The sequence below is a fragment of the Acanthopagrus latus genome, chromosome 17 (genome assembly GCF_904848185.1).
Source record: "Acanthopagrus latus isolate v.2019 chromosome 17, fAcaLat1.1, whole genome shotgun sequence".
Taxonomy (NCBI): domain Eukaryota; kingdom Metazoa; phylum Chordata; class Actinopteri; order Spariformes; family Sparidae; genus Acanthopagrus; species Acanthopagrus latus.
The window spans coordinates 11,865,023-12,009,201 of record NC_051055.1 but is presented as its reverse complement, the minus strand read 5'-3'; the positions used below and the strand labels follow the sequence as shown (position 1 = coordinate 12,009,201).

The following is a 144,179-nucleotide window of genomic DNA, read 5'->3' as shown; positions in this document are numbered from 1 at the left end:
CGTAAACTTGATGCATTTATGTGGGCCATCTGGGTCGCAAAGTTGGCCAGATAATTAGCTGTCCATAGGAAAGAGGCTGGACAGGGTAGAGTGGAAGGAGTGGAAATAAAGTTCTAGTTTAGCATTACCCTATTTGAATTTTCAGTAAGACCATTTGTAAAATTGAAGGTTTCAGTGAGAAATTCCATTTAATCTTTACATTTTTTGGATTCAGGATATATGGTGTTACAAATGCAAAATTGTTGCAGATTAATTAGACAAGTTCATTTCACTGATTTGGCGTACAAAATGTGTTTGACAATATAATGGAAAAGTAAAAAAATAAAAAAATAAAAAAACTGCACAAAAAAGGGAGCCTACTTTGATTCAGGTGAGTGCTGAGTGTATGCACTGGAAATAATTTTTTGGCTGTTTTAACTCAAATTCAACTACTACCTATTTCATTCACTTAGCTTTCATTAAACCAATTGTGAAATTTGATTGAAACGTAATTACCCTTAAAATAACATATAATTAGCAGATACTTTCTGCCAGCTTTGGTACAAAGGCAGTAAGTATATACTTATTGTTTTGTGTAAGTGTAAAAGGCAAGATATTGAATTTAATTGTGATCAATGAATTCACTGTCCTTCATTGTGGTTTGCATTGTTTTCATTATAATATATTATGATATGCTGATAATGTTCCTTTAGCAACTAAGGTACAGTTTACGACAAAATTCTGGCATTATGTTCTCACTCCAATAATGATGCACATTTTTTAATCTGTTATCTTTAAAGTAGCAAAGCTAAATGCTGTAGCGTGGATCTAGTGGCTCAACCATGTGTCGAGGGTGAAAATAACTTTTTAAAATCAATTTTGCCTCTGGAGTCTTGGATTAAGCACGGCAAACCGTATGAAGCCATGTTCTATACACATACATTTATAATTTGAATGGATTGAGTTTGGATAAACAACACTTTAATGTTTTCATTAAGTGAATGACAAAAGATTAGTTGTTCTCACTAAATTCTGGTATTGTTTTTTGTATTTTAAAGCACATGAGAAAGATCTGAGACATTAAATAAGTCTATCTTAACGACTTCATTCCCATTTCAACTTTCCAAGGTCGCTAATTAATTACCATCAACAACCACCTCTGCATGCACATACATATCAAGACAAATACTTTTCAACACACACACACGCACACACACACACACACGAGTCCACACGCAGAAACACACAGACACCACCTCCGATGCTCATCCAGGCACCATGTGTGGTACGTGGTCATGTCTAATTAATTATGAGATGTTTTGAAGAGGGAAGTTGAAAAGAATTATTTTATTCCCCGAAGACACCCATTTCTGAACTCAGCCACCGGAGCAAAAGGGTCACACACACTGTACTCTTTAAAGCAATAAATCATTACCCATGTAGACTTGGGCTAATCACTGCTGTCTGCTGTTGTCAGTTCAGCAGGCGAAACATTTTTCTTTAGCCAAATGATCCATTAATATTAAGGTCTCTTTTCTGTTATGATATAGGGCAGAAACTGTCCTCATTATATGATTTAGTCCAGTCAAATGTATTCAAATGCCACCTTTATTACCCTGGAGGTGCTTTGCATAAATTGAATAAATCCAACGGATACTCTTCGAGAATCAAACATATCAAAGGTTCCCTGTCTTTGAAGTGGGGGTAGTGTCTAATTCCAAAACAGATTTTCATGATAAATAAATACATTATTTATGAATTGTGGGGTAGTGGTGGTAGATGAAGACCAAGAGGAAGAAGAAGAACAGGGGAGAAAATGAAAACAACGATAAAAATGCATAAAACATTTTGTGCCGCGGAAATGTCAAGAGAGGCAAAATGACACACAGAGTGGCGCGTGCCGACCAACTGCCTGACAGATAAACAAACTGATTAGCATATGCACATTGGAGCATATGTTGTGCTCATTTGCTTACACAAAGTCTCAATCAAAATAATATGCCGCGCTCGGCGCGTGTCATAAAAGTCGAGAAATATGTTGATGGGAATGATGAAGATGGAAACATTTCAATTATTTCATTTCTGACAATTACACTGACAATGTGACAACCCCAACAACCGGCAGGCAGCGTGGTGACTAATTGCCCTCAGGAAATTTATGGAAATGGGAAATGAATAAAAACAAACCAACATGTTGACCAACTGCAGCGCCGGCTCTCACATTTCGGTATGTTGACATGTTGTAATAATATTCACACATAATTTAAAACCCATCAACATGAGACGGGATTTGTAAACGTGAAAAAAAAAAAAAATAAGATGCCGACGGAAAGAAGGCAGTTCTGTTGGTCACCATATGCTACTAAATATGAGTGCCATACGTACTCAAATTTATTGCGTGCGTTTTTGTTCAGATGTGGACCTTCAGGAAGTGATGGAGGGTTGAGGTGGGGCTGGGGGGGGGCGTGGCAGGCTGCATCACTAACCCGCCTGAGAGAAGAATAAGCGTTTAACATGACATACAGATGGCACGGCCATACATACAAGTCCTGCGTTAGCCCTTGAAGTGCTGCAGGATTCGCAGAGGCAGGGAGAGCTGGATTATATGAATAATTACACATTGGTTTATCTAAATCAGACAGTCGGGGACGCCTTCCACAAAAGATGGGTTGCTTCTTTCGATTTCCAAATACACCTGAGCAGATGTGCTGTCTTGATTGATGTCCAACCTAAACATTTCATTAGCGCTACACTGCAAAGAAGATATTTTTTGCATAAAGCAGATGTTATATCAGGGTCTTTCAGCTGTGAATGGAAGTGCAGCGAGATTTTTTTGTTTTGTTTTGTTTTTTTTAAAAAAAGAAACAGAAAAAAGAAATGTTGCAGCACCTTCCCTTTCTGTTTCCTGCATGATTTATTTGTATGCCCCTTCAAATTAAATTAAAAATCAGAATAAATGTGATTGCTCCTACAGCATGTAGACCTCGGGTGGTGCAGAAGCAGCCCTCATTCCTGCTGTACAAGACTTATTACCATCTTAGCGCCATACAAACCCGTGCTGCTTGGAGCAATGTGATCATCATTTTAAAACGCCTGACTTTTTTTTTTAATTCTATCCCAACGGAACGCAGAAAAATGACATTAGAAATATTACAAAAAATATATTGAATGGAGTTGGAGGGGACTAATCAATTAAACCTTTGAGTAAATAACCACAAAGGGGGAGCCCATCGGGGTAAATAATGGAGGTTCTGCACCTACCCAAACGTTCATTTAACCTGTGAACCACAAGGTTATTTCTGTTAGAAAATGACGTTAACACACACTTACACACACACACACACATACACTTAGACAAACACGGCAGCCTGGAGGAAGGATGATTTATGTGGGAAGATCAATCTTCATCATCTTGCCTCTCACCTTGGTCTCCATCAGTGTTAATTAAAGGAAGGTCAGTGTCACCCTCCCTGCTCCCCCCGACCAACCCTCTTTTACATAATAAATCACTCCAGACACACAAAGGGGGCTGTTGACACAAACAGAATGCTCCGAGCTAACTAGCTAACTGCAGTTCGTTGGGCTGAGGAGTCAATTCAAAGCCTGCCATAAATAATACTGAATGTCACAGTGTTGTGTCTTTGTCCGGGAACAAAGGATGGGAGACAAAGACAGGTTGTTCTGGGACCAAAAATAATCTATAATATACACAATATATACAAGCATATGAAACATACAGAAACCCCAAATTATATAGGAAAACAGAATGAGAAAGTGCGGCTCTCTGATGCGACTCGACGCTCGGCAAAAGGTATCGTAAACATTTCCAATTTCCGTTCAATAAATGGGGAAAGCTGCATTTCTTACGTGAATTACTCTGTTTTCTTTAAGATTAGCCGGGCCGCCGCCATATTGGAAAACAGCGCCGAGAAGCCCTGCGGAAGACTTTGTGGTGGGGCTGTGACATTGTGTCAACAAGTTTATCTAAAATCATCCCTGACTGAAAACAATAAAACCCCAAAGTAGTCATTATGCGGGTGACTTGCTGCATACGGCTTCCATTTTTTATCCAGCCAGGACAGCGTGTGTCTGTGCAGCCGACTTAAAAGGGAAAAAAATATCCACTGGCATGAATACACCACCCACCCCAAAACAGTACAGTAGTTTTGTGTCAGAGAGCTTTGGTCAGCCCCGCATTGTCTACATCATTACTTTCTTGGAATCAATTTTCTTCCCTAAAAGAAACAAGAAACATATGCTTTGTATTGTGTACAATTTCCTAGGTTTTCTAGGTTACTGTCAGACGTGCATAATGAGGGGCCGTGGCGCAGCAGAGTTTCCCTCTTATCACAAACTAGCATGCATGGCCCCGCTGCTCTCTCCTCAGTCATCAAGCAATTGATGTAATTGAACCAGCCCTTTGCTGTCAAGCAAGCGGCGCAGCTCAATAGCATATGCTCCGAACACTCTGGACAATGAGAGCCACGCAGCCGGGCAGGAAGGCAGGCTGGCTCGTCGCTGTTCTGTCAATAAATTTCAATCCCACTAATTGTCTGGAATTCATTAACTGAGCCTTTGAGACAACACGGTCCCATGGAAAACAACACAACAATATGAGAGGAAAAAAAAGAAGAAGAAAAAAAAAAAAAAGCAAAGGAGGGTTTTTGATGATGTTGCGGGGTGTTGCTGTGTGCATTGTGAACCGTTGTTTTGCATCCTGTCGGCGGTGTCTGAGTGGATCCGGCAACTGATGAGGGTACGCTGGGACCGCACTGTCCTTGTGAATAAAATCTGTGAGTTAATCTGTGAGTGACAGTGGAAACATCTCTGCAGAGGACTTTCTGCTGTGGTGGAGTAATTGATGGCAAAAACGATGATGACTTTTTTTTTTTAAATGAAATTGTTGGTATAAGTAGCTCAAATGGAGTCATCAAAATTTCTGTGCCTCTTTGTATTTTTCTTCACAAATTCTAACATGAAAAGGTGTTCTGATCTCTAAACCCTGCTCCAGGAAATGCATTTGTAATATGCAGTTGTTACTTGACATATTCTTTTAACTATATTTATAAACTATATTGGTTTACTGATATTCTAAAATACCAAAAAGAAAAAAAAGATCTTTTTTTAAAACACCTGTTTTTATCGGGAGAAAAAGGTCAAAGTGAAGATTTCATCCATTAAACATCCTCTAAGCATTCAACTTCAGCCCTTTTCTACAGTTGGCTTTTATTTTGACGGTATAAAAGAGGTCAAAACGATCCAAGCTGTTTTTTTTTTCCTCTAGCGTCTGAACTCACCACAACAAACAATAAGTTCTCCCTCCTCCGTTCTCCTCCCTTCATCTGATTAGGACCGGCTTTCTCCAAGTCCTCGCCGCCCTCCAACAAAGTCCTCAACGCCCCGCGTATCTGCCTAAGTGACCAGCCGGGGGTCAGGGGTCGCCAGGAGCTGCCACTTCCCCTGTCACAGGAAACAAGCGGCAGGAAGGCGAAAGGAGAAAGAGAGGCGAGGAGAGCAGAGGAGAGGAGGGAGGGAGAGGTGATATTCAAAACACAACAATGACAAGGAGGTGCCTGGAATTAGCGCGCTCTTTCTGCCCAAACACACAGATGCAAGTAGCGTGCACACACTCTGCGGGGGCAGAGGTTTGAGGTGGATAATAACAGTGACGGGAAAATGGCTGAAAAGGCGTTCACCGCGCAGGTTTAAAAAATTAAGGGTCTTGGAAGAAATTACAGTTTTTAGCGATATTCTACCTGTGTAAGGTGTAGTCACATTTCCACAAAATGCAGTAGCATAAACAGCGATCTCCCTTGGACACACACACACACACACACACACACACACACACACACACACATATCTATAGGAGGGCCCCTGTGAGAGCAGGGTGTGTTATGGTTGAGTAAGCATGGAGCCATTGCTGCTGTTGAGCCCCGCGCCGCTACTCAGGAGGGATCACTAGATCACATTATCAATCATACAGCGCTGTACATGCAGTATAGACTTTGTGTGTGTGTGTGTGTGTGTGTGTGTGTGTGTGTGTGTGTGTGTGTGTGTGTGTGTGTGTTGCAGTCAGTTCTCCTCTCTCTGGCCCTCAGTGTGTGTTTGTGCTGTACGTGTGTGGTGCACGAGGCTTCCTGGTAAAGCAATTACACGTACTTTGTGTGCTGATGCCGTTATGTTTACTTCAGTGACAATTATGAAAATACACGACTGCTGTGAAAACGCTGTAAAATCCCCTCGCCCCTCTCCGTCAGATTCAATAAGAGGCGGCACAGATGCCTCCAAAGAGTTTTTCGAACACTTGCGGCGCAGCAGTGCAGCAGCAGGGCAGCTACCACGTTGAAAAACCTTCAACTTGGTGCAACGGCTACAACCACAGAACCACTGATTCGCTTAGTGGGTACCAAAACACTACTTAGTGTGGCGACACTGTCATCTCTTTATTCGTAAAAGGGCCTAAGCGCGGTTCCGTGAAAATGAAAATAACTGTTATCAAGAAGCTTCCGCATGTGCAGGCTGCCACAGCAAAAAATGGTCCTTTGTGAGACTATAAGCTGACACATACATATAAGAGTGCAGTTATAAAAGTTCTTTAAAATGCCGTGCACCTAGTTATTTCCAAGGCCGGCCTGTCATTATGCTTGATGTCGGTGCATGGCCGTGCTCCTCTCCTCTCCTCCTCTCCTCTCCCCCCCGGCCGACAAGCTTATTTGCCTTTGTTTTAAGCAGAGCAAACTGGGAGAGATCCCGCGCGAAGGCCACAGCAGGATGGATACGGTTAACGTGTGCGGGTAAGGGAACGCGGCTCAAACGTGCGGTTGTACGGTTTGTAAAATCAAAAAAGGTTCGCCCGTGATTCTGTTAAACGGACTGCAACAAATTTTAAAAGAAAGGACGCCTTGTCAAGAGGAAATGTATCCAGCCGTGCACATGTGCGCACGACATGGCAATAAATTACATCCTTTGAAATCTCTATGAGAAAACCAGAAACACTGTGTTAAGTATAGCAGGCGGTTGGGCCAAGAATAATATTTGTTGTGCAGGATCGCCTGCAGTCGGAGTTTCAAGGCGTGCTGATAAAACACAGCTTTGATGGGTCAAAAATATGAATTTCTAAAAACGACTGCCTTTTAAATTACTGTGTTTGGAATTAATTACTTATGTTTCTGCAACATTATTAGGTTTGAAAGCGCATTTTTCTCATGTCGCTCCCTGCATCAGAAAATTGTGTAGCACATGTCGACTCCATCGGTTAATATTTAATTTCTGCTAACAAGCTTCACACTAAGCAGTAGGCGCACTGAGGCAGCACTGACACAATAAGATTTTTTTTTTTTTTTTGATATTTCAAAATTAGATACTGCAGTCTTTTATTTTGATGGTTTCATCACATTTTCTGTTAAATGCAACATCTGACATTGTAAATTACAGACAGCCGTCTCTTCCTCTCCCACTAGCCTTCCCTAAAGGCGGGAGAGGCGGGCTAATTAATTGATTAGCACGTTTAATGAACACCGTGACACAGACTCACACACACACACAGGGTACAGAGAAAGTCTAAGTTAATAAAAATTTGACTGTCCTCCTTAACTGAGACATGCAACACGATCCCGATTCTGAAACACGGGGAAAATGTGAGGCGAAACTTTTTCACATCGACCTCTTTGTTAATACGGAGCAGAGCGTTGCACGGGGGCCACTGTGTTTACCCAAAACCCTGAGACTGCACTGCCCTCAAATGGCACAACGAGGTCAATGCATACGACTCTTTCATCCCGTCCCTGCCTCTCTCCTTATAGCTCCTCCAGGACAAAGAAGCATTAATTAAGAAGCAACCATGAGCAGCCAAGGAGCATAGTGCATGCACACACACACACACACACACACACACACACACTGCAGTGACTCACAGCCGTTCCTCCCTATTCTCCACAGCTTCTGATAACTGTGAAATTCACTCCCTCTGCACAAAGACATGGCCGGGGAGGAAAATAATTTCAGTAATAGAGCTAATGGGTTTAAGTGAGACTGGAGAGCAGCCAAGAGCGGCTAAAGAGGAGAAGAGGGAGGAGAAGAAGAAGAAGAGGAAGAAGAAGAAGGGGAAGGGGAAGAAGAAGACGTAGCTGTGCGTACAGGCTGTGAGAGGGAGAGGGGAGCGAGCGGAAGGAGGAGAGAATTGCAGAGTGTCTTTTTTTTGCATTGTTTCATGATTAGATTGTTGGAGAACAGAAGGGAATGCTCATTTTCTCCCGACTGCCATGATACAGTCGCTGATAAGGGCGGCTCTGCGCGCACAATGGGAGGATTTGGAATGGTGGTTAATTTAATTGATAAAGCCAAACAATGGCACAATGCTCACAGACCGATTACATTTCTTTTTTGTGTAATCACCATAGAGGGAGTTAAACAAAGCAAAGTGAGGCTTCAAGGCAATCTGCAGCGATTCCGAAGGCAGTGTGTCCCTCTCCCATGTGAATAAATACACACACACATACAAAGATCTGCACCTAGAACATCATGGCCACTTAGTACATCAGTGGAAGTGTCTCCCATCAGCTTCTCTCTCGTACTAGGATTCTGTCAAACTACGTGACCCCATTATTTACGTGTTTTATGACTATTGAGCGACAATTATGTTGCAGTTCAAAAGTGAAAATGCAGTTCTTAATAGTAAATAATATCAAGTAAGTGTTGTCGTCATACAAATAAGTAAAAACAACCTTAAATTTGCTAAACAAAAGATACTTTCAGTGTGACTAACCCTCTTGATGTGTGTATATCTGCAGGTACTTTAGATACTGATTAGCCTGCAGTAGCTGTTATAGAGGGAGCGAGATGGTAGATAGGCTGCAAAAAGTTACATATCAACACTTTAAGGGTAACACAGTACAATAGTTTCGACATTGGAAAGTCCTCTCCCTAATATAGAAAGAGAATTTCTGTCAGCAAAATCACATTTTCATGGCAAAGCAAAGCAACCTTGCCGACAACAGAAAAGATCCAGCAGTTATAGAGTAGGGGCATCAGGATAATCACAGTGATAATCACAAAAACTTTGATTTTAAGAAATGAAATATCGATACACACATATCAAAATATCGTCTGGATATTGATGTTGTCCTTGTGCATTTGCAACAAAAAAGACAAAACACACAGTAAACAAGGTTAAAGATAGACTTAATGTCTTTAGATATCGTAATAATATCATTGTGAATTTGTTTGGCCAGCCCTACCATCATCATCATTCGACTGTGTTCTTGTGAGCATGATGTGTTGAAAAGCTGGCCACTTGCAGGTGCTGTTAGTGATGAGCAGGAGGAATCTGTTCTAGGAGTCTCAGCACCTGATGAAATAATTGCTGAGTCACAGTAATTGACCAACAAACTCCCAGAAAAAAAAACATTGCAGGCCTTGCTGGTCTCTACTGCATGACAGAAATATAGTATCGATGGCACTTGGAAAATAATCCACTTGGAGAAGTAAGCCGATGCAAAAAGTGCTTTTATTTTGTGTCTGCTGTGTGCACAGCTGTAGCTGTATTCCCTCAGTGACACACTCTAGCTTTTGGTCTTCAAACCAAACAATCTCAGTTGAATTGCAAAAAAGGGACCAGAGCAAGAAAAAAAACCTAAATTCCCCCACTTGTATGAATGATGAATGTGATAATTAAGCAAACTGCTGTGAGAAATAGCTCCGCCGTCTCAGTTACTGGCTTAAGCTGGTCCTAATGTAATTGCATTTGGTGGGATGCTTTCATTATATAAAGAGCCGGAGTGTAGAAAGGAGTAACCCAGCAGCTGCTGACTGCGACATCAAGAATTAACTGTCACCTCCTCAGCAGAGGGCCAAATGAAAAAAAACCCTCTGCTACCCCGTTCCTCTCCTCCTCTCTTCCATCCACCCAGCCAACCATCCCGGCATTAAGTGAGGCGAGCGACAGAGATATGAATGTGATATTCCCTCTGGTATTTTTAACCGCCGTATTGAATTCGTATAAAACACTTAAGGCTCCTCGGCTTCTGCCTGATGGGAGCCTCTCGCAGGGCTATCTTGGCGAGTCTCTAGAGAGAGCTTCTCCTCCTGCCACGAAGAATTCCTGTTTTCTCTCTTACACCGCCGCTCCCTCCCGAGCTCCATCTCCAGCCCTCCGTCTCCTTGCTCTTTGATGCATATGGGGATTTTCGTGAGGAGAGCCCCCACCGCCCGCCTGAACCTCATTCATAAAATCCTAATGAAGTTAGACGGAAAAGTCCATAAAAATCTCATTAGGAGTTCACCTCCTGATATTGGATACAAATCAAACTTAGAAGCCCTCCTGAGGATTGGCGCAATGAGTAGCGATAAGTAGCATGTCTTCTGGCGGGGAAAAAAAAAAACTGCCATTTCAAGACATGTGCTAGCAGGATGTTTGGTCCATGCCATGTTTACCGCACAGTGAGACAGTGAGTCCCCACAATACCTAAAAACAGCACAACGAGTGAGAAAGACAGACTCACAGATGGCGCGATGATTAGATGATGGCGGGAAGATTAGCAGAGGGGAGGGATGGGACAAATCAGGCTTCTTTTCCCATATAAAGCAAATGAATAAGTTTATATCTGGGCTCCGAACTATCACAATTTGGCATTCAGGGGCACTATCTAATTTAGGAGAAGAAATTCAAACTCAGAGGCATTTTATGATTGTAATGAGGTAATGACACAAACTCAGAAATTTAGATTTGAACAAACAAGCTGTTCTCGGAAGAAAATAATGTCCCCCGAATACAGTTTGAAGATTAAAAGGTGGCAGGGTCCGCCAAATGGAAACAAAGTAAAACAGAGAGTTTGTTTATTTAGTTGAAAAGGGTCATCAAATGAAGCTCCTTCACCCCTGATTCAAATTACCTCCCAAACACCACACAGTGCGCCTTTACACCTCACGTCCACTCATTGTCTCTGAATCCAGCCAAAAGAGAGGAGACCATTAATGACTCAAGTCCCGAAAAGAGGAACTATGATATTAGGCGATACCATGAATAATGGAGAACCCCGAGAGACGCCTACACTGATCGAACACAACCTTATGAATTATACCGCGATGGGGTTTTCATATTTATTTCTGGGCGCCGGCTATTTCTCATGCTTGAGCGAGGCTTATCACTTAACAATCAATTATTAACATGTGTCAGAATAAGGAGTGCTATTACAGGGATTGAGATGCATGTTGTACACTGGCCAGAACTGACAACACTTCTTGTACTCCCGCTCCGCTGTCTGTTCGAAGACGCTCGATTTTCGAGGTGGAAACTGAAATTTCTGGCTCTTAATTTGTGAATAATGCATCGGCCAGAATATGCATTATACCAAAAAAGAGTAAAGTGGGGCGGTACATTAGAAAGGTTTCTCGCTCTACACGCTTTCCTTTTTGCTATCACTTGCCGGAATATAATTAGATCGGATAGATGTGGACGGGGTTTGTTCTGTTCTCCAAGTGTTGGAAGTTCAGAGTTCTCTGTCTGTCACGGCGCTTGAACGACAAATATGATGTAAACACTTTCCCGGGGAGTAAACAGCGTAAACTGCTCGAGGTCAGAGGTGGGGTAATCCACACGTGATGGCTTTAAATTCTTCAGTTACATCAATTTCAGCACTCGAACACAACGCAGCCCCTGATTGGGGTTCAGGCCAGGATGGCCCTACCAGGAATATTAATAAGGCGTGCGAGTCAGTCAAGAATATCATCATCACATCCTCATGTCCATCAACAACGGTACAGATGTAAACAGTGGTAAACCTGATGACCGTTAAACAAAGAGCGCATTCATTATGCAGACAGATCATCGCCCCATATTCCGTTCATTTGCATATATCACAATCTCGTCTATTTGTATGATAATCTGATGGCTGATGAGGAGCGCGCGCGTGTTTTGATTGGGGCTGCGAAACAGGGAACGGAGGGAATGTGGAGGAGAAAGGGTGGGTGTCTTAATGCAGGTTTTGAATATGCAATGTGTGTCTGACCTCACCAGGGTACGGAAGAGGAGGCATGTAAGATTTATAAGTCGTCTGCAGGGCCCCCTGATTGACTAAAACACAGGGGATCATTTAGATAATGCATCCCCACTCCGAACAGCTGCTCAGGGGTCAAAAAGTAAAAGATGCCTGCGTCGACGGCGGCAGAGGCGGATCCCGAAAAAAAGTGTTGTTGTTTTTCCCCGTTTCCGCGTTTGATATAACTGTTTACTTTTGGCAGGTGTGTGCATGATCTTATGTCATATTTTGTGTGTGTGTGTGTGTGTGTGTGTGAGATCAAGAAGGGGGAGGGAGGGAGGAGAGAAGGAGGACCCTTACCTTTTTTTTTTTTCTTTTTTTTTTTTCCAATGGCAATCTGGGTATGGGAGATAACAGAGTGAAAAATGTTGGAAGCAATCCACTCTGCCTTGGAGTAAGACCTTTACGATTTCACCACTTCATTAGGAAGTGGCTAATCTCTCCACTCGAGAGGCCTGATAAGGACTCCGCGCTAATGCAGGGGGAGTCAAAGTTCAAACAGCCTTCGATGTTTTGATGCTTAACTTACTAAAGTTCCTGTATGTTCATTAGACAGCTTTATCAGGGAACTCTTCTCTTACATTCCCCAATACCCATCAAGATTGGGAGAGGTGGCGGCGGCGGTGGCGGTGGGTGAGCAGGGGACGAGGTGGAGAGAGCGGCGCGGGCTGTGTGGAGATAACAGATAGCGGGGGATAGCGGGCTCTTGTAGAAGGAGGGATGGAGGGATGGAGTGGAGATAGAATGGGAGACGACTGGTCAGACCATCTTCTCTTCTCCTCTCGAGCGCTCCCTCTATATCTCGATTAAGCCTTCAGCCCCAACTGGAGTGTAAGCGTAAATCCAATAGAGAGTGTGCATCTGCTTCATGCGTACGTGTGTGTGTGTGTGTATGTGTGTGTGGCTGTGGGTCTCTGTGTGCGTTTTTTTGTGTACTGCCCACATTTGCATGCATCTGCACAGTCCTCTGTGTGTGTGTGTGTGTGTGTGTGTGTGTGTGTGTGTGTGTGTGTGTGTGTGTGTGCAGGCGTGTGTGTCAGGCCTTGATGTCCTTATGCAGTCACATCTCCATCCACGCGACAACAGCCCAGGCCCCCTCCACTCATCAATTTTGCATTGCCATTTAAAAAAGCCTATCACAAGTTCCCCATCAGATTCACATCGGCCCCTGGTGCACATAAAAAGGCCTATTTATACTGATCCCCTCTCCCTGAAATTGTTTTTCAAAGGGAAGATATTAGTTTGTGCCCTTCTAGTATCAAAGGCTCGTCAGCACTCCAGAGAGTCAACCACATATATCAAAGTAACACAGGAGCAAGAAGACACATTGAACAGAGTGTGAGCGGGGGTGGTAAAAAAAAAAAAAAAAAAAAGAGCGATAACACATTTAGCATGAACTACTTTGGGATGTTTGGATGCTTTTATTTTTGTTTACCAAATCCGAATTCTGTCACTTTGTGTCAGGCGACGCGAGGGCTGCCTTTTAATTGGGTCTGACATGTTTCTCATCTTGGACTAACTTTACCGATGTACAAACATGCTGTTCGCCCTTCACTGAGGAAGTTGTGAAAAATATAGAGTACAAACTCCAGAGAGCAGCTGAATCAAAGGTTACAAAATGTTCAGACATAGCGGAGCGGTACGGTGCGTTCGGGTGCGCCTGATAAAGCGGAGCTGTGCTAGGAGCCACCTCCAGAGAACAGGTGAATTTGGCACTGTGTATATGCCTTGGAAACTTACAAGAGTGTAGATTCAGCCCCGTGCAAAGAAGCCTGGAGTGGGTTTTCAGAAGCTCAGTACTGATTAAAGGGTCCTGGGAATGCTAATTAACGAAGAGCTAGTGTTTATCTGAATCTGGAAAAGGTTTAAGAGGTTCCTACAGTGTTCTGTGGAGGACGCTGAGGTAGTCTGGGTTGTAGGGCTTTCATTTTCAGGAATGCACCTTGTCTCTTGTCCTCTTTGTGATATTCTGGATGACAATTTGCTATGAAAACATAAGATTTAAAGTGCCACAGGACTCGACTGAACAGACTGCAGAGCTCTTTTCTTGCCCAGCCTGTCAAACTCTTTAGATCTGAGTTACCCTCTGTGGATCAAGCAATGAATAATAAAGTGATACTTATTTGTGACGTCTGATGTATGTTACAGTGTTTTGCATTTTGCTGTCTGGTTGAATTTCATGTTTTTTTTATCTTTGTGAAAGAATGTACTTTTATGTTCAGGATAATATCTAAAATCAAAATGGCAAGGTTCCCATTTCAGTGATATTTATGTTGAGACAATGAATTGATTATGTTTTTTGCAGACCAAAACAAGACATATGAAGACATCACTTTAAACTTTAGGGGATATTTTTCTTCAGTTGACAAGTAATTCATTGAAGGAAGTAATGAATTATTATTAATTATTATGATAACCATGTTGTCACTAAACTGTAGTATTTGATGCGCAATGCAATGGTTCAAAGCACAAGACTTGTAAGTCTGACACTAGAGAACAGGTTGGCTCAATACAGGTGAGAGGAGAGCTCCGTCCTGTGGGCTGATACAGGTCATTCTGGACTGATGGCATGTGATTTGTAGTGAGCAGACAAGTTACAGGTCAGTGTTTATTCCATAGTTCATATGATCAAACTAACTCACTGAGAGTGACTCACAGATGGTGTTACTCTATAGGGACGTTGAGTTCAGCCATTTAGAAGTACCTTGGTTTCAGACCCAGTGTTTCCTCACTTTTAAAGGTGGCAGTTGAGGTGAATCGGGCATGTGCCCCTCCCCTTTGTGCCCCCATTGGAAAGTGTTCAAAAAGTGTTAAGTTGGAGGAGGCTACAGGGCAGGTTCAGGACTCACTGAAGAGATTACAATACCCAGCAGTTCTTCACAACCTCCCCAGGAATACCCGAGGATGGAAGCTGGTAGGGAAAAATGGACCTGGAGTGGTTACCCTGTTGCAATGTTGAAGCTGATATGTCTTAACGGATGGATGGATGGATGGATGGGAAGAGATTAGATGAATTGCTCCATTATAAACTGTTATTGTGTATAACAGTATACCATAAATATTAGCTAGTTGGCTAGATTAGTTGGATACTTCGTAGTAACCTAGGGAATATATGGTAAATCACTGCCAGAAGTCTCTTTATTACGTATTCCTGTGCAGGATCCACTGACGTACAGATGGTGGGTTTGTCGGACTCTTATTACTTCGCAGACATCTACACAATGCACGGAATAACAAAGAGCAGATGTGAATACGTCTAAGATGTTTTATTCTGACATTTCTCTCTACCTACACAGACTGCACCTCAGTGTAACTGTGAGCAGATAACAAATGAGGGTGCCAACTGGGCCACAAAATGCCGCAGAGATAATCTGCTATCAGTGAGCCGCACTGATCCCAGGGAAAAGAAATAGGGCTTTGAGGGCGAAGTGTCAACACCTTAGATATCTGTACATACTTAGCCCTGGAATCAAAGCTAAGGTGGCAGGGCCTGCTCACTGCTTAGCCTCATATCTCCACAAGAGTGACGTCCCTGCGCTACAAACCAAAGTGTCTCTTGACTTTCAACCCTGGGAAGGCAGTGAGCGCCGTCTATACAACAGAGCTTTTTCTTGATGCACAATAATAATATTAATATTCATGTTCATGTAGAAAATGTACTTAGTGTTTTGTTTCCCTCAAAATGTCATCATTATGTTGATATCTCTATAATTTATAATCAAACGCTGTGGCCAGACCATTGGCCTTTTATCCTGATATTCTTTCTCTATGACCTTGTTATTCTGGCTTTTTGTTTTTGACCAGAATTTTGTGTCAAAATACAAAACAAAAAAAAAACAAAAAAAAAACGGGATGTCTTCTACAATTAATTTGAAAGAAACGCAAACACTCTGCATAATTAGTTCCTAATTATGCATAGTTTGTTTACTGAAGAGCCTCACATGGAAGGAGATCAGGAAAAACCTTGAACTTTCTATGCACTAACAGAATAAAGAGCTTTAAACATTTTCACAAAGACAGAGAGGACTGTGCACTCAGAGAAATCTAATCCAACATGCTTCTCCCATAATCCCTTTCTTTAAAAGATCGTACCAGTGTCCAAGTTCTTCAAATCATTTTTCGTCATATCTTTGCAAACCATTTCCCAAAAAGAAAACATTATGTTGTGTTTTACTTCATTCCATAACTTATGCAGTAGTGCTCAGATACACTTGATTTGTGGCAGACTTATCTAAAATCGGCGTCTTAGTCTCCACCCAACAGCTGAGTGACTACATAGAACCCATAAACACTGGCTAAGGTTTTAGCTTATCAGCGTAACAGCAATTTATATGTAATCTTCCCAAACATACTGCCCCTTCAAATCCCATTCCCAAAAAAAGTTGGTATGCTGTCTGAAATGTAAATCAAAACAGAATGCAGTGATTTGCAAATCCTTTTTGACCTACATTCAGTCGAATACATTAGCAAGACAAGACACTCAGTGTGCAAACTCGCTTTTCGCACTTAGACTCTGATGTCTGCAACATGTTCCCAAAAAGTTTGGATTGAATAGCCTGCACTGCTTTATATATGCAGGTGTGTATATATCATTTTGTTTCATGATGAACTCTAGTACTCCAAAAGTACCAGGTATGTGTCAATGTTCAGTATTTAAACCTTAAAAGATATGGTTTTGAATATATCTGCACTCTTAGACACAACTAGGTTGTTAGTCTCTACACGGAGGATAATGTGGTAGAAAAAAACAGTTGTAGTTGCAGTTGTAGTTACCAGGTGTCAGTGTGCTGGGCAGGGGGTCATTGTTAGTATGGACGACCCGTTATTAACCTCATTCCAGCACTTTCATCATTTTGTTAGTTAGTCAGTTAGCCCAGTCATTAGTGATTCATGTTGCTAAGCACAAATATACTCATATTTAATTAAGAAGTTTTAGCCCGGCTGCTGAGGAGAGGTTGGCCCAACTGACAACCTACTTCTTATATTAAAGGGGTGCAGTTACTTTTGTATATACACATTGTATTTAAGGTGTGAAAACTACTTGACAAAGCAGAGAAAATATAATACAATTTACTAATTAATTCCCAAATTTACAAGTCAGTCAAAGTCCAGCATGAATCACTTGTAATCTTGGCAGTGTCCATACGTTGCTTTATCCGTATACCTGCATCATTACACTACACAGGACAATTTGTATCCAGTGCATCTTTAAATTCAGCCTGTCTAAATGTTTAATTTCATTCTGCTATGCAAAAACAAAAAAAAAAAGAAAAAGAAAAAACATCTGTGTCTAAAAAGCTAAAAAGAGACCGTATACAAAGGGTATGCCTCTTCTCCCCTGAGCTTTGACGGTATTTAACTCCAACAGAGCCTTCATTATGAGTCATTAAGCTTCATAAGGCTTTCATGAGATTTTCGCTCTCATATAGAGATCCATGCACATTTCCCAGGCAGCTTAATTCCGCTTGCTGTACCGAAACAGACATTCCAAGTTATTGAAGGTCCCAGTGGTCTTTCTTTCCAAATGACTCGGTCTCCTATTACCCATCCACGCAATCTTTTCTCTGGTTCACAAAGCAGTAGAGCAGACACTCTGCCCATTTTAAGAAATAGAAATACCAATGGAGTAGTATACCATCTCCATAACTCTCCACTGTGCTACTGACTGGTATGTAGATACGTGAGCATGCGTCTATGTGTAAATGTGTGGGCACAGGTGCTGAAACCTGTGTGCACATGTGTATTTCTGTCTCTTCTCAGTCAAAGCTTCAGACAAAAATGTGTCAGTGTATCAGACATGATTTTTTGCTTTATCCAGCTTTCCATTTTTCCATTGATCTTAGCACAGTCACTTTAAAAGGGCCCAGAGAACCATAGAAGTACAAAGCAGGGCTCAATCCCTCCTTTACATCTGAAGGACAGCCTTGGCCCTGGATGGTGCCACTCTCAGCCCAGCACTGACAGGCCAGTCTGGCTTTATTACCTGGTGGTTTGAACCTCAGCAGAACAGAGAAGAGACAAAATATCAAATTGCCTTGGGCACTGAACTTTTTTGGCCTTGTCTATTACCTCTCATCTGTCTCATCCTCTTTGTCATTCTGTCTTTTTTGCCTCTGCCAATGTGTGTCACGGCTTTTAGCTTCAGCAAGGTCATTGTTAAAGCAGTGAAGTGGATCGTTTCTCTTTAATGTTTTCAACACATCTCCCATATTTCCACTTGATCTCAACCTTAAACAGATCCTACTATGGTGGACATGTACACTCTATATTGACATAATTTACTTTGTTGGAAGTCAGACTTACTCTACACAGGTGGGTAACTGAAGTGTCAAAAGAAGTTGAATTAAAATTTTACAGATATTTTCATTTTACTAATTATGGTCCGAGCCATTTATTGGATCAGACATTCTGGAATTTTTCTGAGTATCGAAATCAGTGTTCCTTATATGATTGCTGATACAATAAATCTGCTTAAAAATGTGGTTCTGAAAGCAACATTATGGAGGTCAATGGGGACATCGCTGGGAAAACAATTATGGGCTCACCTACGTAATAATATATCATAAAAACTGATGTACAGGTGACACTTTCAAGGCTTTAGGATGTTAGCTAAGCGGTCTAGGCAATGCTACTTTTGTAAGTAGCATTCCATCGATAATGTTGCTGACCTACTCCTTCATGAATTAGTGATACTGCTACAATCGCTCTAAGAAAGAGAATTAGCATCTTGTCACCATGGAAAACACTGGTTCAGGTTAAGTGACAGGATAAGCCCAAAGTCACACCCATAATTTGTGCATGGTATCATGGGTGCTCTGAATAATGTGACCATCAGTTTGTTAGATGTGATGTAAGATTAAGTGCTACTAACTACAAACAAAACTCTGGGTGTTATACAAATGTTATGTCTTGAAGGTGTATGTCTAAACATGCTAATGTTAATGTTAACATGCACGCTCAGGCATTTTTCCGCAAAGTTTACACACAGCAGTCAAGCTCACATCACCTCAACCACAGACAGTAACAGCTAGCTAATAACATGCTACCAGCTAAACCTCTGTCGAATCGGCCTGACTTGCCTTAAGAGTTGACACCTTTGCACACAACGAGCAAGTGCAACAACACAAGACATGTTACCAAGTCAGCTGATATTACTAACCGTTCAACAGCAGCAAGTCCAGCTCGGTGTCTGTCTTTTAGCCTTTGTCATTTAGCAAGGCTGTCACAGTTGCAGGTTGCCTTTGGGAAACTCTGTAAATCACAGAGAGCTGAAGCAGAGCAGGGAAAACCAGAAAACATTTATTCCCATAAAATATGATCCAGTTTTCGATAAAAATCAGTGATGCTTATTTTGCACATTCAACGGTTACATATGTAGAAATGAACGAGTGTGGGGGCGAAGTGGCTGAGACACCATTCATCATATTACAATCAATGGAACATTCAAATTTGCATTAAGTAATGTACTTAAGTAAATGCACTTAGTTATATTCTATCACTGCTGAATACAGATACAGTATCACATAGACATGCAATCGCTTATACAGAAAGGTTGCTCCGTACATAAACTCACATATAATACTGTATGTACCTTTACAAAAATGCTCACACTCAGCCATTTTCACACACACACACACACACACACACACACACACACACACACACACGTATACAACATAAATAATCACAGCTCTACCTCCACACATGTCCTCCACCACCTTCAAATTGCAGCCCAGCAGCTCGATCTTTAGAAGTTCTCTTAATCAAAGTGCAGCTGCGAGGCTAATCAAAGGCCCCTAAATAACTCCATCTCCCAACACAGGCCATAGGAGGATTAAAAATCCACTAGCCAGAACTGGGCTTCTTCGATCTGGGGGCCGCTAACGCCTAATGAGAACTCCCCAAAGCCCGAGATCACAGCTGAGCTGCCGGGCGCAGCATGCCGAGGCCCCTCTTTAAATCCTAAAGAGATCCTATCAGGACCAGATGAAAATAGATATTGCCCTCTCTGGGTGTCAGATGATTAAAAGAATGGCAGAGGATTATAGAGTCCAGTTTGGACGTTAGTTCTGGGAGGGGGGGAAAAAAAACCTCACAGTGCTCCTGTGTGTGTCTTTTACATGGCATTAAGGCCCTTACAGATAAGAGTACTCTGAGACCAAGGGTGACTGTAAAGGCAACGCTCCATTATGCACACTTAGAAGACCTACATTTGTTTACTTAGATCTTACAGGGATTACCGGACTGTTTGCTGTGACTCCATTAAATATACACGGCTTTTGTTCTGGTTTGAGTCTTGAAGCGTGTTTGCCTTCACTGATGTTTACATTACAACTCCTTACCCTGCACCTCTAGTAAGTGTTCTATGACACGAGATACTGCAGACATCGGATAGAGCTGTATTACATCCATCGATCAGCTAGTTCATGCTAGCTAAGCTTCCTGTGGTACAGAGTGCATCTCCTGCAAAAGTCAACTTTTTTTTTTTTTTTTGCTCAAGGCATAGTCCGGGCTGAGAAAAACATGGGAGGAAGATCACAGCAGTTCATGAATGGATGTGAACGGACAAAAAAACTGAGCTTATTCAAAACTGTGCAGGGACACTGAGAAATAAGCACATTTCAAAAGACAAAAAAGTAATATTAAGGATATTATCAATATTAACTTCTGTATGATTCCATTTGTTATAAAGTAAAGTGCATTGATCTAATTGGCATGTAAATAAAACACAATCCTACCTTGCTTCGCCATATGTAACCGGCAAAATCGTAAAAACACCAAATAATTTCAGCTGTTTATATGTCAAAGCCCTCATCTAAGGCTGCATTAATGAAGCAGTTTTAAGTTACTCAGTCCTAGCTATTTTGTGAGCGAGGCTCATGCTTGTGACTGCAAAGGAAGCAATCATTAATGGTGTCTTTCTTGGCTGAGCTGTAACATTAGCCATCTTAGTCAGCTATGTTGGCTCGTGTGGTGATACAGTTAAACGGTGTTGTTCAGTACAAAGAAAATAGTCCCTACATGGTTTCTGGAAAGAGATATTGCTATTGGTTTTTCAGTTGTATATATTTATTCATCTATTTTATGCTTTGAGAGCCACAAGCTGAGTCCCATTTAGTACCATAATATTAGAGAGAAAGCAGACATTTCTAAGGCTGCTATCTCCAAAGCTTGGCAACTCACACCAGGTAAGTGGGAAAATGTGCATTTTTTTGACTATTTTTACATGAACTGGCCATTTAACAGTCCATTTGTTTTACAAATTAAAAGCCCTAAAATACCCCCATACCCCCCCCCCCCCCACAAAAAAAATCTACATATATTGTTTTTATACCTGTGTAAAGGCTACACATTAGTATTTACATTATTTGGAATTTGACAATTAGTCAGCCATTCCCTTTTACGTGCAGTAACACACCGTGCTGGCAACCCATCTGCCTGTCGCTCCTTTCAGTGAGGGGGATCTGTATGCTCTAACTAGACCAACACAGATCTGACAAGGTTGTGTGCACCTGTCATGTCCCGCACTCCTATAACTTTAACATGTTCATGTCTGGGCCTGGCAGGTCATTATAATAAATGAGGTGGGCTTAGTGGACAGCCATGCCTCGTTCCTCTTCCCTAATGGGAGCGGAGAAAATCTGCAAACCAGTGCTTTACACTGACTGATGCTGAAGGCTCAAAGAAACTAGTTAAAGTGGACAATTAGAATCGCGGTAGGTGGGGGGGGGGGAATATCTCCCTGCCCAATCACATGAAATATCCCTTGTTATTTTAATAATTCAGACAGCGGCTAATTTCTACAGCTCGACTGTGTCAAGGTAATGTGCGGCTCACATGTCCTGGATGTGTCACTTTGAACTTAGTCACTACAGCTTCTAAAGTGCCGCAGACAGGTTCCTAGCAGGGGAGACTTTCAATTAAATCAAGCTTGTGGTGGTGGTGGTGGGGCGGGGGGGATATGAGGGAGAGGAGGAGCAACCAAAAAACCTTCCATCCTGTGCTGTGACATCTGGGATTGTGCACCGCGTGTGTGCACACAGGCTCGTCTCTCCGTCTTGATTTGACTGCGGCGGTTTTCTGTGCTCGGCCTCCACCGACAATATGTTGAATTGAACACAGAGAAGGCATAACTTGTATGAAATTCCCTCAGCCCTTCTAGGGGCACATTCTGCCCTCAGTGCTTACACAGCTCAACAACAGACCTACACACATACCTTGATGCTCAAGTCTAAGGCTGTTAGACCCTCCACTCACATCTGAAGTGGCTTAGCACAAGTGCAAATCTCTCCAAACCAGACCCTGAGGACTCTATTTCATACTCCCAGCCCCTCTCTGCCTCTTCCTCTCCAATATGCCTGACCTAGACGTCTGTGCGCCTTTCATCCACATTCCCATGGAAACTCATTTAGCCTAGCTAGAGGGAGAAGGCAGCCCAAGGTTCAATTGGCTGGATTTACACTTGAGATATTATTCATTACATTAGCTGCCATGCTGATCTCTTGCTCGGTTGTTCCCCCTCTCGCTCTTTCTCTCTCTCTCTCTATCTCTCTCTCTCTATATATATATATCTCTCTCTCTCATTGTCTGGTGGCAGCCTTCTCAATATATTCCCTGTCTTAAAATTCATGGACTTCTCCTCAATACATACCTATATTCGGGTTTTCTGCTATTGTTACCCGCCCTGTCTCATCGCCACATGGAAATTGCATTCTTGAATGTCAGGAGCGATATTTTCAAGGACAAATTAAAGCGATGGCGCAGAGCTGCCGCATAACAAAGTCAACTTGTCTTGTTTGAATGTGTGCCAATGAGTCTGACAATATGCAAATACAGAGATATCCCTCTTCGCTCTTTAAGAAAAGAAATAAGAAAATAAATAAAATAATGAGAATAATTGAATTGTCGACGCTTGTTAAGGCAATTCAACATGGTGTCCAGACAATGTAACAGTGAGGGGATTTTTTTATCTTCAAACGCCAATGTGTGGCTATCAGTACCATGGAATGTAATGGCTAATTGTCCTTGCTTCTGCAGATTTTATGGTCTTTAGGCTTATTATACAATTGCTTGCCAGAGCCTTCCTTCCTGCAGCGAGCTGAACCGTAATGAGTGTGCATGCGTGCATGTGTGCGGGCGTATCAAAAGAAACATACCATTCTTCTCATTCACACTCGTGCTCAGCCCTCATCCACTATCCCTTGCTCATTCTCCACTGGTCGCATATTTAATTGCGTGGCCTGTCTGTTGTTCGCCAGCTGTCGGGATACAGTACGCGGCATGCTAATGGACATTACATGACGGGAAATTAAGCTATTATTCCAGATTGAGCATTAATATCTTGGGCTGCAACAGCCTCGGGACAAGTAGCGTCAGAGGGGCGGCAGACAATGATTAGCTTCAACACGACCTCCTAAAGGTGCACGCACTGTACACACTTGCTTCACTGTGCAGACAAATACGCTTCACAATCTGACAATATTAGGCTTCAAAGATCACCTTTTTTTGCTTTCTGATCACACATACTTGTGCACGTCTGTGTGTACGTATGCGTTGCATTTCAGCGTGCCGCATACATTCTTTTTTTATCTGCGCCTGATGTGCATGGTCCTACGGTGCCACACACGCCTGCAGGTGTATCAAATTTGCCTTTTTTGTGCTCATATGTGTCTTCAGTGTGCACATCCACGTGCTGTATGTGCGCATGCCTCTTTGTCATGGAGAGACGGAGGGGGTGTATCCATCTTTCCCAGTCCATTTTTTGGAGATAATGACGGCCATTTCTTCTTCTCAGTGACTGATGACAGGCAGAACTAACCGCTAATGGCATGCCAGTGCTGGAGCGTGCCACTTATGTTATTTTTCCTGACAAGGCTCAGGGGAAGGCTTCATTTTTTTGACATTTGACCATGCAAATTCACTCCTGCTACATTATTCCACATTTACATCCATCTCTCACCCCTCCCAACCCCCCCCTCTGTCTCCAGTCCACCCCCCCACCAAACCCTACCCCACCTCTCCTCTCCCTCGCTTGCCTTCAGAATCTGCTAGTGGTTGCAGACAGTAAAAGCTGCCGCTAATAAAGTACCATGGAGAAAAAAAAAAATCACTTAAATAGCAATACAAAGGAAATTCTAAATAAAAGAGCCCAACCTTTTTCTATTCCAATCCTTTCCAGTGGAGACCTTTTTTCAAGGCAAATGAGGCGGTCAAACGGAAAGCTGTAAATGCAAAGGGATGTGGTAAATATGAGCCGAGCGGAGTGCAGTTGAGGTGAATATGAGCGCCACCAAATAATTCATCGACACAGGAGATTTCAATTTGTGTAACTGTGTATTGTTCTTTAAAAAAAAAAAAGAAAAAAGGAAAAAAATCTCAGGTTGTGACAAACCCTTCTGCTATAACTGTACGTTGCGGATGGAACTCGTGATTTCAGAAACCACTCAGATGATTTGCAAGATTTATAATCAAACTTTTAGGGGCTGGATAACGAGGAAGTAGAGAGACGGTGTGAGTCAGGTTAGATCAGAAACAGCATGTTGCAGTAAGAACACGGGTACATACAGTATGGACTAATGCAAAGACAGTGAGAGCTCGCCATCAAGTCAGCCCGCCAGATTATGCGATCATGAACAATTTAGCTATTGCCGCCTCCTCCTTAAAAGGACCACTACGTAGATTTGGAGGAAGACATTTTAATCAGAAGAAGAACTATATTTGTTTTAATCACTGAGTGAACTGAATAAACAAACTGATCTTAAAGGACAACACAGTTTGATAGTGTTTTTATTTTGTTTATATGTGGCGGACCCTGCCACCTTCCTTGCCTTATTTTCCTCTGAGAACATCTCATTTATTCAGTTATGGAAAAAAAAAATTACTAGTTGGTATTATGGCTCCATTAATATTGTAAATATTAAAAATCTTAATTTGAACTTCTCCTCCAAAACCACGTCGGGCCCCTCAAATTTAATTTGGGATTTTTTAATATTTTAGTGCCTAAATTACGATTCAGGTTGTGCTTTATAAGCTGATTTCACTCCTCACATGATCAAACTGCAGTCTGTGCCATCAGGAACCGCACATCCATATTCAGAACCCCCTTGGTTCACAAACATCAGGTGCGGTCCACAGCCACTAATAAGGCATCCTCACTCCTTTATGCTTTTTTTTTTTTTTTTCCATCTCATAAGTTAGCGGCACAAGGCTGCACTCTTATTAATGCAACAACTTCGTCTCCCTTCAGATTTAGAGAGCTATTGTCTCAATGGGTGGTATTGGTTTTGCTTGTGTGTGTGTGTGTGTGTGTGTGTGTGTGTGTGCCTGTCTTTTAATGTTCTGCACGTGCATATGTGTAGGTTTGCATATGTGTCTGGAGTCGGACGTTTTCATGTTTGTTGCCTCCTCAGCCGAGACTCGAGTCGGTGCATGTGGGTGTGTGTAGGTGTGTGTGTGTCTGTGAGTGCGAGAGAGAGAGGGGAGGGGGGGGAGAGAGAGAGAGAGAGAGAGAGAGAGAGAGAGAGACGCAGGGGGCTGATGGGTCTTGGTGGGTCAGCACACCTGCTGCGGCTACAAGCACTCTGGGACAGCTAATGTTCTCTGAGCTGACAGGAATCTCCCCCACCTCTCCGACGCCCGGCCCTCCTCCCCTTTAGTTTGAGCTTAGATAGATTGCCCTTGTAACGGGGGCTAATAATGTGCCACAGAAGGCTTTTTAATGGGGAGGACTTTGATAGGTTTTCCAGGACACAGAAAAAGCCACACAGAGGAAGACATATGCATGGCATGCGCATGGAGACAAGATCGGACACACACGTCGACGCGCCCACGTGCGTGCCTGTGAAACTCGCAAACTTAGACAAATGTGGATGTGCCGCACATGCACGCACACGCACACTCTACCTGTCGGCTTGTTTTACCACATTATTATGGCTGGCAGGGGGTCTCTGGCCCTCTGCTGTTCTCCAAAGGCAGCCTGTAATGTGTCAAGAGAGAGAAAATGAGGAAGGAGGGAATAGAGGGAGGAAAAGAAAGAGGAAGAGAAGGAGGAGGTAGACTGCCAGCTGACAATGAAATAAAGCCCATTAGAGAGAAGGAAAATAACACAGGGAAGGAAGTGACAGCAGGCCTGTTACACACACAGCTTTACTGTCTTTAACTACTGTCAGCCCCACTGGGTGACAGCAGCTGCCATCGCTCACGCGTACACGTATAAAGGCAGGCGTGTGCGTGCATGCACACACACACACACACACACGCATAAGCATTTGCACACACAAAGGCCCGCAATCATACAGTTCCTACTTGTAATCATGCGCATGTAGGCACGTGCAAATAAAGCGACACACAAACACACAGACTGCACGTATCAGAACGGCGCTGAGAAGCAGACAGTTGAAAGATTGTCTGTTTGATGTGGTATAGTAACTGTCAATATATTAAAAATGTATAGTTCAAATAAAGCATCATTGTATGTTGTTTTATATTTTCCATATGATGAAAAAAAGTGTTTGAAAATAAATAATGTGTGCTCATTATACACAGGTGCACATTAAGAGAAGACGCTGGTATTTAAGACTTTCAGACTTTTACACCATATTTTGAGTCCCATGTTTTTATTTATTTATTTTTTTTTTTAACAGTTCTCAACAACCGCCACACCCCAGTGGACCATGGGAGAAAACCTCTGAGTGTTCACTCACAGTACATTTGGTAGTAAATGGCATGATTCCCTTAAAAAGGTGCTCGTATCATTTCCCTTATTTCACTGCAAAGGCATAGTAATCCCTTAAGTGGCACTATACTATTGCACTGGCCTATTAACTAATTTGATACTCAATCTGGCAATAGACAACTTTTTTGCGTTAACTTCTCATTCTGAATTAAATTCTAGTTGCAATACTGGATCTTTCTTGGAAATAACATATTTTTTACACTTCTGGTATTACGCAACCGAAGCAGGAAGAGGCACCGCTTTCCTGGTCACTATCCCAGGTAATGCTGGAACAACTGGAACAACTGTGAAAACCTTGCACTGCAAAAGAAAAAGAATGTCGCTGATGAAGGACGCGAAGAAGTAAAAACGGCATTACCAGGAGGACCTGAGACGGTTCAAAATCAGCATTCTTTCTGCAAGATCAGTAAGTAACAACACTCATTGCTCATTACTCATTGCAACCAAGTGTTTTGACTCTGCCTTTTTCGTGGCACTGAGATCAGGACTTCTGGGTCAAATTGGGATTCGTTCTTTATTTTTTGCTTTGGACGGGAGCCAGGCTGCTAGTGATAGCCATGTTACTAAAACTGTGATTGCGACAGCAGCACCTACAGTAATACCACAGGGAAACACTTAGAGGGAGACTTTGAAAAGTTGTCAAGTATTAGCACCTCAAATGGTAAAGATGAAAAGGCAGACAATGTATTTTTCATACTATTTTTCTTTTATCAAAAAAGCCATTTTGCAGGATGCCTGGTGATGAGGTAATGTATTTATTTGTGGCTGTGTAAGATTAAGAAGTGCCACATGACAATGGTGAGACAAAGTAAACTCTGTTGCTATGCCAGACTCGAGAGCAGCTTCTCCTGAGTTCACCCTCAGCACTCAGAAATATTTTAAATGTTATGACTAACCCGACCCAAGTAAGTAGGAATTCAACCCTGCATTAAGAATAACTTTATTAACCATGCAGAAATAGCTACTCTTTCTGCTGATGGTCCCATTTGCTCATATGTCATAGAGGCATAGGTATTTGATGTAGACTGTTTCATAACCAGGTAAAAGTTCCTTGTAGTTTATTTAAGGTAAGAGAATCAGAATTTATTCAGCTGCCAAACTCCATACATATACTAATTATAGTGTTCACTATGACATCCACACCTGGATCAATCAATAAATACACAACAACACAGCAACATTAGCTGTTACACAGAACACAAGTAAATTCAGCTAAATTAATATTACTCAAGTTTTATCTTTTGTAAGAAACCTCTACTGTTGGAACAATAAGCATCTAAATCGCTGCCTGCATCTCTGCGTGGTCACTGAAATGGACGATTACAATGGCGCGAGGCTGGCCCTTTTGGAAATCAAATGGCTGTCATGTAAAAGCAGATTTCACTAATGTTCTTGTCACCATGGTCATTCAGATGCGTGTTTCAAAGTGACATAAGGCTGACCTGTCAGGAAAAATGGACTTTTAAATGATAGCGGCAGAAGACTTGTAAAGCCAGGTCTCACTAATATTTTGAAATATTAATGTCTACCTCCATCACTGCATGAGTGGGGAATATTCTAATAGATACTCAATTATTCATACCCATAAATAAAAACCTGCTTACCTAGATTAGGACTAAAAACCCCTCCTGGTTCATGAGGACATGCTAATAATGTATGTATGCAAAGGTTTTTGATGTTCAGCTGCACCTGCACATTAAGTTCGGGCCACAGTCTGAGAAGTAGGGCCATCAGATGCGTGCTCATTTGATATTCACAGGACAGAACTTCGCAGACCTTTACATCGCCACTCGCAGTATCTCAGCGACCTTGCTTGTAGGCGCAGTAAATGTATGCTGAAGGCCAGTTTGTTGGACTGTCAAACCAGTACATCACCGGCAGTTTCACGAGAAAACCACGTGACTTCAGTTACACCGGCTCTCTCGGTACTGATGTTTTATAAGCAATCAGCAGTTTATTGCATCATGACATGGCTTCATACTTCCTGCAGGTGTTCATAGTGAGAATAATCTCTACTCATTCCCTTTTTTCTTGCACGGCTGTTATTTGCCGTGCCGTATGTAGCGTTCCAAGGCCTCTGTGCACGCACAAAGGACGTCGTATCTACAGAAAGTGTATTCATTCATTATGCGGCGAAGAGGGACACTGTTCATTTGAATTGAACGCAAACAGTCTCCGAACTCGCTGAGAGGAAAACTTGCCCGTCTCACCATGAGCTTGTTTTCCCCTCAGTTGACACGTCGGGTTTGTTTTATCCTGCAGATCTGTGAGACCACTTGTGAGAGAGAATTAACTGCTAATCAGTTTTAGTCGCAGCCTGTTAATATTTAATTGAATAAACAAACAGACACAAACAACTTAATGGGGAGTGTTATGATAATGTTTTTGAATCTTCCCCTTACTTAAAATTCTGTCATGAAAAATGTAATTATTGTTGACAAAATTAATCGCGTTATAATTATGTTGTGGCGGAAGACAAGAGTTGTGAAAGTGGGTTAAACACAGAACACTTTTCTTGAACTTATTTCCTCTTTTTAAGTCACGTTCCATCATCAGTTGCCGTATTATTATAAGTATGTTGCACCAAAAGTGAATCCAGAGTAATTTTTATATAGTGGGATAAATGTAATCCAGCCACCATGACTTACTAATTATTAACCTGGATAGAGAACAGTTGAATGTAAGGTGCATGTACCCATGTTTAACCATGCTGTGATAGGATAGAATGGGGTGTTATGGTGCAACAAATACAAACACACTCTACCATCTCCAGGCTTATTTAGGGTACATTTCCCAAACGTATCCAACAAAGAAAGCAAAAAATGTCCAGGGCCAGGCCAGACACAGATAAATACAATTTGAATCACCAATTAAATTTCTCTAAGATAACATATTACATCGATACATATATTTTCCCCAAAAAATAAAATACATGTGCTTTTGTTTTCCTGCACAATCAGCTGCAGGAGACACTGAAAAGTGATACAAAGCTTCTTGTCGCAAAAGTGAATTAATATTGAATCATAATTGAGGTTATGAGGCATATACTGTCACACTAACAGGTGTGTGAATGAGTCATCTCGGCTACCTTAAACACACAGTATGTCATTTCCTGCCATTAGGGGTCTCTCAGTCAAAACAAAACCAAAGAGTACTGTGTGGGATCATGGGAGTTTTGTGTCTTCATTGTTTAACGACCACCGCTGCCGATGGAAGTCTGTCTATTAACTCGACTCCAGCAGAAACATTCACACACAAGGTGATATTTTAAAACGGCAGTCATGTTACATTTGGCGACCCCTTTCCCAGAATTCGAGGCAACAGGCGACCACATGAAACGCACTGTTTCCTTAAATAACATGCCTGTATAACATGCCCTTTAACATTAATATAATGACTGAAGGCACGCACGGAGGCTTTAATAAAACGTTTTTCATAGGTCTTGAAAATGGATCCCTTTTCCTTGATTCTGTCAAATCTGTGTTTGTGTTCGTCCCGACAGCATCAATGCATCACTTCATCCGCTGTTTGAAGGGGCTCGGGCCGTGATGTAGCCAATTAAAACTGGATGCTCTAATAATCAGTGATCTGCTGGTGAGAAAAGAGCAGGTCGGTATTATTGAATAGACGGTGAGTGTTTAAAGACTTCTGATGAGGCGAGCCTAGTAAGCCTGTGGAGAATGTGAGAGGCAGGTTCCACAGATAATGAAGTCTTCAGCTGTGGCGAGGAACACAACTGCGTGTGTGTGTGTGTGTGCCTGTGTGTGCGTGCCTGTGTGAATAATGATCCCAAATTGTGTAATTAATTATGAACACGTCTGAATAGAGGGGAGATTTCAATAAAGGCTGGAGATACATGTGGAATGAGAGGGAGAGGAGGAGAAGGAGAGAGATATAAAGATCGTTCCCCCTTTTGAGCTGTTTCCATCTTAATAAAGCAGCGGGGCGAGAGATGAGCCTGCTGTGCCCTCCTGTGGCCACAGCGGTGAAATATCGCCTGTCCCACTTCACTGTCTGCGCCTAATTGGAGTCACTCTGGATTCTATTATCCCCCTAATTGGAGTTCATCATGGAGTCGTATCAATGAGCGCAGTTTTACAAACAGTGTGGGAGGGAAACACATCAGTAAAGTAAGGTGACTGTGAGAGATGGCGCACCTTATACTGTAAATGAATAAATGAGCGTACTGTTCTAAACGCAATAGCAAGTCTTTAAATAATAAAAAATGCAGAGATTATGATCCTCACTATTGTCATTAAAGACTAGTTTGTCTCGGATAAAGAATAATCCCTGTTACACAAATTCTAACACATAATTATTGCGACTACAAAGAGCGTTATTAGAGTACGCATAAGGCAAAACAATCCTCTGAGGATCGTCGGATAAACAGAACACTATTGAGGAGCGGATACTCTTTTAGTCCCTGTTCATCCAGCCTAATTGGTGCATGCGTTATTAACAACAAATAAATAATGCCACTGCTGTTTAGAGATCATTAAAAGGTACAGCTGACGATTTCTTCAGGAAAATTTAAGAGGAAATGATACGGTATGTATTTAAAGGGGCGCTACGTGGTTTTGGAGAGGGTGTTCAAACTCAGAATTTTGATATTTACAACATTAATGTGGTAATGATACAAACTCAGGATTTTTTATTTTTCCATAACTGAATAAACAAGCTGTTTTTAGAGGAAAATGATTTCCTCAGAAGACAGTTTGAAGCTAGAGAGGTGGCAGGGTCAGCCAGATATAAACAAAGTAAAACAGTATGAAAGTCTGTTGTCCTTTAAGGTCAGTTTGTTTATTCAGTTTATTCAGTCAGTAAAACACACAGAGTTTGCTCATTTGTTTTTTGTTTTGTTTTTTTTCTGGCATAAGAAATCAGTCACCTAAGATCTTTCTCTTCTTCCCCAAAACTGCATGGTGCACCTTTAAATTAAATTGTTTTGCCGGTGACTTTGGCTCTGCAAGCTGGCAAAACAATAAGCAAACAAGGACAGCACCAGCAGCAGAGCCGGTCCTCAAATCTGCGAGACAAACAACCGCAGATCCAGTCCGTCAGACAGTCGGCCAACGAGCCACCCAGACCGGCGTCTGAGCAGCCAGTCAGAGTGACAGTCATTCCACCAACAAGTCAATCAGACACTCGGCTAATCCTCGAGTCAGTCAACAAGCCAGTCAGCTATCCAGCCGGCTTGCCACTCACCGGGTTCAGCCAGTCAACATGCCAACACCAGTCATTTAATTTGCTCCCTCGCAGCCGCCCAACCAGCAGCCCAGTCTGAACTTCAAACAACCAGTCAGTCAGCCAGACAGGAAACCAGTTAACCTCTGCCAATGAGTCAACCAGTCCGTCAGTTTAACCAATACCTGTCACTTCAGCACGGTATATATTAAGCAGGGCTGGATGGCACGCATGACCTTTTCTCACTTCCAGTGTGCAGGAGCCCAATCATTAATATTACTATGGTAACAGCAGGGCAGGGACCCAAACTGGGGATAAATAAATTCTGAACCATTTAAGGGTGGCCTCCTAACACAAACATGTGTGCATTCGCATATGCACAAGGACACGCATGCAGATCAAGACACACACACACGCACACAATATGGTGCCTGACATGTGCCCATCTCCTCTGTTCTGCCCTTGGAGAATCTAAATGCTAAATGTATGTGCATATTTTTTCATAGCAAGAGACATATTAGAATTTTTTTTTTCAGCTACACCCACCCCCCGCCCTTCGTCCTCGTCCGCCGTCTCCCATACGGAGGACATGAAAGAGTCTGAAGCGCATAATGCTGGAGGAATTAAGGGATTCCTTGGTGGCCCTGAGTACCGGGGGCCATCGTAATGACGGGGAGGCTTAAGCGCTTTGTATCCTCCCTTTTACCCCGCTCTGTCTCTGCCTTTTCTATCAGTTTTCATATATTTGAGGGCGTGCGCATCATCGAATATTCATCTGGAGGTAAAGTAATGATCATCTGTTTGTTATTGAACGTGGGAAATATATTAGAGCACAGAAGAGACGGATTTGTGCTCTCGTTTGTGATAGGAAGAGACAGAGTGAGGGGGAGGAGGAGAAAAGTGTGCCCTTGTCTGCGTTTGAACGGGTGTACATACTGGTATGTGTGTATGCGTTTGTACATTTTATATTAAAGAAATTTTGATGAAGAGAATTACGTCCATTCCCAAATTTTCTGTTTTTTTTTTTTGTTTTTTTTTCAATGAGTCGACTACCACATGCAAAAAGGGCAGACTGCCAAAAAGACACAATTTCTCCATTTTCCCCCCTTGTGAGTTTATGGCAGATGATCTCACTCTTCTCTTTTATCTCGTCCTCTCCAATGATGGCTATTGATCCTGGTCAAAGGGAGCAGGGGGAAATTGATCGAGAAACTCTAGCATGGTCAAAGAGGGAGGGTTCCCACTAGACCCTCTGACTGGTGTAGTGTATGCTTCGTATGGATCCCCTCGCTCCATCAGGGGCCACTTACCATCTCACCACTACTGTCAAACATTATTTTGTAGACAGGCGGATGCTCTCTTTTTTCCGTTTTGTGAGGCGAACGGAGGTCACCGATGTACAGTAGCACTTTGGGCCCTGAGGACTAAACTGTGCTGACTTTATCCACGAGGCAGTGATGACTATTTAGAGGGGGATATGACAAGAAATGTTTGGATACGGTCCTATTTTCAAAGAAGACTTCATGTCACATAGGACTCTGAGTTAGTAATGTGTTGGAATATTGGAGCATTCACAATGTAACAAATGTCTCCAACATGCTGTTGAAAAGCCATTTACAGCAAAGATCCACTAGAGGGAGGTACTGGACTGCTTATTAAAAATAAATAAATCTAACACTCTCCTGTCATTCTTTGTGGGGAAACAGTATGCAGAACGCATTCAGTCAACTAGACCTGATGTAAGAGATGTTTCAATCTATTTAGTCTGACTATATTCATTAGTGAGGAAAATGTGCCTTCTCTTTACTTTAGTTCCAAGACTGTGGACCCCTCTCCAGCTATAATACTAATACCAAGGCCACAGTGTTGCAATTCATTTGTGCTATGCCTACTTTACATCTAAGTCTAAGTCTACTCATTGCAAAGCCATTTTTACGCTATGGTGGCCAGTGTGCTAACAGGCGAGGGTCAGTTTTGGATTTGTCTGATCTGTGTTGTGCTTTTCCTTTGTTTTTGTGTGCATTTTAGGGTAACATTTCTTCTCAGTAAAAATGGGCAATAATGTTTAATGTGTCGCCATTTTCTTTGACCTTCATCTGATTCAGATCTTCATCTGAATATGAATTGGACATTATTGGGGGGAAAAAGGCATTATTATGTGTCACTTGGACAGTTATTCTGCGCTGGCTTTTTGTGACCAATATACAGTAAATTTGTTCTGTAAAGCGTCTGAGATCCCCATGTTGTGTTTTCATATAAGACTGCTTGCAGTGACATCACTGTTGCAACTGATTGACCCATCCATCCATTGTCTGTAACTGCTTTATCCTTTTTCATGGAGTCACAGGGTTTTTCGCTGGAGCCAATCCCAGCTGTCTCTGAGCGAGGGCAGGGTACACCCTGGACAAGTCGCCAGCTCATTGCAGGGCCCTCGCTGATGGCAAAGGCGGCCATGCAAGGTGCCAACCACACATCAGGAGCAATTTGGGGTTCACTATCTTGCTCAAGGACACTTCGACACACAGCTCAGCTCAGCTCAGCCCAGAGCTGGGATTTGAACTAGCGACCCTTCCGATGACTTGCTGACCTGCTCTACCCGCTGAGCTAGAGCAACTGAATTTGCTCTTAAAGTTTGTTCACATTCACTTATTTTTCAGCTTTACAGCATTGCCTATAACCTATTTGGGTTTTTTCCTTTTCACTTTATTAACAAAGGTCAATCAACTCTTCACTCTGTGACAGCCCGAAAGAATCAAGTAAGTAAAAAAACAACATCTGCCCAGCAGTGATGGCAAGTACAGTGAGCTCAGTGTAGTGTGGCAGGTCAGATCCATGTTTTGTGTTAGTCTTGGCATTGTTCCCCATGAGGGGGGAAAGCGAACCTCTGTCAATGTGTCACACTAAGGCAGCACTTGTCTTGATCAAAGGTGGCACCCACCTGGCCCAGACTGTTCAGACGCACACACACACACACACACACACACACACACACACACACACACACACACACACACACACACATACACACACACACACAGTGCATGTTTAGTGCATGCACACACAAGTGCATACAGTACATGACGGCGAAAACATAAAAGCACACATTCACATAGGAGGCGCACAAAGACAGCAGGCATGGAAATGACTGCAAGCTCCACCGAGCACATATGCACAAGTATAAATGAGGACTGACACACACATACTGTACAGGCCACACGCATTTTAACACACATGTATGGGCACACACACACACAATAGAAGAGGAATACCTTTCAAGGGAGAATGGGGGAAGCCTCAGGGAGGAGTGTTAATCCCCTTTGTTGTTATCGATGTTAATTGAAAGAATGAGCTCTATAATATGCTCCCCTGCCGGGTGATTACTTAGCCCAAGCGTAGCCTGGCACGTTTCATAAACACTTCCAGGAAAAACCAAATTACAGTCATTCGCTGAACCATCACATTTAATAAGGTGGTAAATCCCTCAGTTTTAGTGAAAGGTAATGTTTATTTGAAGACACCGATCTGCTCAGCTGTGGGTGTTTTGTCACTCGAGAAACAAGAGGCTTTTAGAGCAGGAGAAAGACAGAGGAAGGGATGGAAAACAGAGTCACTCACCTTTCTCTTGGACTGACCCATATTCTCGTTGGCTCTCAGGGTCAAGTAGAGTTCAGTGACAGTTTACACGCAGTGTCAGCTGGCCCCTGAAGTCATCCAAGGTCTCGTTTTTGTTGTCCTTTCCACCGCTCAAATCTTGTGGGAAATATGGCTGTAGCTCCACCAGGCAATGTAAACATGCACTGTAAATATAATTGTGAAAAATCAGTTACATTATGGCAGCATATCACACATTATAAACACTGAGGAAAAAGCGTTTGGGAACATTAAACATTAAAATGAAACATTTGCATGATTATACAAGATATTTCGATTAACAAACCAAAATGTGCAGCAACACAATATTCAATACTTCTTTTAGTGTTGATTGTCAAACTATTTCTCTAAAAAAAAAAAAAGGATATTCCACACTTACACTTTTGTCATTGAATCGATATTTTGTGTATATCAAAGAATATGGGGAAAGGTTATAAAATAAACAGAAACAATTCTATGAAATATTCTTTGCTCCTTACTGTGTTTCCACAGATAAAATAAATAGATTATTAAATAGAAACTTGAGTGAAGAAACCTATTTGGTCTCAATTTGGTATATTCATCCGTGTGCAGATCTTTATGGCACAGTCTCTCTTCCTGGCATCACGATTTGGTTCGCAACAGTGGCAGTGCAATTGTCTACATATTTCAAACTTTAATGACCTGAGAAAGATTGTGCTGATATCCGTTCTAAGGCTTATATTTCTGTGGATGCAGCTTTATGTGCATCCACAGGGAGCCTTATGTGGCTCCGGGGGGCTCTCACTGTAAGAACAACCCCTGACCAGCTGTTCACAGGATCTATAGCAGCAATGGAAGGCATCCTTCCCCCCCTGCAATTTTCACCTCATGGACCAGGCATGTGTCACACACAGGGAGACCGGTGCAGGGATTTCCCCCATTCAGCTCAAATGGTTTTCTGGATTTCTCCTGGTTCCTTGGGGGAGTTTGATATTACCAACAGATTAACCTTCTCTGCCCCCTGTGAATGGTGAATATAGTTTCGCTGCTATGTGCTGCAGGTTAGTAGGTCCTGCCCTGACAATAGCCAATCACATTTGTGAAATTAATAACAAACGGAGCTCAACTCAATCTCTGCGAATCTTTTAAACTGGGAAGATGTGGATCGTCACACACAGCTGTTGTAATGAAACAAATGTTTACCAGAAGGAAGGAGGAAAAAAAAAAATACTTGAAAAAGGGAAAATGCCAGCAACAACCTCATCATTCAGGAAGAATGCACTCTCAGCATTCACTGTGCGCCCTCTGGTGGCCAGGGGGTGTACAGCTACAGCTCTCTCAAAAATAAACACACATAAACACGTGCAAAAATACAGTCCAGTATGCACACACAAACTGATAAAATCTGCCTGCTGATCAGCAGTCGGTGGCAGGTGTCGATGCGGTCTCGGTTTGGCTCAAATATCAAAACCTCATCAATACCACATTACCAAGACTACATTTAAATGCCAAAGTGGAAATGTTTTTGCTGATAAGTTTACAACAAGGGCATGTATCCTGCACTATCACTAATCTCCAAATTGCACATGCAAATGATATGAGTATACTGTGCACGCATGCATAACATCTGAGCAGGTGCCAGTCATTCATCTTGTCAGTCTTTTAAAAGTACAACAGCGCTAATTATCCTACAATCACAGGATTATATTTTCCCCTTTGAAAACAAAATTGCAGCCCCCCTCTCTTTTTCACTCATTATGGAATGCAGCGTTGGCTCTGTGTGCGTGTGTGTGTCGGCACGATGGGGTCCAGTGTTCATGTATCCATGCCGTAAACTGTCTAGCACAGAAAAGAGGGGCTGTCAGTCTTCAAAGATTTGGCGCAGGCCTTAGATGTGTTACCATCCTAATGAGGTTGATTGAAATGCACTCTTGGATTATCACGCAAAGGTTTCCACTCATTAGACAGTGGAAAGGTTGTTTGTCGCAGAATGAAAAAAAAAACATGAAATGTGGCTCCTCCATCCCAGTTTCCATTCAGTTTCTCTGCAGCACAGGAGGTCGAGGAACTGCTTACGTCTTTTTTCCCCATTTGGCTTTTTCATCAAAAGAGGCAGGGGGAAATGTCCGTGCTCAGCGTACAACATGATGTAGCCCTACACGATTACAATGAACTCCATTTGAGAAAATATATTGCCAGGACGTTACCTTTGTGCCGCATTCAAAGATGTTAATATCAGCCCAAAAATGATAACATTTGCCTGCTAACAGTGTTTTGACTTGTTTCTTTTCTCACAGCACAAATTGTAATACCAAATTCCAATGCAAAATTGTCATCATGTAAAAAGTTATCCTTATTTCCATCCTCAGAGTAGTAATGATCAATCATAGAATATACAACTGGAAAACATAACTCTGCATTTGATATTCCTCTCATAGGTCTTGCAAGTGTAGCAAAAGATGATACAAACCAAGAACCCCAAGATGGTACCCATACGAGTTGGCCAAATCTTAATTTAAAGGTCATATTTATTCTGACAGTGTCAGCCAATAGTAGAGTGTCATTGTTCTCATGTGGAATCTGTGTTTCATCAGCAATTTGCAGTCTTGGCATTTTTTTTGCAGAAAAAAACGTAAGAATGCTGAGTTTTACAGTATGCATCAGCTGTACTGTACTGGCCTAATGTTAGCCAACTAACCTCTGCAATGTTAATGTTAGCTAGCACATTAGTGCACAAACTGGCATCCATTTGAGGGGGCAGATGATTTGAACTGTTAACGGTGCTGCGTAACATGAATGCAATGTGAGAGGGGAGATGGAATGCCACATCTAGTGGCTGAATGTTTTCAATAATGCCTGTAACATTTCAGTTTCATTACGGTATATTAAGGATTGCTAGAGAACACAAGTTGCTCGCTGAAACCTACTGCTGAGATGTACTGCAACACCCTGTTTTACCAGATTAACATTTGAGTTTACTGGAACAGGAATTTTTTTCTCGCGATCCAAATGTGCAAAAAAAAAAAAATTTATTGTAAAAATAGTCAAACTTAATGTTTCTGTTGGCCACCGATCGATACTCGAAGCTGCATTGTTGTTGCCAGCAGCATTGCTGTCAGTCTTTATCACCCTGGCAATCCGTGTTGCTGGCCCAAGGAAGAGAAAAGCGGAAAAAAGGGATAGAAAAGTAAAAACATTTACACACCAGAGTACATATGGTACTTGTTTCTGTTAGCCCATTCAACAAAAAACTGTCAGCAATTAAATGAAATGCAGCTCAGGAACTCCACTTCTGTTGGCAGCAATCAATCGATGATTGAGACATCACTGCTTAATTACTTGTGATTGTCAGTAAGTTTATGTTCAACTGACGGCGGATAATCCCTCCGCTGCAACACTCAGACAATGACACAATCCTGGGTGTGGGCATGTATCCAAACTGAAGAGGTATTCTAACCTTGTTTTATAATAGTGAAGTGCAAAGCTTCAACTATTGGAGAGTGACTGAATTAAACTACACAAAAGCTTATCTTAGACACCCTTTCCCTGATGTCTAATCAGCTTGGTCTAATGATGTTTTCAATCTAATGACTAATGAGCTGTAACAGCGCTGCGAGTCACTGATTGATGCTTTCTGAGTGGGCAGCATTTAATAGTGAGCGCTGAAGGGTGGGTACCCAAACAATGTAAGAGTGATTGAAGAGATGTTTGGAATACCATTTGAGCCTTGTTGGTTCTCAGCATCTCTTCATTGCTCTGATTCACCTTCTTGACTTTCTTCCTTTCTCTCTGTGGGTCATTAAATATCTTTCAATTGGGGGGGGCCTTAGTCCCATAGATGAGGTTTAGCACAGGTGAGGACTTCAGGTAGGCACCCACAGAACTGGAAAGCGTGGTGATATGATGCTTGTGCCGGGGATTAGGAGAAATAAAACCTATGATGCACCCTTTCCAAGGAGATTGTGCTATGGAGGAAATTTCCGAGTATGCTGAGCTTCTCTGGTGTGTGTCTGAGGATGTGATAAGTTCAACAGTCAACAAATGTTTTTCCTTGACAAACCAGAGGGCTTCAACCTGACACACCAAAGGGTTTTTTGTTTTGTTTTTTTTCGCACAGAACCATCTGGGAAGCAAAAGCCAGTTGTCAGAAGAGCGAAAACTTAATTGAGAGAAGACTTCGGTGCCTTTGCTCTTATTTCAAGCAAGGGAACACACTTTTCAGTTCTGATATAACAGATTTTTCCTGACAAACAACAGCTTTTCTGATTGGTCATCACACCTAGCTGCCAGTGGCTGTAGCTGCCAGTAAGTTCCTCATAAGACACAGATTGGTTCAACCCCTTTGGTTGGGCCACTATGTGCTCAACAATAAGTGCACAGTTTGAAACTTACCAAGATGTATGTGCGAGATCACGTGATCCTGTGAATCCATCTGCCTCTCAAGGTAAAAAGGTTTTATCATTAATCTAAAACAGAGGTGTTGTTCGGGTGGATGGATGAATGAAACACCACCAACTAACATTTTTAAGTTATATCTACAAACTGTAAGCAGAACAACGGACCCTCAACCAAACCTGTGCATTTTCAGTTACTGTAAGCAAGTAGGAATTGAGCGGTGGGAAAGCACTGGGAAAGTGAAAAACAAAACAACAGGCCATTGGGAAGATCAATTGACAGTCATACCTCTGATGGGATTTTGCTGTGGAGAAAAAGAGGGATGGGCCTCCAGCAAACAAGGTCAAAGTTGGAACAGGTTAAATAGATAACCCTAACTCATCTCAAAAGGGCTAGATCCCCATAATACTCACATTTTTTGACTGGAGCCAGGTCCCACTTTGTGTAATTCAGACTTGGACATAAGAGACACATGTACAGTGATTTACAACAGTGGTTGTCAAACTTTTTCTCATCAAGGACCCCTAAACTGACACAAATCAGGCTTTGTCCCAACGTGCCCTATCTGATAAGAACTTAGCTTTTGGATGCTTTATGAAACCCATCATCAAAACAGTCATACATGTTGTCATTTTGTTACACAGGTATAGAACTATAGTAAATAAACTATACCCCATTTTGTTGGGGACCTCCTGGAAGCTCTCGTGGGACCAGTGCACCACTTTGAGATCCACTGATTTAGAAAACACAGTCTTGAATAAGTCTGTTTGCGGGTAAAAAAATGTGTTGTGATATAACTGAGACAATGACAGTATGGCTGGACTAAAAAAGCAAGGTGTGTAGAGATGACAGCATTAAGAACAGTAGTAAAACCATGAAAGACTTGAGACATCTGTTCATGTCATCTGATGAATGAATAATAGGTGGCTGCAGCTTTACCCCCCTGAGACCTTGGTTAAAGTGATATAGGTTCAATATCAAGTGTCTGGCTGGAGTACAAATCACCTACTGTTCCATGGCCACCAATCATCTCTTGAAACATCTGAAATGATCATTTCTGTTTTTAAACAGAATCGACATCCGACACGTATCGAAGAAATATCCCCATGTCTGATAAATCGACATGAGCGTCAAAAAGGAGCCAGGAACACTTCAGAAAACACCTGTTAAGACAAGTGATTCCATGTGATAAGTGCAGTGTGGCGTCAGACCTCACAGCAGGCGTCTTTTGTCCAAACCTTTTCACTCGGATCTGTTCATCTCCCAGGCAGCAAAGACATGTCAAGGTGAAATTCAGACACTCACGACAACTGGTAAGAAAATCACTGTCATTCGATAAGTGGAGTGTGGATTAAGTGCATTAAACCTTACATGGAAACTCATTCCTCCCTCAATACATCGGTCAATATCAAATCTCCAATCCACAATCCGGGAAGGGAGGAAAGACAGGATGTCTCAGGTTAGATAAAATAATGGTTCATCAACACATCTTTTCAACTCTGCCTGGGATTCTTTTTTTTTGCAGTGGCAGGTTTCTGACTTGATCCAGATTCAATTAAAAATCATGAGCAAGTGGATTTGAAAATGTTTTATGCAATACTGGATTAAACTTGAGCGATTTATAAGGGACTGTTGGACCTTGGTCAAGGTTTGTGCTACTCTAGCATAAATTATGCAAGTGTGTGACATGGCGACATAGTGTGATGTCACAAAGTCACAGAATTGAAGAGAGGGCTAGTGACGAGGTGTTTCAGTAGTAGGGTTGCCTGTGGGAGAGAGGAGCTTCTGTTGGTGCAGACTTTTTCTTTCAAGATCTTTTACATGCATAAGAATCTATATAAAAACACTGAGGGAAAGTACAAAAATATAAAAGCAGACTAGGTCTCTTTTGGGATGTTTTTTTGGATTTTATTCAGACAGGTCAGTTAAGAGTCAGACAGGGAATGGGGCAGAATAAGGTGGGCTACGTGCAGTAAAGTCAGAGAGGCTGGAATCGAACCTGGGCAGCTGCTGAGGACTCGGCCTCCATATGTGGAGAGCTCCACCAAATGAGCTACCAGAGCGTCCCATCAGCACATCTATGGTATGTACACAGAATATTTTCAATATCACATAATGCCCCGCATATCTTCCGAAGTATACCACTCCGCTTCCCACAGTGTGGACTCCATGGTGCCAGTGAACTTTTGGAAATGATCTGTACATAAACAAACAGTAACTCTTTGCTGATGAATGCCTGCAACTTGTAAATCCCCCCTCAGCACTGACAGGTTGTGCTACCCATGAATGTGCTAATTACTGACAGGCCTCAGCCTCATTCCACACAGGGATGGGAACTGATTTGTTGCTTTTATAACATGGTAACTGTATAATTTTATAACCAATATCAACAAAAGTATGAGTATGTAAGACAAGGAGCATGTCTACATCTCTATAAAGGTCTACATCTTGTCTTGGCATTAGCTACATCTACATTCTGCATAGTTGCATGCTCATAACAAACTAATATCTGACTCTACATTGGGCTGGACGAGGGCTAACGTGCCTCTGCTGCAATGTAGTCAGGACAGCTGCTAGCAAGGGAGGCTGTTTCCAATGAAGGGGATTAGTGGAAACCAGTTGCCAGTGGATAAATGAGAGCCATGGGAGCACAAGGGTCTCCCCGAAACAGAAATACACACATACGCACACACAAACACACAGTTCACATCCTCACAAAAGTGCACAATTGACATTAGCACATGCTGGCACCATGAAACAGAAGCACACACTTGTTTAAGAGACCACATACGAGCAGAAATGTGCAGACAAAGCGCTTTAAGGTTTGTTCTCGGAGTGGAACAGCGATCTAAATCCCCACTTGGACTTTCGGTATTTGTTTTGTGATTAACAATTTCCCAGAAACATTGCAACGTGCTTTACGAGTGAATCTGACCGAAAAAGCAGGTGTTTCCAAACTCTCCGACCTGATGAAGTTCCAAGTGGGACCCGAGCAGCATCTTTATTAAACTTCATCTGCAGCGTCATCGTTTTGGTGATAAGCTTTGCTCATCGATTCGACAGTTTAGTGGGGCTGTGATTTGATTTGTCACAGACTTGAACACGGGACCGATTTGCCCTCAGTGTCTCCCGCCGCGCCCCCCCCCCAAGCTCCCTTTTCTTTCCCAGGCATGTTAAAGGTCTCATTTTTCTCCCCCTCTCCGATTGCTGAATCTGCAGACTTCCCTTTATGCGGGATCTGCAGTGAAAGGCTCTTCATGCCAGGAGACTAATGGTCTGCCATTTTGAGATAATGGCCTTTTAGTTGTCTCAGCTATATGGACAGAGTGACAACTACTTGGGGACTGCCTGCACAAAAATACTGTGTGCCTTTCACACGAGGACAGGCTCGCGGGAGGGCAAATTGATTGGGGACTGGTCTGCTCGACTGACTGGCTGTCTGGGTCTTGTCTGGTTTGACTCTTTGTGTTGATGTTTGCACTGGGTCACTTATAATGAATACATAATTGGAATAGACCAACGTTAGGATAAATATTCCTGTACGTAAAACAACAAAGGCTTGACATCTTAATTTACTGATGAAATAAAGACGAGGGAGGTTAACTGTCACTGTCGGCGGGTGCTTGATTGAGACGCTCCTGGTTCTCACGCCACAGCCTGGAATTTGAGTTGTCCTTGGAGAAAATCTTACACAATGAACACATTTTGCCTGCTGAGAATGTCTTGCTACCTACTAGGTCATAGATAAATAAGTGACGGTATCATCTGATCAGTAGTTTTGAGCACGAACTTAGTTGCCATGGTGGCATGAGATTTCTTACCATAGACTGCAAGGTGTTCATCTCCGGTTGCATGCCGTTCGTCTCTCCCCTTCAGTTCCTGTCACTGTCATCTTACAGAAACACGTGAAAGCTTGCCTTCAAAATGAATGCAAAGAAAAGCCTAGCTTAAACAATCCATTGGTCTAGCCTAGCTGAGGTAAAGTAGTCAAGTACAGTGGATTATAGACTGCTGTTTCTGGGAAGATCATGTAAAAAAAAAAATTTTTTTAAAAACCAGCAGTTATGAGAATATAACATAGTAACAGAGAAAATCCATATAGAAAGTAAAATGGGCTGTTTCGGGCTACAAGGAAGCAGCTGTACCTGTACAGGGGCATGCAGATATCACTGTGCCCATGCATGATGCTAATTAAGCTGCTACGTTAGCTGACAGCAACACAGCTGTGAACTGAACAAACATGAATTTCAGAACATCTGATTCAAATTTAATCCCGAGCGTAACTGGAGCACAGACAATCCAATCATGTTGCTCAGATAAATAAGTTCAGTATGTCTTTTGACATCCCATACAGTTTTACCACGATGTCTGCGTTTTCTTCCACAGCTGGTGACAGAGAGTGACCCTTGTGTTTCTCTAAAGTCGTGTCGAACAGACTTCTCCAATCGTCCACCAGTTGATGAAGGTCAGTATGTGATTATGCATGACCTCCACGGGTCACTGCCATGAATAAGTGCTTTTGTCATTATGCCCGGTTAAATATTATTTAGTACGCAAAGTCCATTTAAAACCGTGAAGCACTGTAGATGCATTTTCTGGAGTGAGAGGCACTTTGTTCCAGTTGTTTTTACAAATTTCTGCCAATTGTTTGAGACGATTTGTCAACCCTGATCGTTGTACAAAAAGAGCCTTCACCACCACGTCTTCCCTCTGTTCTTGTTCTCCAGCCGGACTTTTGTCGTGTTGGGTAAACACGAGAAAATTGTTGATTAGAAATGTTGACGCTGAGAATGATTTATGAGTTTTTCTCTTCTTCTTTGGACATCAATCACGACATTCGACAGCTTCACTTCCCGCAAACGCTTCTTTTTTTTTTTTAATGCCGTGTTAAATTGGCGAGGTTCTTAAAGTTCAACCAAAATCTAATAATCTGTCATCCAGTCTGCCTCAGATTGATGGAAAGTTGGGTGAAGTGTCGAAGTCCATAAAACATCTCATGATGCAGAATTCTGCTAAACAACTTAAGTAGATGGGGACTTTTTTTAAACCCCTGTATCAGCGGATGGCAAGCTTCAGATAGGATGCATGCTAACGCTTTTAGCACAGCAAACAGATTTCGGGTGAAAATTACGTCAGTTCAAATCATTCTGGGATCTCGGGGCTGCTGGAGATTTCATGTTTGCTTTTTTTACATTTAAAACCGAGTCCTCATCTACTTCAGTTATTTCGAAGAATGCTGCAACACTGTTGTGCTGTGAAGCTCCAGAAATGTTCTGTGGACTGCAAAACTTCCACCAACTTTGCCTGAGGCATGAGCGTGAGTAGATAATGCCTGAATTTTCATGTTTGGTCGAACGAGTCCTATGAGTCTAACGGTGGCAGATACCTATTGACATTAAAATATGATCACATTAGCCTTGATAGTCTCAGTATTAACTATTCAGAAAAAATAAAAGTCTCCTGTATGCATATGGCGAAGCTCACAAAAGGAAAACGAAAGTTAAAAGCAGGTCAGGATTTCAAGTTTCTCTTAGGTAATGTGATTGACAGCAGTGGACTTTGTAGCTTTCCAGGGACTGCAGGAAGATGCCTCGAGCATTTCGGCTTTCCCTAAATCAAGGCAAAGTCGTGCACCTCGTATTTCATGCCTTCTTCTCACATCCTATGTGACTGTGCGCTAAGATTAACCAGCTTTAGGTGAATGTAATGTAACAGACGGATGTGCAGCAATAGTTAGAAATAAAAAAAGGAAAAAAGGGTCCATTATTTATAAAAGACTCGTTCAAGGGAGCGCAGATCAAAAGTCGTTGCAATAAATTTCTTGACATCTGCGTTTGATAATGTGTGGTTATATTTTATTGTAGCTTTTTGTCTCAGCCCTCAAAAAAAACAAAAAAAAAAAAAAACATTTTGTCTGTCAGATGTGTTTCGCTTGTCAGTATCAGATCTCTGTCATCTTTTATCTCTGACCCAGATCGAAGGTAGGAATGCAGTTTTTACTAGTGGAGACACGGATATGTAAACTCCCTGCACTATGGGGTCAGAGGGCACGCCACATTCCAAAGGAGGAGGCCCTTTTTTAAGTCATAATCGTGACAGCAGAAATATGTTCATAGACAATTTATGGTTGATGGTTTTACTGCCCATTGTAATACTGAACCAATTCAGTTTTTAATGGACGACTACAAAAGAGTTGTCTTGACAAGGTTGTGTAGTTTGTGAACACGCTTAAACAAATTGAAGTGTTTACGAGGTTTGGTGGTGAGGCATTCCAAGGTTATCAATTGTACCCAGAGGATTTTGGAGGAAAAAATTGATTGTGACAAGGATGAATTTTTTTTTAAAAAAAGATCTTTATAATTTGGCTAAAAAACATACACTTATGGTGCGAGCCACTGTGCCCCTTTCATCTGTCGACTAGACGGAAACATTTTCAGCAACAGATTTCACCCATGGGTTTCCAAACAAATGTTTTCAGGTTCACTGACACAGACACTCAGGGAGCCGCGACAGCTTCTGTCAACTTGCGTCTCAGGACCTTTGAACCTCGCAACCAAAATAAGGCTTTGCTCACGCTACAGACGGTCACCTCTTCTGTCAGTGACGGGGATACATGCTGACGGAGGTGGTGACCTGTGAGTGACGACTGTCCGCTTCATGCAGAGTGTTGTTGTTGTTGTTTCTCTAAGTGTGTGTGTGTGTGTGTGTGTGTGTGTGTGTGTGTGTGTCTAAAATGACAGTATGGATTAGCCACTGGAGAGCAGGTGTGTCCATCCTAATTGCCACCTCCTGCATGTTATTTGTATGCAACTATGTGCACTCATACATACAAAAACACTTTTTTTAACCATTATAAAACCGGTGTATGAGTGTACGCTTTTTTTTTTTTTTTTTTTACAAACATCTGGAAGTTGCTCAGAGCAGCAGGTGGGGATTGAGTGTCTTGGTCAAGGGCACCACAGTGCTGCTCTTTCACTTTTCCTGCCCAGATTTATGCTGCCAGTTGGAGCATCAAACCGCCGACCTTCCAGTCATGTGTGCACGAAGCCTTTGTAAAGCCACTAGCCACGCTTGTCTAAAAAGCCTCTGCAGACTCATAGAATTTGTTAGAGCTTCTGCATCCAAATGAACTTGGTTTCAATGCAGCAATAGCAAATATGTAAACAAGCTCTGTCAATTGCACTTTGCTGGAGTTTGTATTCAAGTGACCACTAACATTTAAAATTAGATACATTTGCCTTGTTAAGTACTCATCGCTTTTCCTGAATATTGCATGTTTTTACTTAAGAAGCAAAAATTCCTCACCCAAACAAATGAAAAGATCGATTGTCAGCATCTCCCAAAATGACATATACTGTATTTCCAGCAGCACAGTGACACACTTGAAAGAAAACTGTGGTTAAGTTTACACAAGAAAACTATGTTTAGGCAAGAACACTAACTGGTTCGGTTAAGGCTAGAAAACTGATTGGTTAGGTTTAGGAAAACATTCTAATTTTGGTTGAAATCATTACGTCAATTCTGACTATCCAGACCTCATTCCTATACAGTCTTTATACAACTTAACCTTATACTTTGCAGCTGGATTAATTACTATAGTCACTAGAGGTTGTGGCCTAAGGACAAACATAAAAATGGGTCCGAATGACCTTCTTTCATTTTAAATCTGTATGGTCATTCTTCTGATGAGGACTGTCTCTTCAAAAGCTGACGATCCCTGAATTCAAATGTAAATTATACAAAATATATATCCCTGAAAAATAGTCAGTTTTCACAGTGCTGCCCAAATATTTTCTAGAGCACTTTCAGTAGCTCACTATCAAGGAACTGTATCACCGCCCTTGATGTTTTATTTATTTTGACTTGTCTAAAACCCTAATGATCCTCTTTCTTGGCCTTTTGCATCACCTGCTGGATCTGTTACAGGCTCATTCATGGACACTAATTCAATGCTGTGAGTAAACCTTAGCTTGAATGCCCATTAGTATAATGCTGTTCAGCTTGTCTGCACTTTGAAGAAATTAAGCATTACTAAAAGAACAAAGCAGGCCCTTCACAGAGGTAGGTGGAGGGTTCCTGCAACCACACGAGGCATTCACTTCGGTCACAGCTGAAATTATAAATGTGGATGGGATTTCAAAGATACAGGTAACTGTCCTGGTAAAGGATCATTTAGTTGTCAGTCAGGCCATTGTGACAACCCTGTTAAAATGTTGTGCATGTGCAGTGTGTGCATGTGTAAAGGTGGGATGAAGCTGCCATACACTCCATCATTACACAGGAGTTTGTGGAAAAGTACAACTTCTCAGCCATTTGGGCGATCTGCTTCTGCACCATGCGGTGCCCCTCTGGGTTTGTGGGTGGTCTGTGAGATTTCCATACTCCGATTATCCTGGGAGGTGAGGCGAGTTGTTGGTTTGGTGACTGGTGCTGAATTAAAGTTTGTCAGCATTACGTCCCAGCCGAAGAAATTTTAATCCATATCAGCAAGTTCTCCCTGCGCGGCTCTGAGTAGTGCCGCCGTGCTGCCCCTCATGGTGAACAAATAGGGGGAAGCGGATAAGGTGAGTAACAGCTGTAAAGTGTGCTGCCGCAAACTGTACCTGAAATGTGAATGTGAGTCACTGGTCAACTCAAGACCCCCCAGTCAGAAACCAACATCTTCAAGAGTTGAGTAGTTGCACAGAAGTAGGGTTTTTTCAAATGTTAGCTAATTAAAATTGAAGACCATCATTCAGCTGACCGAGACGTTTCATCTCACACTGTTTAAACTTGATCCTTGGACATTTTCATACTTCGGCGGGCCCACAGTGGTACCTGGAAATTCCAGGGGTTCAGAGGACATTAGTGTGGTGGATGCTGTATAAGCCCACACACTCTCCATGTCGTCAGTATTGCCAGTCCAGCCCACTTCAATCTGCCTACAAATAACACCACTTTTCACTTTAAAGGTCCAATTTGGAAGAAAGATGATTTTTTTTTGAGTCTCATTCCTAACTCATCAAATACTGATGCGCTGGGATTGTAAATCGGGGTCGGCCGCCATCCCACAGCACTGGTGTTTGACGAATTGGGAATGAGGCTCAAAAAGCAACATTCTAACAAAGTGGACCATTGAGCTCAGGTGGGTTAGTTCATATGCTGAAACCAAACCACCTTTTGTGCGAAGGTTATTTGTGTATGGGGCATCTCCATAGTCAGTCATTGTAAACAAAGTAAACACATAACTGTTACAGTTTGTTTAGACTTAACAAACCTATTTCACTTCCATTAACCTCCAGACGTAAGTTGAAACAAGTCTAAATTGATTTTGCTTCCACATGGGATAGAAACACTGTGTGCTCTTATTGTTCGACACATCCATCAACCCAAGTCTTCATCCTGCCTCAACTTTCTCGCTCTTCATTTTACAATCGTGCACATTTTTATGCGTGGTATTTGGAGTTATCTGTTTTCCAAAGAACATAATGGGAAGCAGTAGCGGACTCAGGGTGTTTAAGGGGTAGGGGTGATATAAATATGAAAAGGGCACCACACCTGGCCAGGGGGTCACCAGCTTGCAGAAAGCTGAGATATATTAAGTGTCGAGAAGGCTCCTCTTCACGTTTTCTCCGCTGGAAGGGCATCCTACAAGACACTTTATGATATTTTATCTACCATATGGACACCCAAGTGGTGTTTTTTCAAGAAAGGGGGCCTTGAGGGGGGCATCCATTAAGTATGTCCATCAAGTATGTAGAACGATGGTTATCAATGCCAAGTATGGAATCTACATTTTATTACCATTGAAACAGAAAAAATAAACCCCCATGCAATGCTTTTTATTACATTATTGAATCTGGTGCATCGACATGTTTTGTGAATTCTATTTGACAGTGCAAGAATTTCCCAGTATGAATAGCCTACAGCTAAATGAGAACTGTTGTTCTTTTCCTCGTCTTCCTGCCAGCAGGACTAGTCCCACTCCACACTGTGGACACTGGTGGGTTGTGTGGGGTAGAGACTCTTGGCCAGACATCGGTTTCCCACAGGGTGAAACCCCACCACCAGTTTGTAGACATGCTAATGTTTGAGAGAGAGAAACACTTTCCACTTTGGGTCTGGCAGTGTTAAAATGGAGCTACTGTACAGGACTGACTGAGTAGTGACTGAGCCTGGCATCACATTTATCCTAGATTTGTGCCTCGATTCAAGCAAAGTTTGTGGAGATGAAGGCCTTTAACGCAAATGATTGGGCTAAATTAACTGCACATTTCATTACTCATGGAAAGATGCTGCATGTAAGGATTATGTTCCGTCCAACTATGATTCAAAAATCCTTTCGAGTAGCCTAGTTTTCATCTGGCATCTCTGATAAAAAAAAAACTTTTACAGTCATGTCCCCCGGCCAAGATGAAGGCGGTTATTAAAACGGGGCTGCTTACACAATACAGAGGTGCTGAACTTTAGCAGGCTCTCACCCCTGCAGAGTGTCATAAGACTAGCCACTTTGTTTTTAGGTTTCACCCCTCCAGAGATGCTCTTTCTGCCCCAGCGATCACATACAGCTGACTACCAATAATTAGCGCAATTCTCGAGCCTTTCATTTTCGTCTCCGTCTCTAAAACCCTGATGAAGAGAAGTGTTGTGCTGGCAAGAAGCTGATATGGGCTCTTTAACTTTGATCTGAGGGAGCAGATTTGTGTAATAAGTGGCAGGTATTGGTTGCATCTTGCATCTCTTAAAAGTAAAAGTAAAACACAACATAATTATCTTAATTACTCACAAGAAGGAATCTGTGACCTAAACCATTAACTCGGCTAGTGTTGTAATTAGAGAACTTGATGCACTCAAAGCATAATCAGTGTTATGATAGGACACTTGTTGCCGAAAATAATACCCAACTGATTGGATTAATAGCCTAAACCACTGCTTGGACAGCGATAGATCAACATGATGATTAGCACTATAAATCAGATTAATCAGGAATATGTCAACACCGTGTCCCAAGGTGAACTATCACTGCTCACATGATCAAACCGGGTCAGAACGAGACCTCCCACACGGCAACACTCGTCGGGCTGACTGATGCAGAGCACTGACATCAGCACAATAACTGCACTAATCAGAGGTTATTATGAAGACTAATGCTCCGGTCGCTCAGCCATGTCCAATACATTATCTAGTTCAGTGGAAGCTATGTGAAGAGGCGGGGGGGGGGGGGGGTGAAGCAGTACAGCAACATATTCCAAGTGCAACTTTCCATTGATGTGCCAGTAAACCTGCAGAAGCACCAATCTGCTGTTTTTTTGCCAAATTACTGAAAACTACCAAGCCTCCGTGATTGTACTGATTGCTGCTGTAGCCCATAAATAGCACCGACCTAATTCATAAGTGGTACAGGGTGACAAATCCACAGTAACGTTGGTCCAGAAGACTTGAAATCAACGTATTTAGTGCTTTAGTGAGGCAGCCTTTTATCGATCAGTCACACACGGTACAGTATGTTGTTGGAGAGCCATATGTATGGACTTTTGATTTCTCTTAGGTAAGGTCAGTGATTTTATTTATACAGCGCATTTTGAAAGCACAGGCATCACAAAGTATACTTCACAGAGAAAAATGATGTGTAACCTTAAATGTAGACATTAAACACAAGAACAATGGGAACAAATGGGTCTTGAGCTATTTTTAAAGGTGTCCACAGTGTCTGCAGATCTTGCCAGTGAAAAAGGAACGATTCAAGATGACACTGCAGCATTCTCCCAAACAGCTGAAGCAGATGGGGTTTTAACAAAACAAAAACTGAACAAAAAAAACATTCAACATCAGAATGTCTCTACATATATGAAAATGGCCTTATTTAAGGAGAAATCCTCACTGTAGCTACTGAGCTTAAAGCGTAAGTACGCACCCGGACATTAGAGGGGTAAATTTCATTGTCATTCCAAATGAACTTGCCAGGGGTTCCAGATACTTGGTTTGTACCAGACAAACTGTATGGAGCCACATTATGATTTTTTTTGTAATTTCTTTTAATTTGACTCTCTGACATTTGACTTACACACTACATCCCTTTAGCACTCACCCTTCACCCTTCAATTTCAAATATTTGAAATTCATGACTTTGCCTGGTCTTTGTTAGTGAAACATCTGCTGTACCTTCAAACTACATATCTTTTAACATGACATTTTCACATCCTCTTCACACTCTGTATTTAGACGATGTATGTTCTTGCTCGTTCAATAGAGTTGAATGTTTCACATACTTGAAGCTACTTTTTTTTTTCTTTTTGCCTTTCTTGTCAGACATTGTTGTTCTTGTTCTAAGCTATGTGTTTCAATCCACCGTCCTGAAGCTGTCAAACACAGATATAGATTTATAGAGACATCATGCATGTTCAGTGTTGTCAGATTCTTTATCTGTGTACACACAAAGACAGCAACTGTCTGGCCCCTTTGTTCCCTCACACATCTGACTTCGCGTTACTGCTCACATGTACCTGTGAGTCAGTTCACAATGCTAAAGACAAACCATGTGCAGCACTCTGCGCCATGCTGTGTACCCTTCTATAGGTCTCCTGCTCTTCTTTCCACTTCAACCTTTTTTCTACCTCGCTCCTCAGTGGAGTTCATACACTATGTGGCTTTTTTTGTTTCATGCATGTGGAAATGTATCTCCTCTGCTAACATCATCTTAAACATTGTAAAAACATTATTCCGTGCTCTCTCGTCCAACCCAAACAAATAGAACCAGCACCATTTTAATATTCCCAAATTGTGCAATGTGTAAAAATACTGGTTATTTAATAGTAACCTTATACATGTTTCATATAACCTGTACCAAATTGGTGATGGTCTTTCACAATTGCATTTTAAGTTTACATAAGTTGTAATTTAAAAAAATATTTAATAAATTTCGGTCTTCCCAAATATAAAGTAAGATAAATGGATGACTGGGAATAGTTCCAGAAGTGGCTAAAAGCCAGGCTGCAGCACCATCTGCAAATATTTAGGGGAAACAGTTGTTTTACTCTGAGCTGATACATCCAAGGTGTGCGCGTTACACCCGATAAGGTCAAGACAATAACGGTAAAGACATCAGCATTCTTCGACAGCAGTACAGAATTTCTGCAAAGCCCGGCTAAACCTTCAATCATCAAACTAGCTGGCAACCACCGTCTCCCCCCCCACCACCACCCCACCCCGCCCCCATACAAGCTCACCTTCATCTTCCTCTCCCACCTCCCTTCACTCTTGCTCCCTGTCAGCTCCCATCAGCCTCCCCTCTGTGATGCTCAGAGAGGAATTTTACAGCTGCTGTCAGCTTACTATTCACTCACACACACACACACACACACACACACACACACACACACACGCGCGCGCGCGCGCACACACACACACACACACACACACAAAGGACCAAAACACACGAGCACACGCATATAGCATGTACAGGTTCACAGTCACACCAGCGCACAAAGACACGCACGCACATAAATCAGACAAGAGATCGCGCGCACAGACGCACATATGCTTACCACAAGTGTACACTCACACTCACACACTCACACACTCACACGTGTTGCCTTGATGGCAGTTTTAGACAGCTAATTAAATGAGACCATGGAGTGCGAACTACCTGGGGAGACCAAAGCAGAAAGAAACTTGAAGACCCGCAATCTCAGACTTAAAGGACTAGTTCTCCATTTTTCTTCCTTGCAGCATATGGGATGAGACGATCAATACCATTTTCGTAACTTTATGTGGATCGCTAACAGCTAGCATGGCTCTTTCCAAAGGTGACAAAATCTAACTGACCTGTGAAAGGTTCACCTAAATGATTCAGTTCAATATTTGTCTACCCAACCCAATGCAGGTGGAAGTGTGGATGAAGTATTGTAGTCCACAAAACACTTCTGTAGATTCACAGCCACAACACCATTGCAGCAGAAATGTTTTCTTGACTGTGAATTGTTCCCCAACAATTCATAGTCAACACGACCTGCTGGGTGACATTGGCCAGACAGTTGGCATGTGGCGAGGAGACGACTGAATGACATTCATTTTTGGTGAACTTATACTTTAGACTCACAAATTGACATGTTGTATCTTATTTATTCAAGCCATCTGAAAACCTGTACAACAATTGGCCATTTTACAGGGAGGGTGCTTTATTGTTTCAGGGCCGGTACCAGCTGCTAAGCAACCAGTGAAGACTGCAGGGATTGTTTACATGTAATTTTTTTTTGTGTGTGGATTCAACCAGCAAGTAACTCGAGTTACTCAGTGGGCTTTAGAGGTACTGGTAGGCAGAGTTAAGTTTCCTTTTGACAGAGGCTGGCTAGCTGTTTGCCCCCCTTTCCAGTCTTTGCGCTAAGCTAAGTTACCCAGCTGCTGGTGATTGCTTTAAATCTTAGCCTATTGACATGAGAGGCATCAATCTTCTCAAAAGATTCTCTGCAAGGCATTTTTCCTGAAGAATAACTTTTTTCCCTTAAAATCCTTTTCCTGTTACCACAGCAGCCATAAACATGCACAGAGATTTAAATTGTTGCAGATGTCTACGAAAAAAAAGATCATTGTTTTAGTGAATTTATCCCTTATTTCATAAAGATCAAACTCCTCCTGTCCCGAATAGTAAACCAAAATGAATGCTTGCAGCTTGTCGAATGTAAATTGATGCATGTGTAGAGTGCTCGCCACAGTGTCTGTGGAAATACAGGAGAGGCAACGAGCTCCCTTTATGTGCCGGCTCTTTGTCTTCGCACATCCGAGGATGATATTGAAGACAGGCAGCCAGGCAAACAAGCGGAGCTAAAAGAAGAGCAAGGCAGGCAGACAAACAAGCAGTCAGACAGACGGAGAGGCATACAGGAGCTGGAGCGGTTCAGAGGTCAGCTCGCCCAAAGCAGCCGGCTCGGCTTGGACTACAGGGGGTGTCTTTATGCTCTCAAAACAATGCAGCGTCTTCTCTTTATTTTTTTTCTCAATGTGCCGTCCCTGCATACACCCCGCGATGAAGCATACTGCTGTCAAGACTGTGTGAAAGTCTGAGAGCACAATACTGTCAAACTGTTTCAAAGCTCAAAGAGCTGGAAACTTTCCAATCAGCTGTGTGCATTTGCATTATTTGCTGAGCAAATATAAAGACTTGACTTGCGCGGAAATATGCAAGCAGTGTGTTTTCATTCACACGATAACAGTCAGGTGCAGAGTGAGGATTGTACGGCAGTGTGTGCACACATGTGTGCGAGTAAGAGGCATGCGTGTGTGTGCGTGTGTGTGTATGTGTGTGGAGTTGTATCAGTGCAGGAGGAGGAGGAGGAGGGGCGATGTAACTTCAGCAGCAGCTGACACTGTAAAGATATCCTGAGCCTCCAAACATATGGTAGGAATTGTCTTCATGATGGCATTTTATCACTGATTGAATCCAGAACTGGCAAAACTTAGACAGTAATCTGGAAGTAAGTTTCGTATACATGTCTCAGTTTTATAGGCTCAGAGCATTTTACTCTTTTACTTTTCGCCCACTTCTCATGAGGAGTTGCACACCAGGGAGAGTGCAAATAAATAAATCCTTCACGCGTGACACTATCGCTAATCGAACATGACCGATCATTTGGAAGACGCATGAAACACCTAGCGCAAACAAAGTCCTGCTTCTGGGTGCAGCCGCTGGTCCTCTGTGTAATTTATCATACATGTCTCGTCTCATCACTCTCTCTGAAACACTTAAATATGATACTGAGGTATTCTTTCCATATCACAAGCTCAATGTCTATCTATTACTGTGCTTGACACATGAACACCGAACACATATCAACTTCAAATATGTGCGTGAGTTCCATTTTGAGGTATCTGTACTTAATTGAGTATTTCCATTTCCTGCTACTTTGTTCTTCCACTCTGCTACCTTTTGTAGGCAAATATTGTAATTCAGACTCCGCCACAATTGTTCTGTAAATGTAATTGTTTGTTACCTCACAGACTGCATGCTGCGCTGAAGCTTAAGTATTTATTTTTCATTTTTTTATCAGAATTACATTTTGGCCAGGCATATAATCAGTTCAGTAATCAGTTAACATTATACACAGTATATACAGTACATGTTAATATACGTATATTTTGCTTTAACTTAACAATTTCCATTTTCTTCACTTTTATTTTAGTTTGATATCTTTACTTTTGCTCAGACACGTCTTTTGGGTACTTTTACAACTGGTGTCAGATATCTGGCTGTTGAATGATTACTTTTAAAGGACACCTATTATTCTTTGTCGTTGTTTTTCCTTTCCTTCAGTGTGTTATATCAGTTTTTGTGCATGTAAAAAGCCTTGAAAGTTAAGAAGCCCGAAGAAGCTCCTCTCTCCCACAGAAAACACCCTAAAGTGCCTGAAACACTTACAGTAGAGGTGAAGCTAACTTGAAGCTGAAAAAAACAACAAAGGTGACTTAAGACACTGTGAGCAGTGCTGGCTCAGACGCGTGTTAGCTGACCAATCAGAGAAGACTGTGGATTTGGAAGCGGGTGATCTTAAAGCGACAGGCCCTAAAGCAGGGCGTCTCAGGACAGCATGAGAGAGCTGATGTGTTTTCTGTAAAATTAGCCTTGCAGTAACCCAAAATGAACCGATGAACCTGAAGATGAGAATTATATGTCTCCTTTTCTTCCGGTTATGTTGAGATAAAGACATAAAACCCCTTCTTCTGCATATTCCAGCTTCGTAGAAATAAAAGGAACCTATAAAAGAATACGCCCCGTAGACAGACACTTGTGGAACAGATGTTGGTGTTTAAAAAAAAAAAAAAAAGAACTTCAACTTCATAGACCAGCTTGCTTACAATCACCTCCCGATTCCTCTCACTCAGATACTCTGACTGGGTGCCAAGAGATCACACCGTAAACCGTCACACACATTTCTTTTTTTTTTTCACTCATCTGGTTTTCTTTTGGGGAGGATGAAATCCTTGAGAATATGAAACAAGTGCTCCCGATCCTTTTTGGCTCCCACACTCCTGAGCACTTCCATGAATGATTGTGCGGAGGTTCAGAAAAACGCTGGCACGGCGCCTATCAGTGCAGCTGCGGAATACGGGAGAGATGGGAGAATGACGAGCGGATTAAACGGGGTCACAGGTTAAATTTCAGACTGTAATCCATCACGAATTACTGATTACCTGCTTCGGGGTGTAATCTCCAGGTCACGTTTGGGGCCGAGCAAAATCCAGACTACTGGATTCGAGTAAACATTTTGCTTCCTGTGCTTAATACGGTGAAATGCATCATCATTTAGAAAATGACCCGGTGTGGAACCAACATAACAAACAGCTGTTTTTGCAATCTAGATGCAATTACTCCATTACCCTGCGAGCCAGCAGCACAGCCTACCTGTTCTCCCCTGTTCCCTCACACATGCATCCTCATGCAACCCGAGAGATGGTTACAAGCCCCATCTCTCAGCACACAGGTGTCAGATGTGATTGGCTAGGGGCTGTATTTACCACCACCCCCACCAGTAGACCCCCCCCCTTCCCCCCCTCAAAGCACACACAGCCCTCCTCAGCGGCCCTGTGTTCAGTCAGTGCTCCCTCGGGAAACAGATTCAGACTCGGTGGGACTTTCATAGGAGTGCGCTTTTGCCAAGACGAGACGCGGCCTATTTAAGACAATCACATGATTTCACTGGGAGTCAAAATGGTCCGCGGGGGTCAGTGGGTAGAGAGAGAGAGAGAGAGAGAGAGAGAGGGAGGGAGTGAGTGAGCGCGCGTGTGTGTGTGTGTGTGTGTGTGTGTGTGAGAGAGAGAGAGAGAGAGAGAGAGAGAGAGAGAGAGAGAGAGAGGTTGGATACTGGTCGGATTGTCTGAGTGGAAAAAAAAAAGAAAAAAAAAAGAAAAAGAAAAAGGAAAATGAGTTGCCGGGAGAGAGGACTGGAGCTCGCGCTTGGAAATGAATGGGAACCAAAGTGGCACAAGTGAAGAAGAAGCCTGCGTGTGAGACTCGTTGATGCTTCATTCAGCACCAGTCCTGCAGAAGTCCCTCTGCTGCTCCCGTCGGACTTTTTACCGGAGCTCTCCGGACCGCCGGCGAGCGCCGATTTCAGCTATTGCGCAAAGGTGACCTGCCACAGCCCTGGGGGGATGGCTTTCCTGCGTATTTGCGCGGAGTGGAGAAACCGGACCAGGACACGGCCGTCGCTTCTTCTTCCTCTTCTTCCTCTCCTTCTTCACCTCCTTTGCTTTGTCACGCCGGGCACAGTAAGTGAGCCGCGTTATCATCTCACGAAGCTCACGAAGTTGTCAGCACCCCACATGAGTTTATTTTTTTCAAGTCCCATTTCCACTTTCCTCCCTCGCAGAGCGCGCTCCGGGGCGACGCAGCGGAATCTCGCCAGGACGCATCAGCCCTGCTCCGATCTCTCAATTTACCTCCACACACAGGTAGGATCACTGTTTTGAATTAAACCTTTTGCAGATGCATGCAGTTGTTTTTATTATTTCAGGAGACTGCTTCGTGCATGTTTTTTTTTCTTTTTCTTGCATGTGCATATGAATTAAAAGTAAAGCCATCCACTGTATCCGTCGGACGGGGGGCAGGAGCATCAAAATCAGCGCTCACCTGCGCTGTGTGCTGCCTCTCTTCACCGCTTGGGGGCGACGTGCACCCTGACACAGAGCCATCAGTGTGCGCGCTGCAGCAGCACTGGGGCCCCAAGTCAGGCTCCACAGCAAGATGAGGGCATGGCAATAAAAAGTTGAAGATGAAAGTGTTAAAACGGAGTCAAAGCGGCTCCCTCGCATTAGATGTTCATGCTGGTGGTGGGGGGGGGGGGTCTCCGATGAAGATGCACAAATTCTCGCAGTAGCTTGCTTAACAGTCAATGCAGTAATTTGTGCAGGCGGTAAGTGCAAACAAGATGTTCATCTGGTCTTTGTTTTGTGCATCGAACCCCATATGGTGTGCTGAGTCAGCAGCAGGCTTTGGCTGTGCTCCTTTCTTTGATTCTTGTTTTTTTTTTTTTTTTTTCTTATTTCATTTGTTTGTCTTGTTTTGTTTCCAGGAAAAGCAGACGCGTAAACAAATAAACATCCAGACCTGCTCTCTCCGGTCACATGTGGAGATGATGCGAAACAGAAGTGAGAAGTGAAGGGGAAAGCCCTTCACTTCTGTTTCAGAGCAGCCTCGCAGCCAGCGCTGCAGCAAGCCGTCGCCGCAGTGTTAATGCGTTTAACATTCATGCAGCTGCGGGATACAGCGGGCAAGGAGAGGGCTCAGTCTTTTGTGAAGCCAAGGCACCTTTTGGTGGGATCCCCCTATCAGTGCTAATGGCACTCAGGAGCCACTAAACCAACAAACTACCCACTGCAGGATTTTGTCTACAGTCCATCAGACAAGATGTGTGTGTGTATGTGTGTGTTCCCGCAGACTCTGTGTTTGTATACTGTCAGACACGGGTCACTGCAGCTGGGTTTTGAGTTAGGGCGGAACAAACACAGTTGACTGGGTGTAGCTGTGTGTGTTGGGGGTAGAGAAGACCATTTTCTGCCCAAGTGTCTGCACAGAAAAAAAAAAAAAAAAAAAAAAAAAAAAATGCCTTGAGACCTGAAGTGTGCACTCTGCAGTCCTGTAACACTCCGAGCAGATCTCGGCTGCAGCACTCCAAGAGTCGGAGGTTTGCATGTGCAGTCGTGTCAATGCAGGGTGCTTTAAATAAACTGCATCCACTAATAAGTGTATGTCATGTTGCGGGTACAGGCTGTTAGTCAGCCTCAAGATGCACCGCACAGCCAAGTTCAAACCTCAGGCATTCAACGCTGCCAGTGATGACACACTGTCTGTCACCCTGCGTGTTTCTCCCACTGCAGAAACATGTCTGTCTCTGCGCTATATTTACTCATTATTCTGGCTGGCTAAAGCAGGTCACACTGTACAGTAGCCGAGCCCGGCTCTCGCTGACTGTAAGTCCAAGGTTGCAGTTATTTCTGTGCACATTAAGCTGATAAAAGTGACCACATATCAGTTTCCCATGGGCAAGACCGAACACATTCGCGAACGGCCTTTACGGCGCTGTCACAAAATCAACAGTGGCGCGGCTTTATTTGTTTGCTCGGTGGTTACTCATGGACCCGAAGTGTATCCAGCGCATAATGTTTCATGGTGTGTGATGGCTTATGGTACCAGGCTCCATCCATGACCGCTAAGATACGGCCACCGCGAGAAGATTAACAGTAAAACACACTATAGTATCTCTTGGTTTACAGTTTTGAAGGCCCAGTGTATAGTTTTTGGGAAGAAATTTTAATCAGACGAGGAAGATCTTCATTGGCTGATTTTTTATGGTTACACAGACTAAATGAGCAAAGTGACCTTAAAGGACAACCCAGCTTCATACTGTTTACATGTGGCGGACCCTGCCACCTTTCTAGCTTTAAACAGTGTTCTGGGAAGCATATGCTCCTCTAAGAGCAGCTTGTTTATTCAGTTGTGGAAACAATAGGTAGTTCTGAGTATGTATTATTACACTGCAAACATTAAAACTCTGAGTTGGAATTTCTTCTCCAAAACTACATAGCACCCCTTTAAAGGTGCAATATGGCATTTTTTTAGTTTAAAACATTCAAAAGTGAATGAACGTTATCAACAGAATGTGCTGACATTATGTCAGAGGCATCATAGATGTGTGAACAGAACAGAGTTTGCAGCAGTAAGCAGTTTCTCTGGTGATATGCTGCTTTTAGTTGTTTGGAGCATAAATTCAACAGTTGGTCAGATCTTCCCCATTGCACCTTTAACACACACTCTTCCAATCTGTGCAATTTTTTGTGCATGGTCTCCAAAGCCAGTGACATGCTTCATTCCTTTTGCAGGATGCATTCCTTTAGAAGGTCAGTCCATCCTCGCTCAGAAGATGCACAGGACTGGCGACCACTGTCATGATTTCCTCTGGAAAATCAATTGTGCTGCAGCTCAAGGAGTTGCTGCCTCTTTCGATTTGACCTCTGGTGGAAATCCCCGTTAGTTTCTGCAGCCACAGCGCCATTAGACATTTGACTGATCTAAGAGGCCAGGCCTGTGACCTGCCACCATCTCCCTTTATGACCTGCAGTTATCCGGCCTGAGCTGCAGTAAAAACTGCAGTAAAACACCACAGGTCAAACATGATTCACTCTGAGCTGAAGGGCCCGCGTTGGAATCGTCTAAAACCCTTCCTTTTCTTGTAACTCTTTCTTGACCCCAACAGCAAAAGTATATGAGGCAGGTCAAGGAAATTTTTACGAAGGACGGGAGAAGGTTGTCGTTTTTAAATTCAGTATGTGATGCAAGCATGGTAGCAGCTGACCCAGCGTGCACCGCGGTATATCACGGCAAACGATGTGTGACAGATGGAATTAGCAACACAAACACCACAAAGATAATGTGTTTTATTTTTGCCAGGCTACATCTACAAAATGTAACCTGTGACATCAAGCATCAGATCTTTCTCTCTGCACTCTCTCTTCCTGTGTAAGCCATGATATTTATTTAATACGTCCATATCAGAAGAGTGGATTTTGACATTAAAGTGGCTGTTTCAAACACCCAGTGACCTCTAACTACTTCACTGCCTGGCTGTCTTCCCTTTTCTCCCGTCCAGAATATGAGATTGTGTCTCCCTATGAGGTCAACCACCACGGCGTTTACATCTCTCACGAAGTAGCCCACCACCAGCGCAGAAGGCGGCGCAGATCCCTGACCCCGGATGCAGGCTCGTCGAACCCAGACAGCAGCAGCAGCAGCAGCAGCAGTGAAACCATCCACTTCCAGCTGAGTGGCTTGGGGCAGGACTTCCACATGGAGCTGACGGAGGCCTCGCAGAGCCTGATCGCACCTGGCTTCACCATCCAGGTCCTGGGAAAGAACGGCACCAAGAGCCTGAAGCCCTACCACCAGGACGACCTCTGCTTTTACCAGGGGTCGCTGAGGTCGAGGGTCAACTCCTCGGTGGCACTGTCCACGTGCGTGGGGATGGTGAGTCTGAACATGCCTAAAAGTCGGGTTGCGGGAGGGTCTGGATGAGAAGGAGGGAGCAGAGCGGGAGTCCGATCTGGATCGGTTTGTTGCATCTGTGAAAAGGACTCCTGGGTGTGTTAATTTGAAAGTATGTATCTTGGACACTTCTGTTCTATTTTGATTTTGGCAGCATTTAGACTGACCTAACAAGTGAGAACTGTTATTGCACTCGCTGAACGAGAAGAAACAGTGAGCCTGGGAGGCAAATTTCTTAAATTTGGCTCATCCTGCGACCCTTGATAATATAAACACGGCATCGCCGTTCTTGTCATGCGGGGGGAGAGAGAGGAGAGAGGTCCGTGACCCATCTCGGGTTTAGACTCAAAGTTTATAAAACACTGAATTAACACGGAGACTTAACGCAGTAGAAGAAACTGGCTGAAAGCATAAATATTTAAGGTGTGCAGTAATTTTGCGTTAGAGGATGTTGGACGCCACATGCCGACAAGACGCAGAGCTGAAGGATTGAGTGAGAGGGAAACAAAGCATCAAAGGAGGAGAGAGAAAAATCAGATTGCAGCCAGCTAGTAAATCTAGATAAAACTGCATTTTTCTCAGTGTAAAACACTGTCCTTTTCTTCGCCACATGCACAGTCTGCTGGCTGAGTACAGCGGTCCTTTCAGCGCGCTACTGTGAAGCTTCCTTTCACACAGCACTTGAGTCGGTGCATTGTCTGTCCAGTCGGGTCAGAATATTGACTTGTGCTTAACTTACGTTGACTTTAAATAACCCAGCGGCTAAGTCGGCACGTCGCGCACAGAAGTTCAGCAGATCTCGCTCACTCTGTGTGTATTGCACTTGTGCCTAAATCAGCTAATGAATAACTAATGAATGGAAAAGTCAAGTCTGTGAACGCCACAGAAGGTTCGGTCAATTAGCCAGGAAAAATCCCCAAAGCTCATCCATGCCAAAACAATGTTTTGGTGGCATTTCATCTTCTTATTTAGTATACCGTTTGACCAGCTTCCACGGCCAACACACGAGTACAGTACAGTTCACGGATATAAATTTTCATTTATTATTACTTAACCCGGACTGACATGTTTTGCATGTTTTTTTTGGGGTTTTTTTTCCCGGTTCTCAACTCATGAGCAGTAATAGCTGCAGATCTAGCACAGCTGGCACCAGAGGTAGGGAAATGACTGTGTCTAAATTGAAAAAATACAGTATATTGGGAATGTAATTGCACTGAATTGGCTTAATGGGAGGGATGGTGTGCAGCTGGGTTGCGAGGTCACTTGTTAATGATGTTCGTATTAGCGTGATATACAACAGCAAAACTAACAAGCTGAGCAGATTTATTGGTGTTTGAAATTCATTGTGTTGTTGTGTTTAGTTGGGTTGAAGTGTGTGTGTGTGTGTGTGTGTGTGTGTGTGTGTGTGTGTGTGTGTGTGTGTGTGTGTGTGTGCGTGAACCAAAGACTAGCTCTGAATATGTTGCTGTTGACTGGAGGCTAATTTCAGAAGAAGAAGAATGGTAGAAGAAGCAGAAGCTCTACCTCTTTTCATCTTATGCATCCAACTTGCAGCTGATACAAGTCATTACCGTGCGATGTAGGCTAATATTGCTAAACATCCAGCTATAATTAGTGCCCCTGGAGTTGTTTGTGCTGGCAGAATATCAATTCTTGCCTTGGTGGTCTTCCTCCACTTCTGCATGAATATAAAGGAAACGTTACTGTAGGAATGACATTAAGTAAGCCAAAGAGAAGCAGCTCCACTCCAGTCAGACCGGACTGGTGTTAGACCGGTCCTCTCAGCAGTCTGGACCAGAGAACAAAGGGCTTTGAGAATGCACAGTAATCCTCTCATTCTTGAGCTCACATACACACATGTTCATTTAGAACGCAGCAATCACTGCAGACAGAGTACAGCGGCCGGGCAGCATGCAGAGAAACTCCTCTAATGATACTTGTTAGAGAGAAATCTTGCGGTTCATAACTTGACAGCTCTAGCCTTTGGTTCTTTTCAGAGTTTTGAACCAAACAAATTCCTTTAAAAAACAATTTGACCACATTTCACTTGAAAGTGTTTACAGTCATAATACATTTTAGGCCTGTTTATGCTGCTTTTCTGCCTCTATTTTCATTGAAGAGGACCACTGCTGTGTCTGAGAATTGCCCTCTTAAACTGCAGACAGAGAATGGCACATCTCCAGGGATGCCTCTTCTTCTTCTGTGTGTGTGTGTGTGTGTGTGTGTGTGTGTGTGTGTGTGTGTGTGTGTGTGTGTGTGTGCACGTCTGCATTTCAGACCAGATCCCAATAAAAGATTCAGCCAAAAGGTCCAGGGTTGCAGAGACCGTAAATGTGGTTCTCACGACTGAGGCCGGCTAGGACGGACTGGGTCAGTGCATCAATGAGAATGTGACTTTTTCTGATGTGAATGAGGGAACTGCACGGTCATATCAGCAGACAGAGATATTTAGACTCCAGGGGAAAACTAAAGATAGTTATCGTTCATCATCAAAAAAAAAAAAAAAAAAGTCAAAATGCCTGTCATCATGCACTGAAGTGGATTTTTACCAATATGTGACCTATATACTGAACATAAGATATGTTCCAGATTATACGCCCACGAGTGGTCAGAACTAGGTTACTTAGGTTCACCGGGTCACCTCAGAGCAGTAAGAGACCTTGCACTTTGGTCAGATTCCTATTTGGCAGGAGGTGAGTAAATATTGACCAGAGGAACCCCCGATCAATAGCCGTATCAGTGAGAGCACCAGTCCTGGCCTCCAGCTGCTGCAAAATACCTCTAAGATGGGGTCACTCCACCACCCTTCTCTCTGCTTTTGTTTGAGGGATTGTATTTGATAAGGTAATTATGTTTTCAGGATTGAACTGGACCGAGAAACCTCTGGCACAAAGGGTCAGGTTTTGGTTTACTTGGCTTACATAGCTGGAAATTCTCGTAACAGTAAAAATACCTGGTTTCGGGCTGCGAATTGTCAGAAATATCCAGTTTTGGTCTCATTAACGTCTAAAATATCTAGTGCTTTTTGAAATACAAATGTTGGAGCGCTATCTCAGACGGACGGTGGTCTTTTGGCTTGGCAGCCATGTCCCCCAACAGCTCACACGCCTCCTCCTCCTGACGTGAAAGTCACCTTATTTACATGGTATCTGAAGTTAATAGGAAAGGCAGTGTGGCTTGTTCTGTGCATTATTGTGTTTACCTGGGTTTCAGAGATATGTAAAGACGGAGGCTACGAGGGTGACTGATCCCTCCCTGGCATTGTGAAGTGCAGAAACCCCCCTTGTAAGGAGCGTTACGTTGTAAAGCTCACGTATAAGTTGCCTTTTCAACTCCCCTCCTCTGGCAGCCCATATAGTGGTTAGCCCCACTTTGATGACAGCAGGGGAGTTCAACCATAAAAATCTCGCTCTTACGAGCAGGAATCGGTGGAATAGACGAGGCGGGCCAATCCCCACTGACTCAGTTCACCTGCCAAACGGCTTGAGAATGTGCACAGTGACACACATGAGCAGTGTGTCCATGAGCAGGTGCCTCTCTGTGTCGACATTAGGCTGCAGCGTAATCCTCTTTAGTCTGGCTTTTATGGGGGTAAGGGAGTTGAGCGGTGAGGAGAGAGCCATGCAGGCACTGCACTCTGACACCACAAATCATTTTTTCCCTCTATATATGACATGTTGTGGGATTTTTAGCCATGTAGTCATACAAAGATTTTTTGAAGACCCAAGACAATAGAGTCTACTGACTTAGCTGGTAGCTTAACTTCTCATTTAGGTTCAAACCAGGTCAAAATTCCAGTTTGTTCAGTACATTTACGCTCATTCACATCTCGATGTACTTGATGTGTTTAGCGCTAATGAGCAAATGTTAGCGTGCTAACATGCTGAACTACTGATAGATAAACAATGCACCTCCCTAACTTCAGCCTGTCAGCACTGTCATGGTGAGCATGTTAGCAAGCTGATGTTAGCATTAATAAGTACACAGCCACTCGGAGGCTGCACACTCATTCGCTGCATTCTAAACGGACTATTTCTTTTTACTCTTTGTGCGTAGCCTAATCTAAACGGCTGCACACTCATTAGCTGCACTGGAATACAGCTATGGTCTTGTGCTTCCACAACTGGGACAGTATAGTACAACTAAATTGGCTTTATAAATATTACATATCATTCAATCACTCTGTAAATTGTTGAACAATTAACAGGGGACACTTCTGGCTCTGTTTCACCTCTTAATGTGCTTTATTATCCCTGAACTTCACATCTATCAGTATCTCTTTGTCTAATTTGACTCAGACTTCTAATGCACACCTTCCCTTTGTACCAAAGGGAAATGCTCAATGTCCTCCCACTACAAATCACTCGGAGGTCATGTGTTTTCCTCTTGTAAATCGACGGGTGTGTTTCCAGCCTCGGGCCGTGTAGTAGTTGTAATAATAGAATGCACACACTCGTCACACCTCTGGGATTTCCAAGAATATGTGAGGGTTGATCCACTGATGTGATGAAGCTTTGAACAGCAGGCAGTGTGGTCTTGGCAGGTTGCTATAATCAATTTTTCAAAACACACTATAGCACAGGCCAAGCGATCTTAAAGGAGCGTTGCTAGTTTTATCATTTGCTAACATCACTCGCGGTTGCCGTGCTAAATGGAGCCATGCGCACATGTGAGGCTGGAGGTCGTTTTTTGGAAAGTTTGTTGTTTCCAAATTCACCTCCAGTTGATGTAATGTGTTCTGCACAGCTAGCCAACAGATGACGAGGGTACAGCTTGGAGTCAAATAGCTAATTGATTAAGAAATGGTGTCTGGTGCTGAAGTACAATGTCAGAGTATCCTTCCCAGCTTTCCAATAAGCCCTGTCAACACTGAGCCAATGTTTTAAAGTCCCTGCCTTCAGCTGCTAGAAATGTAGCCATCATGGAACCAGTCTGCACGAAACAAACACGGTAGGCAAATTATTTCTGTACTTTATACTGTCAAAAGAGAAGTTTAGAAATGTCAAGCTTGTGTTGCGAGGTTGGAGAAGAACTGATTTATAATGGCACTTGTTTTTCAACTTGAATCCTTGCGTTTCTGTTTTTTGGTTTCTGGCAGTCGTCAGTGATACAAATCTGATTATTGTTGTCAGTTAGCGTATTAAACTCTCGAAAGCTCACAGACAGATTCGTCTCATGGGACGACAATAAAGCAAGCTCGGACCAAAAACCCTAATTAATACAATTTAATTTGAAATGTTATGGAATTTAAAGCAACTGTAGCAGCACACAATTAAAAAAAAAAAAAACATACGGTAAACAGGATGACATTTTACAAAAGAAAATACAACAGAGTTCTCGAAATCATAGCATTCCATAAAACACAATGGCATAATAACGATGTTGTTGTGTTAAACTTAAAAGTGGTTGTGTTATGACCCCTCAGGGCCCCCGTACATTTGGCCTCCGTTAAGGAGAGCAAGGTAAAGACAGATAGACGGAACGCAGGGAAGAGTCATATACTGCACACAGTCAGGTGCACCTTGTAATGCGCTGAATTCTCCCCCCTCAGTTCCGCTTTCCTACCGTAACCCTCCCCCCCTCCACCCTCACCCTTCCTGTCGCTGCTTGTCTGGATGCGTCTGACTCCAGAGAGTCCAGCTGTTTGCGCCCTCCCAAGTAGTGTTTCAGCATTTTATGACTGCTATTTGCACCTCGTAGAGCGCAGTGTGTAATCTGATGACTTTGGCTATTTAGGAGAGGCACTAGCTGACCTAATCTCCCAACATAGTGGCTTTCAAACACACATACGCTGGCAAAGTAGCGGATGCATGTTGTTTTATGTGAGACCGTGCAGACTTTACAGACTAAAGACGCCATAAAACGATTATCTCTAGGGTAAAAGGCTGTTCTGCTGAGGAAGACAAAGGGGATGCATGTTGCTCTGAGTAAGAGATGGACATTTTGAATGCACCGTGCCTACATGTTGCTGTTTTTACATACAATTTCTCGTCCGGTTGCTGCGTACAAATAATAAACGTCTTCTGCACGCCAGGTATAGAAATTGCGCATGCTTCCAAAGAACACAGAACCTACCAACACAAGTTAAAAATGACAACATCAACATCTGGATCAAATGTCTTGAGATTTTCAAAGGACAAGGAAAAAAAAAAAAAAGGGCAGACAGTGCTCATTAAACAATAAGTGGCACTGATCTGTCTTGAGTAGAAACAGCTCATCCCAGTCAGTCTGACAGCAGGCGTGCGTAAATGAGAGCAAGCAAGAGGATGTTTGGATGAAGCCTTAAAACACTAAAGCCATAGCAGGAGCTCATTCGTAGCTCTGTGCTCAGAGCTACACATCAGGAAAAAGGTAGAGAAATCATGAGATTGGGAAACCCTTCATCTGACAAAAGTTTAAACACAGATTTAACTTGTTAAAGGACATCCCTATGTCCACTATGTTTTTGCAGTACATCCCCATGCTCAGTATGGAGCAATACCTAACAAAATGATCCTACATGGTGATCTGCATAAATCGAGATTATTTTGCCGCGGTACCGTGGAAAATTGAACTAACATCGAGAGAACCTCTCCAGAACCCTACTTAGGAGCAATTATATGTATAATATAATATACGTAATAGAGCCAGCAAAAAAAAACATGATGACAGAAAAAACCTCAGCACCGCTGCTGACAAGCCAGACCAGGCCATGTGACATGTGCATCTGGTCCTGAGAGTGGAGAGACCGAGGTGGCAGTGAGCGAACGCCGTCACGAGGAAAGGCGCTCATAGCTATCGTGACGTTCTTGCGTGTTGACGCGCCTCACCTCTGCGTGATCCTGCTTCAAGTTGTTTACTGTGTGCATCCACACGTATCTGCATACTGCTCTGCACAGTGCAGTGCCATATGCAGACATAAACAACGGTGAGAGCAAAGCCATGTTTGGAAAATTAGAAAGCCGAGTTAGATGAATTTGGCCGCATAATAACCTCAGCTCTGCGCGTATCTTCAAAGTAAATACATAACTCTCCTTCAGACTAAATGTCAGCCAGGTGACCCTGTCAACTCCAGACCTCTCTTTAATACACATCGGAACGTGACAGTTTCTATAACAACTCCTAAATAAACAGTCTCGTTCTCGGGCTGCAGGTGTAAGACTTATGATTGTATCTTTCCATCATGGATTTCCTCTTCGTTATCTGTCCCATCTCCTTTCACTGCCATTGGAATGAGCTGACCAAAAATAACCCCAGATGACAAAAACAACATAAACATGAAACGTCCTTTTTGTTCCCCTCCTCCAACAGCTTCATCTCTTAACTGCTGAGGGCGAAGATGCAAATCAGCAGAAACTGTCACATGGCACCCATAACTATCGCAGAGCTGCTGCCCGACAACCACACACAGAAGTGCTTAGCTTTAGAAATGCTCAAAGTTGACAGCAGCGCAGTCCGGGTCAGAGGCCTCGCCGTGACTTGGAAACCAAATTATGACAATCGCCTGTGATTACGCAGCGCCGGGGCGAGTGCCACGCGGTTGACAGGATCACGCACCGGCTGTCACATGCGATTGTAAGCAACAATCCTGGCTGGGGTTCCTGCCAAAGTTCTATTTCTTGACCCGTTTGCAGGCGATCTGCAACACAGAGGATTGTGGTCATGGACTTCTGTTTCTTTTTCTTAAATAACTGATCCTCCACCCTCTCGAGTGTACGTCAGGGTCAATCTCAAATGGTCAGTGCAACACAGTCAGCTGTGCTTTTTGGGCGTTTTAACACAGAACAGTAATGACAGTGCATTCGGGCTGAGGATGTAAACATGCACACTGTCTGAGACATGAGGACTTATATTATAAAGCTTCTATTGTGTTGTTTTGTTTGTTTTTTAAAGGGCCTAAAAGATTGTAATCACCTCAATAAGTAGTGGGTCAAAAAAGTGCATTTCCGGACGTAAATATGTCCCCGAATGTATTTCTGCATCGCTGCATCTTTTGTCCGTCAAACACCGGTTACTGTACGGTCGGAGATGATCATTATCTTGCGCAGAAACACCTGTAAACAGCAACTCCTCTCTGCTGGCTTGCGGTGAGAACATAAAAGTTAAGAGTAGGATCGTCCTTGCACTCAAGGAGTCGCACAGACGCGTTCATACGTTCAGAATGCCTTTGTTCTCCCTTCGGTTGGGATTTCGCAGAGTTTAAGCCTTTATATATATTTTTTTTTTTTACGACATCTGAGGGACCGAGGCAGTTTGGCTGCCGTCGAAGCAATAATTCACGAACGCATGGTAACTTTCTTTTTGCTGCCCTGCGTGATGAAAGCTGTAAACTGTACAGTCATTGTGGTCACAGCTTACACATCTGCGTTGGCTTGTGTTCTCAGACTTCATCATTTTCAAATTCGGTGCTTAACACAGTCACAGCATTTTCCAAGCAGCCTGTTCCACTGGTTTCCTGATCTGCGGTTGATAGACTGGCAGAGGTTCAGCAGGGGCCCGGGTTAGTGAGTGATGATGAAATGGGGAAAATCAGTAGTGGGGATCGTTATAGCACCACGCTAATGCTCACTGATTGAGGTCTGCTTCTGCAAGATTGAAGAGACGCGTGTATGCACAGATATGTAGACATTCCATTGCAACATTCACAGTCTGCCCCACAGACACACATCCACCTTGTACCACCTGGGACTGTCACACACACACACACACACACGCACACACCGCCTCCGCACGTCCACTGTCAGTCTCCTCTCTGTCAGCCAGCGGCTTGGCTGCAGTGACGAAGGACCTCACAGTCCACTCGTGGTGAAGGGGGAAAAAAAGAAAAAGTTTGTCAATTAAAAGTATTTTAGGGGAAACCGCTACATCTGCCAAGAACAGTCACAATCCGAACGCTCCGCGCCAGCTGACTGTCAACACAGATGCGGTGCGTGTTGGGAGAGACCGAGGCGGACAAAGAGAGCGGCTAGAGAGCAAGAGAGGGTGTCTGAATCGGCTGTGTTGATAGAGGTTTATTGAAAGTGGAGTGAGAGAAGTGAAAATGTCTCGGTCTCTTTGGGAAAGAGATCGAGACAGACTCTGCTGGAGAGAGAGAGAGAGGGAGAGAATAAGGTCAGCTGAAGGAAAGCTCAGCCTTCAGAGAGATTTATAACGGGCTTCCCCATAACTTATCCGCTAAAATCAAAAGCTTAAGGCACCGGGGCCTCCATAACAGCAGTTTCAAAGAGTGAGAAATATTCATGACACCTAAAAATGTGTTGTTAAGTATCAAATTCAGATGTCTAATGCATGTAAATATCTAAGTAAGGAATGTCTAAAGCTTGAGATCCGTGAGTGTAGACATTGTTTACAACAGAGATGCCATCTCGGGTCATCCTCACTCAGCCCCCTTTGTTTGAAACACTTTCTCTCTGACCGAGTCTTATGTAGATTTTGCTGAGATAACATCTGACCCCGAACAGCAAAACAGATGTTGAACATGAAGAAACATGGCCAGTAATGGAGCCATACAGGGGGGTCAGAGGGGTCAGGTTCACAATGACCCAAGAGTCAGATTTGGACTAATGGGTCGCGAAACGAAAAGCTGGACGATGCCGTTGTTTTATTTGTTTATTATATGTGCCTGCAGCTCTTTAGGCTACTTTTTGAAGAGTTGGGTATGAACAATATCAACCCCATTGGTCAAGTTTGAATTTTCTAAGACATAAATGTCATGAAATACTTGAATGATGATGATGAAATTAAAACTTTGTGTTTTTACATCTAGTCAGGTTTGATCAGGACACAGGATGGAGACTTCTTCCTGAGACCCGTGTCCCGCCGCCTCGCTCAGAGTGAGAACTTCACGGCGCCCTCCACTCACCAGCCGCACATCCTCTACAAGAGTGAGAGGGACCACCGGACGGAGCAGAGGGGCCGCGAGCCCCGGGCGCTTCAGAAGAGGTCCACAGACTCAACTCGTCACAAATCACGCAGACACGCGCAGACGGAGCAGCACGTCAGCCAACGCCACGATAATGACTACAGATACGGGGAGAGGCAGAGGCAGCACTTCTGCGGGAGACGGAAGAAATGTATGTAAGGGCAATTTCTCCTTCTAGTTCACATGTCGCATGCAGCATTATGAAAACAACTGCACTGCCATCACCTCTTCTTGTTGAGATAACATTCCATCCGATGCATGTATTAAGGAAAACACTGCATGAGCATTTTCTGCAAGGATTGTACAAGATGTCCTCCTCGTCATTAGTGTGTAATGAGGTTAATCTCACTCACCTGTATTCTCTCCCTGAAGGCATGATATTTATATTTTTTTTACCTTAACTCATTAAATTACATTAAGTGTCATGTTTTGTTCTGTAAAATCCTATGTTGTCATTTTTGCCCCTTTCAATCCCTCAAATTAAGAAAATGCTTAACATCTGACACTCTAATAAGAATGTTTCCACTCTCAAATTGTAAATTTTTTGACACAGTCATAATATTCTTAAATTTCCACATGTAACCAAATTAGTGGTTTGAACTTGAAAAGAAAATAGTAATTCTATTTGTTGATGTTCCCAATCGACTGTGTCAGCAGTCAGTCTCCCAGTGTTGTGGCTGGCTGGCTGGATGGATGGATGGATGGATGGATGGATGGATGGATAGATGTACAGAAATGTTGTTGCCTTGAATCGCAGAATATCAAAACTGCATATTGCCAAAAGCAAAATCCAGGTGCTATGATTAACATTTGAAATGAGGGCTTGTAGTGCTACACCGACAAATCGTCTTCTCTAGCTATGGAGCAGCCTGCTTGTTCGGTGAAAATGAAAATTCCAGAATTACCATTTCCACTAAAATCTTTGACTCGTTCTGCAATATCAAATAATCAAAATGTGTTTTTTTTCACAAATCATTCGGCCCTAACTGTCACTATTATCATACGTCTACAGCTTCTAAACGCTCGCTGTACTCATGTGGTAAGAACAACACATGGTGCATCATCAGTAACACATTCTCGTTAACACATCGTTAGCCCCTGTTGTGTTAAAGAGAGAAAACAGGAAGTGTGTTGTTATTGACTTAATGAGAGACAGGCTTATAAATCCAGAAACGCTGCTTTTAAGGTCAGAGCATTTTTGACTTGTCAGTCTTTCTTAACTGAGACGAGATGCTGTCACCTTTGAACGCCACGGCGAATGGACGTGTTTGGCGAATTTCCTTGCAAATAATCCTGAGGGCGGGAAGCTTTCAGAGGAAGTTTTGATTTGTATTCCACGCGATGACAAATGTTTCCTCCTGAGAATATTATCTCAATTTATGTTGACATACTCAGCGACATTGGTGACGCGACCTTTGAAAGGTGAAGGGGAAATGTGTTACACTCACTTTACACTTTGACAAATGTTTGCTTTCAAGAAATTACCACCGGATCAGTTAACATTGCCGGTGTCACTGGGGTCATTTGGGAGAGAGCGGGGAACTTGGATTGGACTGGTACCGCCGCCATTACCCTGCAGAACCCCAGCTGCCTGTCCCTTGTGAAAACACGCTGGTGTTTACATTCCCGCAGGATGACATCACTGAACACCTGTGCCGTGTTTTAGTCACAAAGGCACTTTGGTCGCTCACCTGCTGTCCACCTATGTAAGCAAACTTTTATAGCTTATCGCATCCCAGGCAGCTGTGGGTGGACGCTTTGATAACCTGAGAACATAAAAAGTGGAGATATAAGGCGATAATTTTTCAAGCTACAGTGGTTTTAGTCTTCGCTTTGCCTTTGACTTATGTGTATTACTGACCTCATGTCATAGCGTAGAAGTGAATCTGGACGTGAGATCTAATTACCAAAGGTGACCCAGCTTAAGAATGAGAGTAAAAAAGGGCAGGGCGGGACGGTTCATGTTAAGATTAAGGCTGTGGCTGTCTAAGTCACACGTTTACTGACAGGTTTTTACAGAAGGCATCATTGTTTTTATTCCCATTAGTTAAAAATGAGGCTTATCTGTGACACACTGACATAATTTTGACCGCCATTCAAAATCACCTTCATCCAAAGCAGAGAGGTGAACATACAAATTGCTTTTACTTTTACAGTGAATAAATTAAAAAAAAAACAGCTCCTGGTCCATCATTATCCAACACTGTGTTATGTCTACAGAATATCAAATAACTCAGAGATCTCTTTGATGACAATGCTGACAGCAAAAGTGGATTTTCTTGTAGCTTTCACATTAACCGTTACACAGAGAAAATTCTACTTGCTGCAGTGACTGCTAATGTTCAACCACAAACTGCGGTTTCACACTTTACTTAACGTCGGCATAACACTGAGACTGCCAGAGTCAACAACACAAAAAAGAAAAAAAAAGTCTCAGTTTGCAGTTTATCCATGACATCAGGTCATGAACGTATGAGTATAGTTAATCACCCAGAATGGTTGTCGGCGACTCGCCAGATTTGCCGGTTAACAGTCGCTGGCAGGGGCGAATGGCTATAGGTTAATTTCAAATACTGTGAGAAGGAAGGGTTGTATATTTGTAATGGATGTCACGACTGCTATTAAATTGCCATTATATGCACTATTGTTTTTTCTTTCATCAATCACTTCCAGCCCCGTATACTGTACAGATTGCTCCTAACCATGCTGACTCCACTGCCCCGGCGTGCCTCATAAAGTGCCATGCAGTTTTGTTCTATACACATGGCATCTTCACTATCTAAATCTTCTGTCCTGCTTTATTCAGACATGCCCAAACCTCCAGAAGAGGATGTCTTCATCCTCCCAGATGAGTACAAGTTCCTCCCCAGGAACAAACGAGCCGTGCTAATGAAGAACCAGGGCAACCAGAGGCTCAACGTGGAGATGCTGGTGGTGGTGGACAGGCAGATGATGGACAACCATGGCCACGAGAACATCACCACATATGTTCTGACAGTGCTTAACATGGTAAGATATACCTAATTAAGTATGGCTTTAGACATTGTAGGACCTAGAATAAAAATTAAAATAGAAGTTTATAGGTTTTACTGGAGGTGTGATGTTTTACTGTTTGCGTAAACCAGCTCATTGGCCACACTAGCTGCCTGGCTTGAGAGATATAATGTCAGACTATGTGTCAGTCCACCAATTTAGACTGTTATAGCCTCACAACTATTTGATGGATTGCCATGAAACTGGTCCCTAGAGAATGAATCCTGCATTTTTCTTCAAGCAGGCTGTAGCTCCACAAGGCGGCTATCATGCATGACTGATTCTTGTAGTCTCTTAAATGAAGGTGTGTAACTGTAAACCTAAGATTTACCTGCAAAACTTGCACAGCTTAAATTAATGAAAGCTAGTTAGTGTAAATATACCTGCTTGACATTAGCATGTTACAATTTTTATTGTGAGCATGTTGGTTAATGATGGCATTTTGCTCAAGTAGGCTACAGCCTTACAGAGTGGATTAGCACGTCTGACTCTATATTTATGAAGGCAGGTCAGTGTAAATACTATGCCTGCTAAACATTAGCATATTACCATTTTTATCGTATGTTGACTAATGTTAGCATTTTCCACTAGTATGCTACAGCCTCACAGGGCACCAAGCATGGCTGACTGAGTATTACCTTAGAGAGCCAACATGATGTAGGATGTGTTTTTTTTTCTGCTAGCTACACCATGTACTTCAGTTTTTATGCAAGAAAGGTGAGTCTCTCATTGCATCAAGTGGATTTAACAACAGTGCAACAATGCCTGTTGTAAGTTAGCAGCGTGAATGTCGCTTGCCACAACCTTAAACTGACTTCAAAGTTGTTCTCGTATGTTTTGTCACTATACAGCATGGAAACTGTTGGTGACTTGACACCCCTGTCTTCCACCTTCGCTTATCAGACCGAGCCCATCTGAAAACATGAAACTGATATCTGGGTGAGATCACAGCGTCCCCCCACTCGTCCCTCTCAGCTGATCCGCAAGCAAATTCCGTCACGCTCGTTTTGCTACTTAATGACTGACTGACAAATCCAAAGATAATCCGTCTATTTTGAAAACATAGTCCCCTTTAGTAGAAACCAAGTTGGAGCAGTCACAGCCCGCCTCAGAGGAGTCACCTAAATACAGGATGGAGTTTCATAGAAAACACCCAGTCCCCCTACCCCACATGCCAGCTCCCATGGGTCTTGAAAGGGTTATTTAATATTTGCTGAAAATTAAATGTGATATGCCGTTACGGCATCTGTGTGGATTTATGTTTTCTTTGTGGCAGAGTGGAACAACTTCGAAAATGTTGTAATTGCTGATTTTTAAAAAACGTGCCGTACAATATGTATGCTGCAAAACACTGAAGCTCTATGGAAACTGCAGAGTGTTTCTTTAATGAGGCAGTGAAAACACGGTGATTCACAGTGACACTCTATCTGTTAATTTGTGCAAATCTGAACCTCTGTCAAACACGGGAGTTCCAGCAGGATCGTGGTTTAAGCTAAGGAGTTCTGATTGCCTCTTTGACCTCAGAATTTAGCTTAAATTCGGTAACAAACCACAGCCATGTGTCTTCTCATGAGTCAGTGCGAAGGAAGACCAAACATGAGGAACATAAGGAATGAATGAGACTGTTCCTGAACGAGGGGGGAAAAGGGCTTAGTGAGTGGCACCTGAGGTATTCACAGGGCCCGGGAGAAAGACAGAGAGCGGACAAGCACAAAAGATCAGGAGTCCTCTTTCAAAGCCCAAACTGTTATGATTGATGGTCAGATTGGTGGAGCTGAATTGGAAACAGCAGGTTTGGCTGTCATATCTTGCCGATACCATCAAAAGGGGTTTGTTTTTTGTTTTTTTTTCTACAGGTGTGTAGAGCTCCCTGTGTCTGTGCAATAATTTATGGATCAAAGTGCTGCAGTATTAATATCAAAACTCAGAGCGCTGCAAGTAAGCTTGACCCATAGATGGAAATATTCAGAAGGATCCCATAATTTCACGTTTATATGTATATTTAAGACATCTAGCAGAAGAGAAATGGAAAGTGCTCTGAGTATGAGTGATGACGAGAAGATGTGCAGCTCAAATGAAGGAAGACATTTGATAGGAAACTGTGATTAGCTGGGAGCGTTTTTGACACAGTAGGCAACATGTTTATTTAGTTGGCTGCAAATACGTTTAGGATAAAACCTTTTTCTGAATCTGGATATTTAAATGACTGATCCTGCATGTCTGAAGACAGAAAACGTTCAAAATGCCACTTTACGGAGGAATTTTGTCGTAACAGGCCCGGACAGGAGAAACAATAACTCTTCCCATGTCTTTGGGCACGTGACTGTTTTTTTTTTTTAGGACGATTTTGAAAACCTGTGAACATATCTTTTAACTGTTTGCAGAGAGTCACTTTGGAGAGAGTATATTAAGAGTAAAGGTAGGAATTGTAATAACATTTCTCTGTGCACTTTCTAGGTCTCCAGTCTCTTCAAAGACGGTACGATAGGAGGGAACATCAACATAGTGATAGTGGGCCTTGTGCTCCTGGATGAAGAGCAGGTGAGCATATCAAAGCCTGTAAGCACTGGCAGGTCTGATGGCCGCCTTTTGAAACGGGTTAGCCTGGTTGTACACGTCATGGACCTTCAGACATGGAGGGAATGGAAAACACAAAGCACATCATCTATTTGTTTATTTGTTTCTATGCCTAGAGGTCCAGCTCTCATAAGTCGCACAGAGTTTTTCCCGGGGTCGTCCTAACTACTGAGGACTTTTTTTTTTTTTTTTACAGCGGTTAATTATAGGGTGTACATTTCCTTGGATCTTTGCCAGATTTAAGAGGGAAATTCTCGCAGAGTGCGGGAGCTGGAAGGACAAGAGAAAAAGAGGGCGGGAGGGACAGAAGCAGAGGGAAACAGGTGGGGCACTGTCAGAGAGAAGGAGTCAGGCAGGCCAAGGAAAGTGGATTCTGGTTTCCATCCACCTGTGAGGTTAATAGATTTCAATCTTCCTTAAGGGGCAATTATCAGCAGGAGAAATGCCAAAAATGCCAAAAATGTCCCACGTGTGTGCGTTTTCCTCGCAGCAACACTTACTTCATCAAGTGTCCACCATCACAGCCTCATGTTGCCTTTGACATGCATGTGTCTGAAGATCTTGGTGGCTGATGTAAAGACCAAGCAAGGATCTAGCAACAAACTTGAAAGCGTTGCCTTTTCTTAATCTGTGAAGAGATAAGTGGGTTTAAAGGTTATTTGTCCAAGCAGAGGGACCGGGGAAGGCAACGTCATTTAATTTGAGTGACATTTTACCCGTTGAAATCAAAAAAAACTTTGTGCTCCCAGCTTTCTACCGTAAAGACAACATTGTCTCTCTTTCTGTCTCTTTTTATCTGCTTTATCTCACAGGATGGCTTGGTGATCAACCACCATGCAGACCACACACTGAACAGCTTCTGCCACTGGCAGTCTACCCTGGGAGGCAGGGAGGGCCGACACCACGACCACGCCATCCTCCTCACAGGACTCGACATCTGCTCCTGGAAGAATGAACCCTGTGACACTCTTGGTACGTCTTCAGCATCGACACACAAGCCCTTTTTACACAGAGAGAGAGATCCTGCAATACTGCTGTAATAATGGCATAATGCTGCTCCGGTGATTTTTGGATAGCATGCCTGTGGAAGCCAAAGAGGCGTGACGCTTAACACAGCAGCGCATGTAACAGCGTGTGTCTGGCACTTTTTAACACAGATGTTGATTCAATTCAACAGCAACGCCCCTTATTTTGTGTTGGTACATTTTAAAATGAATGGCAAGGTGGAATAATGAAGCAACATTCCTGCATGAACAGGCTTTTCTAAAGGGGCTAAAGATTCTGCAGTGGCAATATGCCTGAAAGTATAATTTGGGGATCCCAAGAACATGCAAGGACAAAGAACAAGATACCTTTTCATGTCCCATGAATGTTGTAGGCTCCTATTCTGTGTTTGTTTCGTGCTCTTGATAGAAATGAGTCTCCCTTACGGCCTCTTTCTCTGGGAAGGTGTCCCTGTCCTCTGTCACACGGTGCGACCAAGCATCACTTCAACCAAACCAGATGTTGAGAAAATGTGCAGCTTTCAGACCATTCCAGCTCCCCAGTATCACACAACAAAACATGAAACAATATGACATTTTAACAGTTGATGAAAAGGAAAAGATGAAGAGAAAAGAGAATAAACAAGCACTATCAGAAGGGCAAATCTGGAATATATCAATAGCTTTGTTTACAACACAGATTGTTTGAAAATGACACAGCATTGCACACGAAACTGCAAGAATATGAGCAGTAAGTTCAGAAAATGAAACGTGCTAATCATGTTTTCACTCAAATCACAGAACATTCACGAAAGGCAGAGCTCGGAAACTTTAAACACACACAGTCACCATGAGTGTACACCGTCTAAACTCACTAACAACTGCTTGTTTGTGGTAATGACCATGCCAACACGTTGTAGTCTTCCGCACTGTGAGAAAAAACTTCCATTGTGTGTCCCAGAGAAACGCACAGTGGTGTACACTCAAACACATGCATGTACGAATGCACACACACACACACACACACACACACACACACACACACACACACACACACACACACACACACACACACTACCTTCAAACCCCAGACTTAAGTTTTGACTTCAAAGTGTCGAGGCTAGCATTAGCCCTAATCGTCGCTATGAAGGCCCAGTTCAAAGGTCTGTGTGTGTGCAGTCAAAAAAGAGTTAGTTCGGACTAATTCCCAAGGGGCGCGAGGCAATTTGAGCATTGCTGCTACCAGTCAGTATATAACACAGTTTATTTGCATTACTGTTACAGCTTGAGCCCTCAATGTTTTCCTCCATATCTCATAACCAGTATATAATAGCAATGATCTACCTCTCTGCTGACACTAAACAGGAACTAACTGGCAGTTCTCACAGTCAATCTGCCTGCTTATGTTTAATATCATTATTCACGTTACTTGTGTACATGAGAACATTTACTTCAGGGGCTTTGCACTCCATGGCGAATGACTTAGTGACTAGAGCAGTACAATAACAAAACACAAGGCTAAAATTCTCCCTGAGACACTGAGACAAAAACATTAAGGGAGGCCCCCGGGGGTATTATCCGTTTTGATTCAGAGCCAGGGGTCCTGTGTGTGTGTGAAGGCGTCCGTGTGTGTGTGTGTGTGTGTGTGTGTATGTGTGTGTGAGAGAGAGGAAGAGGCATGGAGGGATCTGAGAAGTAAAAGGGCAGTTTGATGGAGAATGAGAGATAGGAGAAAGAAGTGAAGACAGAGTAAGAATGTTTTAAAGTGAAGTTAAAGGTAGCAGGGGAATAAAGGAATGTTCCCACTGAATCCCATATTTTAACACATGGAGGGGGTTTAACCTAGTTATGGTGTGAATGACCTTTCTTATGCCTGCAGTCCACAACTAGCTTGGGCTAGTTTTATGTTTTCTCTCTGAGAGAATCCTCTTGGTGTTGTACTGGGATGGCTAGTAACAGATTACATCTAATCGGATAACAAAAAAAATAATCATGGTAACTATTCAGATTAAATATATTTTTTATGTTACTTATTAGAAATTTGTCTTGTGATTTGACTACATTTTAAAGCAATCTGACCCAACGTTGTTTTGTACTGGTAATGCACTGCAAAGTTAAATAGACGTGTGAGTAAACACAGCTTGACAGCGTTCATGGTCTTCACTTAATTGCTGTTTGTGTTTGAACTGACTGAGTTATAGCTGATAAAATAACTCTGGTGTAAAACACATTGTCTCGCTGGTTTTGCAGGTTTCGCTCCGATCAGCGGGATGTGCAGCAAGTACAGAAGCTGCACCATCAATGAGGACACGGGCCTGGGCCTGGCATTCACCATCGCCCATGAATCTGGACACAAGTAAGGGTTTCCATCCCTCTCATGATCGCATGATGACCCCCCCCCAAAAAAAGTACTTAAAAAGGCGTCAACCATATGAAGTACAACATCCCAAGATTGTGTCTGGCCAGGGGCCTTTTTTGCATGTCATTACCCATCTCTCTCTTCATGTTCTGTCATCTCTGTACCGTCTGCTATCCATTAAATGCATAAAATGCCTTAAAAAAAAGGAGGTGCGTGCATAAGGACGTGTTGAAAAATGGATGACGTGTTTAGGAGGTGCCATATAAATGGTCCAGTAGAATAACAAATGCCGCACTCTTCCATCGTGCATCTGACACGTGACATGTGTGATTTAAGCATGGACCGTGCAAAAGTTCACAAGCTGATAATGAGGTTTGAATACGTTAAGTACCAAAGAGTAATGCAATGTTATGGTTTCTGCTTGCTCACGCTGGTGCTTTTTTCTTTTTTCCCCATCCCCTAGTTTTGGAATGGTCCACGATGGTGAAGGGAACGTTTGTAAGAAGTCGGAGGGCAACATCATGTCTCCCACATTAGCTGGTCACAATGGTATTTTCTCCTGGTCCGCCTGCAGCCGCCAGTACCTCAGCCGCTTCCTCAAGTAAGCAGCCATATTTTGTATCGCTGCCATGCTTTTGTTGTGGTGAACTATGCTAAAAGAATTGATTTAAGCAGCACTCATTGTTGACAATGGCATTTATGGGTATCGCTGCTTCAAAAGTCGAATTAAGACCATGAGTTCTGCATCACATCCATGTGGCGTATTGTTGAATAAAGAGCCAGCTTTTGTGGAGGGCTCATGCAACGAAGACATAAACTGCACTGCATCCGTTTATAAAACAGAATTACAAAAGCAAGAGTACCCCTGGCAGTGTCCGCATTTAACTTTGAACATACATTGTGTGTATATTATTCAACATGTGTTACTGATAGGTGAACATGTGTTGTAGAAAAAAACATGTCAGCAGCAGATATATCAGTTACAAATGCTGCTCCGATCCAAAGAGTGCCAAGTGAAAAGCTGCTCTTATGTTATAACTATTACTGGACTTGCAAATGCAAGGACAAATAGGCCAATGTACGTATGTGTAGGGGAGGCTGCAATATATATCTGACACAGGATTAAGTTAAGTGATATGTTGTGCTGCTGCTGTTTAAAATACTGACTATGTATTGCATTTTAAGGTACATGTGAGTGTTTGCGCAATAACTGCATTTTCTTGCACACAGCCAGCTCGTCCAAGCGTAGGAAAACAAGCATCACAGACCTAGCGTCCGTGTGTCTGGCTGTGTTACTATGTGTCTGTGCATGCGTGCATGCTTGAAACCAAATAACCCGGAGACGGTGCCCTCCACTAAATTTACCAGTGTGTTAACTGAACTGTCAGGTTTCCCCTCTCAGAGTGGTGGAGACAGACAGTGTATTTCCTCGCTCAGTTATTAGAGCTGGGGTGACCTCACCCTTGTTAGGCCTGTCAGCCTTATATTAAACTCCCATCACCCCCCTGAGGCCACGTGAGGGGATCTCTGCACCACTGAAACGACCAAGGGGTCGTCTTCCTGTTCAATCCCCGAATGAAAAAAAAAAAGTGCTGTACATTTTCCTAATTGCAATCAACAGACTGTTATGATATTCAAATGCTTTTTGGCTAAATATGTCTTGTCGAGTTAACCAGCCCTCCATATTGTCTCTACCTTCAACTGCTATTGAGGGCAGTGTTGTGTCAGCCAACAGAGTTTATGTCACGCTCACTTTAAATCAGCCTCTCCTCGGTCAGCTGTGACAGAGAGGTCTGTGCCAGCGCTGTATGTATAGTCAGATGCTATATCTGCGGTATGTGTCAATGCCTAACATGGATGGCCAACTTTCAGAAGGAAAGGAGAAGCAAAATCCCCTTAAAAGCCACTTGAAGTTGTTTTTGTTTGTACGACCACTGGCAAAACCCATTGAAAAGTCAGTGATATATGAAAGTTACAAGGTACTCGTGAGGTCCCAGAGCCCCTTGTAGCCTAAAAACTCTCATCTTGGGATGTTTTGGGAAATGTTCCTGTTCCCCTTCTTGCCAAAATGTAAGTAAAAGGATAAATACCACTTTCCGACAAGTATGTAGCTGGAGCAAGCATCACGTTAGCTTAGGTTAGCGTTAAGAGTGGAAACTAGGGGTCAAAAGCTAGCCTGAAAAACCTGCTTGGCTAGTTGCCAGGAAGTTACTGTTTCAGGCCAAGAAAAAGTCACATATGCTCATAAACCCCCATAAAATGACAAATTGGTGTTTGTTCGCTTCAGTTTCTTGCATGGAAGCCAGAAATAATGTGTTAATTAGCAAGCTTTAGAGGTGCTGATAGGCAGATTTTGTCACCTCCAGAATGAGCCGTTTCCCCCTGTCATTATGCTAAGCTAAGTGTACCAGCTGCTGGCTCCAGCTACATGCTGCTAGACTTGAGAGGGGTATAAACCTTCTTTTATAAAATGAATGATTGTATTTCCAAAAATGTTAAAGTGTTGCTTTTTTTATACATGGTCAAAAAATCTGTGAACACTTGTCAAAACACTTTTTTTTTCTATTTTGCTACTGAAAATATTCCTGTAGTTTCATTTTACCAATTCGAGTGCAAAGGTGGAATCTTTGGAATATATACATTTGTTTCAGAATATCTTAGCATCAGCATGGACTCCACGAGTTAATGCAAAACTGGATGACTCATGTTATCCCAGCATGATTTGAGAGTTTTTCAGAAAGCACCTCGTGATGTCACAGAATGCTTGGATTTCTAAGTCTTCAAATGTTTGTGTGTGTTTTGCACAAACTTGTCCGTACCAGCTCGAGTGCATGCTGTCATCGAAGCTAAAGGGGGAAAATACCAAATGCTAAGACATTCCCAAACAGTTGTAAAAGTACATAGAACTTTTCACTCAAATTGTTAAGCTGATGCCATCATTTTAGTATTTTTACTGGTGATCTAAGACTTTCTGACCCTGCCGCACGATGTTGTTGAAGCTCTTTTGTCAGAGGAGTTGACTCAGATCAACGATCACTTGAAGCTGTAGGGTTAGTGACGCAGAGCAGATATTCTGGTACAGTAATAGGAGTTGTTTCAGGTGAGAAACCACCTGTGACCCATGTTACCCTTGCCAGTCTTGTAATTGGCATACAGCATGCGCTCAAGATTTTTGAATTCATTTTAACATAACACCAGTTTGTTATCTAAGTGTTTGATGTACCGACAAATGCTGAGCAACTTTCAGTCAGGAAGAGATGAGTCAGGAGGCCCGCAGGTGATCATAAGCAAGAAAGGCTGCTTTTCTCGATTGTGTTTATTTTTTCATCCCCTGCTGATGAGAATCTCGTGGCCCACAGTGCTCACGGCTCGTTAAGTCCAAAGACCTCAGTGAAAACACAAAGCTGCTCCAGGGCGAATCTGTCCTGAAATGCTACAAATTTCTTGCAATCATACGTGTGAGTGACTGCGTGTGAGCGTGCACGCCGGCCCACAGGCCTTACTTGTGCGCCTGCGGATGTGCATGGAGTGTAAATGTAATGTATTTTTCAGAACCCTTATTATGTGAATAATGTAGAATATCAGAATATTGCACTTGCGGAACAGCCATTGTTCTTTGAAGACACACAGGACCCATAAAGTACAGAATATCTACACTCTGCTAAAGCAATCAGGACCACTCACTAGCACAATGAATGCACCCTGCATATTTTGCCTTCTCATGCTCTTTCCACCATATTTGTGTGTTATATTCCCCCAACTGCAGTGGATAAGCTGTAAAACATCTCTGTGTAGTAACCAGCGATATCAGTTAACATTGGAAACCCCCCACCTCACCCCCACCCCCTCGGCTGGTGTTAGTATATGAGCAATACGGGCAAGCATTTTTCATGTCTGTCATAATTGAGTGTCTGATGCACTGGAACCATTACTCTCAGGATTTGAGTTTGGCAACGTGTTATGTCTCCATGACAACGATTTACGGCACTCTGTAAAGTGGAAAACAATGGAACATCGAAGAGTGATGCTCTCTGTGCGCACAGCATGGAGCCTTACAGCAGCTACCTTACTTTTATAAAGCATGGCCCTGAATCACATGTCCGTCTGGCTGTTTATGTCTGCGTGCAGGCTGTATATCACGAAAGTTGTTTAAAGGTTAATGATTAATTCTCCTCTCCCTTACCCCCCCTTTCCCTACCTCCCTTTCTTCTCCTGTCCTCCGCCGACCTATTCACCTCCACTCCCCTCTCCTTGCTGCTCTGCTCCCCCTTTTATCTTCTCATGTCTCCTCTCCTTTACCTGCTTTTCCATGACTTTCCCTTTTATTCTCCTCTCCTCTTCCTCAGTTCTGCCCAGGCTCTGTGCCTATCAGATGAACCCAGGGCAGTCAAGGAGTACCGGTACCCAGAGAAGCTGCCTGGCGAGCTGTACGACGCAGACACGCAGTGTAAATGGCAATTTGGGGAGAAGGCGAAACTCTGCACCCTCGACTTCAAGAAGGTGAAGTTAATCATGACTTATTTATGCCATCCCATCCAACATTTAAAACAGATCTCATGCCATGGTCTAATTTCCTTTTCTCAGCACACCCACTCAAACTTAAGTGCATAATTAGTTTTAAACAATCTGTTGGCAATTGTGTTTGGGGAAAACCAGAGGAAGAAGTCAAAAGTGGGATGAGGGGAATGACTAGAGGAAAAAAGTAAGAAGAATAAAGGAAACATGAAGGAGAAGAGGAACTGATTAGCATGCCCTTGCATGCCCTCATGCCATACACACACTCATGGATGCATACTGAGTACTCTGTTTCCCACACACACACACAAAATAAACAATCAGAGTTATAATGCTGCCCATGAAATACTCGCTGGGATGGATGACTAAATATACTCTGGACTGCTGCCAATGGGAATCTCTCCTTGTTCCTCTCCCATTGTCTCATTACTGCTGATGTTGCTGTTTGAGCTACACCGGAACTGGCTCAAGATAGGGTTTCGAGAAGTTCAGTTTAATGGCACTCTAAAGGTGATTTAAATCATCAACATTCTTACATCTAGATTAGAGTTCTTCACTGGTCCGAACATGGTAAGCCCACTAAACATCACCTGAACATGCACCCGCCCTTCCACAAATCAATGGGAAGTTATTTCCATTTTCTTTAGACGGTGGCATGTAGGTTGCCTCTGCCTAGTAGATTAGATTTTCTCCCTTGTCCGATGGTTGGTTAGGTTAGGTTTGGTTTGGTTTGGTTTGGTTGCTTGCTGGCTTGCTTAGTTAGTTGGTTGGTTTGTCAGTAGGACTACACAAAAACCTACACCAATAACCCTAAACGTAACACTGGGAGACAGACAGGGTGTTTTGACATTTTCATTACTTTCTCAGGGAGTAATACATGGATCTTAATGAAAAAAACAGGTGTATTCAGATTGTGGCTATCTTGATCAGTTCAGAAGGGGACTGTTGGGCCTTGGCAGAGGAATACACTCCACTTAGTGCCAGTCTAGGTTTTTGGGGCGCCACCATGGCAAAAACTTCTCATGTGTATTATAGAGTATAAAGTATACTGAATACCGATTTCCAGACTACGACACTGCAGTTGGACAACAAACTTGTTCAGCACAGTTAAATTCTAATGCACCGTAAACGTGTTTGACATTATCACTGTTTAAAAGCATCAACGCTTGAGATGCGATGCAGACACAATGTTTCCCAATACAGCCAGCGAATATCAGTTAAAAGGGTTTATATCTCCCACTGAACGGATTAGAGAATGAAACACGACTGTCAGCAAGCCAGCAATATTCTTCCACTTCTTCAAGATGACTTTTGAGGTTTTCTCCTTTTATCAGAGACCACGGACGGAAAAAACAGAGTTGCGAAAGAGCTCTCAAAATGCCACAGAGATTATTTGCTGGAATTAAACTGGGATATCAGCACATGGTATCCTCCTCAGCCTCGTCTAACATGGAAACATCCGTGCATTATTTCAGCTATAAGATATTTGAGAATTGCTCCCTCGTGGTTTTCTTATTGGTCTCTCATTGTCTTCTCTCATGCACCTGGTAGCAGCAAGGTGCGCAGGACCCAGAAACTCCCGAAGCAGCCGTCATGCTCACTGTCTTTCCAGGCCCTTGTTACTCATAAAAAGACACTACAAGGAACTGTCTCAGCGGTGCGATTCATCATGTAATGAATTCATATTTCACGGAACTTTTTGCCAGGCGTTGTCAAGATAAGGAGCTGTTGCAGGAGCCAAATGATACTTTCTGTGGTGCCTGTGGTTAGATAGAACTGGGTTACCGTCGCAAAAAAAGCAAAATAATACCGTACGTATGGGAGTTTTTCAATTTTTCCCCTCTTTAACCAAGTCTCTGTCTCACTCTGTCCATCACCTCCCTCTGTCTCTCTCTGTCTTTTCCTTCCATCACTCACTTACTCTTTCTCAGTCTCAGTCTGTCTCTCTCTCTCTCTCTCTCTCTCTCTGCTGTCTTTACTACTGTGAACGGCCTGAGCAAGCAAAACAGCTGGACAAATAGGCCTTGGGATGAATTCCATGGTGGCTCTTGGCAGCAAGGAGCTGAAGGCCGAGGTGCCTGTCAGCATCTGCACCAAGTTGTCAAAATCTGATATAGTCATTCAGATAGTAATAGAGTGGACATGTTAAAAAGTAGCAAGCCTATTTCTCAGGCAATGCGAGCAGGGAAACCACCCTGCGCTCCCATCTGAGTCTTTCAGAGCGCTGCTGAGAAACACAGCAATTACATCATGTAAGTTTGGTAAAGCAATTTGTGCCCTGTTCATTTGTGCCAGTGTTTATCTTCTGTGTGTGATTCACCTTTTCTGAACATGTGATTTAATGCTACGCAGGATTGCAGCTTTTTTTCATTTATTCTTACAGACAATGCAATTGTGTTTTTATTATCATTGATGCATGGCATTGCCTGTAGGACACAGTTTGACCAAATTGCCTGTGTTTTTCTTTCTAAAATGTTGTTATTCTAGCTACTGAAGCATGAATATTTTTGGAGAAACAAGGTTTCTGCACACTGATGGCTTGCCAGAAGACTGTTATTCAGACAGCCTCTATTTCAGCAAGTTTCCATCAACATGCTGTAAAAGTTCTCTAGTGGCAAAATAACAATGTTAATCCTGTATTTTATCTAGCTAGTTTTGTTTACAGCTGTTGTGACAGGCATACTGATCATCCCACTTGGAGCATGATAACATGTTAGCAGTACTGTGTAACTTGTTGTTCCTGTGTTGTTCCAGGATATCTGCAAGGCTCTGTGGTGCCACCGTGTTGGGAGGAAGTGCGAGACCAAGTTCATGCCAGCTGCTGAGGGCTCTGCCTGCGGCCCCGATATGGTGACTTAGCACATGTTTCTATTTGTGCGTGTGTGTCTGTATGTATGAGCTGGAAGTGGGCGTGGATGACACGCACAAGTTTTGTCACCTCAAGAGTGGCATCACATGAATCACATGGGAACCCATTTTCTTCACCCATTGCCTTTGAGGCATATATACCCAAGACATTTCCAACAGTTAGCACACTGTTAACAGACACCCGGATTTCGCAGTAAATTCTCGAAATAAACTACTGTCATTACGCTTTTGCAATGCGTGACAAGTAATTGTTACAGATATCACTTAAGCTGCTGTGAGTGTGAATTAAAGTGGTGGTCCAAGGCTACAAAGCAACAAAAATGGCTCGTTAGAGGGAAATACTATACTTATGGTAAAGCACAGTAATTTAGAGATAAAATATTGTAGTTTCACAACAAAGCAATATGCTAACATGCTAAAATGCCAACAATAAGCTAAAAATGCTATCAGTGCTGCCAATAGATAAGCCTGCTGACAGGCTAAAGGGCTTACTTGACAACATGCTATGAAGCAATATGGTAGGGTAAGTGTGAAAACACATTACATTGCTGTAACAGTACAGTACACTTACTGTAAATGTGTGTATTTACAATAGATGTTTATTGAACATTATCAAAATGTAATTTTACTTCAAATTACTTTATTTTACGGTAAAATTGTGACGGGTTACTGCAGAAACACAACATAATACTGTGATATTCATCTTTATTACTGATAAATGATAACTGAATAGTACTGTTACCTTACAATTTACAATTATTAGCCAGTAATTTACTTTAAAAGTACAGTAATAATGTTCACAGTGCATGGAAATGGAGCAAGATGTCTCTTTTCTCATGCTGTTGTTAGACATGTTTTTATATTTTAAAGAATGCCATCCATTCAGGGATTAAAGTTAGCCTTTAATCTTCCCATCATTGAGATAACCTTGGTCCCTTTTCTATCCAAATAAGCCAACATGATTTTTCCATTGATGCTGAGAAAAATTTGTTGTTCTGTAAAATGAGAACAGCATGTTTTGTTTTTTGTTTTTTGCTTTTTTTTTTTACATGGCTGTTTTTTCTGGTCCATGGCAACGTCTCACCAAATAAAACCACAAACAAAAGTCAGCAAACACGAGCCTCCCACAAACATTTCATTGCAATTTTTTTTGAAAATATGCCTTTTATCCGCCATCCGCTCGCGGTATTAACAGACAGAGTCCAATGAAATAAGTGAATTCAATGTTAGAGTGGGTTTTCCCTTGAAGGCATCAGTTGGCAGCCTGGTGACTTTCAGTGTGCTGCTTAGCATTATCACCTGTGTAACATTTAATATAGGAGGCGCAGGGCTTGTAATGAAATGTCTCACATACAGACACATGCATGCATTCCTCCTCCTGGGGATACCGCCGAGTAAAATGCACTGCACAAAGAATGATAGTATTTTATAAGGTGATGGGCTGAACTGATGGAGAAACTATCATTAAAGTAACATTTATTTAGTGTTTTAGGGTTGTGTAGCTCTAATGCTCCCACTCAGTTTCTCAATTTCAAGACAAAGAGCCTTGAACTGAGTGACACTGCACTTTTGTGAGCAGCTTTTTTACACACCAGTGTGTCCCAGTGCAGACCAATAAATGAACTTGTATGCGAAGAGTTTGGATTGACTTCATTGCGTTTTTAGAATTGGGTTCATTCGAGTGCAGTGTCAATAAAATCCCTCTTCTTGATGGAGGTACCACGCTCTCCGTCCCGCCGTTATTTTACCTCGGGGAGCAGCTGCAATTGGTTTGTTGCTGATGTGGCAAAAATATGCTATTAGGTTTCGGGCCAAAAAGCAATCTGTGCTCTTTATTTATTCTTTGTTTCTTTTCCTGACTTCTTTCAAGATGATTCTCCCCCAAGGCTCGCTCCCCTGACAGCCCCTCGACGACATTTGCTTCTCAATATATTGAACTTGATGGTTTAATCCCGCCCTCTCCCTCTGCGGGACAATTAACTGAACACAAACAATGACAGGCTCACTTAGGAATCTGTGGCACTCAGCCGCAGGGGGAAAACTGAGGGGAAATCAGCTGTTCTAGTCCTTAGTCGAGGACCACGAGATTAGTTGGAGGGGTGTGTGTGAGAGACTGTGTGTGGAGGCATGAACACACAGCAACAACGAGAACAGCTGAATATATGCCCCCTTATCAATAGTAGTGGGTTGTGTGTGCACAGTGTGTGTGCTTGCAAAAGGTCTCTTGAGATCACTCCAAGGCGAGCAGTTGAGTATATAGTGACTGATGTCATCTTGACATGTACAAATCCAGTTCAATCCCGCGCCAGGAAACGGCTCGTGACATAATGTTGCTTTAAGTGAGTCTAGATTTTGCACAATATTCTCACATTACGTTTTTTGGGATTTTGAGTGAAGTGCCGCTCGCTTTGGAACACGTGCTCGGTTCGTCAGTTAATGACTCAGCCTTTCTCGAGGCACATACAGTAAATAACTTGATTCAGGAGTATGAGGTATGTGTGTCCTGTAGTATTTCTCCTCTGCCTTGCCTGGTGTCCTCATGGAACACATTTGGCAATGTTCACGGGTAGAAAGCCACTTTGGTCCGGGTGGCGGCATCTGAGGTAATTGTTTGAACTGTTTGAAAAGCAGTGAGGAAACCATGGCATATGGATTTGTGCATTGCTGGCAACAGTGTTGCAACCTGTTTCGTGTTTATGTCGTGACATGTTTTTCCTATACTTTTTAAAAAGAAAAAAAGGAATAAGGTGAAATACAGCATAGAGTAATATGAAATGCAAATGTGTGCAAAACAATGGTAAGCGTCCTACACTGTAGGAGGAGATCCTTGTCAGGTATGAGACACTTTTTCCACATTTCAGTTGTGTTTGGCTTAGCCCTGTTAATTCTAGCTGATGACAGCTCAAGGTAGCGACTGTCCAAAATGCAGCACAACTGGAGTTTCGCTGATAGATTGTGAGTGTGTAACCAGGACTAGACCACGACCTTTCTGACAGCAGTTAAACCTGAAGGCTGTAGCTTAGAGCCTTCTTATTTGGTTTGACAGACAGTCATCATAAAGAAGATAAAGGGCAGGGTCCATTGGAAAGTCTGTATGTTTTTGACACTTTTATGACACTTTGCTCATTGCCTGTGTGCGCCTCCCTTCCTCTGCCTCCACCTCTCCCACACATAATTCCTCTCCTCACTCTCTCTCTGCAGTGGTGTCGTCGGGGCCAGTGTGTTAAACAGGGTGACGAGGGCCCGAGGCCCCAGCATGGCCAGTGGTCAGAGTGGTCGTCCTGGTCCGCATGCTCGCGAAGCTGTGAGAGCGGAGTCACCTATCGAGAGAGGCAATGCAACAACCCCAGGTAGAGATTTACACAAATACAGTGCAGCAGTGTGTGTTAGCAAAGATGAGACCAGTACAGAAATGTAAATGTTAGCAATCAGTTTGAGACAAATAGATGGACATTTAGATGAATGCTTCACTTTCTTGCCAAGAGTTCTCTCATGTATGTGTGTAACCTATGGAGCTGGAGCTAGCAGACGATTAGCTTAGCTGGCACAGCTTAAATTCACCAGTGAGTACACTGCATCTTGTTTCTTTGTTTTTTTTTCACACCAATATGAATGTAAATGTGATTATTTGTTTTGCAAGGAATTACATTACTGTAACTATTTCCTAGTGAGCAACACCCCAGACACGCTAGGCTAACCTCCTGGAGTCTTTACGCCTTCTGGCTGACAAAAAGTGTAATTTGGCTACTCCCACTAAAATCATAAAACTGCTGTTGGTACATTTTTTGTTTGTGCAGTAAAATCCAAGAAAGTGAATGGAGCAAAGGAGTACTTTATGGAAATATTTCTTTAATGAAAATCTGTAACCATATTTGAGAGGATAAGATGTCAACATTGTTAAACAATCAGAAAAAAACAGTTTTGGTTTGGATTCAACAAACTAAAATCTGACAACAGAAGCTAACTGTTTACTACGTTGTTGTTGCCCATTTGAGCAAAAAAAAATTGAATCACATGAAAAATATTCATTCTAATTTTATTCGGAAGATTTACAGAAGATTAATCAAGTGACACTTTGGTACAGAGATGGTCCGTACTGTTTGTGTTCGCTTGACTGAAGGCCAAGAGTATATAAAGACACGTGATTAAAATAATGAAGATCACTCACTTGGGTCTGTCGCTTCATCACTTATCTGTTCACTTAGTCCCCTTCTCATCAGTCACTCAGGATTATTTGCACTGCCAGTCAGTAAGGGGGCCCTGTCCCAAATGCTGGGGCCTCCCCTTTATCATACCATGCCAAGATCCTGACAAGTTGTGGGCTAAATTGGAAGGAGAGTGATGAGTAGAAGACGGGAGAGAGGAGGGAGGAAAGACGGTGGTGGCGGGCAAGGAAGACAAAGACAGGAGAGGGGGGAGAGAGAGAGGAAGGGGGGAGGGAAAGGCAAGATGACAGAGAAGGGATTTAGAAAGGAAAAAGGATGAAATGCAGAGATATAAAGGAAGAGAATCTGAGAGCGTGAAAGAGATAAGTGACAATGTGATTGGAGGGCTTACAGAAGGTGTAATTGTCCCGTGGAAGGGATAAGGAACACAGCCTGGGGTTATACACCTGTGATTGGAGAAGCCTTCAGAAAGGCTCTGCCGCACATACAGGCAGGTTTGCTCGCATATTAGTCGTGCCGATACAAAGACTTCCAGTGAAATGCAATGTTATTTGTAATTTCAGACACTGCTGCTCACTCAGATCAAATGCAACGGACGTGTTGTTCTCCCTCAGAATTTCATGTTCATACACTGATACCCGGTATTAACTGCAGCCCAAGTGTTACACTAATTGCTTACGTACGTCCTTTAAGACCCAGGCCAAAACTTTTTTTCTACTTTAATTTTTTTTCCCATATTAGCTTTGCCATAACAGCACACAAAAAGACCATCACCATTGATATGTTGATTGACAGTGAAATCGACCAACTAGTTAATGTGCAAGCCTTATTTAAACCATGAGCGGGACACCAGCGCTCCACTGGGACTCACACAGTTCACCATTACACACTTTAGAAGTCAGGACATTACAAAGGAAATTATTCCAGTGAAACACCAACTGAGTTTTGTTTTGATGACATATCTTTCAATCTTTCTCTGCAGACCTTCATATGGAGGAAAATTCTGCGAGGGCTCATCTAGGTCATACAAACTTTGCAACACTGAGGACTGTCCCCTGAACACCGTTGACTACAGAGCGCAGCAGTGCGCAGAGTTCAACAGCAAACAGTTCAGAGGATGGTACTACACCTGGAGGCCGTACACCCGAGTGGATGGTGAGACTTCCATAAAGGCACAGTGGGGAGAGGTTTTAAGCTGTGAGTCATGCCGCTGCAGTAAACATTTTTGCCACTATGGGTATTTTCTTTCCTTCCAGATCAAGATGTCTGTAAGCTGTACTGCTTTGCTGAGGGCTATGATTTCTTCTTCGCCCTGGCCAGCAAAGTTAAGGATGGGACGCTCTGCTCACAGGACAGTTCTAATGTCTGTATTGACGGACTGTGTGAGGTAATACTTTTAAATGTCAAGCAGTGAGACAGTAACATGATTTGATGGACGCATGATTTCAGTGCTAGATTCTCTGAAGATGATATCATACGTGGAGTCTTTGAGGTTGAGCTACAACACTCGAGAATGGATTCAGCAGTAGAGAACATCTCTGCTGTGATGTTTTTCACATCTGTTTTAAATGTCATGAAAGAGGACTTGTCAGCACATGAGGGATAAATGATGGTAGTTTTAATTTGCTGTAATTTATTTCATGGTATTATGAATTGTTGCATTTTGTGTGTATGAGCTACTTTTTTTATCAAAAAACAAGTGACGTGTGTTTTTCTCCCACAGAAAGTGGGCTGTGACCGTGTTTTGGGCTCCAAAGCTGTGCCTGATGCATGCGGGGTGTGTAAAGGAGACAACTCCACCTGCAAGATCTACAAAGGACAGTACACCAAGCAGCATTATACTAACCGTGAGTCAGAGTAGTGAAATTGTTCAGTTCATTGGTTTTGGGGGATTCTTTTGAGATATTTTAAATGATTTTTCTCATTTATTCCTTAAGTTGCTCCATAGTCCTGTGGTACGACAGTGGATAATTTGACTAGGTGCGTGTTGTGTTTTTGGTATCCTTTGAGGCACCTGCACAGAGCCCAAAGGATTCTAAAAGACATCACATCCACCATAGCCACAGTTTGATTACCCTTCTGCCATCTGGCAAAAGACGGCAGAAATATCCTTTGCTGCACCACCAGACTACGGAGCAGCTCCCTTCTCAGGCTGTAACAGTTTCATTCTCAACACACCGACGAAAAAATAGCTTTTCTTGTCTTACATAAAGGGACAGCTTACATTTCATACAATCATGTTGTTGTGTTGAAGAATAACAATAAAAGTAACCCTGACTCCCTTGATTCTCTTGAATCTTTTAACAGAGACCACATTTTTACCATAATTTACCAAAATGTGTGTTTGGCTTGGTGTCATAGATCGTATTATTCAGGGTTTGTCTTTTTTAAGTCATGATTGTTATTTTCTTGCAGCATTTGGTGCTTGTTTAAAGTTTTCTGCTCTTTCTCAGAGTACTACGGGGTGGTCACCATCCCAGCAGGTGCTCGGAGTATCCGTGTGGTGGAGTTGAATACATCCAGCTCCTACCTCGCCATCAGGGACACCCAGAGACGCTACTACCTGAACGGACACTGGACGGTGGACTGGCCAGGCAGGCATCCTATCGCTGGAGCCATTTTCGAGTACAAGAGACCATACAACAGACCAGAAAGCCTCATATCAACTGGCCCAACCAATGAAACACTCATCATAGAGGTAGGGAATTAGCGAACACCACTCAGTCCTGTCGTCATTCCTCTGACTTACTGAATTACTTATCTCTATAGACAGTATTGTATGCTACTTCTTATCTTTATATTTATCTCTATATCTTTTCATCTCCTTTTTCTTACTACATTCTCTCTCCATAGATATTGTTGCAGGGCTGGAACCCAGGTGTACGCTGGGAATACACTCTGAGGAAATCTGATGAGAAGAGGAATCACATCAAACACAACTATACGTGGGCAATCATACGCTCCCAGTGCTCAGCAACATGTGCCGGAGGTGAGTGTAGACATGAATAACAATAACTTTTGATACCTTTTGGTGTGTGTGGTTTTTTTGGTTTTTTTTTTTCGTATGTTTAAGTCTAAGATTATCTCGAAGTCAAATGTGTCGATGAAAAGAGACAGATCACCTTTAGATCTTCGATCTGGGTCAGGATCTAAAGCTCAGTCTGACCTCTCTCATCTGTAATAAGGCTTTTAGCTGCAGGTTAAATGGAGAGGGAAGTGTTTCCCATCATTACTGCGGGGACATAAGTAGCTCTTGTTTGGGACTGGTGGGACCTCCTCCTGTTCTGCTGGAGACCTGCTATTACATGCACACACGCGCATGGCTTGGACCAGTGGCCTTTGTCCCACCAGACCTAGTATTAAACTAACACACACGCACACACACACACAGACACACACATTTCCCGGGCAGACCCTGGCATGGTGATTTGAGGCTGGAGGTCAGTGGACAAAGGTGTATGTGTGCGTGAGTGTGTGAGTGGTGTCTTTTTTTCCCCTTTTTTGCATTTGCTTATAGTTGCATGGGTGTGAACAAAGCCCCCAGTGTAGAGTTTCTACTGATTGACACCGCAGGTTAAAGTTCCCCACCTTAGGTCTGTTGCAATCCACCCTAACCACCTCCACCTCTTTGTGTCGTGATTGTAGGCCATGATGGGTTGGGGGTCATTTGCTTTATTAAAGAGTGTGACTGACTAACTGACCTGTGTGAGTTGAGATGTGCAGATTGACCATGCCTGAGGCCAAATACCAACCAGGCGATCTGTGTGGCTGGGATTTGAGTTTCACATGAATTAAACAACACTGTCAGTTCTGCATTTGTGTGCTGGAAGCCACCAACAGAAGCAGCTCGGCTCACTATGACTTACACAGCAATGTTGTCTAGTTCCAATATACCACTCTACAATATACTAATTTATCTATCACTGTAGATTTGTATGTATTTGAGCTTGTAGATTGGTTTTAATTAGGATGACAGTGTAACTCTAAACAAAAAACATGTTATTCTTTCATGACGGTGTGCGTGAACTTACTGAAATGTTACCCATACAGGCCAGATGAACACCAAGTCAGCATGCTACAAAGACTTGAGGGTGCAGGTGAATACATCCTACTGTAATCCCAGATCAAGACCAGCTACTGGAGTGATGCCCTGCAACACCCAACCATGTCCTGCCAGGTGAGGCCCTCTGCTCTTTTATTTGCCAGTGTTGCGCGCTATTCACACAAATTAAGATGAACTAGTTCACGTTCATTTTTCACAATTTTGAATTCTGGATTAGGTTCACAGTCCAAAAAAGTCTACTTGTTTACTTTCATGTATACAGTGAAGGTTAGGAGTACAAGAGTGTCTACTTTTTGTTTGGAAATGAAGATAGCCGGATCTTTAGAAAACAGGCTGAGTATGACTTGGGTGGAGGAAGTTTTTAGTCACTGACTCATTGCCTTGAGCTCTGCTAATGATTTCTAGTGATCATCATTCATATTGTGATCATCATTCATATTCCCCAGGACTGTTCAGATGCTTCAACTCAAGCAGTTGACTTTCACAGGAGTTCGCAACGCTTAGATTGATGTCCATTAGTCAAAAATGTCTTCGTTCATTCAATTGCCTGTTAGTGTTGTCTTAGTGATGTGAATGCGTCTACTCGGTAAATAAAGCTTTGTCATGGAATTAACGGGTTCTCCATCGTGGCAGGTTCTGCCTTAAGCCATGTTATTTTACTGAACTGGTTCAACAACTATTGGATGGATTGGCACAGTATTTGACATGCGTTGTCCCCAGAAGGTTAACATCTACATTAGCGTTTAGCTCAGGGAGCAATGGGCCAGAAAACAGTCTCACAGAGCCGTTAGTGTGGCTGTAAAAAACAAACTCATTAAACTCAACTCAGAGTAATGACAATGTTAATCTGTGGCTTCAAACATTTATGAATGACCTCATCAACATATCTGCACTCCGTTTTCAACTGGCTCTCAATCTGGACATCATTAAAAATGGTATTTTAGCGGAGAAGACGGTTCCTCATATTTTCCTGATTCTTGTTTTTGGATGGAAAAAGACTGAATATTTGGCCCTTGTCGACTTCTAGACAGATTTCAGGACATGTCAATTATTCAATCTTGCAGTTGGAGTACACTGGGAGGGCTCTTCAATGGACTGTAGGCTATGTGACAGCCAGGAACGCTGTTGATATAGATAAGATATTCTGTACATGCATGTTCATGGTTGGAACTTCAGCAGGCAGCTTTAGGGGCCACCAACTAAATAGGTTGACATAGTTATTTGAGCTTAGCATGCAAGTGCACAGCATGTTAGGCATTCTCTCCACTTTGTCTTAATATCCTTTTTTTCTGTCATTTCTCTCTGAATCTCTTGACCAATTCCACCAGTCTTTTGTCTCTCTGTCCTTTTCACCTCCCCCTCCAGACTGCCATGTGTTACTGTTCTACAACACCTACACATCTGTTCTGTAATTTCTTGACATGCAATGTCAAAGAGAGCTGTTTATTGGTTGAGTCAACTCTCCCAAATTTCCCACACTATCTCCTCATAATAAAGTGAATAAAGTGTGTCAGGCCGCTCCGATTGTATTCTTCACCCTTTCCCAGCCCAGAAAAGCACCTGCTCTATAATGATGACATTTTCCTCTCATGTAATGAAAAAAATAACTTACATTCTGGCCAAAACATGTGTGCGAGACACGGGGAAGTCCCCCTGGATATTGTGTTTGTGTCATCAATCCAGTTCGGTGTGATACCTCACCAACTGTCAGGAACAGTTAGCTTCTGTGTTTGCTTAAAGCAGCAGGCCAAGGACTTATAAAGCTTTTCACATGTAGCATCACTGTAGGACTCAAGCTCCGAGAAAAACGTTAGTTCTCCAGCTGTATCAAGGCCCACCAGAGACATTGCTCTTTAATGTGTGCTTAAAGAAACACTGCTCTATGTAAAATGCACCACCAGCTTAATTGGTGTTGCGTTGGTGTTCGCCTAAACCCCTACTGATCCTCAGAAAGTTTTTTCCCACAAGTGTGCACCAGAAACAAGCTCAAGATTTATTTGCATTTGGGAACCAAAGTAGGAAATGTTATCATAGATTGAGGTTAGCTTCCAGGTTGCTGTTGCCAAGAGGGCTTTTCTCGATGTTGTGTAATGTCGCTGTCACATAGAGGGGCACTAACACATGTTGTATGATGTATGACGATACCAGACAGAAAAAGCAAGGACCACGAGTAATTCTGCGGTTTCGGGGTGCGGTTCTGAGGGATCTTGGCCCAGCTCGATCGGTTCGGTCACTGTCTTATACCCCTGACACAGGGCGAAGGCAGAGGATCAAAGATCAGTCAACGTGTTGCAGCGCTGCGGACATCATAGGGAGTGGTGCGCCCGCTGACAGGCAGGACATGTACAAACACACACACACATAAAAAGACACACACACATGGGAAATGTCCCTCCCTCGTCTGCGCTGCTCTGGACAGTGTCATGAAGGGTAAAACCGCTGGCCAGAGAACAAATCAACGAAACACTCCTGGGATATCGCTGGTTTTAATGAGGGGGAAACTTGAGATTCCGCTGATTAGAATGTGCTTTCTTTTGATAAAGCCACAGCACAAGCATCAGAATGAAAGAGATGCATTTTTGGTTGGAGATGTTTACACATACACACTGTATAGTATTTACATCAGGTTACTGGCCACAGACGCTCTAAATACCAATGAAATCTGTGACCAACAAAAATGCAGTGTGTCATTCCTACAGCAGCTGTTGCTGAGGTATTACTTCCCCTGAGTGCATTTTCAGCATGTGTGGTTGGAGTTATTTCTTCGATAGCACGCAGACCTGATCTCTTGCGCCTACATAAGTCCTGCAAGAGAGGGTCAACGGTACAAGATACAGAAAAGATACATAATGTTGTACTTCTCTCACGAATCCCAATGCTCGTGCTTAACACTGTGTCTACATGGGAGGTAGCGTGAGAAGCATGTTAGCAGGACAAGAAGTCATCATCCTCACCAAGTGGTGATCCATGTCAGAGATATGGTAAGAAACAGCATTGTCAGGCATTTCAGTGTAGAGCTACTTAGTTCTGGTTTAATGGCACAAATTGGATTGATTGTTGATGTGATGAGATGTTAAGATTGTTTAGCTAACTTTACAATAGACAAGCCGTCATATTTAGCTAATTCATTTGAGTTTAGTTGCAGGTTAGTGTTTAAGATAAAACAGGAAAACTTTTGGATAAATGCGCCATTACTGTAAAATGTTTTTGATGTTCATTGTTGCCGCTACAAATAACCAGAAAGTGCCTGTTAAAGTTCTTGGATCAACAAATATACCTGGGTGTGATGAGGAAAAAAGTATCTTACTATAATTTCATACTAACACAACCCTTTCTGGCTGCTTAGCTTATAAGCTTGAGCAAGCAAGACAGAGGTAATGCTTTATTGTTTGTATTGTGCATTTAGGATGCGGTCCACCCAATGTGTTTGGCAGAAGAAATTCTATCGGGGATAATGAGCTTGGCCAGGATTGCTGGAGTTTATCTCCAAATGTAATAAAGAGCAAAACAGACGCTCTATCATGCTTTCATCAGTGGGGCTTTTTAACGTAACCTGTCACCCTACAAAAGACAAAATGTAGTATAATTTGCTCCTTGGCCTTTGAAGAAAAGCTGTGTATAGTTACTATCATAACTAGTGAGTTATTTACCAAGATGTCGCAATGTTGTTGTTGTGATGTTGCTAATGTTTGCAACGGAAAACATATGACCCTCCAAACTTTTCATATACTGAGCATCTATCTTACTAAAGCCTCATGCAAGCCTCTTCAACACGCGGTTAAACACAAAGACTGATGCAACAGTAACCTTATCTTTGACATTTTTCACCAAGATTATGGACCATAACTGCAACAAACACGGGAGAACTTCTTAAATATGCCATTAGATCAAATGTAAAACTTACATAACACTCAACTGCTTCTCTTTTGAGGAGGACGAGAGTCAGAGTCTCTACACGAGCTACACGCTGCACAGTTTATCAGGTCGGTAATAGTACAGTAGATGCCTGTCTCCCAGGGAATAACAAGAGCTTTTATCTGACAGCTGCTGTTGAGTCGTCAATTCCTCTGTGCCTCAATTCTGAGGATCCCCAAGTTCACTCGTAGCAATGGTCAGAAATATCAGCCAGATTCCGGCAAATGAAGTGGATACTGTGGACACGTTGTGCCTTGATTTACGAGCAGAGAGGGTTTTTTAGCTGAGACACTGACCTCATCTTGGTCAGTGTTGCAAGTGGATGTCCAGAGAATGGATATCAGTGCATATAATGCTATGAGTCACTTTGAGTGTTTGCGCAGTGCTTGAAATGTAATGGCGAGTGTGAAGTGCGGTGTTCGGGATTGTATGTTTTTTTTGTTTGTTTTTTTAGTTTTCATGATGCTGTAGCTGCCATCATGTTGCCAAGAGCATAAGGACTGAGCTTCTAACACACACACACACACACACACACACACACACACACAGATGAGAGGAACAGTGGTGGTATCCAATTACTATTAGCCTCACTCCCACCCAAACTCTCTCACCCTCTCATCAAGACTTCCAAGGAACAATTTGAAGTGTCCCCTACTACACCCCACCCAATGGACACTGAGGCCCAACGTCAAGCACTGCAACCAAATCTGTTACAGTAACACTGATGCACACATTTCCAGAAGCACATCCATAATCAATCTTCCTCCCTCTCCTTTGTTCTGGACGCTTTGTCTTTGAAGTCTTGCTCACATGATGTCATCTCATTCTTAATCTGTGTCCCGACACCTGCTGAAAACTGTTATTTGTCTGCTGTTTCAGGGAGAGATTTTCTCAGGGATACAGTATTATGCTTGGGCACCAATATTACATAATCAGCACTGAAATCATGGAATCCCGGTTAAGTTACCATTTATCTCATGTTTTATAGTAACCAACAGCTGTTCTGAAGGGGATTTTTCCCCCACAGTGTCAGTGCCTTGATATTTCCTTCTTGCTCAGTTTGTCTCCGTTTTGGAACAGGTATCCTAGGAAAATCCTGCATGATGACCACAGAGCTGTCTCATATTCACTGACATAAACTACTGATCATGTTGACAGAAAATATTTAAATAAAGGCCTCAGGAAAAGGAAGCCACGTCCTCCAGAGCTTTGTTAGCTCGGACATTTAAAGTAATAATGGCATGTTTGTGGTTCATTGTGTCATCGTGTGCAGTAATGTGCTGCACAGTATAACATGTGGTCCTAACTGCTTTGTTTTTCACTCTCATATTCAGGACAATCAGGGACTCACAGTGCACCACTGCCAGCTTTACAGATTAATCCCACCCTGGCTAAAAAAAAAAAAATGCCTGCGCTCAGAGTTGTGAGTGTTATGTTAGGACGGCTACCACTGTACTCCGCCTACAACCATAACTTTCGGGATAAACTGTGGTAATTGTGGAACAGAAAGTTTCACCACTGTCAACTGAAGAGTGCAGTCTGTTACACAAGCAGAGGGGTAAACAAAATTAGTGTGATACACTTTTAATGACAACATTTTGGCCTGTCAATCACAGGTGTGATTTATAACGCTTTTAATGGCTGCATTGCATTGACTGCCAACAGAAACAACATTAATAATATTAGTGTCACCTGCGCTGCTCCTATAGTGTCTGTAAAGTCAAATTGCCTCCCGTGAAAAAGGTCTTTGGATGTGATTCATTTAGAGACAGTAAAGAAACAAGAGCAAGACTGGTTTCAGAAGACAACACTTTCAGAGAAAATCCTGAATTAGATACCTGGCAGGAGTGGCTAACGGGGAACCTAGCTTTGCCCTGGTAATTTTGGATTATTGTGGAAAATAAGATCTGTGGCAAACAAAAGTTTATTGTACTTACACGTCTTGTTCAGCAAGATAATCTTCTTCGGCAAGAACATCACTTTTATGACATTTGATGCGTAAATGAAATCGCCAGTAAAAAGCTAATGTTGGGCTATAAAGAAACTACACTGCAGTCACATGGCTTCAACATCACCGCCACTAAGTGTCGCACTGGCTATAATATTTTCACGGGTTGATAAATATGCAGTCAACTACGGCACGTTTTAGCCTGTGTGGGAATACATATTACTATGTACATACACAGAACGTGGACCAAATTTATGCAGTATATTATGTTTCTATGCTGTGCTAACGGTGGAAAATTTGATTGTACCCCTATTGGTGAATGGATGAGGAAACATCTCAGGAGAGAAGAGAGCCTACATGAAGGAGGACGCGAGGAAACTCTTGCTCACACACTTTGTGGGTTTAACAAACAATTCAGGCTTTGTGCGCTCATATACGTTGTGGGATCGCACTAGCATTATGTGGTAGCCAGAGACAGTGACTGTCTCAATTCCAGCTTTCAGTCAGTACTTAACTGCTTACTCATCCCTGAGGATACTGTAGGTACAACAGATGCTCAGTTTTCCCCTCAGCCTCCCCCTTACACTCACACACACACACACACACACACACACACACACACACACACACACACACAATCTGTCTGCACTGTCTGCCTCTGTTTTCCTCTGTCTCTCTCTCCTAGGTGAAGCCTTTGAGGTCAGTTGTTAGACCTTCGTGTCCCACCTCTCACCCGTTCACACACACACACACACACACACATACTGAACAGAGCAGCAGCAGGCTTCGTTGTAAGACCACCACTGCAGTGTCCATTACCTGGGTGGCTTCAGGCTCAGCTGCAAACATAACCCTAATGGCCCTGGACACTTTGATGTGACGTCTTTTTCTCTCTGACCTGTCCAACCCTGTCCTAACATACATATACAGACACACACACACACACACACACACACACAAACTGACCACCAAACAGAGCTAGCCAAGGACAGCTGTCGTTCAAACTTTGTTGTGCTCAGCTCCAGTCTATCAGCAGGGATTTGTTGGGCTGTGGCTTTCTGACAAACACTCACCGACTGCTTGTTTGTCTGTGTCACTGTCTGTATCTTTTAAAAGTCATTTCTAAATATGTCCAAATACCATATTCTCTTTCACAGATACTCCCCTGCTCCCTTGTGGTTATCACATGCGTCTCTAATATTCATTTCCACTTAGCTTTCTTCTTTTCTCTCTCTCCTGCTTTCTATTTCTCACGTTCCACCACTTGCAAAGTTACACACACACACACACACACACACACACACACACACACACACACACCACCCCTATCGGCATTTAGTCACTAATGGATTTGTGTGTTTACTCTGAGCTGAGGAAAGCAGTGATAACAGTGGCTGTAAAGTAATCCCAGAGCTGTTTACCCTCATCTCTTGGGCCTATCTCCTTCATTATCTACAGCTTGGGCTGCCAAAGTGTACCTGCGTTTGTGTGTGTATATGAATAGGTGGAAGCAGGTGTTTGAAAAGCTCCTTTGGTATTTGTCATGTTCTGTATTCAGTAATATGTGACATTTTTTAGTGTTTTCTTTAAGACATATTCATATTCACACAGCGGCAGTTTTCCCCTGATGTCACGCTCAAGGTGGGAATCTCGACTGCAACAACAATGTTATGCCGCTGTGTTCCAGGTTGTGGGTTTGTATAAATGTTGGGGATCTGACGTGTTGTTTGAAATATGGCCTAATGTCCTTCCACTATCCATCGTCTTTCAAACTGTAATAAACAAAAAAAGCAAAAGTTCTCATTTAACAGCATAAAATTGGTGCACTAATAATAATATTAAGCTATCTTTTCTGTATTGGTTGCATTGGAAGCCTCCAGGCTGCATGGTCAAATAACTGTTTTGCACAGTTATTTGCAGTACGTTATGCCGTGTATCTAGATCTCAGATTTCATATTTAACATTCATTACACACAACATAGCAGCTGTAGTGCTCAGGTTTCTGATGATCACATTGATTAGTGTATCCTACTATATTAGAGTTCCATTTTATGGTTTAATCAAGCAGAACTGGTTTCACGTGTACCTCTGTCCAATAGCTTTTTTTTTACTGAGCTGAAACATATTGTCTTCATGTGACTTCTTTCCACTGCGTATCTGGACAACTTTTCCAAGAGTGTTTGTTGGGCCCTTTTCGTGCATAAACTGTGAGCTGAGACAAAACATGCGTGCTAAGACAAGACAAGCTGGCTGTGGTCAGTGGCCCATCATGTTGTACTATTCTGAGGCCCTGCAGTTATTTCATTTTGCTGTGTCTGCACCCAGGAAGTTGGATCGGAGAGGCATTACATCACGGAAAAAGGTCTCCGATGCCCGCTCACATTTAGAGCATGATATCATTCCGTCTCACCGTGTGGACATACACAGATATAAGCGGAGAATCACCCTCACACTGGCATAAACAACACACACACATACAGTGGCACAGCTATAAACACTGGTTTATTACACCGGAGGTTATTTAATGACCCTGATGAGCGTCATTTAGACCACAGAGGGTATCTAACACTCTGTCCAGAGAGTGTGATGCTTACTCATCACCCAGTAACACTTACACATAAATAAATAACGAGGCGAGGTGAAGATCAGAAGGTGGTTTATAACTTGATATGGCATCAGTCAGTATATTATGGGTCATTAAGGTATTAAATAAAGCTATGTGACCTCCACCACATTCACATGTTTTCTCCCACTCTTGGTCAGACCATAATCTGAAAATATATCCAAGATGTGACAAAGTGAACGAAGAGAGCCACAATAAGATTTCACTCCCTATGCCAGGATGATGTCATACCGCAGCAAGTTTGTGAATGTTCTTGCATAATAATTCCACAACATCTGTTCCTTCTTGGTGTCAGTAAGTTATTATAGAAGCACGTTTAAGCCTATAGTTGTAGAATACCTATTGACATCCTGACAGCAATTAATAATTCACATGCTCTGACAAATGAATGAAAAAATTCCAGCGTGTGTGTCTGTGGCAGTTTTGTTCGGCCTATATGAAACAGGCTTCCTGTCTGTCTACCTGTCGCTATATAACTGCCTGCCTCCATTTCGCACTCATAGCGCAGGGCTAGGCAGAGGCATTGCTAAAGCCATCAGCTAGCTAGTGGCACGAGAAAGGTATAGAAAGTGCATCTAAAATTTCCCAATGCTAACATGCTAGCTTGCCAGTGGTGAGTACTGGCAATAGCATTGTTCGTGGCTTACGTACACTATGATAGTATCAGGTGTTTTCTCACATGTTGGTGAGACACGGTTAGAGATGACACGATGTGCTGCGGCTAGTGCACAGCCACTGAGACTGTTCCTCAGTAGCACGAGGCACACAGGCGCTGAGAAAAATAAATTTGCTAATGTTAGCACAAAGTAAACAGCTGGAGTAGGCTAACCGTCATAATACAATTATTTTGCTTGTGTATACATGATTATGGCATTTAAAAGAGCTGTTTGTTTATGCATTTACTAGTCTAAAAAGCTAAGAGGACATGTTGCTAACTAGCTGCTAATGCATCTCCCAGCTGGCCAGCGAGAGCTACGGGGCAGTCAGTCAGTGCAAGTGGGAATTTTCACGGTTGGGTCAAAATTTTGCTTTTTTCTACAGTGTGACCAACCCCAGCTTCAACCACTTCAAGCTTGTATGCCCCCTTAATAAAAATGCTGTGCCATCTCAATTAAGTACTGAAATATTCATAGATGTCCTTGCTTTTGAAGCCAACGGCGCAAGTGTAATGTGTCCAAATACAGTAAGTCTCAGATCTTGAAAGACACAATATGGCTCCAAAAATGGTTTAAGTTGATCTTCCTCTCACATCTATGTACGTATTAAACGACACCATGAGCTTCTCTGTCCGTGCCATGGGCCGATAAATATCACGTCAGCGTGTTGAACATGTTGCATGTATGTGTTGATCACTCGGTTAAATGTTTAAAGTAAACCGCCGAATAGAAATTTTCAGACTCTACATTATCGTCTTCCCCCCTCAAAATACCCTTTGATGATACCCCAGTGTATATCTTCCTCCTGACAAGCCGCAACGTATATTACACCAGATGGAATTTCTCCGTCTGAATGTATTTAGATTCAGTCGCGCATATATATAACGTCCTTTGGAGCTATACCCGTCTCATCCCCTTTATACAACATTCCAAGCGAGTGATGCACCAAATTATTAGAAATAAAGTTTACACTGTTAATATAAACAAATCCATGCGCTGACGGCAATGTTTTCGGGGTTTGTTTGGGGTAAATCGTAGGAGGCAGGGCGGCTGCATCGGGGTGAAGTTTGAGGAGGGGATGATAGAGTGCGTGATGAGGGATTGAGCTGCCTGCACCTTGGGTTTTGGATCACTTGGGATAGACGCAAACCGTAGAGGCTCCGAGGAAGACTGAAGGAAAAGGGCGGCTCTGGGATGAGGCGATTTAGACATGTGGGGCATTGCAGTGTTGAAAAAAAATGCCCCAAATAGAGCACTCAACAGGGTTAGATAATTGATGCATTAATATGAAGGATGGTTATTATAATTCTTGAAAGTGCGAGGTTCGTAATAGCCAACACACACAAGCGTGTGCAGTACAAATGGAGATGTAATTATGAAAGAAATACGCGGTGATGTGATACGTGGTTTAGTTGTAAGTGGTCACGGGGGCCTGAGTTTAGGCAAGGAGCGGGTTTTAAAACCATGCAGTGTGAGGTTTAAGTTTCAGTTTAAAAGCCCCGTGTCTCGGCTGTTCTGACTTGCTCTGAAACCAGTTGGCCATGAACAAATATCTTAACACCCTCAAGAGCTACACTCCAGCACGTCTGAAGCCAGAGATTTATGAAGACCGGAGTTCAGTCGCAGAAGACAGATGCTCCTATTTACATCTTTCTGTTTATTACTCACATTGTTGTTATTGCCTGCCAAGAAGTTCTCTACGAAAAGCTACCAAGAATGGAAAAAAAAAAAAGATACAAGTTTAGAAATGCTTTTGTCACACATACAGTAAGTTTTATAGTCACTTCTGTTTTTAAGCGCCTGAAGGAAAAAAGAAGCTGCAGAGGCCATAAGAGAGGAGAAGTGGCTTAGACCCTGCACAGGGGGTCCGCCGCGAGCGCTATCATTGTACAGTAATCATGTCAATTTGTGAATTCCCGCAGGCCTGTCTCAGTAAAGTGATTGAGGAGCCGTGCGTGTTGACTCAGCAGGCTTGTGTTGTGTTGTCCCAGCTGGTCTGTAGGAGAGTGGGGGGTGTGCAGCCGGAGCTGTGGAGGAGGGGAGCAGACGCGGCAGGTCCAGTGCGTCCAGAGAACCAGCCAGACCAACGCAGACGCCCTGGCTGACTCTCGCTGCGCCCAGCCCACCCCGACCAGGAGGCAGGCCTGCAGCTCACACAGCTGTCCGCCGGTCTGGACCGCTGGGCCGTGGTCACAGGTAAGCATGTGTGAAAGTGATCTCGAGTGACAGCTTTTCCCGGGGTGCTTACACGAGTGTTTATGGAAGCCCAGTTCTGCCAGTGTGATAAAAAAAAAAAAAGATCTTGTAAATGATTATAAAGAGAAGCTGTCTTGTAATAATTTTATATCTGGAAATAAATAACCTACTCAGAACCTACTAATCTACTCCCACAAAATAATGAGAACAATTCTTTAGATAATTACATAGTATCTAAAAGTCACAACAAACTTTCTTTAAAGGTTATTGATAGCATAATTAATGTTACTAGTAATCCACAACTATAATAATGTTTTTAAGGAAAATAAATACTTTTATATCGCACCTTTCTACAAGCTCTGTAGATTCTTTTTTTTAATTAAATGATTAGTCGACTAATTTTTTGACTAAAGCTGGACAGTCTGACATATTTTTATTTAATTATTTTGTTGTTCTATGTTATTTTGAGAAAAAGTCATTGATATGAGATATTAAAGTCTTATTTTTCAAGTTTCTCATTATTTCTGAGATACTGAGTCACTTTTGTGAGTCATTATTTACAAAAGTCTCTCATTAAAATGTCCCGCTTTTTTCCATCACAATGGCAGAAATGGGCCTCCATAGCTTTAAGTCTGTACATGCATACTTGCTGTAGTTGTTCTCCACAGCAGGGAAAAAAAAAAAACACTTAAAAGTTGCACACTCGCCATTCAGTGTGAAGAGCCTTACATGCTGCGTTGTTAGGTGAACCCTAAATTTGATGGCTTCACCACATTTTATGGCGGTGATCTCAGTGGCTTTAAACTATGAATATGCCCGCCGAGACCTCCCATGTTTTGTTCTCTGTCCAATTCTTATACATTGTGCACTGTGACTTCTCTCACCATTAAACCCTTTTGAATGCCATTTTACCCCAAATATCCTTAACTACCTGCCACAAATGGTGTCCAGTGTACTTCCTCTCTGGTACGCTGTGCCACAGTGTAGTGCGTCACAGCCCCTTGTTTTCTTCGATGGAGTGGAACGCTTCCAGGGTTCTGATTTAGGCTGTGCCATAGGATGTGTGCATACGATCAGAATGAACATTGGGGGAAAATGTTGGACTACCTAGAGGAATTATAAAGGAAGTAAAGCACAATAGGTCACTGTGTGGAGAATGTGAATGTACTGTATTGTAGCCATGCTGAAATACTTTCTGTGCATAGTTGGCTTGTTAAGCTCTTTAGCCTGTGACCTTTGAGTCATTTAATAGCCACATTATGCCAAATCTCGAATTAATTGTGACAAATCCTGACTTTTAGTGAAAAGAGAAATGGTGAAAAATGGTGGATATGCTACAGATGTACTCAGAAAAATGAATATACAGAATATCTTCATTATCACGTTTCGGTTTATTTAACAGTGTTCTCGAAAGTGTGGCAACGGCTTGAGGAAGAGGACAGTGCTGTGCACGAGCACCAGCCCAGGTGCCCAGACACACACTCTGACAGACAGTGTGTGTGCGGGCCTGCCGAAACCCGCCAGTCAAGAATCCTGTTTCATCAAACGCTGCCAGAAACAACGCAAAGTCCAGTGGTTTGTCTCCACGTGGCAAGAGGTAATTCTAGAGCAGTTATAAAGGCCGCTGCGAAAATACTCAATTAAAACAAACATGGTGGTAGAAAATGTCAAATATTTGTGGCGCTCATGTGAATAAGTCTCCTCTCTCTCCGTCTTCTCCTCCAGTGTTCAGTCACGTGCGGCCGTGGCTCTCAGGCGCGCTTCATCAAGTGTGCAGAGAAGGTGCGTATTCTGTGCGCTGTGTTCGCTCAAATCGAGCAATATAGTGTTCATTATTAAATCGGTAACTTACATGAATGTTTCATTCATACAGGACACTGCAGGAAAATACAGAGAGCTCGCTGCCAAGAAGTGCCACCATGTCCCCAAGCCCACGGTCGAGCTCCAGAGGCCCTGCACCGTGGCTGAGTGCCCCATCCGCACCACCCCCCCACTCCACCGATGGAGCACGTACCATCGGACCTACCCGCCTCAACCCCTCCCCCAGCCTCCACCTCGAGCAGAATGGCACTCTTCCCCTTGGTCTCAGGTAAGTTCACTTTTCACGTCTGACTGACTGACACCAGAGTGACAACAATCCCATCGTGTCCAGCATCGAGGTATTGTGTCATTGTGCTCTGCAGTGCACGGTGACATGTGGAGGAGGAGTGCAGGCCAGAACGGTCCAGTGTTTGGTCCAAGGGAAGCCCTCTCCTGGTTGTGCCCACCATCTGAAACCCTCAATGTCCCAGGCCTGCAACACCAACTTCTGCCCTCAACCTGAGAAGAAAGGTAACCAAGCTCCAACATGATGTAGTGCTACTCGCTTCTTTTAATCTGTAGTCGGTTGTCTCAAAACCACTGACGGACTGGGAACAAAAATCGGCCCTGGCATTTTCAGCCCCAAATTGACAATTCCCATGCTATAAACAACTGCACCAGAACAATGCACAACCCCAATGCATAAAACACATCAATAAATCATCAGAGCCAGCCGCTCCATAACAAAAACATGTCTTACCGTCATGCAGTTATCCATGTCTACCTCTTCATCCTCCTCTTGCTCGTTTTGTTCCTGCTCTGGCTCATATTCCTCGCTGTCCTGTCTTTCTCCCAGGTGTTCTGGCTCAGCTGTGTCACTAACATTAGTGCTAGCAGTATTAGCGCTAGTGCTAGCCCAAGCTGCACTTGATTTTAAAAACAACTCAGTCAGTTTGCAGCATTGTTCACCGCCAGCCAACAGTGCTCTCTTAGATTTCTCTCTTTTTCTCTGCTCGCGCCTTGTGTCTCTTGATGCCTTGATTCATTTTTTGCTAGCTGAATCTCAGTCAGCTTCCAACTTCCAATCCCCAGCTTTCAACAAGCAGGCAGATGCAGCCTACTAGATTCAGTCTTCAAATTCCCAGAAGGCATTGCTTCATTTTAACTTTTGCAAAACAAATAATCAAATAAAAATATGCAGGTAGATTTGTTTTATTTCAAACCATGCATGTTTCTGAACATCTGAATAAGACAATTAGTTACGAAACAATGCAGACTGATATAAAAATTTGTGACTGTAGAGGGTAACCATGACTGTGATATACAGACTGGTAGTGGTGTATAAATACTGATTAGATTGCTGATGCTGTTCATTGTGAAGGAATTGAAAGAACTTGGATGTCATGTAGTGAAGTGTCTTTGACACTTGTGAGGGAGCTGAGATAAGCTATCTCAGGGTTGCCCTTCTGGCATCTGCCCAAATTCCACATTACCAGTCTGTCACTGCTCAAAATACCCTATTGGAATACAAACAACCCCATGACTCATTTCTTTTCTGTTTCTTCCACAGACCTCGCTTGTAGGGATTACTTCAACTGGTGTTATCTGGTGCCCCAGCATGGAGTCTGCAACCACAAGTTCTACGGCAAGCAGTGCTGCCAGTCCTGTTCAAATTCAAACCTATAATCACACGGAGCAACTCTGTCTGTGTCACAGGCAGATAGGTAGTTAGACAGACAAAAAAAAAAACATATTTGACGTCCATGCTCGAAAAAAAGACTGTTTTTTGCTTGAAGCGTGTGGCGAGCACTGAAAAACAAATGACATTTCAATGGAAGTGCGAGAGAGTTGCTGTGTCCTTTCTTCTCCCTGCGATGCCGGACATCTGGATACAAGAACTTGATGCTGACAGCACTACACAGGAATGTGATCAGGACAGTACAAATAAAGGAGAGAGTTATGAGGAGGAACTAGCGAAATGGGAATCTTGATTAAAGCGAATAGGACTGACATGTCCAACAGAAACTGAAAACCTGAAATGTCCCAGCTTTGTTTATATACTGTATGTAACTGAACAGATCCGTACCCAGGACATCCGACCTCTCCAGTCAACCAAAGGCCATTGACGGCTGGCCAACAGAGAAAAAAAAAAAAAAAAAACGGTTGACGAGGTTTCAGGCACTGCCACGCAACAACATTTGTTACGCCCTGGTCTGCACTGCAATTCTTGATCAATTGGAAATCTTGGGTCTGATTATGAAAAGGGATGTTTCAAAGAAACGCATAATTATGCTCTAAGGCTTGATAAGAAACAGGCTGGGAATAATCAAAGAGGGCTTCCTCGATAGCTGGACAATAGCAGGAAGCTTTGCGCTGTCATGTGTGAGAAAAAAGGAGAGAGAAAAACATCATATGAAAGAACTATTCTGAGGCTGTGTAAACTGACCTTCATACTCAGTGGTGCTACAACGTTGTCTTCTGTCACCAAATCAATGTGAAATCCTCAAGTTTCAGGAAGGAACAAATGAATTGTGTGACCCATGTACAGTATTTGTTTTGTTTTATTTATTGGCTTTACAATACAGCGTTGCTGGAAGACTGTATTACGAGCAGCATAAATGTGTTCTTTTATTACTCTACCCAAAGCCCATTACCCTTATATTTTGTATTATGTTTCATAAGATTTCACGCTGACGGAATGCACCTTTTTTATTCTGAACATTTATTTTATTTTTGAAGAAGAAAAAAAGAGTTGTGATGTCAAAAGCCAGATTCAGCGATGTCAACCGTGACTGAAACAAAAAGGTTTGAAGAAACGCTACTCCATTTTTTTCCATGACATTGTCCAACATGATTACACAAGTCATGTAACTGCATGCATTGATATGGCGTAAAAAAAATAATGTGTTCCATATTGGTTATGGTTTAAAAGCAATGACAGATGATGGCTAATGCTTTTTCAACGTGATTTTTACATTGTAAATGAAAAAACAATAAACAAACGTGTGTCATGTCAGCATCTCAGCTGTTTCGTGAGTTCTTATTTAATTTTTCTTAATTTTTTTTTAGCTGTCAGTTTGAGTGAATCTGAGCTCCCCGAGGTGGTGTGAAACTTCAGATGTTTAAATGTATTCTTGCAAAGGAGAAAAAAAAATCTCAGGAAGGGAACTCAATTCCATCAGTAATACTTTCTTGGAGGAAGTCAGCTGGGCACGATATTGTCATCTTACCCTAACCAAGGATCTGTCTTTAAACGGGGAAATATATAAGTATTGTATGTCAGTGTACTGCAGTTAGCATGCTAACCAGCTAGCCCAGGCCTGTCATGGTCCAAAGCTTTTGTGCTAGTGGTGTAAACACCAACAGTCCCCTGGTCCCCGAGCTCCCAGTCTAAACCGCTAGTTAGCAGCAGTTAGCAGTTACTCTGATTACACAGTATACTTCCCCCTATTTGTTTTGAGTGTGAATTTTATCGGTGGCCAATTCTTACATATTGTACTTTTAACAAACTGCAAACAACAAACTGTGACTTGGGGAAATCACATGTATAAATACCGAATACAGAAAGCAGTCGTTTTTGACCACTTGGGGACAATAGTTTTATGGGAGAACCAGTACAATGGTATCAGTTGCTTTTCTCAAACTCAGGTGCAGAAATGGAAATGCATTAAAACATGACATGTATTGAAAATGTGGAGGGACATCAGGCCATCTTTCAAGGTAAAACAACATATTTGATAACTTCAGCATTGAACCTCCTCCAAGCTAATGTTACTGTCGAGTGTCTTTTTTTTTCTTGCAGGCTTAAATGAACATCTCCAAGATGTGCACTGACATATCAGAAATAATTTATGTCTTTCCTATTGTATCATGTAATGCTATCAAACAGCAATGTTTGCTAGGAAGTGGCTGGATGCCAGCATTAACTGTTGTCTAAGCTCACAGGTTATCAGATATATTGATTTTTAAACTAAGTTTTCTGTTAAAGGTGCAATATGTAAGAATTGGCCACCTCTAAAATTAATTCTCTCAACAAATAACTGCTGCATATCACCAGAGTAACTGCTAACTACGTATGCAAAACAAAATAATGCCATCAATGAGGGGACTTCAAAACTCTTGCATTCTGTAGATATTTTAGGTTACCTTAAATGTTTTCTACTAATTCTTGCATATTGGCCCTTTATGCTGAGTTTCCTGGACTGAGCTCTATCTCCAGTAATTATTTTGAAACTATTTAATTGAGCGGTTGGTGCAACACCAGCACACCACAGATTTGCATTAAGCCTATATGTCATATCTCAACATGATGAAACAAAAAGAAAAACGTATTTGGTCTTTAAGAAACGACCCCGTGGCTTAACTCCAAAGCTCTAGTCCTCGCTCTGCAATGGAGTGCAGCGCGTAAGCCAGCGCGCCGCCTAACAGTAATGCCAGCATGGTATTAGCCGTTTCAACACCTATGACATATTGTGTCTGGGCTTTACTCTTTTTAGTCATTTCTCAACAAGTCAAGGAGACACAGATGCCCAAAACAAAATCCCCATTGTCATAATCCCCCAGGGCACAGAGGCAGAGGCATCCAATGGGAGTGAGGGAGGAGAGAAGAAGAGCGTGAGGAGACAGAGAGAAATAGAGAAGAAGAAAACAGGAGGAGGGAGGGCACGTATGTATTTGGTGCTGTCATAGAAAAATGCTGTGTGAGAGAGCGGGAGTGAGCCAGAGGGAGAGGTGGGTACGGAGAGAAAAAGGGGTTTTCCTCCGCGTCAACCGCCTCTCTGAAGTTGATTTATAGTCGGTCAGCTGTGGGCACTGTGACACTCTGTCTGTGCGCTTTTCTGTGTGTAGGCACTGTATCATCGAATAAAGGGCATTGTTTATTGTTTAGATCGCTTTTTTTTGTTGCTGTTGTTTTTTTTGGTTTTTTTAGGTCTGCAAGAAGTGAAGAGATGTGAATCTGTTTCAAAAGCAACCACAACACATGCACGCAAGCAAGCACACAGCGAGTCAGATAACCCTAACCACACGCAAGCTTGTGGAATGTACTGTCATCAGCCACTCTGCACTCACGCTATGTGAAAAACTAAATCTTAGAAGAGAAGAGCCATAGATGTAAATCTAGTAACTGAACTCTGATGATGATCAGCGTTGCCACGATGATTCAGGCAGTAAAACGCTTGTATAACACTAACATTTCTATGTACCATGATGAAATAAGGAAGCATTTGCTGTATGGTGGCCCTGAAGGTCCAAACACAGCAACGTTAGGGATAACATAAGAACATTTCAGAAAACCATTTCAGAAAACACAACAAAATTGTACTGTTCAATCACAAACAAGAACGTTGGTCCTCCTTTTCCATAATGTGAAATGTTGTTGTCTTTCCTGAAATGTTGTGTTTTGACCTTCAGGGCCACCGTAGTAGAGTAATCTAGCCTTATTGTCATTACTAATACACAAAAACATTGCGTAAAATAGGTTTTTTAATGGTATATGTTATAGTATGTGTCTGTTTGGGTTTCTTCCCACGGTTTAAAGATATATAGTCCAGGTGCATTAGAGGCTCTTAACAGCTGTAGGTGTGAATGCTAATGTTCATCTGGAGTAAGCCCTGCGACAGACTGATGAGCAGTCTCTGTCAAGATTAATACCTTATTTCAGTAATCAGGCAAAAACAAACAGTTTATGGCTTTAGCCACTCATCCTTGGGCATTAGAGAGCATGTGTATTTCCATCTCACTCTGTGTACTTTGCCACGGGAGCATGACAAAGAAAAAGAGGAGAGGAGAGAATCCAGCCACACAAGAAGAAAAGGATGGAGAGGACGAAGCACTTTTTGTTTATACAAAGATAGGCATCAGACAAAGGCTTCCTGTAGCTGACAAAGGTGATCGAGATAAATCTGGCAGCATCCGAAGTGTTGCCTAACCCATGTCAGGTAACAGAAGAGATAATCTGTCAGAGAGAGGCAGGAAGAGAGAAAGCATGCCCTTTCCACTTTAAAGAAAACTATGCTATCTCTGACTGCATCTGTTTGGAGAGAGTTGGCTCTTCAGCCTCGAGGCTACACTGAGAAGGTTCATCTGAAGTTACAGGGATATTATCTTTCCATCAGGATGCACTGACAGCAATCTCCCAGCACATTTCGCCGTTCTGCTCAGCTATTGGAACCACCAGGTTAGAGACGGCATGCTGCCACAGTAATAAGGAGCATTTTGAGGCAAATATGTCCATCTGTGTATTTATTTGTACATTATTTACATTTTCAGTTATTTCAATTTAGAGAAATAATGATATCAAAACTGTCTAGTAGTTGTTGATGTTGTTGTGCTTCCTCTCTCTTTCTGTGAGTGTGTGTGTGTGTGTGTGTGTGTGTGTGTGTGTGTGTGTGTGTGTGTGTGTGTGTGTGTGTGTGTATGTGTCTGTCTGTCTGTCTGTCTGGCACAGGAGGTAGGTGATAAAGTAAGAACACTGTTAACTGTATGACAGTACCCTCTACTGACCGTATATCATAATTACATATGGAGGGAATTCAAAATGCATACACTACAGCAAAAGAATGTGAACCACTTGCTGCAGCTCTAGTGATGCCAGTCAGGCCATCATTTCATTTTCCCTCCCATTCGATGTTTACCTTTTTTTTTATATAGTTTTATATTGCCATCTGTTGCAATCGTCTGTGCACACCACGGCCGGCAGAGGGCGCTCTCCAGTGGAAGCTTGTGAAGGCGTCTCTATATGCGCCTTCACAACGATGAAAGCAAATTAATGTATAGTTGAGAACAGTCAAGTAGTTATATTATGATTGTCATACTAAATGAAGGATTTCACGGTGTTTTTAAATGCTTCAAAAACAGGGAATCTAGACATATATGTACAAAGCAATCAAATGGCACCCTTTACCTGCTTAAAAATGCACACACAAAAAGAGAGAGAGAGAGAGAGAGAGAGATCTAATTTCAACAAGAAGCACACTGAGTTGTCTTAGGAAGCTCAAAAAGCAAGTTCCCTGACCGGGAATCGAACCCGGGCCGCGGCGGTGAGAGCGCCGAATCCTAACCACTAGACCACCAGGGACTGCTATCAGCAAGAAAAATTCTGAGCTTAAGTAACCGATACCAGGATTGCTAATTTGATATTTTGTGAATTGTGACGTATACAGTGCTATGCCAACTTACTGCAGTGTTGGCAGATGCGTAAAAGTTTGATATCAAAACGTATTGTAATTGTAAATACAGTATACTATACCATACAGTGAGTGTAAAACAGATTTAAAAAAAAAACCACATGATAAAAACTGATAAACTGCCCCCTGCTGGCAGTAGCGCATTTGTATCAGTTACGCCCTCATTGGTCACAACAATAAACTGCCTGAAGAAAAAGCCAAATGAGCTCAAATATTGTATTTTCTCAGACAAACAAGTATACACATTATCACTGGCGTTTCTCACATTTAATCAAAATACACACCGCAATCCCAACTTCGCTTTTGCGTACCGAGAAGTCCAACATTTTAGATTTACCGGCATTTCACGAAGCTTCCCTGTGGGGTCCTGAATTGGGTCCTTGGTCAACGTGGGAGACGCGAAAATGTGAAGTTGTTTTGAACTTGTCTGGAATGTATGTCGCCGGGATATGATCGTTAATGTATCTTACATAAAATAGTGGCTGACGGGTTTCGGAATCTGTCTTACCATGATGCCAGGGGACAGTCAGTCCAAAACGGTAGCGATCGCCGCGGACGCGACGGTTGGAAACTGTCAAAACTGCTCTGTTTTGCACCAGGTCAGATTATTTCTCTGTCAAAGAAAGTCCTTTTAAAAGTTGTATTTTCGTTTCTGTTGACTGAACATAAGCCGTTTCCAAATGTTGTCTAATAGTTTTCTGTGTTTACAACTCGCCAGCTAAGGTGAAGGTGTCGATGATTTATGAATTTAAGTGTTTGTTTTTGTTTTGTTTTTCCCGTCTCGTGTTACAGAGCCTGAACGAGTATGTATCGTCATTTCTGGCTCTGAAGCAGAAGATAACGGTTTCAGAGTGAGTGTTGCTTTCATGTTGACACATCTTACCATAGAAATATTACAGTTTACTACAGTTAAATCTGGACACTTGCAATATTGAAACTCAATTTGTACTTACATTTATAGGGAACCCGGGGTAGCTACCAGGTGTAAGCTAACGTTAGCAAAGGTTAACACCAATAATTGTTCGTACCACTTATTGATTTTTCCCCCAACGTTCCCCAATAATATGTACGCACTTACACTCACACATCGGTAGCAAGACTATTGTGTTCTTATTGCAATCAAATGTTGTTCACCTAGCACTTGTAACTACTACTGCCTAACCCTTTTCTAAATGGCTAGCAATACATTACATCTGTTTTAGCTCTCAACTTGTCTGTTGTTGTTTACACTCGCAGCTAAATAAGATAAACAGATTTAATCAGGTGTTTTACTCTCAGTTAGTCTGCATATTCATAATGACATCAATGAAAACAAAATTGTTCATGTGTGATGTATGAAAGTCCAATTAAGGAAACTGAATCTGGCTTCCGAAAAAAGTTACAGACTGATGCATGTTTGTCTTAAACAATAGTACTTGTGCAAAGACACCTACCTGTCAAAACGTAGTTGTCTTTGGGCTGTAAATGCTCACAGATTGTGTGCTCTTCCATTGACATTACATGTGACTGGTTTTAACACATTTGTGTCCTTGACGTGTTTATCGCAGTGACTCAATCCGGCTTCAACAGCAGCTGGAGGAGCTGCAGATCAAATTGGCTGCACTGGAGAAAAAGACAGCAGATTATGAATGTGTTCGAGCAGAGCTGGAAGAAAAGAAGGTATGCTCTTTAAAAGGATGTTCCTCTTGATGGTAGTAATGTGTCTGTCTCCTGATATTAGTGCCGCAACACAAAATCTCTGAATAAGTATCACCATCTGTTTTTTGAATAACTTTTTTTTTTTTTTTTTATAGGATGCTCTTAAAGCCTATGGCCAGATGTCTGAAGAGATGGAAAAACTGAAGGAGGAAAACAGCAGGACAGCGACAGAGTAAGGAGATAATTATGTCAAGATGTTTTTTTGTCATAGGTCGTTTATGTTTGAAGTAAAATGTTAACTTGTATTTTTCATATCCCTCAGGAAAAACAAGCTTGAAGACCAGCTGAAGGACATTAAAGGTAGTTTGCATTCACGTGTTGTTACAGTTTAGAGTCTCATTTCTTTTGTTAAATGCTCCTCTGACTTTTTGATCTGCTCTTAGAACTGACGGAAACTCAGTCTCTAGAAAATGCACAGCTGAAGAGGGAAAAGGCGGCGGTGGAAAACGATTTGCTCCAAACACAGGTAGGTTAACAAGGTGCTCTCCAAATTCACCTCTATTTGCCATCATCTCATTCTCAGTTCATGTATTTTAGGAGCTTTATGCATATTTGATTGAATGTAGCTGTGGAAATGTAACAGATTTTCAACATTTTGACTTCTGCAGGCATCTTTGAAGAAATCTCAGGCACAAGCAGATCGCGTTGAAAAGCTGATAGAGGAGAACGCAACCACAACAAGCATGTAAGACCTCACTCCTTCTTTAGTGTTGGGGTTTCTCGAGTTGTATATTAGTCAGTGTCACGTCTTCCTCTGTGTGGGGGAGTCATGGTATCTGTCATGGGATTTTGTGCAACATTATGATTATTCGTGGGGGTTTTTTTTTTTTTCATCAACAGAAAGGAAAAGCTTGAAAATAAAGTCGGACTGCTCAAAGGTTGGTATCAAATTGTTTTTCTCTCAAATTAAATACTGATTTTGTTTTCATACAGATGTCTTGAATCTGTGTTTACATGACAACATCTGCTTGGTGGTTTTTTTTCAGACTCCGTTTCCAAGCAGAATCATCAAATATCCCAACTGACCAAAGAGAAGACCTTACTAGAGAGACACATCGATGACCTCCAGGTGCAGTAATGATCTTTGAACAGCACACTGGTGGAAATATGTTGAATACAATTTGGTTGAACTGTTTTTTTGTGCATCATTTTCAGGTGAGACTGATGAGGCTGGAAAGGGAAAGGAACAGAGGTAATTAACTACCTTTCTACCTTGCTAAAAAAAATGAGTTCTGGTTTTGCTGTCGTTAGATTTTCCAGTGGCATCTTTTTATCACTTCAAATTTTAGTTCAATATAAACAACATCTGAATTATTTCTCAACAGAGTGCAGGAGCACAACAACTCAAGCAAGTGTACCTGAGGAGCCCAAAGTTGATAAAGGTATGCACGTAGCTGGCTGCACTTATTATTTGTAAGGTTATCGCACACTTTAACCCCAAAAGCAGGATTGTCGTCATTTTTACTTTAGCAGCATATTTCTTTTGTCGGCCTTTCAGAAAAGTTTCGGATGCTGCTTGAAAATTTGTGGGCATGTGTAGAACCTCAGCAGCACCACTCCGCAAACCTATTGCATCTACCTGGTGAGGCACCATCAAGCCGGATTGTATATTTGTGCTGTCACTTGCATAACAAATATCCCGACTTAGGAATAACACAAGCGACTTCTTTCTATTATCATTTTACGCTCCTACGTGTGTGCAATCATCTCTTTCTTTCTTCTTATTTCAGAGTCCGCTTCCAAGCGAGTTCTACCCGCCTCGCCGCAAAGCAGACTGCACTCTCATCCGGGTGACACGTCGCAGTCTGCCTCTCAGGAGATCAGCGAATCCCGCAGTCACCCAGTACAGACAAAAGCCACATATACACAGTTAAAGTCCTCCCCCCTGAAAGCCATCAAGCAGCAAGCATGTCTGCACCCAACGATCGCCAAGAAGCCAGGGCGCTCTCCCAAAAAGAGCAAGCGATTGTCCAAAGCGCACAAAGCTGAGGAGGCATGTACGGACTTGGGTAGCTCTGAACTATCTGTTGAGAAGATACTGGAGATGTTCACACCAATGCTCTCCTGCATATCACCACTACCAGATATGGTAAGAATTCAGTTATGTTTAATGCAAATCCTGTTTCTAAATGCTTTTTAAACGAATAGGAAATTTCAAATGAAGTGACAGAATGTAAAATCACGCTCTAAAGTGGATGTTTGTGTCAGCGACAAGTTCGAGACACTGTCAGCTAGTTTCCGCTAAAATATTAAATCCTTTGATTGGTGTGAAAAGTTTGTTACACGAAAGCTATTTTGTTGCAGTTCACATCCTTGTTATCTTCTCTCTTAAAGATGGAAACAAAGATGGAATCGATGGAGACAGATGCTGGAGGAGAGAAAAACCATCCCACGCCCTCTGGTGACTCTGTTCTTCCTCAACACGACGAGCCCTCACTCATCACAACATCGGTCTCAAGCCACTCCCCAGAATCTTCTGCCGTGTCAGTGGAGAAGAATGTGGAGTCGCCAGCAGTCACAACGCAGGAGGTGGAAAACAATTCCAGTGAAAAGGGCTCCAAAGACTTGAGACAAAAAGAGTTGAGTGACGTTAATCAAACAGAGGACAAAAGCAATACAAGTGCTGAAGAAACGCATCCGGAAAAAGACTTGCAGACTGAGCAGGAGCCAGCAACTGTAGGCTTAGTCTCAGCATCATCATCAGCTTCTTCTTCTTCTTCTTCTTCTTCACCCAAGCTGGATACAACAGTTGTGATAGAGGCTGTGTCATTAAACCCTGAAAGTGAAAAGCCATCCTGCAATGTAAATCCGACTAGCATCTGTGACACTGAACATGCTTTAGGAAACGCAAAGGCAGATCTGTCAGAGACCATTACAGAGATGGATGTAGACGCGAGCCCTGATGATGTTACTGGTGCTGAAACAAACACTTGTGATGATGGAGAGCTGCACAGAGGAAGTGATATGACTGCAGTCTCTGAGGAAGCAGGAGGTGTACAGCTAATTACAACCTCCTCTATTTCCCCAACAGTCACTGACTCTGTGAGAGACAGTGATGCTCCAAATCCAAATGCAGAAAAAGGCTTGGAAATGGGGAAAAGCCTCCAAGACTTTAGTGGTTTGGGACACGACAGCGAAGACTCAGCAGTCCCAAAGCATCTGCAGAATAAAGAGTGCGTCAGCGAGGACACAGACCTGCCTGAGGATAACCCTAGTTCATCAGGCAGCAGTGACGGCATCAGTAGGGTCTCTAATGAAAATACTGCAGAGAGGCTCGACAGTGATTCATCCATGAAACCTCTCAGGGAGGAAGATGGGCATCAAGTACAAGGAACTGAAGGAGCTGATGTAAAAGATTCTCCTTCCGGGTCAGATGGTGATAACAGACCTCTGTCTCCATGCAAGTCTTCACCGTCAAAGATGGAAGATGGCGAGTCCCACGCTGACCAGGAATCTGATCAAGCAATCGCTGAAACGCCTTCAAAAACGGAAGCTGATATAGAGACATTGAACAGTGAAATTCTAGCCCACCATGTGCCATCCCCCTCTGACAAAGACAAAGAGACAAAGACTGTTAACTGTGAATCACTGAACAAAAATACGCATTCTGTCTGCAGGCAGTTGAGTCCTACATGTCTGCTTCCCAGTGTAAAATTGCACACCGTGGAAACTCGCCCAAGCCCAGTAAAACTGAACATCAATGGTAACTCTGGGTTTGTTTCAACCGACAAAAGAACTCTACAGCCTGTGCTGAATGCAGAGGAAGGAGGCGTCATTGAAAACACTACTGTAAAAGACTTGCCTCAGAACAGCTTAGATGCAAACAACCATAAAGTAAGCAAATGTAAACTGGGCACTGTTAGTCCCAGTACATCATCACAGCAGAGTGATGTTGCCACAGATGGACGAAATAAACGTTTGGAAACATCTAGTCCAAGTCCACGTAAGATCAGGGAGGAAGAGCCGAGCCCAACGGCAGATTCAGCGACAGCTCAGCCACCACACGGCATTGGCCACGTTCTTTCAGAAATGGGCCCACCACTTCCTCGTCTCCTTACCCCTCTGAGCACACCTCCGAAGGTCGGCAAATCAATAAATCCAAGGCAGGCTATTGGGAAACTCTCGTTTCCTTCGCCCATGGAGAGGCTGGCGTCCCCTACCACTCCAGTCCAGGCTCACTTGACACCAAACAGTCGACATCTGAGGTCAACGTCTCTGAACAGTCCGCTCCCTCCCTCATCACCCCTTCAGTTTGGCTCTGCCACTCCAAAGCATGCCGTGCCAGTCCCGGGTCGCCTGCCTGTGACAGCGATGAATTCTTCCCCGTCGTCATCCTCCAGTCCATCTCAGGAAAACTCCATGAGGATTCTCGACACCATGTACCCAGAGCTCTCCGCTCACGCCCGAACTCTGAACATTCTCAGGGGGAATGTCGGTCTCGGCATCTGTTCGCCTGAGAGCAGAACATTACCCACGACAGTAGTCAGTCAGATGTCAGGCTTTAAATCCATTAACTCCTCTTCAACGGCCTTCACCAAGACTGAGACGAGGGGAGGAAAGAGACAGTCCATCGGTCCGCCACAGCCTAAAAGCAGCAAATGTCTCCGGTTAGATGACTGCTCTCCCGCTTTCAGTCGTGAGCAGGTGCCCTCCTCCTCATCACACAGAGGAGAGGAGACCACAACGCCGCCGTCTCCGAGGCTCACGCCGCAAACGATGGAGGCACCCTCTCCGTCCATGGAAGTCAGAGAACCTGCAGAGAAAAATGCAGTGGTGAACATTTTAAAGAAAATCGAACACCAGCATTTCGATCTTTTGCCCGTGATCCAGAGCCACATGTATGTCGGCAACCTGCCCAAAAAGCCCGTCTTGAGAGGCGAGGAGAAGGAGGTCATCGATGAGATTTTGCGAAGCACTGTGGTGAGTGTGCTGGTTTATCGAGCTCACATGTTGAGCTTGAATACATTTTGCCATTCAGGACACTTTTATTCTGACCCGGTGAACGACATCAATGTAATTAACATAGATCACCCCTTTGCAATGCAATGTTCTGCTGAGAAACCTTGGGTCCTGGCATTCACGTGGATGTTCTTTGACAAGTACCACACAAGTGGACAAGTAGAAGTTGTCTGTGGTTTTGATGTTTCGGCTGGTCAGTGATTGTATGTACAGTCAAAAGGTTTCAGAAGCCCGTGTCCATGTCCGATGAACGTGTGTGCCTCTTTTCTCACTGTTTTCTTCAGCTAAAGGAGGATGATATGATTTTCGCCATCCTGAACAAACTGAAAGCAGAGAACAGAGACCTCAGCCCAAACTACACGCAGGCCCTCTGCAGAGTCTACACAGCTATTTGTAGACAGAGGAGAGACTGGGAGAAGGCTCACATCCTCGCCTACAGCATTCTCGCAGAAGGTTTGCATTTTTGTGTCACTTCTTAAAGTCCTCATACCCCTTTTTTTTTTTTTAACTTATTGTGGTTATTTGGGCCTGTCTTTATTGCAGCCACATGCACACGGATGGTCATTGAAAGCCATTGCGCTAATTGCGGGTCAAGTGCTGTCGTTTTTATGGCTTCAGTTTGATTAACCACTTTCCTTTTCTTATTGCGTCTTCCCTCCTGCAGATTTCCCAGACTGCGCGAAGCTGATTTTGTTCATGGTGACAACATGGCCCAGTGTTCTCTCACACCGTAGTTCTCTGTGCCAGGCAATACATGCTGTCACCAAACTGAAAGCGACAGAAGACCTCCGCCGCTGCCTTTCAGCATTCCTTGGTTGGGAGAAGGTGAAATAAATATTTAGATCTCGGGTTTATCTACATTTGTCATGTTGCCATCTTATTTCTTTCAAATCTTGACCTTTTAAGTGCCATTTTCTTTTAATGTAAGACATTTTTATTGTTATTTTTGTTTCATACACTGATTTCTAACATGCCTAACCCTAGTTTAGAGTCTTTATCACATCTCGTCTCTACCAGCTTTCAAATCAAGTATAGTGTGCATCACAAGACCTAATCTCCCTGTCTCGCTGCAGAGTCCTCCCTGTGACATTGACGAGCTGATCTCCAGAACGCTGTCTGATGTCCGGTCAGGGCCAAGCCTGTCTTTCACTAAACACGGCCGGCTTGGAAACGACCTGGGCACCGAGGCTTGGGAACATGTCTTCACCCTGCACCTCCTTTGTACGCACAAAAAGTGGAAGTGGACCTATAACAATGTTTTGAGGTATATTTGTTTTTCGTGAACTGGCAGTATTTAACGATGAAACTCTTTTGAGCAAGTACCCTGAGTAGTCTTGTGCTAATGCCTTCCATTTTCCCCTAACAGCAATGAGTTGTGGCCTTTGATGAACACATGGGTGACGCAGCCCAGAGATCAACAAGCACCCGTCTCTGATGTAACCGTTGCCACTGTGCTGCGACTCATAGGTCAGTTGTTTTGTTAATCTTCTTGCATAACCCGAAGTAATGTGTAATATAATAACCACTGGAAGGACAGTGGAGAGTCTCATTGTGTGTTTGTTTTTAAATAGGACGCCTTGGTCAGTTGGGAATCAAGGAGAGGTGTGTTTCCTCCGTGGTAACTGTCGCCAATGTCATCAACACGTTTGGCAGGCATGGACAAGCAGAAGGTACGAAATCTGAGAAACCTTGGTAAAATACAGAAGGATTCGGTTTAGCTGCAACTAATACACAGAATCTATTGTGTGCCGAGGGTACTGCCAGTTTCCCCCACACCTGCCTTTCATCGATCGTGATTTTTTGGAAACACAAATCAGATGTTTATCTCCTTTATGCGCGACACACAAACGCATACCCGTGTGTATTCGTTTGTCGTAATTGTGCCAAACAAATATGACGCTATGATGGGAAATAGAAAGGGTCTTCCGGCAGATGGATTTGCATCACGAGTGTTTAATCTTATCCCGTCTTCTCTCCCAAGGCGTGCCATGGGAGGTCCAGTTGGCAGCCATCTACTGCATTTACGAACTGTCTCCTTGCAACCCCAAGCAAGCCATGGACGCCCTCGCAGGGTGGAGAGGGGACACATCTCAGCGCGTCCCTCCTGCTGTTACCAGCTGCATTAACCAGTTAGCCTCAGTCTGCAGACAGGTCCGGAGCTGAAAGAGACACTCGTGCTGTACAGATGCACACGGACACCTGCGCGTCAGGATGACTGAAAATCCCACCGCACACCTCAAAGTTTATTTTAACTTGCTGACTGGCTATGATGAAGCTTTTTTTTTTGTTTTTTTTTTTTTTTTACAATTTAGGCACCTGATTGGTCACATCTGGGTTTTGTTGTTCCTAATACTTGAGTATGTGAAGGTTCACTGAAAGAGTTTCAGATGTCTTTTATGTGGTTTTTTTTTTCTTATATGTGCACTTCTACTTTGAAACCCACATGTCTGATTTTGTAGCAATTGTTCCCTTTTTTTATGTTAGACATACCGACTTCCCCCTGTAATGACCACTGTACTCAGGTAATGCTCTAAAAATACTGTATAACATGTACATGTGTGTTCTGGCTGAAACTGTGGCACTGCTGTAAATGTTTTGGGTTTTTTTTCATTCAAGTGTTTGTAAATATGAGATTTCAGCATTTGTATTCATGAAAACTGAGAATGCCACAGACAAATGTGTTGTACAGTTTAATGTTTCAGAGGATATTTAATTTTTTCAAATTAAAATTTATACATATTGAACCAATGTCTGTTGGCATATTTTCTCCTTGACTGCTTCAAAAAAAAAAAAAAAAAAAAAATTATGAAGACATGAAATTGTCAATGTATTGTCACAGACCTAATATTCATATATACAGCTGTTGGAGTCTTAGGCCTCACACTCATTTACCAAAACATCATCAAAATCATCCAAATTGGTGATGAAAGGCGGCGACCAATGATCCAGTCAAATTACTACAACTATCACGTTTTGTCCTGCCCGGTCAGATCTGTGTCAGGTGGTGGAGCACATAGGAGCTTCCGGGAGTGACCTTCAAAGCAAAAGCTCAGCCCACAATTGAGAAATTACACTGAAGTATTCTCTATAATAGCAATGTTAAGAAAGTATTGTATTACTGTAAATGTAAAACTACATAGAAAATTCCAAATAAGAAAACACTTTAAGACACATTTTAGTTGTTTAAAGACTCATATCATCAACACATAATAATCAAATTACTGTTGGGTTTTTTTTCAGTTGTTACATAGCATGTGGTAGATAATGCAGGTGGATGGTATTCTTTCAGAAATGCCCTCTCAGTTATTTTCTATTCAACTGGGGTTATGCAAGAGATTTTTTTTAGATGGATACCTTTACTGCATAAAAGAATATCCGATTAAAAACTTCAGGTGAAATTATATGTGTCTTAATGACTTTGGGAGTACAGATGTTGATGCCATAAACCTGTTCATAGCAGTGGCTTTGAAAAAAAATTAGATATTGAGACACATGTTGAAATGAATGTGCAACATGTGGAAATAAATGAAAAATACTGACGTTATGTGAATAATTTCAGCATATGTGTACAAATTAAACTGCAGCCAGCTGTAACTTTGCCTTGGCTGCCCTGGTTGTTCTGATAAAAGGGAAAGTTGAACTTCCGGTGTGTCCGGCCTGCGTGTTGTGGACTTGACGCATCTGTCGGTCCCGAGGGGTGTGTTCAAAGATTTAAATCCCTCGGACATGCGTACATACTGATCCGTGCTGCTGGGTGCGCCATATTGGCTGGCTTACATGGGGAGTGGAGTTGGGCAAACCGCTTGAAAAAACCGAACCAGTTTCCAGACATGAAGCGCTTCGAGGATACCAAGTGAACCAACGCGGTAGCATTTCTCTGTTCCCTTGAGTGCAACGTTGTTTTATTTGCCGAGCCCGCTCGCCATTTTCCTCCCTCCCCCCCCTCGCTGAAGAGGCTCTCGGTGAACTCGACTCCCAATGGATCCCAGGACCGCTTGGATCCAGCCGGAGCAGAAGGGACCTGCCAATTCCCTGTGGATGCACATTTGGGAAACCTCTCAGGGATTCGGAACGAACTCCGGCCTTGACAACCACCTCCACCACCAGCGCAACTTCGCGGCGCTGAACGCGAACTCCACGGACTCGCACGGCGAGTACTGCAAAACTGTAGCGCCGCCGCCGCCGCCGCCGGGGGGTGTGTTTGGAAAACTGGCCGTGCGAGACGGCGGCGGAGCAGCGAGGGGAAGTGTCCGGAGGAAGGGCTCGCTGTCGCCGTCCTCCTCCTCGCTGGACTCGGAGGCCGAGAGCTCGTCGCCCTCCGGCTCCTCGCTGCAAATCGACAATTTGAACGTCGCGGAGGAGGCCAGCCGGTTCTTGCACTACGGCGAGCACGAGTTGAACGAGAACAACCTCCGGCGGCAGCATCCACCTCCGCCTCTCCACACTGTTCAGCAACACTGTCGCAGCATGCAACAATCCTTCGGCCACACCCCCACCGGGATGAAAAATCAGCATGGGAGTAAGCACCACCACCACCTCCAGCACCAACACCATCAGTCAAACTCATCCGGCCGCAGGAGGCATCTGAACAGGGCCAACACTTTCCACGGCCTCAACCCGCTGCTGTCCTACGGCTGCAATGGACACTATGTAGACTCTCCCTGTAGCCTGTGGAAAACCAGGCGGTACAGCCCGGGCATTAATGGGTAAGAAGACGTGGAGAGAGAGGAGAGGGTGCTGCTTAATGGGTCTGCAAGGGCATTATGTGCTGTGTGTGTGTGCGTGCGCAGTGAAAATGTGACACAGTGACACTTTTTTTTTCTCCACGTTTCAACATCAGTGTGCATCTAGCTCTCAGCAAGCCCCACAAAATGGTTAAATCCAACAGTCGGTGACTGAGTGTGGATGTACTTGGATTTATTTAATGTGCATGTCACTCATATTTCCTAACATTTTGCACAATATTCCAGCTAACCTCAGTGTCTGTGAGCACACATGTATTTGAAGCACATATGTGGGCAGTCTTGTCCTTTTTTTTGAGCGCTTCAGTGCATGATCCCATGTGTCGTGTTTCCCCTTGATTTCTTTCTAGTCTTCACGAAGAAATCATGGACTTTTTCAACTTCATGTCACCGCGACCGGAGGAGGAGGCCATGAGGAGAGATGTGGTGAACAGGATAGAAAGTGTCATCAAGGACTTGTGGCCCACAGCACGGGTGAGTGTCTGTAGGATATATATGTACATGGGTCTGTGTGAGCACTGCTCCACTCTGGCCCACACCACATACAACATGTGGAAAGAGACGGATGATTCAGACACTTGGAAGCCAACAAATGTCAGAAATGAATCAGTTCAAATATATCTCTGTTGAAACCGGGTCAGAGGAATGGGGGGGGGGGCAATTCAACTCTCTTCACTTCCAAGATGAAGGTAAGTGGTGTTGTAGTGGGTCCCTTTATGTCCAGGTGGTGTTTACTCCCATTTAAACACATAAGGGGGACATAATGTCACCACTGAGATGAATCACCACTCCTTGGTGGACACATTGTCCACACAGTAGTTTTGAAAGAATGTGATTCATTGCACGGCCATTGTAATGGAGTTCTTTAGAGTGTACAGGTGTACCTGATGAATTGGTAAGTTTTTCTTGATAGCATATTGTTCTGCCACCTGACTGCACACCAGGCCACGACTCTCAAAGGAACACAGTGTACAAACCCATTTCAGATGATTTAAACCTCTTATGAGCCTGAGTGTACCAAGACAGTGAGCCTGGACTCACATTTACACACTATAAAACACATTTTATATTTCACTTCGACATCAAAATTTGAAGTGGTTTTTTTTTTTATGATTGGCATTTTGTTTTGTTTGGTGCTTTTGTCACATGTAAAACTTTTAATAAGACATTTATTTCTTGTACCAACCTTTTTTTCATTACTCTGCAACACTGTCTTGCACTGTGTAAATCAATGTTGCTGTCTTTTAAAGTCAGCAGGCAGTGTGTATAGAAGTTTACTGCACTGAATGTATCCTGTTTGGCCACACTGTACGCAGTCAACAGCCTAGTTTATACTGCACGTCCAAACAGAGTTGGCCAGATGTAATCGTTATTCATGTCACTCGCATTCCCAAAGTAACATCACTGAATTATTTTTCCATTGTGTGTTGCCAAAAGAATGCTACTTTCTAACAAATAGCATTTTTCTTGGTTCACATTGTACACATTTTTGAGCTAAACATGGCTCACAAGTCCCACTGGATTTGAGTTGGGTTTTTTTTTTTTTTTTCTTTTCGTTTGCTTGTTTTATTTCTCTGAAGCTCATTTGGTGTTACTATTCCAAGCTGCAGCTATACAAATGGTTCCAGACCAGAAATAACGTGTTTTGTTTTTTTTGTTGTTGTTGTTTTTTTTTTGTTTTTCCAACAAAAAAAGACACAAGATCACAGTTTGTAATAATATCTTCAGATATCAGAAGATGATACTGGCTGTGTCACATTTGACCTAACAGAAAGCTTGTGCTAGTATTCCTATCCCAACATGTACAGAATGGAACTTGACAGAAAGACGTACACACCGAGCCAAACTGAGCGACCTTGCCAAAATTAAGTGTAACAGTATAACATAAAAATGTTTAATTCATGTTTCCCATCGTACGCCTCCTCTGCCATCGGCAGTATTTAATCTGTTGTCTTGTGTTATTTTGAGAGCAGGCTGCGCATCACTAGCCCAATTGAGCCATTTGCATATTGCTAGCAAGAATGCAAGGAAGTCCTATTTCCTTTATTGGGCTAATTTCAAGTGCACACATTTAGACATATTTGGATAGAATTGAATTATTTCTATTATTAAGTATAGTTTATCTTTAAAGGTCTAGGACGCAGTTGGGAATGACTGAAGACTTATTCCCTCCTGACCCGTTGCCTTGTTACAAGAAAGCACACACACACACCAGGCAGGAAGCTTGCTTCAACATCTTATTAAGTTCGAACTCACTATCATTTTGTTTTTTGAGCCGGAATGTGTAAAGGGGATGAAGCTCCGGAGTGGAGTAGTTCAGCTAAGATTTTAAGTGTCTCAACTACTGACACTCATAAAGGTCAAACAAGCTAAAGCATAATTTTTCAGTGGTTCCAATGATGTGGACTTGAATCAGCCTTGTTTTCATTTGTCCTGTACTCTGCAGGTGGAGATATTCGGCAGCTTCAGCACAGGACTTTATCTCCCAACAAGGTAATTCATGTTGGTTTGTCTTTCTTGTTTAGTCTGACCTTTTTTAGTAGGGCCTCTTTTTTTCTCTCTTTTTTTTTTTTAAATGTCTCATTAACATGCTAGATTTTAGGAAGTGGGAGTATCTCCGTCAGAGCTTCTGCAAAAATGATACACACAGGGTTTAATAGTGTAACAATGCATTTTACTTTGAACTTTCTGTCATATAGGTCATGCTCTTTGTGTATACAGTATGTTTCACAAGGCCCTGCTGTCATAAGGATGATTGCATTATAGAGTTGAGCAATAATTTTCAACACATCTGTTGTGCAAGTGAACACAGACATAATTCATCTCAACAGCTTGATATGGAAGTAATTTATCAGTCTGGCACTAATGAATGACTTTTGGAATGGGAGAATTAAGGCATCTGCTCAATGTAATAATTGGCTCACTGTCACACCACAATTGTGACTAAATTTAATGATCACCAACATGTGCACTATGACTTAGGGCCAGGTCTTAAAGTTTGCAACATAATGAACTAATTTCCTGAAATGCTTCTTAAATGAAATAATGTAATGTACAATTATGCAATGGTTCCATTGAGAGATGGTAGACTTTTGTCATGTTGAAGAGGCATGTAGGTATTGCTTCATTGCAGCCTCCAGTTTTACTTTTTTTTTTTTTTTTTTTTTTCCATGTCCAACATGAAAAAAATCTTAATCTGTCAAACTGTGACAAACCAGATGTGGCTTTTAAGCATACAAGTATATTTTCTAAATTCTAATTTAGCTTAACAACATAAAACCAGGTGATTATGGTGTATTTTTGGTGCGGACAGAATACTTAGAATGAACATTGTAGGTGACAAAGTACTTTGTGTTTTTGTTCGTAGTGACATTGACCTGGTGGTGTTTGGAGAGTGGGACCATCCCCCACTGCAGGAACTGGAACAAGCCCTGAAGAAACACAATGTGGCAGGCTCATATCCCATCAAGGTCCTCGACAAAGCCACAGTAAGTCACCAGGAGCTGACTTTCTGTTTTCACCTTAGGGACCCATAGCGGTATATTTAGAACTTATTATATATGAAATGTGAACTTTCGTTTGACCTGTCCTCAGGTGCCAATCATCAAGCTTACCGACCATGAAACTGAGGTGAAAGTGGACATCAGCTTTAATGTAGAAACTGCTGTTAAAGCAGCACAGTTCATCAAAAGCTATCTTAAGGTAAGCTTTTGAATACTTGACATTTTCAACATGTGTCCTACTTTTTTGGTTATCTCTAACATTTTTCTTCCTGTCTTGTAGAAGTACACTGTCCTCCCACCCCTGATCTTTGTCCTGAAGCAGTTCCTACTGCAGAGGGATCTGAATGAAGTCTTCACTGGAGGAATCAGCTCGTATAGCCTCATACTAATGGCCATCAGCTTTCTGCAGGTGCATGCATGGATGCAAGCTACATCTACAAAAAATGGTTGCCTGTCTATGTTAAAAAAAAAAAAAAAATGCAAGTTTTGTCATTGTAAAACTTTTTTGTCAACTACCTGAAATGATCTCCATTTTGGTGTTGTGATTTGAACTGCAACTAACTAGTTATTTTCGTAATCAATCAGAATAGTTCATTCAATAGTACATTTTGAAATTGTTTCCTTCGTCCAACCAGCCATCAATGACTCTTCATATATGACAAAGACGAGCAGCAAATTTACATTAAAGAAAATGGAACCAGGAAATGGTTTATATTATTAGAAAATATTATTTTCATATCATATTATTGAAACAGCGGGAAGTTAATTTTATTTCTGATTTATGTTATTTAATATCAGTTCTCCAAAGCTCTAAACCTTACATACTGGGGCTTTTTTTTTTAAATTGTTGCACAGTATGTGAATTACAGTGAATGTTATATCCTTCTGGTGGATGCAGGAAAGTTTAAGAGCTTAGTGAGTTCAGTGGCACTGTGTTAACTTTGTAGAAAAGTAATGTTCAATGCTACTTGAAAAATATTGAAATACTACACAAGCAAAATGCTTTCTTGCTGTTTGGACCACCTAAAAACTGGGTCAGGCTGGCTGGATTTGGTTACAAAGTGTAGGTAAAATATTCCTCCCATCCTTCTAATCACAGTTACACCCTCGGATTGACACGCGGCGTACGAACATCAACCTGGGCTTCCTGCTGATAGAGTTCTTTGAGTTGTATGGCCGTGATTTCAACTACATGAAGACCGGCATCAGGGTGAAGAACGGAGGGGCGTACCTGTCCAAGGAGGAAATGCTCAAGGCCATGGGGAGTGGAAACAGGCCATCCATGCTCTGCATAGAAGATCCAATACAACCAGGTCAGATTGAGATGTTGTTTGGTGTTTGTATGACTGTATTCCTTCATATGACTGACACTGTACTACTGCAATGCACTTCTTTCATTTCATTCCCAGGTTGTAGTAGCCATCCTACCAAATAAAGCTGTTTTGAGTTTATAATCTCTGTATATTTTCCATTCTGTGATCTTGACAGGGAACGACGTGGGCAGGAGTTCATATGGCATTTTGCAAGTCAAGCAGGTGTTTGACTTTGCTTACATGGTGCTGAGTCATGGCGTGTCTCCTCTTGCACGTGCTTACCCCAACAAAGAGTATGACAGGTTGCCTTCATTAATTAAATCATTTCTTAACTTTTTTTTTTTAAATGTTCCCAGCTCTAGTTGGAAGTTTGTCCTGATTATGGACTGTATTTGTCTGTGTTACAGCACTTTAGGGCGCATCATTAAAGTCAGCCCGGAGGTGTTGGCCTACAGGGACTGGACGATCAAGAAGTGGGGGGCCAAGCAGTATGCCAAGCTGGAGAATCAGGGTAACTTTGTGGCAAGCTTGGGTTTGCATCTACTGTTCTCAGAAAGGGACATATGTTTAACCAGATTTAACCCTCAGTTTTATTCTCTTTGGTCTTAGATGTGGAGACCTGCGAGCAGGACTTTGGCAAGCTGATGCTGGTTTCTGTGGAGGATCAGAGAGACTCTTCCTCCCCTCTCAGTGCTGACTCTCCCTCACCATCGCCAGTCTTCCTTCCCAGTCCTCAACACCATTCGTCATCATCATCTGCATGCTCGCTCTCCTCATCTGGAAGTGACATAGTGAGGCCAAAGGATATTTTATCTATTTGAAAATTTGCTATATGAGTCAATTGTTAGTTCTCACTTGTCAACAACAATGTTAGCAGCATTTAGTGTTAAACCGTTACCCATGAATTATAATTTTCCTTATCTTACTATCTTTTCCAGGAGTCTGATTCTCCACCATGCAGTAACACTGCTATCCAACTCCACCCTCTCACCCTGGCATCAGTCCACTCGGTTATCCAGATGGCTACTGAGCTGAGGGCAGCACATCCAGCGGGCTTTATTCACACCACGCCTCAGGTACGGTAATGTGTCTTTTTTAAGTTGCAGTCAAGACACACGCTTTTTTCTCTTGTGAATCGAACATGAATTAAAAGTTAAACATTCCCCTCTGTCTTTCAACAATGCAAAAACCCACTCATGGTAGAATTCTAATGCCAAACTTCTTTCTTCTAGATCCAGATGTCCTTCCCAGAAAACCTAACCATCCCCTCTCTCTCTAATTGCCAGTTCTACCACGAGAATCCACCTTCAATAAGTGTTGTGCACCGTCATATGGCACAAGCTGCACAAGTCTCCCAGCACACCAGCTCCACAAGCCCTCTCCCCAGCCCCCTACACCAGCTCCACCACCCACAGATAGGAGCGCAGCAGAGCCACGCCTACACCATGAGATCCAACTCCCACGGCTCACTAGAGCCACACAAAGGTGGCTTCAAGCACAACCAAGGTGGCGGCCTCAGAGGTCAAAACCACTCGCAAGGTAACTTCAGTCCCCAGCGGCGGTTCATTCCCCAGGCTCACAACACGGCACCAGGTTTCAGGAACCAGCAGCAGTACAACCGTAACACCTGGCGGCGCAGAAAGAGGGAAAATCTTCCTGCTCTTAACCAGAGCAGATGAAAGACTGGAGCTGCATAAATCGACCTAACTGGCATTGGTTTTTTTTTTGGTTTTTTTTTAAGGCCTCACTTAGACTATCATGAGTGGTGGTGGTGAGAAGCTGTGAATGATTCATGATACACCTGTTTTTTTTTGTTTTGTTTTTTTTGTTGGAGGCTCTCAAAAATGCACCTGCTTCATCCTGGAATTCACAAGTCAATTGAAGTAGTCTCCCAAGGTGTCAAATGATCGATCCCTTGCATTGTGCAAACACTCAGTGATGGTGAAAGAAGTATGTAGAAGACCTACAGCTGTATCTGTTCTCCTTCTGTTACATCGGCCTGATGCTAGATACAAGCCCTTCCTCTGAAATTGATGCACACCAGCACAGACTGGGAGTCGACTGAAGAATTACTGATTCCCAGACTGGGCCTTCTCACCTGTGTCACTCTCTAGCTGCTAAAAACTCTAAACAATCTGGCTGGTTGGGTGAAGTGTTCAGTCGAGTATTGCGTTTTCATGCAACTTGAACATCTACGAAAGCAACATCATGTGCCATAGTATTGAACTGGTTTGTCAAACCTGGTCTGTCTTGAAGTTTTGACTCTTACTGGGCCTTTTGATCAAGTTTTGGACTCAATTGGTCATCTGAATGCAAATCCCTATTGGCAATGCTCTTGATTCAGAGCTCTTACAGCTTGGACTATCATCTACAAATTGTACTCTGGACTGAAGCAAAGCACTACCTTTCTACCTATGCAGCGCAACGCTGACTTGATGTTTTTGGTGTGACGGCACAAAACGGACCTTGTCTCAAGTGCTTAAACTGTGATGACTTGTTTGAATGTACCAAGTGTTGTCCTTTTTTCTGTGTTGGTCATTCTCTTTTGTTCTCTTGTTTTTGTCACAGAGGGATTTTTTTTTGTTCACATTGGCACTATTCTGTTTTTTGTAAACATTACCACCTTATTTTTATGTTTGTTGCGTATGTGCAATAATGACTTGCTTTTATTTAATTTATTTCACATTTTAGTTTTTAAGGCGCTCTCCCCACTGTACATTTGCATTTTTATTTCTAGACTACATTGATCCGTGCAATAGATTGATTTAAGGGCCTTGAAGGAATGTGTTTGTGTGTATGTACTGCTTCCCAGCAGAAGGGGGAGCTATGGTATTGCAACATGAGAAATGTGCCAAAAATCCCATGATGCCAACATTTTTACTCATCTTTAATTTACCATTGCATTATGATCACTTGAAAATTTTGCAAACTGCCTGTCCAAATGTTTCCCACCACTTGTTTTATTTTAAACATATCACTATTCAGTAGTTTGACTTTTATTTTGGTGTGTTTCCTCTTGATGGACTGCAGGCTGTATTGGGGAAATGCACCATGACAATGTTCCTCCATTTCAAAAAAAGTTGGTGCTATTTATTACCAGCAAAATGCTTGTGTTTTGCCTTATATCTCCTTTGATTCTGTTAAAGCAACAGTTTAACTGCCTTCTTAAATGACCAAATTTGCCCTTTTCCCTATATGTAGCCAGCTTTCTGTATTAGCTATTGGTTTCTATAAGCACTGCCAGGTATACTTGGCTTTTATTTGTACATGCAGCCTGTAGGTGTTTGCTCCAGGAGTAGAGTCCTACTGCAGTTGATGATTGTTAGCATTAGCATCATTTCACAGCTTTTCTTTTTTTTCTTTTTTCTTTTTTTTTTTCATTTCAAACCGGTTGTATATGAGATTGACCTCTTCATATTTAAAGTCGATATTTCTAAGACAAGGTTTCAAAGCTACATATTTACACAACAGTCCATGAAAGGACTTGAGCTCGGGATGTCACAGATTCCCCATTACAGGAGTTTGGGTAGAGCCATTAACCAAACCAAAATGTTGTGAAGTCCTACGTTTCAAAAGTCTGTGATTATCGGGCCACCCTGCATACTCAACTGATCATCAGTTACTGAGTGTGGTGTGTCGGCATTATCCCCCTGTTGTCACTACGGCTTTTATTAGGCCAGCTAGAGGATAATTGATGGGTTGTCAGCTGATATTGCCACGAATCAAATCCCCAGCTCGTGTATGTAATCAAGGATGGGTTGTGTGTAAATGACTGACATATAGATGTATACCTTGTTTTTTTTATGTAAGTTTTCTATTTTTTTAAATAAACATTTTAAAACTGCATTTCCAGTGTTGGTGTGTGTGTGTGTGAATTTTGTTTTTTAAATGTGTTGTGTTGGCCAGTACATTGAACCTTCAAGGGGGAATTACAGTATTTTTTTTCTTAACCTGGGCTTAACGAGATGTTGGCATGTTTTCTGAATCTGAATGATTCATACTTACCAAGTGCTTAAGTTAAGTTTGGAAATCCAGCAATAGCTGCTACGTTATCATTTGGAGCTTCTCTGTAAAGTTACGTCCATTAAAAGTGCTTGTTTTTGACGGGCTGAGGTTATTCTAAGGGTCTAACAGCATTACAGAAAGGATTCCTATAAAGATGGATCTTTTGGATAATAAGGAGAGGTCTCGCTCTTAAATCCTGCTATGTTGTTTCGGTTGTCTCATCTAGATCGTCAGTCTGTCAAATAATAGTCATGACTTTTGGAATAGTTCCTGCTGGCAGTTCCTTGAAGTAAACACTTAACTCTTTTCACCATCGTCTTCCTGCAGCATCTCACCTCTTTCAGACCGAGGTGACATCTTGAGTAAAGCTGTTTCTGATTACAGAACACGTCTTATTATTTAATGAATATTAATAATTTCATACAATCAAGTGCAAAAGAGGAATGCTGATGCAAAGCTTGAATGATGCCTATTGTAACCTGGGTTTGTTGAGAGGAAGTTTTAAACTTGTGGTTTTGTTTCCAGTTAATTGCTGCTGTCTAGTTCACACCATGACTAGACTTCAACTTCACACTCTATAAGGGTCCTCGAGTATTTCTATGTAGCATATTCATGTAATTCCTCATGGTATCTGATGGTGGCACTGGTGGATCATTATTTTTCTTAGCTGTGTTTAATCCATTGAGGTGTGGAGCCGCTGTCATTTTATTCCAATTAAAAACCGAGGGAAAAAAGTGTCCTCACTGAGACCCCTTTTACCCTTTCTTGACTCAAACTAGCTGACTAAAGCCCGACCAAATTAGATCCTGCCTCCTTGTCGTCATCCGCTTTCTTGAAGCTGTCTTCATTGATGATTAAATAGAAGCGATACTTTGGCACAGGCTATAGTTCATAATATTGTTAAAAGCTGGCTCTTTGTTCCTGAGGGACATATTAACCAGATTAGTCGGGTGCGGCCGCACTGATCCCGTAATGAAATTCTGCAGACACAAATACACATGTGACATGCGCACACACACGCGCACACACACACACACAGTCTTGTCGATGTTAGATTAAAAAAAAAATAGAAAATCCAGTTGCCTTTGTACAGTCTTTAGTGTCACAACACAGTGTGTCAAGTCATTTCATGTATATGACCCAAAATCACAAATCACACTGGACTTTAAATCTGTACCTGTTACATCACCATCTGTCCTGAGATCCTCGATTCCAGTAAGCAAATAACTCCCCAATATATATTTAAATGTCTTTTAATCTGCACTGGATGAATCATGCACAGGGCCTATAGGGAGAGAAGAAGCAGCCTCCAGCCAGCAGCCTCTTTGTGAAATATACAGTTGGGAAAGAGGATACTTCACATGAGGGCATGTTTTGCACTACAGAGGTATGGAGTCATAGGAGTGCCATAGAAAAAAGACACATGTGCACCCAAGACAATGGGGTTTGTGTTCCGTGTGAGACACATAGTTACACTGTTGATTTTTTCACGTGTGCTGGAACTGCATGAACACGTTTCCGAATGAGAGGGAATGTAAAGGAATAAAAATAAAAAATAAGATGAAAAAATTATTTTAAAAAATTGTGTAATTCATATGAAAAAGACATTTTCAAAAATATATACAGATATATAAACAAATTAACAATCAAAAAAAATTTTTAACCATCCTTACTTGTCCACATTTTTATTTACTCATTATTTCTTTAAGCATCCCTTTTTAGATTTTTTCTTTTTTTTAAATTTTTTTAGAGATTTACTCTTTTTGTGGCACTCCTGTGACTTCATACACAGGAACACAAGATCACAGTCAAAACATTTGCAGTTAAAGCAAATAAAAAGGTTGATGGCTTTTTTACATCAGAACTTTTATTGTGTTGTAAAGTAGCTCCCTTCCAAACAAGAGAGAAGAAGATCTCTGCTGTCAACACTTCTGCTTAACCCAGCTGCAGATGGAACAAATATAACTTTTTCCGGGCAAATCGATAGGCCTACAAGTGTGAGAAAACCGGACGTACTGAAATAAATGGAGAAAGTTCTTCAAAAGACCTTCCCTCTGAGTCCCACTTGTATATATATATATATATATATAAAAAAAATCTGAATCAGAAAAGGTCAGCAGTTCTGCCTTCAGGCTGTTTGCGGCTGTCAGTGTCTTGACAGTGGAAAATTTGCATCTCTGTATATTCAAGTCCCACGCACAGGCCCTCCGCCGCGCGATGCGAGTCGGTATGTGGATGTAATTAGTGTTTGCAAACAACAGAACGACAGTCAGTGGATTCCAGGAGAAAGGAGATGTCACTTAAGTCTGAAGTGTCATATTGTCAACAGACTGTGTTAATGTTTTCAGACTGACATACACTGTTGTAAATAAATGTCATTTCTCAGTGTCCTAAGATTCTTCCCCAGGCCATGACAGGATTTAAGTCTTCAGACATTTAATAGTCACATTATGTTAGCTATTAAATATCTCTAAAAGTGTGTTTCATCCTTTCAACAGTGACTGACTGTAACAATCTCTTCTGTATCTTAAGTCTTATGTTGAGTAACTGTGTCGTGATTTCTGGAAAGACACACTGCTGTTGAGCTTTTCAAAAGGATTACTTAGGTTCTTAGAGCATCAGAAGCGGAGTGCCAAATTCCATTTTACTCAAGAGCAGACATCCCTATGGCCCATATCTCCAACACTCTATGGCTCAGTCTAAAACAATCTAAATAGTTTCTTCTTGTAACTTAAGGGTTTGCCAATCAACCTGTGAACACAACATTGTCTTATCATCACCATGTAAAACTCAATGTGGTCAAAACTTGTCACCAAATAGCTTATGTATGAATCCAGCAGACACGGAGCAACATCAGTGTTGTTGATTGGATGTGTGAACAGATGGTCATTTTTCATTTTAGCTCTGTTTTTACTACCTGTCACACTGATATGTGACCACTGACTGATCCACTGGGAATGATAGATCATTGTGCAAGCTAGACTGACTGTAAGGAGGGATCACGTGCTCTGGAGTATTCTTGTTAACAGGGCTGGTTTTATTAAAGAGGAATTCAATGAAAACATTGCATGCAAACTTTACAGTGTGTTTGTGGAACATTTCTAATCATATCAGTTTGCTGATAGACAAAAATTGTGCTGTTACCTACATTAGTTATTATCCTTGGACACAACATTTGCACAGGCTTTATTTTACTATGATTGTCATGAAATGTTGATTGGCTCAATGTCCAAACTCCTACTTCACGGTTAAAGGAGGACAAGACATAGTTCTGCTGTGGACAAACATGTAGGGTTAGGGGTTAGGGGACGCGGCTCCGTCTCCACCGACTTCTGAGTGATACATAATGGCTGTTTAGCAGCCAAGTGTGCCACCGTGTTCACAAGCTCGCTGCTGGTTTCTTGAGAGCTTTTACTCACTGAAGACAGCCATATGTTGCAGCTGAAGGCAGGTTGATCGGGGCGGCAAAATGAATCAAATCAGGCCATGGAACTAAAACGAGGAGCTAAAAGATGCCAAAAACACTCCGTGGCTGTGAGGGGAAGCGCAGAGTTAAGTGACAAATTACTGTGCGTTCATCACTATAAGCAAACCCTTTTGTTGTGCTTTGAACCTGTAGCGCACAGATGCTTGTGCTTGTTTGTTGTAGTATTCCTACGCCTAAGACGCTGACTGGTCTGGGAACAGCTTTGTGGTAGAAACCAAACATATAGCAAAGAACAATTAGAACACGCCTGATATCTAAATGCAGCTAGACGGTGATGCCTCGGGTTTTTGAAAGTCTATCGACCATATGGATGATCCCAAGTCAAGTGTAATGAGTTAAAGGTCGAGGCTATTAATTTGCATGCCAAGTGCTCCTCGAGTATGCCTCTCAAGTGCACCATCCATTCTCTGAGAAAATATGCATACACACATGTTTTGATGTCTTGAAACATTAGGCTCACCTTATATTCGCTTTCAAACCCCAAGTTTTTGTTCCCCCTTTAGTCCATCCATCCATCCATCTTCTACCGCTTTATCCGTTACCGGGTCGCGGGGGCAGCTGTCTGAGCAGGGACACCCAGACTTCCCTCACCCCGGACACTTCCTCCAGCTCTTCTGGGAGGATCCCAAGGCGTTCCCAGGCCAGCTGGGCGACATAGTCGCTCCAGCGTGTCCTGGGTCTTCCCCAGGGTCTCCTCCCAGTGGGACATGCCAGGAACACCTCCCGAGGAAGGTGTCCCGGGGGCATCCGAAACAGATGCCCAAGCCACCTCAACTGGCTCCTCTCGATGTGGAGGAGCAACGGCTCTACTCCGAGCTCCTCCCGGGTGACAGAGCTCCTCACCCTCTATCTCTAAGGGAGCGCCCCGCCACCATGCGGAGGAAACTCATTTCAGCCGCTTGTATCCGGGATCTTATTCTTTCGGTCATGACCCAAAGTTCATGACCATAGGTGAGGGTAGGAACGTAGATTGACCGGTAAATCGAGAGCTTCGCCTTTCGACTCAGCTCTCTCTTCACCACGACAGACCGGTATAACGACCGCATTACTGCAGCCGCCGCACCGATCCGCCTGTCAACCTCACGCTCCATCCTTCCCTCACTCGTGAACAAGACCCCAAGATACTTAAACTCCTCCACCTGAGGCAGTAGCTCTCCCCCAACCCAGTTACTCTTCAGGTCTGCCTGTCTCTTCTGCTCTGTCATCAAAGGCTCTCCCCAAACTACTGACAGCTTCCACTTGTTGTGCTCTCAGGACGTATGGAAGACATATTCCCACTCTCCGTAGACAGATGATGAGATCACAAAGTAGACAGGATGGAGGTGATAATGACAGATGGGTTTTTTTTTCTTCAGTGGAATTGTAAGAATTGGGATAAAAGAAATAGAAGCAAAGGGATTGAAAGGTCTCCCCTCCCCCACACACTGTGATTCTGGTCTCATGGTATTTCATACAAGTCCACGAGAGGAGTCCATTTATTTTTCATTGGCTACATTATCATACATGGCACAGAACACATTCGTTATCCTAACACCTACACTTACGCAACATAGACCACTGACATGTGCCTCCACAGTTCTCTGATATGGATATAGCGCTTGTGATTTCCCATCCTGTCAAATAATGAAAGAATCTGCAACTTCTGGCACGCTAATTATTCAGCCTGTCGTTCTCTGGCGCCTCATGAGAACATGCTTGTCATACTAATGATGTATTTTACTTGTCACATAGCATACATCCCCTTTTCTATACATGAGCAAAATACATTTTTACAATTTTACATCATGCTGAGCGTGCGAATACTAAAACCCAAACTGAGATATCAACATTATTTCTGATGTATATCGCTATCAGTCTCCAGCGTGAATAACACCTGCGGGGGTCCGCACTTCAGAGGGCATGTCAACACATTATGCAGCATTCCTCCCACATTTCTGTCACAGATGAATAGGACATTTCAATAACAGCGTGGAGGATTCATTAATTGGCGTTTTGATCGGTATAATTTGTGACATATACGTGTCATTAGAGGTGGAGGATGTTAATTTTGCTCCGGTTAAATACACTTTCACATCTGATCACAAGCCTCCTGGATATGCCAGCCAACCTTTTCTTTCTCCAAAATCAACCATATAAACATAAACATCATAATCAGAGTGCCATGTCCTCATCGAACCATCCGTGTTCCATTCATGTTGCATTTATTATTAAAGATTTCTCTCCTTTATTTGCTCCCGAAGGCAAATATTACATCACCGGTTCGCTAAAAATCCATAACCTAGATGTCTTCACTTACCTTGATTTCGCGCTCATTCACAGTTCGATCCACAGTGCGTTCACTTGAGATACCTTTTCTTCTCCGGCTCAAAGAGGCCCTGATGAATCCTGCATTCTGTATTCTGCCGGGTAAAATAGCTCCATTCAGCCTCTCTCCAGTATAAAGATCACAAATGACCCACAGACACCAGTATTCAGGTGCTTCAAACAAAACCCCATTTTCCCGTGAATAATGGACCCTCTTTTTTTTCTCTCTGCAGCTTTAAGAAACATACTTTGCCTCTGAAAAGCAGAGAGGAGCAGATCAGTCACATCTGTGTTTGCAGTTCATTACATCCGCGCTTTACATTTTTTACAGTAACCAAGGGAGCTTTCATTTTTGGGGGTTTTCAAAGGGAAAACGTGAATGTCATGAGAGTCATCAAACATCGCATGAACATCATCACTATGGTGGCGCAGCTTTCACCGACCTGCAGGAAGACAAGCCCGCCTGGTGACGGGTGTCGGTCAAGATCTTCTGGGGGTGCTGGCAACAGAAATAGGCTACATTCATTTGACTCACAACTCGAGCCTCATTTTGCATTTTAGGTCATTTGTCAGGCACAGACCTGGTAGGATGGGATCCTCAAGAAAAATATCTGTGGCGGCTCCACTGAAATGATAATGAAGGAAAGATTTATCCTCCTTCCTACATTATGACAGACAGCATAAATCAGCCATTGTTATCATATGTTCTTGCACATTATTTAGATATGCACACTGGGGCTTTTAAATATGTGTCATGACTGTTGCTGAATGCATCAAAAGATGTTTTGGCCACCTGGGAGCAGCGGAACCAACTGCAAAACACGTTATCAGCTTCGAGGCTATATATGGCGAACCTGCTTGCAAACAGTATAAAGGAAAACATAGAAATGAGATTGTGGAAATGCAAAAAAGACTGCTAGATATACATTAATACATTATACTTAAAAAGGAATAAAATGAAAAATGTTAAAATGATACAAAGTTAGATTAATCCAAATCCAAATATCCATTCATGTCACATTTATAAATGAATTATTTATTGTTTTGTTTATTTTTTTTTATTTATTCTTATTTTTGATGTTGGCACACTCTAGCATCCTTGGAGCAACATTAGTAATCTTAAATCTGACATTTACTCTCCTATTAGCTTCCTTTTGGTCACCAGAGAAAAGTATTCAGTTGTTTACTTGCTAAATGCTCCACTGTGTTCACTACCTAGTCTTTAACTTTGTCTATTTGTCACTTGGTATTGAGCAGGCAGGTTTATCAGAGTGTTTTCGCCACAAATGGGGTGGATGAGACTGAACCCAAACCATCTCTGGCCAGAAAACCTAAAGATGAGTGCTAAAATGCTCTGTGGAGCTGATGGGAACTCTGCAATAGGCTGATTACTCTTTGTGGGTTTTGCTACCATGGGCGACCCCATT

At 42.7% G+C, this 144,179-nt stretch overlaps 3 protein-coding genes and 1 non-coding gene across 6 annotated transcripts; 3 read left to right on the top strand and 1 right to left on the bottom strand.

Annotated features, from left to right (window-relative positions):
- The first annotated feature begins 58,065 nt into the window (after positions 1–58,065).
- Positions 58,066–112,573, top strand: LOC119005696 (A disintegrin and metalloproteinase with thrombospondin motifs 16). The gene is made up of 24 exons (XM_037073557.1): positions 58,066–58,182; positions 58,284–58,365; positions 61,560–61,933; positions 71,697–72,003; positions 74,659–74,861; positions 77,343–77,426; positions 78,275–78,434; positions 80,696–80,801; positions 81,268–81,405; positions 85,151–85,304; positions 88,074–88,169; positions 91,389–91,537; positions 93,336–93,508; positions 93,610–93,740; positions 94,077–94,200; positions 94,807–95,051; positions 95,207–95,342; positions 96,404–96,530; positions 107,550–107,754; positions 109,157–109,351; positions 109,480–109,536; positions 109,628–109,843; positions 109,938–110,085; positions 111,125–112,573. Exons 1-24 carry the CDS (start codon positions 58,066–58,068, stop codon positions 111,238–111,240), a joined length of 3,843 nt encoding a protein of 1,280 aa, XP_036929452.1. The 3' UTR covers positions 111,241–112,573.
- A 3,987-nt stretch (positions 112,574–116,560) lies between these two features.
- On the bottom strand, positions 116,561–116,632 carry trnae-cuc. The gene has a single exon. It is a non-coding gene; the product is annotated as a tRNA-Glu (tRNA).
- A 465-nt stretch (positions 116,633–117,097) lies between these two features.
- Positions 117,098–126,142, top strand: ice1 (KIAA0947-like (H. sapiens)). Its single transcript, XM_037074011.1, has 20 exons — positions 117,098–117,340; positions 117,534–117,592; positions 118,289–118,400; positions 118,535–118,611; positions 118,702–118,739; positions 118,823–118,905; positions 119,048–119,124; positions 119,280–119,317; positions 119,426–119,508; positions 119,595–119,631; positions 119,765–119,821; positions 119,938–120,021; positions 120,170–120,528; positions 120,774–123,359; positions 123,683–123,851; positions 124,063–124,223; positions 124,472–124,662; positions 124,765–124,865; positions 124,970–125,068; positions 125,380–126,142. Exons 1-20 carry the CDS (start codon positions 117,251–117,253, stop codon positions 125,559–125,561), a joined length of 4,683 nt encoding a protein of 1,560 aa, XP_036929906.1. The 5' UTR covers positions 117,098–117,250; the 3' UTR covers positions 125,562–126,142.
- Positions 126,143–126,265: 123 nt separating this feature from the next.
- Positions 126,266–136,802, top strand: LOC119005916 (terminal nucleotidyltransferase 4A-like). Of its 3 annotated transcripts, none has more exons than XM_037074013.1 (12): positions 126,266–128,104; positions 128,491–128,614; positions 130,587–130,633; positions 131,508–131,628; positions 131,735–131,842; positions 131,924–132,052; positions 132,743–132,956; positions 133,132–133,249; positions 133,364–133,467; positions 133,566–133,747; positions 133,895–134,032; positions 134,189–136,802. In XM_037074013.1, the coding sequence occupies exons 1-12, from the start codon at positions 127,377–127,379 to the stop codon at positions 134,633–134,635; spliced, it is 2,460 nt and encodes an 819-aa protein (XP_036929908.1). In that variant the 5' UTR covers positions 126,266–127,376; the 3' UTR covers positions 134,636–136,802. The 3 variants fall into 3 exon arrangements, with proteins under 3 accessions (XP_036929908.1, XP_036929909.1, XP_036929907.1); XM_037074014.1 differs by having other exon boundaries at positions 133,132–133,258; positions 134,243–136,802; XM_037074012.1 differs by having other exon boundaries at positions 133,132–133,258.
- Positions 136,803–144,179: the final 7,377 nt, after the last annotated feature.

Coding starts and splice junctions, on each gene's coding strand:
- ice1 (XM_037074011.1), top strand. CDS start 117,251: ATGATGCCAGGGGACAGTCAGTCCAAAACGGTAGCGATCGCCGCGGAC. Junction 119,822..119,937: donor GGAGCCCAAAGTTGATAAAG/GTATGCACGTAG, acceptor TCGGCCTTTCAG/AAAAGTTTCGGATGCTGCTT. Junction 125,069..125,379: donor CAGGCATGGACAAGCAGAAG/GTACGAAATCTG, acceptor TTCTCTCCCAAG/GCGTGCCATGGGAGGTCCAG.
- LOC119005916 (XM_037074012.1), top strand. CDS start 127,377: ATGGATCCCAGGACCGCTTGGATCCAGCCGGAGCAGAAGGGACCTGCC. Junction 131,629..131,734: donor AGGTCCTCGACAAAGCCACA/GTAAGTCACCAG, acceptor ACCTGTCCTCAG/GTGCCAATCATCAAGCTTAC. Junction 132,957..133,131: donor AGAAGATCCAATACAACCAG/GTCAGATTGAGA, acceptor TGATCTTGACAG/GGAACGACGTGGGCAGGAGT.
- LOC119005696 (XM_037073557.1), top strand. CDS start 58,066: ATGGCTTTCCTGCGTATTTGCGCGGAGTGGAGAAACCGGACCAGGACA. Junction 58,183..58,283: donor GCTTTGTCACGCCGGGCACA/GTAAGTGAGCCG, acceptor CCTCCCTCGCAG/AGCGCGCTCCGGGGCGACGC. Junction 96,531..107,549: donor ACCCAACCATGTCCTGCCAG/GTGAGGCCCTCT, acceptor GTGTTGTCCCAG/CTGGTCTGTAGGAGAGTGGG.